The sequence below is a fragment of the Myotis daubentonii genome, chromosome 12 (assembly GCF_963259705.1).
Source record: "Myotis daubentonii chromosome 12, mMyoDau2.1, whole genome shotgun sequence".
Classification (NCBI taxonomy): domain Eukaryota; kingdom Metazoa; phylum Chordata; class Mammalia; order Chiroptera; family Vespertilionidae; genus Myotis; species Myotis daubentonii.
This window is the reverse complement of record NC_081851.1, coordinates 34,307,492-34,451,670: the sequence shown is the minus strand read 5'-3', so window position 1 is coordinate 34,451,670 and position 144,179 is coordinate 34,307,492. Positions and strand designations below refer to the sequence as shown.

The 144,179-nt window shown below is 45.9% G+C and overlaps 1 protein-coding gene and 2 pseudogenes across 4 annotated transcripts; 2 read left to right on the top strand and 1 right to left on the bottom strand.

Annotated features, from left to right (window-relative positions):
- Positions 1-23,082: 23,082 nt before the first annotated feature.
- LOC132213956 (proteasome subunit alpha type-6-like) lies at positions 23,083-24,161 on the top strand (annotated as a pseudogene).
- A 29,720-nt stretch (positions 24,162-53,881) lies between these two features.
- On the bottom strand, positions 53,882-54,003 carry LOC132214136 (U4 spliceosomal RNA; annotated as a pseudogene).
- An 18,703-nt stretch (positions 54,004-72,706) lies between these two features.
- On the top strand, positions 72,707-137,273 carry HK2 (hexokinase 2). 4 transcript variants are annotated; one of them, XM_059659326.1, is made up of 18 exons: positions 72,708-73,233; positions 93,589-93,751; positions 111,679-111,827; positions 116,473-116,592; positions 117,202-117,297; positions 118,114-118,213; positions 118,534-118,717; positions 121,292-121,447; positions 122,418-122,651; positions 124,090-124,394; positions 126,365-126,513; positions 126,766-126,885; positions 130,092-130,187; positions 130,644-130,743; positions 130,841-131,024; positions 132,542-132,697; positions 134,377-134,610; positions 134,963-137,273. In XM_059659326.1, exons 1-18 carry the CDS (start codon positions 73,171-73,173, stop codon positions 135,105-135,107), a joined length of 2,754 nt encoding a protein of 917 aa, XP_059515309.1. In that variant the 5' UTR covers positions 72,708-73,170; the 3' UTR covers positions 135,108-137,273. The 4 variants fall into 4 exon arrangements, with proteins under 4 accessions (XP_059515312.1, XP_059515311.1, XP_059515313.1 ...); XM_059659329.1 differs by lacking the exon at positions 126,766-126,885 and having other exon boundaries at positions 72,707-73,233; XM_059659328.1 differs by lacking the exon at positions 130,092-130,187 and having other exon boundaries at positions 72,707-73,233.
- The last annotated feature ends 6,906 nt before the right edge of the window (positions 137,274-144,179 follow it).

The window sequence follows — 144,179 nt, the reverse complement described above, 5'->3', positions numbered from 1 at the left end:
AAAAATAAATAAGTAAAAATAAAAAGAAAATTCTGTTGAAAAATAGAAAGGGGCTACATTGAGCCTGAATTCCCACCTGCCCACCCCACCTTTGGCCAGATGCCTCTTCCCAAGGGACACACACTGTCCAGTCCAGCCCAGAATCGCTCCACCTGCTTTCCTCATCACTGTCACCTGCACTGTGGCCACTGTGTCCAGCTATGTGGGAACTAAGTTGTGCTCAAGCAAACTAATTAAATTTCCCAAATGTCATACTGCAATCTGACCAATCTTAATTATGCCACAAATGGGCTGGAAAGGATGTGAGATTTTGTACATATAGGTGTATCTTACTTTCTAGAGCTGGCTGTGAAAGTAGTGATCCCTTCTATGCTGGGGTCACCTGTTCAACATCAGGCACTGTTCGAATTTTTTAAAAATATGTTTTTACTGATTTATTTAGAAAGAGAGAGGAATGGAGAGGGAGACACTCAACCCACTGGCCCACACCAGCCAAGGCTGTTCTAAGTATTTTAACTGCCACAACTCATGCATGAGGTAGCTGCTCATGTCTCCATCTGAGGCACAGAGAAGTGGAGCAACTTCCTCTGTGTCACACAGCCAGGAATGGGAACCCAGGCAGTCAGACTTCAGAGGGCATACTCCCAACCACCTGCTACCCTATCTGGCCATGTCAGACTTCTCTGAGCCTGTCTTCTCATTTGTGAGAGGCCCACCTGTCAACCCCTGCCTCCCATGGAGCAAATAGGATCATGTTCGAGAAAGCACTTGGTAAATTGTAGTGTGCTTTATAAATGTGAGTTATTTCTAGGAGTTACTATAACCTGCAGGTCAGGATTCAAGCCAGATTCAAGCCACAGGCTGAGGTAACCCTGCTTGTCAGTGTCTCTCCAGCTGTGGCTCTGTGGCTGCTAGACGGGGGTGGGGGTGGGGTCACTAACACTGATTCTTGAAATTCCAACATGGTGTGAACAAGGAATCAACTAGAGGCCACACAGGGTGGTAGCGGAGGTGTGGGGTCCATTTTCAAAGGCACTGGTTTATTTCAACACCTCCTTCTCCCACCACAGAGTTAAGCCCACCCACAGTCACTGCTCCTTGTTGGAAGGTCCAGGTTTGCCCACTGCCAGGGAGAACAGGAGGGTTCACACATCGCCTCTCTGGGCAGTTCCCAGGGCATCCATGTACAGGCGTGCAGTGTGTGGGCTGCACACAGACCCTGACCGAGGGAGTAAGTGAGCACTTAAATGTAGCTCAGGCTCTGTTAGCAAACTGTGTGTCCTGGCGTGGGCGGCACCTGCAGGACGAAGAAGAGTTTGTCTCTTCCTCCGAAGGTGCCACCTGAGAGCCTCTGGTGTGTCTTCTCAATTGGCCTGCCCAGAGGGGCACCATTTTCAATTCACATGAGGGTCCATGTGGGCTAGTGGGGGTCCTGGTTGTGTACCCTAAAGAGGCAGATGACAGATTTCGTTTCTGCCCAGGAAGCCAACCTCCAGCTCTCAATTTCCCTCAATCAGACCCATGCATCCCCTCCCTGGCCAGCTGACAGTTCCGTCCAATCATATTCTCTCATGGCTCTGTGCCGTTCATTCCCCTCTCCCTCCCCCATCTGATCCAAGGAGGTGATCCAGGCCCAACTTCCAAGTTCCAAGGCCAGAACCCCCATTTGCTTCCCCTTCAACCTCTGTTCCTGGCTCCATTTCTGGTAACCTGCCTCCCTGCCTGTACCTTCCATTTCCCCAAGACTGGAGAATTCCCGTGCGCAATTGCACATTCCCACCTGTGGATGACTTGCCTGACTAGACTTCCAAGTGCCGCTCTGTTGATATTGCCTGCACTCTGCCCACCTTCGAGTCTAACCCCTGCTTCATCCCCTACTACTCACCACCTGCTTCCCCCAGAGCTGGAGACTGCCCAAGATGGCGACACCCAGCCTCACCTGCCTGACTGAGCATCTGGGATCAGGTTGGGCCAGCAGGTCACTTCCCTTGGTACCTATCCCAGCCCAAGGGTGAACTGGCTGCTCCAGACCCTCCCTGCTGGCCTGTCTTATGAGTAAGTAATCCACCATGCTCAGACAAACCCAGAGTGATGACCCACTGGAGCTTCGGTACCCTGAGCATCTACACATGGCACCAGGATACAGGAGGTGCTCAATAGTTACTGAACCTTTTTGGCTGTTGATTCTATAGCCATTCTTACCTGAAGGTGATTCAGAATTCCTGTAGGTGGGTGTGGTGGTGGTTGGAGAGAATATTAAAATCTCCCTTCTCCTACTGAGGCTCACCTCCCCCTCCCCCAACCCTCTTAGAGGCACATCCTCTTAGAATCATTGCACTGGAGTTTCTTTGTTGACTTCAGCTCAGATGTGACAACTCTAGATACGAGAAGGGATAAGTTCCTCTATTTCTAACTTGCTGCTTTATGTATCAGCTCCAATTATATATGCATTTATCCCATCAGCTTGGCTCCCTGCCTTTGCTCAGCAGGTGCTCTTGGGGGACCAAGGTGGTTGTACCAGAAGCTTGCCACAAGCTTGGACTATCTCTGATTGTTCCCAAGATTAAGCCGACCTGTGTTGGCAACTCAGCATTTCTTATCCCCGCCCCCCCACCCCCCCACCCCAGGACCAAGCTGGCTGGAGATCCCAAGGCCAGTGGTCCTTGGAAGGGTGGCCCATCCCACCCCACCACAAGCTCAGGGAAACCTTGCATCTCAGGGGTGCCCGGTGCCAGTAATTGGAACAGAAAGCCAAGCTTGGGGGTGTCAGGGTGTTGGCTTTAACACCTCCTAGCCCTCCGCTTACCCACAGGGGCAGATAGGAAAGGGACTCATTATCCCTGTTAATACTCTGGTCTGGGAAGTGACAGGGTGCATCAGAGGGCCAATCCAGAGGGGAAGCCAGAAATCCTACTGCCTGGTGCCCCTGCTCTCCAAGTCTTTAGAGGGGACACTCTGGGGCTTAGCCAGGTAGCAGTGACATCAGCCGTCCAGGGTTATGCAAGTCTCCTAGCCTCCTCCCACACCCACAACCCACCCAGCTCTGACTCATTCCCACGTGACTGGGCAACTGGGTTTTGGAGACTGACCTTGGCAAGAAGGACAGTTAGGCGGGCTTGAGGTGAACTGGGAACGGCATTCACCACAAGTTGGTGCTGGTCTCACCGAGGCAGGTGTTTGCATGAAATAGGAGACAATGGGCTGAGTTGTCTTTTCCCTCTTACTCCCTTAATTCATTCCTCTCCCTTCCCCTCCTCTGGAACCCATGGCCCAACTGCTTCTGCCCCAATGGTCGGAGCTTCTACCCAAGAGTCCCCACCAGGTGAGGAAGACTATATATGCCCAGTTCTCCTCTCCTTGGCTCACTCACTAGACCCCACTTGTCTGGGGGGCTCACCTCTCTGTGAGCCCCCACCCTGTGTAGCACCCTTAATTCATTCCTCTCCCTTCCCCTCCTCTGGAACCCATGGCCCAACTGCTTCTGCCCCAATGGTCGGAGCTTCTACCCAAGAGTCCCCACCAGGTGAGGAAGACTATATATGCCCAGTTCTCCTCTCCTTGGCTCACTCACTAGACCCCACTTGTCTGGGGGGCTCACCTCTCTGTGAGCCCCCACCCTGTGTAGCACACGCCCTACACCTTCTAGTGCCTCTACCCCTCCATGCTCTACCCCTCCACATGGCCCTCTCTACGCACCCTCTCTCTCACCTCCTGGCTTGGGGTGGCTCACCTCTCCCCACAACACTCTTCTGCATCCCACACCTGGCTGCACACTTTTTTGTTGTCCTTATTTATCTCCTCTCAGGTGGCTGCTAGGTTGGAAAGGCACTGACAAGCTAAACTAGGTCTCTCTACCTGGGAAAGAACGTCATTGTTCTATGTTGCTATCTTTCAGGTAGCATCTGCATTCTCCAACCGTGAGAAAAACAGAAAAAGCTCTATTTGTAGTGGAAGGATTTCAGACATTAGCAGAGGCCAAGGGGGTGAAATTGTAGGTGGAGGAGCCTGCCTATTCACTGTCTAACCGTGCTTTGCAACCAGGGAATTACCCAGATTGCAAATTACCCTTTGTTGCCTTCACTTGGTCCCGTCTCGCCAGGCTTCTAAAACCCTGATGCCGGCAGTGCTTGTGTTCCAAGGGGGTCCTGTGCAATGTTGGCTTGTGTGTAAGTTTGGGGTTTGCTGAAATTTTCAGTGTTTTCCCTGTTTGTTGAAATCAATGTATCTCCCACTTGATCTTTTCAGTGTCTGATTGTTTAACAGATTGTGGGTGAGAAAGAGAAAAGAGGGGGAAAGCCACAACTTTCTGTAAGCATGATAATAATGTCTTTATTGTTGACTGAGAAATGGCTAGAAAACACCTTATATATATGAATGCACATACAAATGTCCCAGAGAATCTGGACAAATGTTTATAAATGATTTTGATTATTATTCTGTGGTGAGCTGTGAATGCGGTACAGCTGCAGACAGAAACACTGGGCATGTGGCTCTGGAATGGTTGATATAGGCCAGTGATCTGAACATAGGTACCTAACTGCACTGAAACCCTGAACAATTGCTAATAAGTAATTTTTACAACTGTTCTGCTCCTGTTTCACTGGGGGTAGGGGTATTGAGAGTTTTCCGAAGGATGATTTACACTGCGAGGTTCCTAAATGAAATGTGAATGGAACTACAGCGGGCTGCCCGGTGGCAATAGAATGCCCAGCACCAGGATGCATCAGTGCCTGTGAATCTCCATCTGGGATTTCAGCTCAGCTTGTGCACCAGGCTGCCAGTTTGGGGTTTTGTCCACATTTGTGGTCTGATGCTTAGATAAGTCAGGGGATTCTATGAAAGACTCACAAGAGTCTGGAAACTACCTAAATTAAACTGTTGGGACTGCTGTTGCCTAAATGTAGTGCCCAGTGTATTTTCTGGGCCATGTTTGATGTTTGGGCTAGAATGTCAGACAGTTAGCATGTGCCTAAGACTTCAGATTCTAGAGACTTATTTGGAATCAAATTCTAGGTCTACTGCTTGCTTGCTGTGTGACCTTGGGCAAATTACTTAAACATTCTGATTTAAATTTCCTTACCTGGATTAAAAGAATTAACATCACACAGAAGAGTGCTCAGTACATAGTAGGCACTTATCAAGCATTAGCTTTTTATTACTGCCGCTCTCGGGCCAGGGGGAAGGAACCGAGAGGTGGTCAATGCACCTCATGGCGACTGGTCGAGCAGTCGTTCTGGTCATTACGCTTATGGTCCCTGGCCTTTTATTATATAGGGTTATTTAGAGAAGGAGTTCAGAAACTGAATTAGACTGCTACTAAAAGACTGTAAATACTGCACTTTAAACAAAATGTGAGCTTTACATTGTTGTTGTTTTTCTTTTTGTAAAAGAAGCCTAGAGGTATAAAATTCAAAACTTATTCTATCCACCTGCTTAGCCATCAACAGTGCATGGCTTCCATCTCCAGGTTGCTCATGGTCCAATAGAGCTGCTGAAAATCCAGCCATCACATGTGTGTTCCAGGCAGGAAGCAGGAGGGAGTGAGGAAGAACAAAAAGAGAGGAGCAATCTTCAGCTGCCTGTGCCCTTTTAGGGAGTATTTTCTGTGCACTGCCCCCCACCCATTCCCAACAGCTTCTATTCATGTTTCCTTAGCTAAAATAATGTCACATGACCCTATGGATTTAACAGAGCCTCAAAAGTATAGTCATTCCAAATAAAATTGGGGTTGTGTTACTCAGGAAGCGGAGGATAGTAGGCCTGGTTGGGTAGGCAAGTAGTAGTTGTTACCTAGTTATATCTGAACACATGATAGTGCTTTTAGATAGTCTTGGTTGGTTACTTTTATATGTTGAGGATTTGGAAGTTGCTAAGCGAGGTGATACCTGTAGATACACAAAACCACCGATGAAGCTGTAATCAGGTTTAGAAATGGATGTGGCTCTTTAATGCCTTTATGAATGCCTTTGATTGCTGATCTGATCTAATCTGCTGGGCAAACTTTAAAAACAATAGCTGAGAGGAATTCTGGATAACAGCCCTTCCTACAGCCTCTCTCACCTTCTCAATTCAGTGTCTATGAAGGCGTGGCGGGGAGTGGTGAGGGGAAAGCTTATAAACCACCCCCAAAACTCAGTCTCATGGACAATATAACCCTAGAATTTCAGAGGAATCTTTACCTTCATAGACAAATGAAGGTTAAGCCCAGCCTTCTCCTCATTTGGATCACGAAACAGAACATACTGGAGAAACATAGCCTCTTCACACTGCCCCACTGTTTACCTCTTGACTCAAAGACCCAGCTGACCTCTACTGTGGGGTCCTGTGAGGTAATCAATGTTGAGTCGCCTCCTCCTTCCTTGTTAACTATCTGCATCTTTTTAAAGACAACAATTCCCCAGAAGTTAACTAGGCAGTAAGTAGTGGGATGGTGTGTGTGTGTGTGTGTGTGTGTGTGTGTGTGTGTGTGTGTGTGTTGTAGACACCAGGGTGAGGACCTGGCTGCATCCTGAGAGATATAACCCCTGCAGGGAAAGAGTTGTTAGAATTGGCATTGAGAGAAAGAGCTCTGTTGGAACCAGTCAGAAATGGAGCTTTTCAAAAACTGCATTGGTTCGGAGCATCAGGTGCAGGGTTAAATGGGTGAACACCCACTGAAAAACAGAACTGGCCTGGATGTTATGTACTTCACCTTGTCCTTCAGCTGTGGAACTGAGAATGGAGTTTGACTTCACACAAATAGAAATGGAGCCAGGAGAAATCTACACAACAGTGTCTGTTGTCAAATACCAAGATTTAAAAGCATTTACGCCCTAGATGGTTTGGCTTAGTGGCTGGAGTGTTGCCCTGTGGACTGAAGGGTCCTGTGTTTGATTCCAGTCAAGGGCATATGCCCAGGTTGAGGGCTCATTCCTCAGTGGGGGGTGTGCAGGAGGCAGCCGATCAATGATTCTCTCTCATCATTGATGTTTCTATCTCTCTCTCCCTCCCCCTTCCTCTCTGAAAGCAATAAAAAATATATTTTAAAAAATAAAAAGCATTTACCTTTAAGAAATGATTTAAATATAACTGAGAGGCAGTATTACATCGATATTCTGGAGCCAGACTCTCTGGGTTCAAATCCTGACTCCACCATTTATACCCCAGTGACCTTGGAGAAGTTGCCTAACCTTGGTGTCTCAGCATTCACATCCATAAAATGAGATCATTAATGCTTTTCTTCACTGTTGTTGTGAGGATTACATGAGTCAATAGATGAGAAATACTTAGCACAGTACATAGTAAGCACTCAATAAATGTGAGCTATATGATGATGATGATGAAAATCACGATTAAAGAAGAACAAAGTTGGAGGAATCACAACACCAGATATCAAGTTATATTACAAAGCCACTGTTCTCAAAACTGCCTGGTACTGGCACAAGAACAGATATATAGACCATTGGAACAGAAAACAGAGAACCCAGAAATCGACCTAAGCCATTATGCTCAATTAATATTTGACAAAGGAGGCAAGAGCATACAATGGAGTCAAGACAGTCTCTTCAATAAATGGTGTTGGGAAAATAGGACAGATACATGCAAGAAAATGAAACTAGACCACCAACTTACACCATACACAAAAATAAACTCAAAATGGATAAAGGACTTAAATGTAAGCTGGGAAACCATAAAAATCCTAGAAGAAACCATAGGCAGCAAAATCTCAGACATATGTTGTAGCAATATCTTTACCGACACTGCTCCTAGGACAATGGAAACTAAGGAGAAAATAAACAAATGGGACTACATCAAAATAAAAAGTTTCTGTACAGCAAAAGAAACCATCAACAAAACAACAGAGAGCCCACTGCATGGGAGAACATATTTGCCAATGTTATCACCGAAAAGGGTTTAATCTCCAACATGTATAGGGAACTCATACAGCTTAACAAAAGGAAGATAAACAATCCAATCAAAAAATGGGCAAAGGATCTAAATAGACACTTTTCAAAAGAGGACATACAGAAGGCCAAGAGACACATGAAAACATGCTCAAAGTCACTTATCATCCGAGAGATGCAAATCAAAACAACAAGGAAGTCCCATCTCACACCTGTCAGAATGGCTATCATCAACAAATCCACAAACAACAAGTGCTGGCGAGGATGCGGAGAAAAAGGAACTCTCGTGCACTGCTGGTGGGAACGCAGATTGGTGCAACCACTGTGGAAAAAAGTATGGAGTTTCCTCAAAAAATTAAAAGTGGAACTCCCATTTGACCCAGTAATCCCACTTCTAGGAATATATCTGAAGAAATCAGAAACACCAATCAGAAAGGACATATGCACCCTATGTTCATAGCAACACAATTTACAATAGCTAAGATTTGGAAGCAGCCTAAGTGTCCATCAGCAGATGAGTGGATTAAAAAACTCTTTATATGTTGCAATAGCATGGATGGACCTGGAGAGCATTATGCTAAGTGAAATAAGCAAGTTGGAGAAAGATAAATATCACATGATCTCACTCATTTGTGGAATATAATGAACAACATATAATGAACAACATAAACTAATGAATAAAAATAGAGCCAGAGACATAGAAGCATTGAACAAACTGTCCAACCTTAGAGGGAAGAAGGCAAGGGATGGGGGTGGGGAGGGGGGTAATGTGTTGGGCTGCATATCTGGCGCTTTGGCCAGACGGGTCATGCTGTGCTGTCTGTTCCTAAAACACATAGATATGAAGGTACTGACATCAGGCCAGGCCTTGAAATATGGTCTCATGGCCCCTTCCCAGCACACAGGCCTTCTTTCTCAGAAGGCCCGGAAGTCTCATTCCAAATTTGAGAGACAAAGGACTGGAAAAAGTATAAATAAAGAGAGTTTCCTTTATATTGGAGGCCCAGAATTTGAAAGACACATTTTTCTCTGGGCCGCCACAGAATTTAATAATAAAATGTAACTCTTGCAGTTAGCATGGCAGTTCAGCCCTTACTTTGGCAGGGTGCTGTAACTATGGTCGCTGGCCAGCTCAATAAATCCTCACTTGCTGTTTAAGACCTAATTGGAGTCGGTGGTCTTATTCTCGCAAATGTTGCTCCACAACAGGTAAAAGATCAACCAAAGGACTTGTATGCATGCATATAAGTATAACCCATGGACACAGACAGTAGGGGGGTAAGGGCATGTTTGGGAAGTGGGAACAGCTGGGGTCAATGGGGGGAAAAGGAGACATATGTAATACTTTAAACAATAAAGAATTTAAATTAAAAAAAACTTTTTAAAAAAAGGAAAATCACAAAGAGCAAAACAATTTAATATAGAACGTGTAAATAAAATGCAGATATAATGGGAAGGAAAGAGCAAGCTGAAAATTCAGTCTAAATATATCTTGAGAAATAATTTACTGCAGATTCCAGAAGGAAATTTCTGGTGTCCTCAGTAGAGTAAAAGAGGTGTGATCTTTATGAGACAGGACAGAAATGACTTGGAGATAAGAGATTGAGATAACAAAGTTTTAAGATGCACATTGAGCCAATAAAGACCAAAACCGATAACAGAGAAGATGTAAGCAAGCTGGAGAAATTCTCCCAGAAAGCAGAGGAAAGGGGGAAAAATCATGTGAGAGAATATAATAGATATAGAGAACAGAACATTGAGTGAGATATGACTTAATAAATAATTGTTTCTGAAGAATGTTGGGGTCCAGCCCCAGCCCCAGCATGTCCAGGGGTTCCCAAAGGTATGGACTGAGTGGGGGAAGAAGGAATGACACAGAGACAGCGGAGACAGCGTTCAGTTGATCAGCATAGCGAGGTTCTCTCTTTATTCTCCTGTTACATCTATATTTATACCATTTGATTTTAATCCTATCCATTCTATTCCAAAGGTTAGGGCGTTTGTTATCTCCAGTCCAAGGTCACTACTCTATTGTTCTGTTAAGCTACAAGGAAGTAACTGAAGGAGATTATCCTAAGTAAAGATTATTTAGCTTAAGCGTGATTGTTTGTAGGTAAAGTGATTAACTAACCGCCTGGCACTTAGTTAAAGGGTTTTACTGATTCCCTTCCGTAGTCCTGTAAATCCCTAACTCCAGGGAAAAATCCCCACCTGGGGAAACAACCTTTCCCGGAGAGGTGACCTTGGTTAAAACACATAGCGCTAAGAAAGGGAGCAAACATATTAAGAACAGTATGCCATATACCCCAGGTCCCTTGAAACATATGCTGTGCAGATGTTTCTTCCCTGCAGCGACTGTGTCAAGCAGCAAGGATGGACCGGCTTCCGGCAGAAGAAGAGAACAGAACAAACGGGACAGAATACTTCACTGTGAATATAAGAATATTTCAGACTGCCAGAGAGAGCGTTCTACATTGATGAAATGATTGCTCCTTCCATACCAAATCAATGAAAAGAGACTCACATTTAGGCAAAACGTGTAAAGCGTCCAGTTTGAGGAGGCATGCTTAAAAATTAGACTGGCTGCATTCATTTCCTCAGTAATACTAAATGCTAAGAAGAGACAGAAGCATGAGCATTTACCAATGATATTTTCATCTACTTTATGCTCTGCCACTGTCATCTCCTCTTCAATGTAACAGAAGCAGCAGAAAAATATTTCCAGAATTAATAATCAAGTTCAGTTCCATGACCAGTTTAAAACTAATATGCCAAAGTAACAATTTTTTATTTCCCCCAAATAAGCAGTTTACTGGGGTGCTTGCCAATCCTGCAGGGCATGTTTAGGACACATTTGATAGCCCCATGGGGCTAGGGCACAAGACCTGGGGTCTAGGGCCCACCAAGAGGGGAGTCTGATGAACCCTCCTCTCGTTAGATTGAGACCTCAAAGGGCTGCCTGCACTCCAGGAGTAAGGTTGAACCAGAATAAATAGGCCTTCAGAGGGATTGCAACTCAGCTTTAATTAAGTCTCTGGAATTGGGTTAAGGCGATCCCAGGTTGCTAGTGCTTCCAGACACATGAAAGAAGTAACAGATTCACTCTGGAAAAAGATGTAACTGAAGGTTTAATTCACTAGGAAGATATAACAATGCTAAATATGTATGCATCTCATAATACTATAAAATACTTTGAACTGAATAATAATAAAAGTACTATTATCCAAGTTACACTTTGAGGGAAATCTATCTATCTATCTATCCACACAAATATATAAATATATAGAGAAATATATACTATATAAATATATTTTTAGTACTATATATTTACTAAAGGCCTGGTGCATGAAATTCATGCACTTGGGGAGGTCCCTCAGCCCGGCCTGTGCTCTCTCACAGTCTGGGAGCCCTCAGGGGATGTCCGACTGCTGTGGAGGTGGGAGAGGCTCCTGCCACCACTGCTGCACTCACCACTGTGAGCCTGGCTTCTGGCTGAGTGGCGCTCCCCCTGTGGGAGCACACTGATCACCAGGGGGTAGTTCCTGCTTTGAGCATCTGCCCCCTGGTGATCAGTGCGCATCATAGCCACCAGTGGTTCCACTGTTCGGTTGGTTTGCATATTAGCCTTTTATTATATAGGATGTAAATTTGTATTTAAACAGATATGTTAGAAATATATACATATTGATATCTAAATTATTAGCTTAATATAGAAAATAATATTTAAATATATGTGTATATATGAACAAGAATAATATGGGAGAAATTACTCTAGCTAGCTGTGTCAAGATTTATTACAAAACTATAGCAATTAAGACTTTGTGGTATTGATTCAAGGATGGACAAATTTCTCAATGAATTAGAATACTAAAACAAGTATATGGACCCTTGATTATGTCAAAGGTGACACTGTAGAGCAGTGGGAAAAGGAAAGTCTCTTCAATGAATGTGCTGGGATATCTGGAAACCCATTGAAAAGATGAAAATTAATTTCTGGCTCACGCATATGCAAAAATAAAATTCAGATAAACTATTCTTTTAAAGGAAAGGCAAACTTAAAGCTCCTAGAAGACATTATAAAAGAATATCTTCATGATGTCAGGATAAGGAAAGACTTCTTAAACAGAACATAAAGAAGCACGAATCATAAAGAAGAAGATTGATATTTATGAATACATTAAAATAAAAATTTCTGCTCATCAAAAATAACATTAAGAAAGTAAAAAAGAAAGCCATAGAGGGAGATTATATGCAGCACATATGACTGACAAAGGGCTTATATTGCTTGAAATACGTACAGAATATTAAAAGAGTATATAAGGATCCAAGGTTCAAAGGACCTTAGGCTATGTGTATCTTCATCACCTCTGGTGGATAATGACAACAGTTTTCCAAAATGGCTACCAAATTATACTGTAAAATGCAGTAGCTGGAGCAAAAGTTACTATGAACAGGGACACATTGCAAAGGCCAAGCTGAGTTAGAAATCCCAAGATCAGGGGGTGCAACTAGAGAAGAACTGGACAACATTGAAGAGGAGATGACAGTGGCAGAACATAAGATAGGAATGAGGAAACGTAATACAATGGATTAGAAATAAAGACGGAAAAGGATTAAAGAGAAAATAGTAAATGTAGAAAGCAGTCAGAAGAGATCCAGCATAGGCATAAGTGGGTTTTGGGGAAGAGAAAATCAAAACAAGTTAAAAGAAAAAAATATTGAAATATAATAGAAGAAAGATAGGTGATTTATTATAAAGTTAAATGTACACTTACCATGTGATTCAGCAATTCCATCTACTTCTAGGTATTTACCAAGATAAATTAATACATATGTCCACATAAACACATATATAAATGCTCATAACAAATATAGTAATTTGACAAAATATCACTGAGAAGAATAGATTTAAAGATGGTCAATAAGATTTCTAAGTGATAATGGAAAAACTTTTACTATCAGCTTTTTAACATTTTAAAACTACAGGTTTTTTTAAACAGCATGATACTATTATAGAAATAGGCAAGATTAATAGAAATAGCCTGTATTATGTCTGTGTGTCTGTGTTTTTATACCTAATAAGTGTGACACTTAATCAGTGGGAAAAAGCACTGACTATTTAATACAATACATAGAACTAAAGTAAATATTACTGCCATATACCAGGAGTTGATAAATTTTTTTCTGTAAAGGTCCAGATAATAAATATTTTAGGCTTTGTGATCCATCCCATTTCTGTTACAACTAATTAACTGCCATTGTAGTGTGAAAGCAGACATGGAAATACGTAAACAAATGAGTGTGGCTGGGTCCCTGTAAAACTTTATAAAAACAGGTAGCTGGCTGGATTAAGCCTGACAGCTGTGGTTTATTGACCTGTGCCATATACATGAACATAAATAAAACCATCACATACACTATAAGAAAATTTAGCTTGATGATTTAATTATCTTAGGATGAAGGAGACTATCATAATGCAAAGGCAAACATAAGAAACAAAACAAAACAAAAACCCAAAGAAAAAGATTGGTAATTAAATCATTTAAGAGCTAAAAACTTTCTCATATTAAAAACACACATTAACACACAAAATAGCAACCTTTTGGTGTACAGAACGACACTCTAACCAACTGAGCCACCTGGCCAGGGCTATAAGTATTAAATATATATATTTAATCCTCACCCGAGAATATTTTCCCATTAATTTTTAAAGAAAGTGGAAGAGAGAGGGAGAGACAGAGAGAAACATCAATGTGAGAGAAACACAGTGATTGGTCGCTTCCCACACATGCCCTGACCAGGGCCAGGTAGCAACTGAGGTACGTGTCCTTGACTGAAATCGAACCCGGGATCCTTCGGTCCGCAGGCCAACGCTCTATCCACTGAGCCAAACTAGCTAGGCTATAGGAGATATTTTTAACTAAGATTCTAACTCATAGCAAATGGAAAGTTTCTGAATAAACTCGTCTTGTACCTGGCTGCCTGAAGAGCTCTTCTGAGCTGTTTCTCCATTAAAGAATCACAAACAAGTGCCTTGTTATGATGTGCAGGTCTCAGGGACCCACCATAATCTCCATATCTGAAATGTAAGAGTAAGAAAATATGTACACCCCTTTGAGTGTACATGTAAATAGTTGGAAATTGGATTGTTCTCAGTTGCAATCTGTCAGCTTTATATTAGTGACACACTCAAATGTCTAGAAAGAGCCAATGAGCCTCTCTGCCAAAAGAACCTCTGTATTTTCACACACATGGGAGAAGGAAAAGGAAGAGCAGGAGGAAAAGGAAGAAGAGGAAGAAAAGAAAGAGCTTTATATGGGTCAAAGTCAAGGAAACAATTGGGCCACAGTGATAGAATCAGGAAAGGATTAAAACTTTCCTGCAGCCCTGACCGGTTTGGCTCAGTGGATAGAGCGTCGGCCTGCGGACTGAAAGGTCCCAGGTTCGATTTCGGTCAAGGGCATGTATCTTGGTTGCGGGCACATCCCCAGTTGGGGGTGTGCAAGAGGCAGCTGATCGATGTTTCCCTCCCATGGATGTTTCTAACTCTCTATCCCTCTCCCTTCCTCTCTGTAAAAAAATCAATAAAATATATTAAAAAAAAAAACTTTCCTGCATTCATTCCTATTTTCTGTTGATATTTCTTTAGATTCTTTCTTTTGAGACCTCCTGGCACTTGGCCGTCTTCTTCTAGAGCAGCTGGTTTAATGAAGGGCTCTGCCTGGGGTGGGCCTAAGCTGGCTCTGTTCTAGAAGTTATAGAAAAAGATTACTATGTGGGTCAAGATTGAGTTTGGGCCTGGAGTTAGTCTGGATTTAGGCTCAGGGATCCAAAGGATTCCTTATGGCTATGCATGACCTGGCTGAGCTCACAAAGTTTAGGAAATCCATGCGGGGATTCCCAAAGTTCTCTGGTAATAAATACTATATGTTTGCTTATTTTATGATCATAATGGTTTTCTGAGAGTTGCCTTTGCTATTGTTGTCAAAACAAGTTGAAAAGGATTATTTGGGAGAAAAGATCAATAAAATGAATTCTCTTGAAGAAACACGATAGAAGAAATCCTTGGTGACAGCATATTAAACAGTTAAATTGACTTTAAAAACACACAAATGATCCAGATAATAGAAAAACACCCAAACATATGAAAGGGCATCTCATGCTCTCATGTCTGATTTTCTTTGGGAAGCTGATGGTCGTGGCATATGTGATGGAAAACAACCCTGAAGGCACAGAGAAGTGGATGACTGCAGACTAAAAAAGATCAATTGGAGAGAGAAAAATTGATTTGCTCTGGAGAAGTGAGTGGGTGTGGAAGAGAAAGGGGCATCTAAGTAGTTCCTATAATTATTATTTTTCTCCGGCAACAACAGTTTTTCTTTCTACACAGCAACTCTGCCAGTGTTGTACCAGCACGCCACAGTGTATCTCTCATCTTAAAAATAAAAGAGCAAAATCCGTTTTCAGTCACTATCACATTGGTATGCTCTGCTTCTTTGAAGCACTTCTTACCTGAAATGTTCTTATGTATGTATTTATTTAGTGTTTGTCTCCTTACTCTAGGACAGTGGTTCTCAACCTTCTGGCCCTTTAAATACAGTTCCTCATGTTGTGACCCAACCATACAATTATTTTCATTGCTACTTTATAACTGTAATGTTGCTACTGTTATGAATCGTCATGTAAATATCTGATATGCAGGATGGTCTTAGGCAACCCCTGTGAAAGGGTCATTCGACCGCCAAAGGGGTTGCGACCCACAGGTTGAGAACCGCTGCTCTAGGACATAAGCTCCATGAGGGCAGAGAGCTTGTCTTTCTTGTTCACTGCTATTTTGTCAGGGTCTTAGAATAGCATTTGGCATATAGCTGAGCTCAATAAATACCCCTTGATTGAATGCAATAAATTGAGTGTCATGAAGATAAAAGATATAATTACCCAGGTAAAATAATTTTTTATTTAAATTTTTTATTGTTGACACTATTGCAAATGTCCCCCGTTTTCATCCAGCCCCTGCCCCTCTTCCTTGGCTCTCACCACACTGTTGTCTGTGTCCATGGGTTATGTATATATGTTCTTTAGCTAATCCTTTCATCTTCCTTTATCCATTCACCCCTAAAAATAATTTTTAAAGTTAATCATAGGTTCCCATGACAGAGACAGTGGGTTGAACTGTGACCCTAGGACAGTGGTCGGCAATCTGTGGCTCTCGAGCCACATGCGGCTCTTTGGCCCCTTCAGTGTGGCTCTTCCACAAAATACCGTCTCTTCCACAAAATACTGACTTCTGCGCATGGGCCACGAAGTTTCAATCGCACTGTACGTGCGCGCCCGCACGTGGTATTTTGTGGAAGAGCCACAATGAAGGGGCCAAAGAGCCGCATGTGACTTGCGAGCCGCGGTTTGCCAACCATGGCCCTAGGACAAATAGGAAAAGCAATTCTATAATCTAGTTGGTTATAGACTAAGGATGGCAAACACATGGCAGACATGTTGCCACTTCCCCATTCTGCTTGCAAAGCAGACATCACTCATTCATCATAGCTCTTTCCTGCAGAGAGTGTTTATTGCCGTTTCTGGTATGAAATCCCTGCTATAAATGGAAAGATGAAATTTTGCATAGAATGACAGGGAGAAGGCCTTATCAATATAAAAGGCCAAGGTCCTTTCATAAGTAATGCTTCCTGACCATCCACCCAGGAGTGTGAATAAGGAAAAGAAAGAATAGTTGCAGAACTTTACTTTTTTCCCTTTCTGAACAAACCAAATGACACCGCAGTTAAGAGTGCCCCACAGGCACTGATCAAAGAGATCAATTTGAGAGCTCGGCATTTAGCCAAGGACAGATGCCAAAACCCAAACAAGAAAACCTGCCTAGTGACATCCAAAAGCACTGGGTAGACGTATGCCCCACTGGCCATGACTGGCAGCTGTAACTCACCTTCTCAGAGAGCAGCTATCTCTATAGAACAGTGAGAATGAAAGGAAGCATGGGTGAGATTAAGAATGGGCAACTCTTACCCAGTTTCTGGATATTTTTATTTGGGGAAGGAGGCAAAGGGAGTGGGGAAGCAGCTAGGATGTTGCCTTTCATGAATGCGTGGGTGGAACCAACACTTGAATTGAGAGCTGGTGCTTCCTACAACAAGCAGGAAGAGTCAACAAATATTTACAAATTCTGCAATGGTCTGCATGAAATGAAAACCAAGAAGCAGTCCTTCCCATGGTTCTGTCTCCTTCCCCAAGCACACACCCAAAGCACTGCTCTGTATTATGCATCTGGCACATGCCTCAGGAATGAGAGAACATTGTTCATGTGGGGGGAACTCTTTGGCCAACTTCTGCCCAATGTAAGTGATAGGAAGGAACTTTGCAGAAATCTTGTCAAAATGGTACACATGTCAAGCAAGCAAACAAACAAGCAAGGCCACACAGAGTAGAAGCAAACTCTCCGTTTGCTTAGACTCCCTGCTCTTGTCCCTGCTCCCGACCTCACAATATAGTGATGGGGCCTGAGATGACCTGCCAAGAGAGGCTAGGTAAAGGGTGTGGTTAGACCTTGCTTAGTCACTACCCTCTCCCTCCTGTGAGTGTTTCTGTGGGTGAATCATCTGAGGCAGGATCACATGAGAACAAGAAATAGGTTTGTATGTATCTCCTGCACAAAGTAGATGCAGGGTAGAAATAGAGTGAGGCATCATGAGGGACTGTTTGCTCAGGGGAATCTTTGTGGAAAACGAATCACTCCTTGGATGTGCAATAGAATAGGAATAACACCTTCCAGGTGTGTCTTCTTGCCTGGATCATTTCCTCACCTGTCCACCCTCACCTGCTGGGCCTTCCTCTCCCCTTCTAATTCCACTGTACCCTTTAGTCCTCATTCCTTAAGAAGCTATTCCCTGTCCCCAATTCCCCCTTCATCCATCCATCACATCATCTATTCCACACCCAAACTTCTGGGCCACAATGTTTGTACTACCACCTCTTCTTAACACCCAGATTTCCAGATACCATATACGGCAATTCATAGACCCCATTGCCTTTAGTACTCCTAATAATCCAACCATACGTCAGTGAGCTAGCTATTATTTACTTCGTGGCAGGAACTCATAGACGTTAACTAACTTTCTCACAATCCAAACCAGTAAGTGATAAGAGCTGGAATTCAAACCTAGGAGTGTCTGTTCTTAACCTCTATTCTAGTGTTTTCCAAAGTGTGCAAGTTAGATGGAAAGTATTCCATGAGATTAAATAAGAACACTGTGAAGGAATTTAAAATGTATGCTTCTAAAAGAAACATTACATTCAGTCTTGTTATGAAGAAAATCTCTCTAAAAATGGTGTTATATCTTACACTACCAATACTTACCATGAGGAGTTCTGTTGGCCTATGGTCAAAATCTGTATAATGTAGACTGTTTAGCATCCCAGTTCCCTGCCAGCTAAATGCCAATAGGATCCTTAGTCAATGTACAACCAAGAGTGCCCCCTATGTCCAAATGTCCCCTGGTGGTATGGATGTTACTGCCTCCAGTTGAGAACAATAAATCCTAGACTATAATTACCATGAAGCCCGGGGCCTCTGTCTCTTTTACTCATCACTGTGTTCCCTGCCTCTGGCTCATAGCAGGCCTTTAGTAGATAGCAGGAAGCCATTGAATGCATGAATGCGTGATGATGAATAGATGGCAGCATTTAACCTTCATGTTGGATATTATCTAATCGGATCTCACTGGTCATCTGGTCCATATAATCTCAATATGTCTGTAATATTATTCAATGCTTATTATGTACTAGATACCTGTATATAATAAAATATTGGTCCTTTCTTGCAGCAATTAAATCATCCAAGTCCTTTAATCTAAGCATAAAGTTTTCTATCTCGTGAGCTCTTGTTGTTGCCCCTTTACAATAGTGTTTCATTTCTAAATGTTGGGGTCAGGCCATATCACATAATATTGACGGTTACCATCCAACAACAACAAAAAAAATCCAGCCAGTCTCACTCTCTATTGTTTTGATCCCTTTTTATGGACAGTTCTAAGACTCCCAATGTCTTCTTGCTCTTCTCTGTATTCCCAGTGGTGGTGCTTCCCCTAATTGTCTCCTCAGACTGTCCTCCTTCTCATGTTTGACCTTTTTTTTTTTTTTTGGAAACTTCTTATCAAGATCAAAGATACAATCTGAACAGGAAAATATGTATGGACCAGTGGTGGCCACTCCTGTGCACACATTTCTCCAGTGCTTTATATTTTTATTAATTTCAGAGAGGAAGGGAAAGGGAGAGAGAGAGAGAGAGAGAGAGAGAGAGAGAGAGAGAGAGAAATCAATGATGAGAGAGAATCATTGATTGGCTGCCTCCTGCATGCCCCCTGCTGGGGATCGAGCCCAGAAACCCAGGCATGTGCCCTGACCAGGAATCAAACCATGATCTCCTGGTTCTTAGGTCAACACTCAACCACCGAGCCACACTGGCTGGGTCAGTGCTCTATTTTTAATTCTTAGTGAAGACACCAGTGTCCATTTTCAGTTAGCTTCTAGCTGGAATTTTCTCTGCTCATTTCTTTGTCCGCTTCCCAAGAATTGTTTCTTTTTGATCTTTTCATTTTCTTACCCTCTCACTGGATTCAGTGTCGCTGGTAGGCACAGGAATAGGCATTATGGAAGAATAAGCAGGGAGGGGTGCAGTACTGGCCCCAGAGCTACCTAGTGGGGGGGAACAGGTTTTGGGAGAGCTGAGAAGACACCTATACCTGTCCTCACTTGTCCAGGGCATTGGCTTCTAAGCAAACTAGAGTTGTAGCCATACTGGGGCAAAGTCCAGGCTAGCTAAGGGCCAAAAGGGAGTCTGATGGAAGATGAGGCACAGTGATAAAGGAGCTGGGATGGAGGAACTTGGAAACACAGGCATAAAGCAGGCCATCGAGGCTGCCAGTTCAGGGGACTATGGGCATGACCCTCTCATTCTGAAGAAATTAGGGTGGCAGGTGTCCGGTGTGGTACCTGTGCCTTCTATTTGCCTTTCCATGCTGTGCTCTGCACTTCAGAATCATCCCACTTCTTGTTTCTTTTCTTTCTTTTTTTAAAATCCTCACCCGAGGATATTTTTCCCATTGATTTTTAGAGAGAGTGGAAGGGAGAGAAATACCGATGTGAGAGAGACACATGGATTGGTTGCCTCCCGCATGCCCCCGACCAGGGCCGGCAGCCTGCAACTGAGGTACATGCCCTTGACCAGAATCGAACCCGGGACCCTTTAGTCCGCAGGCTGACGCTCTATCCACTGAGCCAAACTGGCTAGGGCTCACCCCACTTCTAACACTCATCTTTTCAGTCTCAACCCAGCATTCCCTTCCTCACAAAGCTTGATCATTCCCCTTGGAGCCCTCCTCCATGTCTCTGCACTCCTGCCCCTCTTACTAGAACTCCATGGCTTCCCCGTTCGTCCCTCCCAGCAGGTTCACTGCTGCCGGAAGGAGGGGCCTGGGATTTACTCGTCTCAGTGTTTTCAATGCCGGCCTCTGCTGCTGGCTCATAGCAGGGCTGGATAAACCATTGTTGAATAAATAGATGTGTTTACATGAAAGAGGAAAAAGGAGCCATCACATGAGCTACTCTTGAGCTTGGAATGCTTTTGATGTCCGGGTTGCGGGGCCACGTACTGGTTCACTGCCTCTTGCCACATTTTGATACTGGCTCATTGATTATGTCATTCTGTTACCTACGGTAGGAACAGGTTGTGTCTTAAGTGTCTGGTCTGGAACTTGAAATACTTTTTCCCTCATAAAAACAATGCTACAAGTCAGTGGTTTTCAAATTAAAAATAAAGCAAACAAACAAGTCATGAAACTCTTTCCAAAAGCAATTGTTCCTTGAAGCTCACATCCTTCTCCGCCTTCACCACCCCCTAACCTCACCCTATCATCAGCAGATCCCTGGTGTGGGTGAGTGGGGGAAGACCTGGAAACTCAGATTTGAAGCCACGTCCATATATGAGTGTTGGGCCCTAGCACAACTTAGGAAATGCAGCGAGCACCTGCAATAAAGGCCTAAAGCCACTGTAAGCTGCCTAAAGCTTGTTGGGAATGTAGCCAGGGGCAGCAAAAGGCATCTACAGGAGGGGCAATAATGGAATGAATTTCTATTCAGTGCTCATTTTAGGTACATTCTTTTAATTCTTGCAACAGCTATGAAATGGGAACATGACAAAACTCTATCTTGGAGGGTATTGGGAATAGAGATAATGTATATAAAATGCCCGTGGCAATGTGGCCTATGATCAATATTTGTTGATTGTACGGTCTTGTCCTCAGTCTGCCAAGAAGTTCCACAAGCCTAGGAGGGTGTGTGCTCATGGGGTCCGGCCTCCAGCCTCAGGATAGGTTGTGAGTGCCTGCGGGCTCACATTTATCAGGAAGATTCTTCAGGTGCGGTTAACCATGCTAACATGGAAGTTGAAACTGTTGGGTCCAAATCTGGGCTTTTCCAATTACAAGTGTGTGTATCAGTCTCCTCATCTGTTGAAAGCACATGATGATAGTGAATATGATGATCAGGATACCTGTCTCCTCAGGTTGATGGAAGCTTAAATGAACCGACGCACAAAAGAATAAGTACGTTGGAACCTCTCTCAAATGTTAGCTGTTACTGTCTTGCTTCCCCCCTTTGCTCTTTCTGCGCCTAGTGATAGAAGCATCAGGCACCCCAACAAGAGTGCCCTTCACCCTTTTCTTTCTTTTTCTTAGCTTTTAGATTCTTTTGCATTCCAGACCTGCTGAGTCAGAAAGTCTGGGGTGGGGACGTCTTCCAGAGGCTTCGGAGGCATACTCCAATTTGAGAACCACTGTTAGAGATCAAATTTCTGGAATCACCTAAGAAACTCATGCTCTCTAAGCTCTCAGAAGTCCTGAGTTGTGTATGCAAAATAGATGCTGCCACAAACCATGACCCCTGGAAAAAGTTTCTACTTGCCGCACTAAGATACCACGCTAGAGACAGCATTGTTTTAAATGTCTCTGGACCACTTTTACAAAGAACTTTGGGTCATATATTTAATTTCCTTCTAAATTCTTAAAATGTTTTTATTGATTCTAGAGAGAGAGGAAGGGATAGGGATCGAAAGGTAGAAGCATCCATGAGAGGGACCTTGATTGGCTGCCTTCTGCATGCCCCCTACTGGGGATCCTGCACCCCCAGCATGTGCCCTGACCCAGAATTGAACTGGGGGCCTCTTGGTTCATGGGTCGATGCTCAACCACTGAGCACACGGGCCGGGCTCCTTTCTAAATTCTAAAGTGGAAAGTGCTCTCATATAGTTGGCACCTGTCATATGTAGTTTGTGTTAGATAGACCTATTCTATGTTACTATAGAGTACTCATTCATTCAAGTAATCACAACTCAGCTCTTTGAAGTATAGATTTATTACCTGCCAGTTTATAGCAATCATTTATGCATTAGAAAAGAATAGATCTGCCCTAGCTGGTTTGGCTCAGTGGATAGAGTGTTGGCCTGCGGACTGAAGGGTCCTGGGTTTGATTCCAGTCAAGGACACATGCCCAGGTTGCAGACTCGATCCCCAGTGCAGGAGGCAGCCAATCAATGATTCTTTCTCATCATTGGTGTTTCTATCTCTCTCTCTCTCTCCCCCTCCCTTCCTCTCTGAAATCAATTAAAAATATATTAATTAAAAAAAGAATAGATCTACCTTAATTTTCAGATTTTATTTTATTTTAAAAATAAACATTGTCAATGGTAATTGGAAGTTCATACTTGCAAAGAATTTGAGTGAGTTGGGAGAAATTTTCTTTAGCACTTTAAAAATGCCTGGAATCTCCTTGACCTTCTCTCACATTGAGGCCAAGATAAGGGAAGACTTTCCAGGATTTTGCTGCTTTCATTGAGTTCTAGATTCCAGGTACTAAGAAGTTATACCCCAGGTCCTGGAAGGTTTGCAGGATAAAGGACTGGTCCCAGTGGTGCTCTCTGAGCCATTTTAGGGAGAGACAGAGGCCAGGAAGAAGAGAGTTGAATAAAAGTAATTTGGTTGCGCAGATGAGAAGAACACAGCTTGTTCAAATACCACTCGCTGAGTTCGGCTTCAGTACAGACAAGATCTAGACTAGATTACAAAAATACTAACAATCCTGGTGCCAAAGCTACAGGTCCCAGAGACACACTTGACGTAGTGGGTACACCAACATGTTTCGTGGTTCTAGCACTGGTTTTGACCACCACAATACCATTTTATCACCCAATGGCTGGCCCTACCAAGTAGAATATGCTTTTTAGGCTACTAACCGGGGTGGCCTTACATCAGTAACTGTCAGAGGGAAAAAATGTGCAGTAATTGTCACACAGTAGGAAATACCTGATAAATTTTTGGATTCCAGCAGTGACTCACTAATTCAAGATAACCAAAAGCAATGGCTGTGTGACAGCCGGAATGGCAGCGGCTAGCAGGTCCCAGTACAGAGGGCATGCTATGAGGCAGCTAATTGGAAAGACAAGTAGGGCTATGAGATTCCTGTGGACACGCTGTGTAAAAGAACTGCTGATATTTCTCAGGTCTACACGTGCAATGAGGCTAAAATGAGGCCTCTTTGTTGATGTGTGATTTTATTTTACTTTTTAAATTTTTGCTAATCTTCACCCAAGGACATTTTTACATTGATTCTCAGAGAGAGTGAAAGGGGTGGGGGGTGGGGGGAGAGAGAGAGAGAGAGAGAGAGAGAGAGAGAGAGAGAGAGAGAGAAACATCCATGTGATTACCTCCGGCATGTCCAGGCCGAGGATCAAGACTGCATTTGAAGTACATGCCCTTGACTGGAATCAAACCCGGGACCCTTCAGTCCAAGGCCGAGGCTCTATCCACTGAGCCATACTGGCTAGGGCATGCTGTGTTATTTTAATTGGTAGAGAGGAAGAACAAGGCCCTCAGGTGAGGTGTGATCTTGCAGGTTACAACTGTGGGTTTCAAGCCACTGCAGCAGAAGTTAAACCAAGTCAACCAGTTTTCTTGGGGGGGTGGGGGGGAAGCGAAGAAAATATTTGACCGACATTTGAACAGACAGTGGAAACTGATTACATGCCTGTCTACTGTTCTATCAACTGATTTCAAACCTTGAGAAATAGAAGTTGGAGTAGTTACAGTAGAAAATGCTACATTCCGGATTCTTACAGAAGCAGAGATTGACATTCACCTTGTTCCAGCAGAGAGAGACTTAACACTGCAGTTAGTTTGCCAAATCCATGACTCCACTTGCCAGTGCGTTTGGTAACAACAGACTGACATTCTGGAGGCCCCTGGATTGAAAAAGGAACCGCTCCCACTCCTCTGACCGCTGAAGTGGTTAGGACTCTATAAATAAAACCAGTGCTTTTGGAAAAAATAATAATAATAGTATAGTTTGGGAGACTTTTGAAAAAGCGTCCATCTTTGGCATTCAGGCTGAGATTTTAAAAAAGAAAATATGTCAGTCTGACCTTTTTCTCTTCTTAATATTGATTCTAGAGTCACCTATTAAGGAAACCAGATAGACTCAAAGTCTGGAGCATAATAGAGATTCAATCCATATTTGTTTACCCAACAAATGGAGACATTTGCAAGGCTTTTGATAAGGTCTTTAATGACCTGGTTGATACAGTGATAGCACAATGCAGGCTGGATGGAGGGGCAATTAGCTGGATTAGAATAGCCCAGAAAATTCCCTGCATACCAGCCGGGAGGCAGAGTCCTAATGCTGGGCCCTCACTCCCCAGAAAACTCCATGACATGGATGTAACATAGAGAACAAGCTCTTCGAATAGTGCTGGGCAGGGCAACATATATGTTGAGGGATGGAATCCAGATTAACACTTTACTTAGCAATTTTTAAACTTTTCATTCCTCCCTGAATATAAGCAGTACCTGCTTATTGTAGGCAAATGGAGAAATATAGGAAACATTAAGAAAGAAAAGAAAGAGAATTCATGATCTCTCTTCACCCAAATATAACCACTGTTAACATGTTAGTATTTTTTAGTGTTTGTTTACCATATACATTTTTTAAAAAATCTAGATAAGTTAATTTTATATTTCTTTTCACTTAAATTAAACTTTTTTAAAGTGTAATGATTACATAACATTTTATCATATCTGGTTTGGCTCTGCACATGTTCATTTGCTGAGCCAAATAAGTAGTAGCAAATATAGTAGCAAATATTAAAATGGCATTTTACTAAGGCCCAATACTGTTCTAAGGGCTTTAAATTTGTGAAGCTTTTTAATTCTCAAAATAACTCTATGAGGTATTATTATCCTTATTTTACAGATGAAAAAACTGAGGAATAGAGAGTTTAAATAACTTGCTCCAAATCACCCAGATATTAAGCGGTGGGTGACTTCTCTTCTGAAGTCAGTTTTGGTAGTTTAGATTTATTACATGGTATTAGGATAATTGAATAGCCTTCAGGAAAAAAAAAACTAGGTTGAGTTTCATATCACACTTTATCTTAGTACAAATTCCAGATGAATCAAAAACTTAAATATAAAAGATAAAATCTTAAATATGCAAAAACTGGTTCTCAACACTGGCTGAGCTTCAGAATCACCTGGGGAATTTATTTAAGAATTATCTATTTAGCTCCAGCTGGTTTTGCTCAGTGGATAAAACATCGGCCTGTGGACTGAAGGGTCCTCAGTTCGATTCCAGTCAAGGCCCTGGTTACAGGCTTGATCCCCAGTAGGGGGTGCACAGGAGGCAGCTGATCAATGATTCTCTCTCATCTTTGATGTTTCTATCTCTCTCTTCCTCTCCCTTCCTCTCGGGAGCCACCTGGGGGGTGGCTCAGTTGATTGGAGTGTTGACCCTTACACCAAAAGGTTGTGGACTGAATCCCTAGTTGGAGCACGTATGGGAGGTAACTGATTCATGTTTCTCTCTCTCTCTTTCCTTTCCTCTCTTTCTAAAAATCAATGGAAATATATACTCAGGAGAGGATTTGAAAAAGAAATCTATTAAATCAGAATCTCTGGAGGTAATGGAGGCACTGATATTTTATAAAAGTCGCCACCCTATCAATGCCTCCAGTACAGAAAAGCATTGGAAAAAAGAAGAAGAAGAAGAAGAAGAAGAAGAAGAAGAAGAAGAAGAAGAAGAAGAAGAAGAAGAAGAAGAAGAAGAAGAAGAGAATTTTTGTAAAATCCAGGAAAAGAGAAAGCTTTCTATATATTATATAAAACTCAAAAAATCTAAAGAAAAAACTGATAAATTTAGTAGTGGGGAATTCTTGTTTAATGGTATGGAGTTTCAGTTTGGGAAGATGCCAAGTTCTGGAGAAAGATGATATTTATGGTTGCACAACAATGTGAATTCCCTTAATAAATTATATGCTTAAATATGGTTAAAATGGTACATTTTATTTTATATTTATTTTACCACAAATCAATAAGAAAAAGAGAAACCCAATGTAAAAATGGGTAAAAGATATGAAAAGACAGTTTATAGAAAATACAAAAGGTTCTTGAACATTTGAAAAAAGATTATTTCACTAGTAAGAGAAAATAAAATTAAAACTACACTAAGATATCATTTTCACTAAGATAGAGAAAGATAAAAAAATGTTGGCTAACTCAGCATGCTGATATGGGTCTTAGAAAAAAATCATTCTTATTTATTGCTGGCAGCAATCCTATCTAATAAAAGAGAAACATGGTAATTGGTGTATGACCGCTACCCTTCCCATTGGCTAATCAGGGCAATATGCAAATTGCTGTCAGCCAAGATGGCAGCCGGCAGCCAGGCAACTTGAAACTAACATGAGGCTTGCTTGCTTCAGTGACGGAGGACTCCAACGTTCCCCGCCTGCCGCTGCAGCCCTCTGAGCTGCAAGTAACTATGTAACAAACATAGAAGCTAAACAAAACCCTAGAAACCTGCCGGGCTTCAGCCAGCAGGATCGCAACATTGTAAGCAAAGGCCAGAAACCTACTTTCAGCAGCAGAGGTCTAAGAGCTGGAGCCAAGCCTCAAAACTAAAGCTGGCCCAGAATAAAAAAAAGAAAAAATAAAAAGAAAAAAAGGAGCGGTTGGGAGTTCAGTCACCCCCAGCTTGAAAACAGCCATCATCCCCTCACCCAGGCTGGCCAGGCACCCCAGTGGGGACCCCCACCCTGATCCAGGACACCCTTCAAGGCAAACCAGCTGGCACCCACCCATGCACCAGGCCTCTATGCTATATAGTAAAAGGGTAATATGCCTCTCAGCACCGGGATCAGCGAAGCCGCGAGGCCTCCCAGCACCAGGATCAGCGTGACAGGGTGCAGCGCCCAAACCCCCTGATCGCCCTGCGGCTCTTTGTGTGACAGGGTGCGGCACCCCAATGCCGCCCCCCCCCCCCCATAGGCCCTGCTCTGTGTGTGACGGGGTAGAGCCATAACCTCCCCATCGGCCCTGCCCTGAGTGTGAGAGTGGCGGCACCCCAAGCCCCTGATCGGCCCTGCTCTGTGGATGATAGAGGACGGTGCCCCAACCCCCTGATTGGCCCTGCTCTGTGTGTGACAGGGTACAGAGCCCCAACCCCCCTGATGGGCCCTGCTCTGTGAGTGACAGGGAGGAATGCCCCAACCCCCTGATTGGCCCTGCTCTGTGCGTGACAGGGGGTGGCGCCGCAACCTCCCCATCGACCCTGCCTTGAGTGTGACAGGGGATGGTGCCCCAACCCCCCAATCGGCCCTACCCTGAGCATGACTGAGGGTGGAATCACAACCTCCCAATCTGCCCTGCTCTGTGTATGACAGGGGGCGGCGCCCCAACTCCCCAATCGGCCCTGCTCTGAGCCCAACCAGTGGCTGCACCTAGGGATTGGGCCTGCCCTCTGCCACCCGGGAGCAGGCCTAAGCCAGCAGGTCGTTATCTCCCAAGGGGTCCCAGACTGCGAGAGGGCACAGGTCGGGCTGAGGGACCCCCCTCCCCCCGAGTGCACAAATTTTTGTGTACCGGGCCTCTAGTCCTATATAATAAAAGCCTAATATGCTAAGTGTCTGGTCATCCAGTTGGCCGTTCAACCAATCAAAGCATAATATGCTAATGATATGCTAAGGTTTCTCAACTGCTTGCTATGAAGAGCACTGACCACCAGGGCGCAAATGCTCCAACTGGGAGATTAGCTTGCTGCTGGGATCCAGCTGATTGGGACTGAGCAAGATGGGCTGGACAGGCCCTGGAGCCCTCCTGCAGTCCCTCCCCGGCTGACCAACCTCCTGCGTCCCTCCCTGGCCTCGATCAGGCACCAGTGGGGTCCCTTGGTGGGTTTAGTCCCAATGGCAGAAAGTCCAGTTGCTATGATGCATACTGACCATCAGGGGAAAGACGCTCAATGCAGTGGCAGTGGCGGGAGCCTCTCCCACCTCTGTGGCAGTGCTATGGATGTCTGACTACCTAAGCCATCAGCCAGATATCCCCCAAGGGCTCCCGGACTGCGAGAGGGCACAGGCTAGGCTGAGGTACCCCCCACCCCCCAGTGCACAAATTTTGTGCACTGGGCCTCTAGTAAGATGTAATATACATTGATATATTTTCTATGGTGGACAATAGCAATTAAAATTCCCAATGTGCAAACAATTTGATCTCATAATTACACATCTAGGAATTTATTTTACAGAAATATTTATATAAAAATTGACATGTGGTCCTAGCTGGTTTGGCTCAGTGGATAGAGCATCAACCTGCGGACTGAAGTGTCCTGGGTTTGATTCTGGTCAAGGGCACATGCCCAGGTTGCAGGCTCAATTCCCCAGTAAGAGGCATGCAGAAGGCAGCCAATCAATGATTCTCTCTCATCACTGATGTTTCTATCTCTTTCCCTCTCTTTTCCTCTCTGAAATCAATAAAAATATATTTTTTTAAAAATTGACATGTGTACAAGATTATTAACTACAATGTTTTTGAAGTAGTATAAGATAGATCCAAATACCTGTTCATAGAAGAATTGTCAAATAAATTTTGATATGCTTATTATATGTACTTTGGAGTACATTGGGAGATGTTTAACAAATAAGGCCAATCTATTTATGCTCTTTAGCAAGTTTAAAACAGAGAAGGGAGCCCTGGCCAGTGTCGCTCAGTGACTGGAGCTTTGGCCACGTTCGATTTCCAGTCAAGAGCATGGACTGGGGTGCAGGTTAGATCCTCAGCCCCAGTTGGGGTGAGTGTGGGAGGCAACCAATGGATGTGTCTCTGTCACATTGAAGTTTCTCTCTCTCTCTCCCCTTCCCTTACATGCTCTAAAAATCAATGAAAAAAATATTTTCGGGTGAAGATTAACAACAACAAAAAACACCAAAAACCAACCAACCAACCGAAAAAATAAAACCAAACAGAAAAAGGATATAAAATAGACATAATTCTATGCATGTAAGAAAATGGTAAGAAAAGTGGCCTCTAGGAAGAGGACTGGAATGTGAAAATGACATTTTCACTCTGAGCTTTCTTTAAAATTTTTTTTTTATTGATTTTAGAGAGGAAGGGAGAGGGAGAGATAGAAACATCAATGATGAAAGAGAATCATTGATTGGCTGCCTCCTGCACGCCCCCTACTTGGGACCGAGCCCACAACCCGGGCATGTACACTTGACTGGAATTGAACCTGGGACCCTTCAGTTTACAGGCCGGCACTCTATCCACTGAGCCAAACCAGCTAGGGTTGTGCTTTCTTAATATTGATTTTTAAAAAGAAAACCTTGTGAATGTTAAACTTTCCCAAATAATTGTTTATTCTCTAAATAAACTTTCACTGGGGAGGAAAAGAGCACTATAAAATGGAATCTGGTGGAACAGAGGGTTAAGGGTTTGTTGTTGTCTGCCTTTGTTTTTATTTTATTTTTATTTTTATTTATTGCTGACACTAATACAGGTGTTTCCCACCTTCTACCCCTTTGCCCACCCTCCACCCAGCCCCAACCCCCTCCCTCTGACCATCAGCACACTGTTGTCTGTCCATGGGTTATGCATATATGTTCCTGGGCTATTCCCTTCACCTTTTCAAACAGCTGGGGGAAGACTTGGGTATGTTTATGTGATGCAGAAGAAAGTTGTTTGGGGAGGGAAAGCAGGATCACCAGGGAAGCCTTAGCTTTGGGCATATCTCCTTCCCCGAGATAAGGGAAGGACTGGTCCTTGGAAGACACAACTGGGGGCGAGAATGTCCAGAGAGCTCAGAAGAGATGAACATCCTGGCAGGCAGGTGAAAACTAGACAGGTAGGTATGCATTCCTGGAATCCAGCAGCAGTCGTGTGGACTCAGCTGGTCCATGGCTTCTGAGTAGTCGGATATCCTGTGGCTACTTCGCAATCTCCGGGCTTTTAACTTCGGCGGCGGCCGCCATCCAGAGCCTTTCCAGGTCTGTCTGGGTCTGCTAGCAGACTGGGGGCCACATCTGCACCAGGATCTTCAGAAAGGCATGTGGCAGGAGTTGTGGTTTCAAAGCCTCCGTCAGGCCCTTCACCTCTGAAGGAGGAAGTTCTATCTAACTGCCCTGGAGCGCGCCCTAGGCCAGGGCTTGACTGGGGTGGGAGCCGGAAGCTCCAGCCGCTCAGCCTTTATTTTCTGAGGAAATGATAAGTTATCTGCTGCTAGTGAGGGAGGAGATGGTGGCCCCGTAGGGGAGGTGGGGGCGGAGGCAAACACCAGCGGTTAAAATTTACCGCAGCTGCTGTGTGAGAGCAAGCACTGGGGAGGCTCTGAAGGTAGCAGTGGGCAGATTGGAGGTCCCCAAGAACCCCAAGGGCTGGCAGGCTGTGGGGCTGAGTTTGCCCTAGCGGCGTCCAGGGCCCAAGGACACTGAGTGAAGAAGGGGGGGAGCTGGCAGATTGGGGGTTCAGAAGGGATGAGGTCTGAGGCCAAGTGGGGAGAGGGGACGTAGTTATGTCCTGTGGTTGCCTCTTTGTCTCCCCAGTGGACTGCACCCCCTTTCACCTCCATGGCAGGGAGCCCCATCCCATCCCAGGCCCCCTTCTCAGCATCCCCAGGGCCTGAGAAGGTGCCTGATCAGGGGACACATGTGAAATTGGTTTCCTGAATTACTCATTGGCCCTATAAAAACATTAACCACACAACCAACCAACCCCAAGTCTTTATCATTTGATTAAAGCTGCAAGGACTCTTCTATCCCTAATGGCATTATCCGGCTTATTTACCCGACTTGCTCATCAGACTTGTTTGCTATTTCCAAAGATGAAAGCCACTTAAGAAAATGCATTGACTGCATGCCGTAATGCAATGCTGTGGGCTTCCAAGGAACTAGCTTGCATTCAGTGCTTTTCCTGAGAAACATACAGCAATAAAATGCCCCCTTAATGATGTGAAATCCACTTTCAAAGGAAGATAAAGAAGAGCTATGTTTTTCAATATGCTCCAGGCATATTATGGCCAATAATTTTCAGGGCTGTACGCATCCCCTCCCCTTTTCTAAAAACAGCTTCATGGCTGGTGCTTGAAATTCCACTCTTGGCGACCCTTTGCTGCATACCTCCCTCCCAAAGTGTGTGTGCTTCAGGGGTAGGGGCTGTGGGGGGAGGGTTCTGAAGAGGGAGGAGAGCGTGCCCCTGGGCGGGGTAACATTTTGTGACTGACTGTTTTTCTTTTTTTAGAAAAAATTATGTTTTTATTTTCAGAGAGGTAGGGAGAAGGAGAGAGAGCTAGAAACATCAATGATGAGACAGAATCATTGATCGGCTGCCTCTGCCCCACGCTGGGGATCCAGCCCCCAACACTGGGGATGGAGCCGGGAACCGGGCATGTGTCCTGACAGGGAATCCAACTGTGACCTCCTGGTTCATAGGTCACCATTCAATCACTGAGCCCTGCCCCGCTGGGCTGTTACTGACTCTTTTTCTAAAAAAATGTATCTTTATTGCTGAAAGTATCACAGATGTCCCCTTTCCCCCAACAATGACCTCCCCCGCCCTGCATCCATTTAGCAGGGTGGCTTGCAGCTCAGAGAGGCCAGCAGACACTTGGTGTGTGAGGAGCGCAGAGGGGAGGCTCCCAGAAGCGATTTGGAGATCCATATGCGTCCTCCGTAGTTGGGAAGGGCCTACTGCAGGCTCTGCTCTGGTTTTCTCGCACCTCCAGGAGCAAAGGAACTTCGAGAGACTCACGTGCCCAGCCATTCATCCAACAGTATTTAAGCTCCGCTCCGGCTGCGTGCCAGCACCTGTCGTAGGAGGAATGTGAAGGTGCCCAAGTTCTGGGTCTCTCCCCGGATGGTCTGCAGACGTGTTTCCTCAGCTCCCACTGGCTCGAGGTCCCACGGATGTCTCGGATATCATTATCTAAATACCAGGATTAACAACTCATTCCTTAACGGGGGGGGGGGGGGGGGAGAGAGAGAGAGAGAGAGAGAGAGAGAGAGAGAGAGAGAGAGAGAGAGAGAGAGAGGTGTCCAGTGTTTTCCAAGGACCTGGGAAAGTGCACATGCCGGGCAGCACGTAGCTGCTAGGGCAGGGATGTCCGTGTTGCTATGGAAACAGCTCAGGCAGCCTTTCCAGTAATAACCTCTAGGTTGCTTTCTCTGTGCCATTTGTTCCAAGGACACACGTGCATAGCTGTTTCCTTTTTCTCATCTCTGCGAGTTGTTGACAAGTGGGGTGGGGAGGGGTTGAGTGGAGCCTGGATAGGAAAACAGCTGGTGGGAGGTGGGGCTCCCAGCAGACCAGTGGGACAGCGGCTCAGGTCCCAGCTCCCAGCCTCTGCCTCTGTGGCTGAAAAAGCCCCTCAGAGCTGATCACATTACACCACACCCACTGCCCACCCCTCTCCCTGCCCCCTCAGGCTGCATGGTGTTTAGGAGCAAGGCCAGAAAAAGCAGGGTTCCTGTAATTAAGCCTTGCTCAGTTTCCCAGAAGCGGGAGCAGGAGTCTGGGGACTCCGAGGCTGTGCACTGTCGTTGCAAGAGCATTGGAATTGGAGCCAGGAAGCCTGGATCCTCGTCCTAATCCTGGCACAGTGTGACTTAGGCAAGTCATTTTCATCCTCCTGCCTCGGTTTGCTCATCTAGAAAACAAGAGGACTGAAATAGAGCAATGATTCCAAAGTGTTGTGTCGGAGTCATCTGAGAATCTTTAGGAAAAAGGCAGGTTTCTAGGCTCAACTCCAGGGAGTCCTATTAAATATGTCTGGGGTGGGACTGGGAATCTGCATTAAGGTGAATCATTTGGAGAGTCTGGTGATATACTTGCAATAATTAGGACTGTGAACCACTGAATTAGAGGTAAATGTCAAGTACACTCAGATAATTGCAGAGAATATACTAAGAGTATGTTATCTGATTAATCCCAGGCCTTAATGGCCGTAATGCCACTTGCCTCATTATGTAATGTCTTTTAGTACAAGAAAAATTGACGATCATTGAAACCCTCTTGGGCAGGCATGACTTCAAGGGTGTACTTTGGCATCAGGAATGGACAGGCACTCATCCAGCCTTTCCAGGGTGACTGTGACCAACCAACTGCCACACCAGTGCTGCAGGGGTGGGGTGGGGTTGGGGGTGGGGGTTTTGGGGGAGGGGGCTTTGGGGGAGGGGGTGAATAGAATTCCCAATACTTTCTCAAAACTTTCTTTCCTTCACTTTAGTAAGTCCATTTCCTCTGGGTCTTTTTGAACTCTTCAATTTTTTTTTTTTAAATTAAATCTTTATTGTTCAGATTATTACATTTGTTCCTCTTTTTTTTTCCCCCCATAACTCCCCTCCTCCCAGTTCCCGCCCCACCCTCCGCCCTCACTCCCCACCCACTGTCCTCATCCATAGGTGCATGATTTTTGTCCAGTCTCTTCCCACATCTCCCACACCCCTTTCCCCCCCAAGAATAGTCAGTCCATTCTCTTTCTATGTCCCTGATTCTATTATAATCAACAGTTCATTCTGTTCATCAGATTATTTATTCACTTGATTCTTAGATTCACTTGTTGATAGATGCATATTTGTTGTTCATAATTTGTATCTTTACCTTTTTCTTCCTCTTCCTCTTCTTAAAGGATACCTTTCAGCATTTCATATAATCCTGGTTTGGTGGTGATGAACTCCTTTAGCTTTTCCTTATCTGTGAAGCTCTTTATCTGACCTTCAATTCTGAATGATAGCTTTGCTGGATAAAGTAATCTTGGTTGTAGGTTCTTGGTATTCATCACTTTGAAAATTTCTTGCCACTCCCTTCTGGCCTGCAAAGTTTCTGTTGAGAAATCAGCTGACAGTCGTATGGGTATTCCCTTGTAGGTAACTGAGTTTCTTTCTCTTGCTGTTTTTAAGATTCTCTCTTTATCTTTTGCTCTTGGCATTTTAATGATGATGTGTCTTGGTGTGGTCCTCTTTGGATTCCTTTTGTTTGGGGTTCTCCGAGCTTCTTGGACCTGTAAGTCCATTTCTTTCACCAGGTGGGGGAAGTTTTCTGTCATTATTTCTTCAAATAGGTTTTCAATATCTTGCTCTCTCTCATCTTCTGGCACCCCTATAATTCTGATGTTGGTACGCTTGAAGCTGTCCCAGAGGCTCCTTACACTATCCTCGCATTTTTGGATTCTTTTTTCATTTTGCTTTTCTGGTTGGATGTTTTTTGCTTCCTCGCATTTCAAATCATTGACTTGATTCTTGCGCTCCTCTGGTCTGCTGTCGGGCGTCTGTATAATATTCGTTATTTCAGTCCATGTATGCTTAATTTCTAGTTGGTTCCCCAATATAAGATCGAGGGTCTTATTAGTTTTCGTGTAGATCTCATTAAGTTTATCGGCAGCTTCTAAACAGTTCTTGAGAGACCTTAAAAGTGTGGTTCTGAACTCTATATCTTCCTTTGACAATTTTGTCCTGTTTCTTTGTCTCCGCATTTTGTTATGCTTCCTTGGTGCACCCCCTAGTGGTCTTTGTTCGCAGTCTTATAGTTAAATCTTGATTGTTGTAGCTCCTTCCAGGGAGGGTTTGACGTCCAGGCCAAGTGGCTATGAGAATCAGCTGTGTCAGCAGTGAGAGAACTTCTGTCCTCTAGGGAGGTGCTAATCTAGCCTTTGCCTGAGGCTATCCGGCAAAGGCCTCTGTGCAGGGCTTGGGCGGGGCGGGTCGCACAGGATCAACAGGGTGGGCTGGAGAGAGCAGTTATGGCGGCTCTCAGTCCTGTCCCAAGGGGCTCTGCCTCTCTGAGTCCCAGCACCCGCTGCAAAGCTCGGAGAGAAAGCTGCACTCGCTCTGACCGAAGCCAGACAGTCCCGCTTCTCCCGTTTGAGTCTGGGTCCCTAAAGACTCGCCCGGATCTGGTTCTCAGAGTCTGCGACTCCCTCCCGATTGAAAACAACAACCACGCCCTCCGCCGCCAGCCCGCTCCACGCACTCCGCACCTCAGAATTTGACTTCAGCACTGCGCCTCCTCTGAGTGTCCGTGTGCGTTTCTCTTTCCTCCTAGTTGTAGGGCTTCCACTCAGCCAGCGTTCCTGTGGTTCTGGGTGATATCCCTTCCATTTTTTGGTTTCACTTTTGAAGTAGTTGTTCAAAGCAGCAAACTCCGGCGTTAACCTATACCGCCATCTTGGTTCCCTCTTCAAATTTTTAACTATTCATTTATTCAACAAATATTGATTGAATGCATATATGCAGCCAGACTCTGTGCTAGGCACTGGATACAATGAAGAACAGGGTTATAGGCCAAAGATAATATAATGTCATGAATGCTATGAAAGGACCATAGTAATGCCTAGGATGGGTTCTTAACCCTGCCTGGCCTGAAATACCTTCTTGCCTTTCTCCTGCCTCTAAGTAAGGGCATTCCCCAAGGCTCAGTTTTACATGGACATAACATGGCATTTATTGGCTAAAGGGTGCAGCAGAATAAGGTGGGCTATGACCAGCAAACTGGATGAATTGAGGGAAAGAAGGTGGCCCTGTCAGGAAGAATCTCACAGTTGGTGATGAGAAGTTTGGACTGGAGGTCAATCAACATCAAGAAGATCCAAAGAGCTCGGAAGAGATGAACATCCTGAAAGGCAGGTAGGTATGCATTCCTTGAATCAAGCAGTGGTTCTGTGGGCTCAGCCTCTGGGTTCTGGGGGAATGACTACAGTGATGCCTTGCCCAGAGGAACTGAGAGACCGTGCATGACATGCAGGCATGGACACAGACATGTGGTGTGAAGGGAATGGAGGAGAGATCAGCGAGAGCTTCCCTGAGGAAATGATGGTTGAACTGAGATCCGAAGGATGAATAAGGATTAACTAGAAAAGAGAAGAGGAAATTATTCAAAAGGAAGAAGCAAAATGTGGAGGCCTTGTAAAGAAGAGGCTTTCATTGCCTGGTTCCCGAATAGAATCAACGGGCTCTTCTTCTATGGAGAACGAACAAAATCTTAGGAACCTTACATAACTGCAGGGTGGGCTAGGCCCTGGGAGACAACAGGAGGCCTGCAAAGGGGACAGAATTTGGGAAGGAAGTTTCTTCCTAACCAAAGAGAGTATTAATAGTCATTGTGCAGTTGATTTGAGGTTCTTGAGGTGGCCAACTTTTAAATTTTTATTATTTAAAAAATATTTTTATTGATTTCAGAGAGTAAGGGAGAGGGAGAGAGAGACAGACACACCAATGATGAGAGAGAATCATGGATTGGCTGCTCCTGCATGTCCCACACTAGTGATCGAACCCGCAACCTGTGCATGTGCCCTGACTGAGAATCCAATAGTGACCTCATGGTTCATAGGTTGATGCTCAATCACTGAACCACGCTGGTGGGCGAGGTGGCCAATTTGAAGGGCCCTTCTTCATCCTTTAGGGATAGCTAGGTAGCAGGAAAGAAAAACAGTAGGTACTTGGATATAATTATATATTTTACTTCCACAAAGGTAGGTACCTCATAACAGATTGTTATTTTTGTTTTAAACAGTTGATTATCTTTTAATAATTTAATAAAAGAAAAAAGATTTAATTTTTTTTATATATATTTACCATTTTTGGTGATCTTCATAACTTCCTGTAGATCTGAATTTTCATATGGTATCATTTCCCTATTGCCTGAAGAACTTCCTTTAAGATTTCTCATGTGTGAATTTACTGATGATAAGTTCAGTTTTTATTTACCTGAAATATCTTTATTCCACCTTAAATTTTGAAGGATATTGTCACTGGAAATAGAATTCTAGTTTGACAGTGTTATTCTTTCAATACTTTACAGATATCATTCTATGGACTTCTGGCCTCTTATCATTTCTGGAAAGAAAGTAGTTGTCATTCTTATCATTGATTGTCTCTGATATAATGTTTTCTCCCCTTTTGCAGCTTTTAAGATTTTCTCTTTCTCTGTGGTTTTTAGAAATTTAACTGCTAATACAGTTGTTTTTTCTTTTGCATTTATCATACTTAAGGTTTGCTGAGCTTCTTGGGCCTGAAAATTGATGTTTTTAATAAAACTTAGAAAAAATTTTATCTATATTTTTTCAAACCTTTTTGCTCAATTCTCTCTCATATCTTTCTGGGTTTTCAATTGCCTATGTGTTAGACTTCTTACTATCTCACAAAGAAAGAAAACTTTGGTTATCCTCCTATATAATAAAAGGATAATATGCAAATGACCCTAACGGCAGAACGACCAATGCAGGAGCTGCCCCCTGGTGGTCAGTGCGCTTCCACAGGGGAATTGACGTTCAGCCAGAAGCCAGCTCATGGCTGGCCAGCACAGCAGTGGTGGCGGGAGCCTCTCCCACCTCTGTGGCAGTGCTAAGGATGTCGGACATCTCCCGAGGGCTCCCGGGCTTTCAGAGGGATGTCTGACTGCCAGGATGTCCGACAGTTTAGGCCTGGCCTAAACTGGCAGGTGGACATCCCCCAAGGTGTCCTGGACTACAAGAGGGTGCAGGCTGGGCTGAGTTTTCATGCACCAGGCCTCTAGTTTTTTAATAATTTTCATCTCTCTCCTGAAACTTCCCATTCTTTCATCCATCATATCCACTCAGAGATGCTTTATTATAGTTATCATTGTTATTTTAGAATCCTGTCTTTTAATTCCAACATATGGGTTGCTAATATATCTGTGTCCATTTACTGTTTTCTCTTGACTATTGGTCACAATCTCCTGCTTCTTCATCAGTCTGATAATTTTTTGTAACATATTCAGCATTGGATATTACATTGCAGAAGTGCTGGATTTAGCTATCTTACTCCAAAGAGAGTTGAGCTTTGTCCTAGATAGCAGTTAAATTACTGGTGGAACACTCAGTTATTATAAAGGCTTCATTTTGGTCCTATTATGACAGGGCTATTTCCCCCCTAATCCTAAGGGTTAGCCCTTAGTCTTGGGATATATTTCTTATTCCTAAAATATGATGCTTATGGGATTTTACTGAAAAAGTAAGGCGCTCTAAATTTGTTTGAAGTTCAAACTTGAACTTAAAATTCAGTCTCCTCAATATTAGACAACTCTTAAAATATCTGCATAGATATTTAGCCACTCAGTCATTGCTTTCTGCTGGTTTGCTTGGATTCTTTCCCTGAACATGGTTAGTTCAAAGTCATAGAAGGATATGAGGGGGTTTTGCACATAGATTTTGGGGTTCCTCCTCTATGACTCCCTTCTTTCCAGGATTTTCACCTTCAATGCCCAACTGCTTTTCAAAACTCTGACCTCTGACTCCTTAGCCCAGCAAGACTGATGCTTTCTACTTGAACTCTATTCCCATACACCACACGGTATAATCCTTAGGGGACACATAGGATAAATATGGATCTTATTCAACACTTTTTTCTTCTTTAAAGGTCAAATCCTCTACAGTCTCTGCCTGTTCATCAATGTCCTCCAGTGTCTTCAACATTTTTTTTAAAAGTTTTGTCTAGAACTTTAAATTATCAACAAGAAGATTAATCCAATATCCAAATATATCACTGGGACAGGGATGGATGAAAGGTGAGTTCATTCTTAGCATATGACTTAAAAGGCTGTGAATCCAAAGTTGAAGTGATAAGAATGACTCTAAATGACTCATTTGGAACTCAAGCCAAATATGGCCCTTTCATAGAGCCCAGAAACAGCACTCAGAATTGTGATGAAAGAGACCAGTTAGGAAGCTAAGGTCTTCACGTAGGCATACGTTGAAGTCCCATTTTAGCGGGGTGTCAATGGAAACAGTGATGGGTTTTAGCTAGGCAAGTGGACAAACTTGGGGTCTGATGAATAAGGAGGACAAGGAAGAGCGAAGAGACAGAGAAGACCCTTCAGTTTTGATCTTGGATCATAAAACAGTAGCACAGCTCTTGAGAAAGGCACAGAAACTGAGGAGAGCTTTTACAGGTAGAGGAGCTAACAGTATCTGTGAATAGTTCACCTGGAAGAGACAGTGTTGGGGTCAATTAGGGTAGAGTTGGTGGTCTCTTTGAGGGAGCAGGTGTGGAGAGAGACAAGTGAAGACCCAGGGACTGATCCTTGGCAAATATTGGCATTTAGAGGATGAGAGGAGAAAGTGGAGCCTCCAGAAGATCTAGAGGAGGGAATGGAGAGGTGAAAAGGCATCTCTAGGAGAACCAATTAAGAAGGAAAGTTCAAGAAAAAGGGGGCCTGAACGCTCAGGAGCCCAAGTTGGGAGGAGGTAAGCAAGTGGTCAGTCGTGACTTGGTGAGGGTAATTTTGGAGAGTGGTGAGAACAGAAGTCATCACAGGAGGTTAAAGAGGAAGTGAAATTATTTATTTATTTGTTTGTTTATTTTTGTATCAATAAAACTTTATTTACAAAAGCACCACAATGGATTTGGCACATCAGCAATAGGGAAAAGACAAACTAGCATAACATGTAGGTGATATAATTATCCACATAGAAGATTTATTATTTTTTTTCTTTATTTTATTTTATTTTGTTTTTTCCCCATTACCATTTATCCTCTCTATACTATACCCTCTTCCAGCTCCACCCACCTCCTTATGACCCAGCAATTCCACTTCTGGGAATTTATCTATGAACTTAATTATTAAAAAAAAAATTCTCTGGCCCCAGCTGGTTGCTAAGTGGTTAGAGCATCAGCCTGAGGACTGAAGAATCAAGGGTTCGATTGCAATCAAGGGCATGTAGCTTGGTTGCAGGCTCGATCCCTGGTGGGGGCGAACACAGGAGGCAATCAATTGGGGTCTCTCTCACATCTATGTTTCTCTCTCTTTGTGTCTCTCCCCCTCCCTTCCACTGTCTCTAAAAATCAATGGGAAAAAATATCCTCGGGTGAGGATTAACAACAACAAAAACAGTTCTCTGCCTTTAATGCAATCCTATCCCACATCCTCTACTCATCCAACCCCAGGTCAGGTCCTTAGTTGCCTCCAGTCTTCCCAGAGACTGGTGGTTGCACCTGTTGCCAAGTGGCTTTTACGGGGCAGTCTCAGCCCTCTGGGGATTAACCACCCAGAAGAGGACTTGGCTCTGCGGAGAGAGGGATAAGCATGCTATGTGAGCAGCCTGGCCTCCCCCTGTTTGGAAAATGAATGTGTTCCACCTCCGAATTTTAATTTGAGCTTTGTAAACATTTAGCTAAGATGACAGATAAGACTTAATTACACACCTTTCTTCCCCAAAGCATTTTGAACAAGATTCTCCCAGGATCCTGATTGGCTGAAGATAAAGCAGAAGGAAGAATTCGTTTCTTAAGAATCATTTTTTTCCTTTTACAATCTCAGCATTAGCTTTTGGAGCTGGTCTCAGATGGGGTCGTCCTGGAGCTTGATGTGGACACAGCAGGCTCTAGCCATTGATATGGTGCCCCAAACTGACAGGCGAAAACAAGGATTAACTGAGTGTGGAGAGAAAGGTGGACTAAGGAAGGGAGGAGGAGAGGATACTCCTTGGGACCCAGTTTGATGAAAAGGCCATTAAACAAGATAGAGAATATAGGAGGAATAATGCATTTGGGGGAAGATATCATGACCTCAGTTGTAAACAGTTTGGTGAAGGGCTAATTTGAGATAAAAAGTGTTCTTTTGTTTTGATTTCTGTAAACATTTTTTTTTTTTGGTGTGGTGTAGGTAACTAGTAATAACAGCAATAAGATTTTTAAAGTCTCTTCATAAAATTGGTTAGTAAATACTTAAAAAAAAACCCTTCTTTAATAAATTCCAGTCTTTTTTCAGATAAAGGAAAGGATCATTCAACTTAATTCTAGTATAATGACAGCTTCCAACTTCTGGGATCAATAGGGGACCTACCCGGATCCCTCTACTTTTTCCAAACAATAATGAACACAGAAATTACGGTGGATCTGAGCTGGTCCTGAGCAGGAAGGTGGTTAAAGGGCCCCAGTGGTGAGCTGTGGAAGGCTGGCTGAGGCATGGCAGGGTGGGGTAGGTTGGTGTTGCTGTGTGGGGAACTAGAAAGTGAGGAACTTGCAGAAACAAGCTCAATGCCCGGCATATGGTATGCACTTAATAAATGGTAGTTATTACACTACTTGTACACTATTGTTTTTCAAAGCATTCTGTACATTGAAAATCCAAGACAATATAAATGCTATTAGATGTGAGAGTGCAAATGAGTCTATGGTAGCAGGGACCATATCCATGGAGGCAGGGACAGTGGGGATACATTCACCACCAAATCACAGGGCCCAGCCAACTATCCAGCACATAGTAAATACTCAATAAATATTTATCGACTTAGTAAATGAATAAATAAAATCAAGCCAAAGCCATTTATCTCTGCAGAGATATAGTAAAATGTATTGGTTAAAAAAAGACTCCAAACCAGGTGCTGGTGTTCATATTCTGATACGGACTAGCTGGGAGACCCTGTGCAGGCTACATAACCATTCGGTGCCTTGGTTTGTGCATCTGAAAAAGGGAATGATAGTAAAAGTAACTCCCTCAAAGGATTGTTTGGAGGTTTCGATGAATTAATATCTGTGATGTGCCCACCACAGTCTCTGGCACATAGTAAGAGCTATATAGTGGTTTGCTATTATTATGGTGTCTTTTAAAATATACATATATATATTATTGATTTTTTTACAGAGTGGAAGGGAGAGGGATAGAGAGTTAGAAACATCAATGACAGAGAAAGATTGATCAGCTGCCTCCTTCACACCCCCTACTGGGGATGTGCCTGCAACCAGTGTAGCTGGGGTTCAATAAAACTTTTTCAAGGGACACTAAAATTATAATTTTCATAATGTTCATGTGTCACACAATGTTATTCTCTCTAGTCTTTTTTCTCGAGCTATTTAAAGCTGTAAAAACCATTCCTCGCTGTGGACTGCAGCCATACAGAAACAGGCAGCAGGCGGGGTTTGGCCCACACACCATGGTTTGCTGACCCTAGCTTCAGATGATCTTCCATAAACAGTGATTTTTATAACCGATTAAGAAAGTGTGTGGTGAAGTGTTTGAGGTTCGGTTGGGTAACATTAACTACTGTAACAGACAAACCTCAAAATCTCAGTGGCTTAGCCTGAGTGTATTTGTGCTCGTGTAACATCCAAGCAGGTCTCCTTGGCGGGTGGGCTGCTCACCTCCAGAGGGTAACTCAGGGACCTGGGCTCCATTCACCTTGCGGTTCCACTCCCATTAGCAGATGCGGGAAGACGAGGTGATAGTGAGCCTGCTTCTCAACCATATCAGCCCAGAAGTGACACGCAAAGGGGTTTATATGCCAAGGGGTTGGTGGGGGTTGTACTGAGAAAGAAGCCGGCCACTGCCTGATAATGATGCTCGCCTGTGAAATGGAGTGTTAGTCTGTGTTGGGTTGCTAGCTCTCCCTGCTACAGTGATGTTCTTGGGCAAGAACTCGAGTGTAGATAGTGATGCTGGCGAAGGGTGGTTCTTGAACCACACAGGGTGTAGAGAGGACATTCTTCTATGAAAGTTAAAGACACTAACCAACATACACAGAGGGCCAAGAGTCTGCCCCGAAAACTACTCTGGGTGTGTCCAGTACAAGCTGCAGCCTGCAGGTAGAAGCTTCAAATGTTCTTCATTCAAAAGCATGATTGTAACATATGTTTTTCTGGAAAAACTTCAAAGAGTTGTGACCAATTTCTTAACATGGCCATAAAAAAATCATCAACCAAGAATCCAGGGAATTTAGAGTATTAAGCAATATAGTCTCCTACGGAATCTTCCAAAAATATAGTCATCTTTTTTGTTTGCTTGTTTTTTAATGCTCACTGAGGATATTTTTCCATTGATTTTTTGAGAGAGTGGAAGAGACAGAGAGAGAAACATTGATGTGAGAAAGACACACTGATTGGTTGCCTCCTACACGCGACCAGACCTGGGTGGGGGATCGAGCCTGCAACTGAGTTAAGTGCCCTTGATCAGAATCTTCAATCTGTGGGCCGTCACTCCAGCTAGGGCCAAAAATATAGTCACCTTAAAATAGTATTTCCCTGTGACTCAGGGATTCTCAGCCTTGGCGCTCTTCCTATTTTGGGCCAGATAACTCTTTGGCATGGAGGCTGGCCAGTGCATTACAGGATGTTAGTAGCTTCTCCAGCCAGCTTCTACATACTAGACGCCTGTAGCATCCTCTGCACACCCTGCCACCCCTTACTCCTCTAGTTGTGACAACCAAAAATGTTACTAGACATTGTTAACTGGGGGGCAAAATTGCTCCCAGTTGAGAAATATTGAATAACTAAATGATAAAACTTACTGAATAAAATTGTTGAGAATGAGCCAATCAAATGTTGTAGGACTAAAGCCATGATGACTATGCTGATTCTACAGTGGTTGGTCTTGGGTCATGCTTTCTGACAATTAGGAATTGGGCTGATCTGTTAAGACATCTCTTGGTAAAAGATGATAGCATTCGATCAGTAGCGTAGACCAGAATGGTTGCCTTTAGTGCGTTCCTTTCAATTCTCAATAGCAGGAGAGTATTTAGCTACATATCCCAAAGTGGTTCCGTGTCAATATATTTAAAGTAAATAAAATAAAGCCTACAGTATTGGGGCTAAAATATGCCAGAATTAACTTTCTTGAAACTAGTCTCCAATCTGCCTGATTGTTCCTCACCCTGAAGGTGGCTGTAAGTCACAAGTTCTAAGTACAGGAGTCTTGCTCAGAGCCTCTGATCTTTACTATTTTCTGGTTTCAGTCTCAGAGGCAAAGATGTGGTCAAATAAATGCTGAAAATGAATCCATTTCTAAGTGTGATGGCAGAAACAAAATAGATAATAAATGCTAGTTATCTTTGTCATTATTGCAATTATTATTATTATTACTAGAGGCCTGGTACACGAATTCATACACGGGTGGGGTCCCTTGGCCTGGCTGGTGATTGAGGCCTATTGATTGGGGGGCCTGGCCAGCTAGGGGGAGGGACCCCAGGAGATTGGCTGGCCAGCCCCTCACTCCGATTGGGGCCTATGGGGGGCGGGGGGATGAGGGGAGTGGCCAGCTAGGGGGAGGAGCTTCAGGAGGTTGGCTGTGGGAGCGCACTGACCACCAGGGGGCAACTCCTGCATTGAGCATCTGTCCCCTGGTGGTCAGTGCGTGTCATAGCAACTGGTTGATCAGTTGTTGTAGTCGTGCAGTGGCAATGGTTGCTTAGGCATATATATATATATATATATATATATATATATATATATATATATATATATATTTACTACTACTACTACTACAACTGGCAATCACAGAGTGGCTTTGCTGAAAGCCATGCATGCTGATAGTATAGAATTTCTCCCTGCCTCCTAGTTCACTAAAGAGGAAATTTGAACAGAGTATAATCCAGGCTCTTTAACAGAACCTTTAAGACCCTGAGTGATCCAGCCTCTGCCTAAATCTAGCCTGATCTTTTTTTGTTAATCCTCACTGCAGACATTTTCCCCCATTGATTTTTAGAGAGAATAGAAGGGAAGGAGAGAGACAGAGAGAAAGAAACATTGATATGAGAGAGACACATCCTCCGGTTGCCTCCTGCACGAACCCCAACTGGGGCTGGGGATTGAGTCTACAACCAAGGTATGTGCCCCTGACTGGAATCAAAACCTCAACCCTTCAGGAATGGCAAGAAATATTCAAAGTGATGAATACCAAGAACCTACAACCAAGATTACTTTATCCAGCAAAGCTATCATTCAGAACTGAAGGTCAGATAAAGAGCTTCACAGATAAGGAAAAGCTAAAGGAGTTCATCACCACCAAACCAGTATTATATGAAATGCTGAAAGGTATCCTTTAAGAAGAGGAAGAAGAAGAAAAAGGTAAAGATACAAATTATGAACAACAAACATGCATCTATCAACAAGTGAATCTAAGAATCAAGTGAATAAATAATCTGGTGATCATAATAGAATCAGGGACATAGAAAGGGAATGGACTGACTATTCTTGCGGGGGAAAGGGGTGTGGGAGATGCGGAAAGAGACTGGACAAAAATCGTGCACCTATGGAAGAAGACAGTGGGTGGGGAGTGAGGGCGGAGGGTGGGGCGGGAACTGGGAGGAGGGGAGTTATGCGGGGGAAAAAAGAGGAACAAATGTAATAATCTGAACAATAAAGATTTAATTAAAAAACAAAAAACAAAAAAAAACCTCAACCCTTCAGTAAGAGGGCCAAGGCTCCAACCACTAAGCAACCGACCAGGGCTAGCCTGATCTTGCCCCATCAGACTCTCTATTCCAGTTCTCTCCTTACATGCACTTCCTCCACTCCCTGCTTCTCCTACTGCAGAACCTTCAGGACTCTGCTCATACTGGGCCCTGGGGAGATGCTGCCCATTGGCCTCCCTCCAGCTTCTTATTCTTTAGTGGGGCTGGGGTAGAGCTCACTGTTGCTGTTTGAGACCAGTGAATCTTGTACTTGCTTTTTGGACTTGAACTAGCTATGGACCCAAAGCAACTGTTGGGCAAACCCACATAAGTGATGAAGGCAGGATCCAGTGACTAAAAAAGGATGAGTAGGGGAAAGAAGGAAAGAAAAGGAAAGGAAGAAGAATGAAGTAGGAATGTAGCTGAGGCTGTTGAAGAGACTGGTAAGAGAGCCAGAGAGCCAGTGCTCAGAGGTCTGGGAGCCAGCTCAGCCAGAACTAAAACAGGTCTGAGGATCTGATCGTTACTACCTGATGCCATCCAAGGGCATGTCAGGGAAAGCTCAAGTAGGGGGTCCTAGGCGGGTCAGGTTGAAATCGATTCTGCAGGCAGACAGATGAGAGGACCTGAGCTGGAAATAGAGGACATGCATGTAGTCACTGCAGTGAGATTTAGAGCCCTGTTTTCCTAGCTCATTCAGTTCCCTGACCTCGGCACTTGCAGGGGCAAGTGGGGACAGAGTGGGGGAGGGTACACCACTACAAAAGAAAAAGCTGCTGGAAGCGGCAGACAGTGTGCTTGCTTTTGTCAAGAGACCATCTCAGGAAGTGGTCAACCATGTTGTGGTAACAATGATGAGGCCATGGTAGGAAAACCGCACCCCGTGGGAAGGCAGAGCCTGGAGCCAGAGACCAGGATTCCAGTCTTGATTCTGTTGATTAGAACCTGAGCAAGTCCTGGGCTCTCATTCAGCAAACACTTAACCCAAATAAGACAACATATGCCAAAGTGCTTTGTAAATTGCTATACAAAAACAAGACATTATTCCCCGAATTGGGAAACTTTCATTAAGAGGGCAATCCTTGTACACGAGAGAACGCCTCCTTCCTGAGGCAAGGGGGCTGCTGCTTCACACTCCCACATTTAAAAGCAGACACTTGAGAGATTTATTTGCAAGCTTTCCTCCAATGTAACTTGCAGGCAACTCATTCAGTTCTTACCAGGCACACCCAAATGTCAGTGACAGCTATCTCTGGATAGGTTATAATTAGAGTTGATTCTTATTTTAATGGTTCTGCATTAAAAAATAACAAAGTCATGGACATGTGACATAGTGGGGAAGGTTTGGGGAGACCACAGGAGGTCAGGTGTGGCTGGAAGGTGGGGTATGTGGGGAAGTGGTAGATGGGGCGGGAGCTCGATGCCAGCAATAATGGAGTGTTGTTTGTGGAGTCCTTTGATAAAAGGCTATTTAACTGCTCTGTGTTTTTTTTCTCTTTCTTTTCTCTTCTCCCCCCTCCCCCGACTACCCCCCCCACCCCCACCCCGGGGCGCTGCACCACCGAACTCCTCTGCTCTGGGTTTAAAGCCTGGGCTCTCAAAGTGTGTGGACCAGACTAGCAACCTTGACCTCACCTGGGAACTTGTTAGAAATGCAAAATTTCAGACCCAATCCTTGATATATTGTATTAGGAAATCTGGGGTAGCCTGGCCAGGCATGGCTCAGTGGTTGAGTGTTGACCTATGAACCAGGAGTTTAGGGTTTGATTCCTAGTCAGGGCACGTACCTGAGTTGCGGGCTTGACCCCCAGTGTGGGGTGTGCAGGAGGCAGCCAATCAATGATTCTCTCTCATCACTGATGTTTCTATCTCTTCTCCCTTCCTTTCTGAAATAAATTTTAAATATATATATATATATGAAATTCTGGGGTAGGGCCCAGCTCTATTTTAATAAGCCTGCCAGGTGATTTTGATGCATGTTAAAGCCCGAAAACCACTGATCTATAAAGTGTTTCCAAGTAGGGACAATGCTCTCTGCCCCCAGTGAGCTAGCAAAACAGAGACAGTGCCCGTGATTAAATATTGGCCCATCCTCTGGTGTCTGGTCCCCCAGGTTGGTTCTCCAAGTCCCAGAAGTCCTCTTCTCTGACATAGTGGCAGTGAGGTGAGGACTTGCCTCTGAATGATTAGTCGGGATTTTCTTTACAGCCAGAGAAGTGGCTGTGAGGGACCGCCTTCACAGTGCTTGCTCAAATCTAGTTGCCTCTCATTTTGGGTTAAAAAGATCTGGAAATAACCCAAAAGAGGTCCTCAGAAGACACTGAGTCGTCTAGTTCTGAGTGTTACAATGTGTTCTCTGCTGGTTCTCCAGACTCTGTGGCTGTCCCTGCTTGTTCCCATTATCCAAGGACAGAGCCTCCCACCTGGGCCTCCCACAGAACAGGAGACCAAGGGTGCATTGAATTGCTGTGAGTTACCTCGGGGCCAGATCTGACACCTCTGACCTTCAGATGCCTCACTCGGATGCCATCCCCACTTCACCTGCATTCACTCTGCATCACACTACCTGGAATTACAGTCATTTCTGTATGTCTCATCTTCCTTACACTTTAAAGTGCTCAACATAAAAAAAAAAAAAATGAAGTGCTCAGCATATCAGCTCAATAAATGATAGTTACTACATTGTTTTGTGCTAAACAATGGAGAAGAGATGAAGGGCATCTTAGGTAGAAGAAACAGGAGAGTCAGCTACATAATTTGTGGGGCCTGGTACAAAGCGAAACTGTGAGGCCCAATGTCCCAACCCATGTCTGATGGGTGACTCCAAGAGCTTGCAACCTCTGTGCAGGGACATGCGTGGAACCTGCATCAGGGGTGGGTGAGAGGGCCTCACCTAGTCACTTGCCAAAGACCATCACCAGGGCACTGCTAGCCAGGGCAGGGATGGCTGCCACCGCATCCTATAGGGAGCATGCCCATCTTGACCCTCCCCACTCATGCAGGCCCTGGCTGGGGCTGGAGGGCAGTGGAGGAGTGACCCAGTTGTTGCCCAGGCAGAGGGCAGAAGCTGTCATGGAGAGTCAGAGGTGTCAATTCTAGCCTGAGGGACTCACAGCAAGTCAGTGCACCCTTGGCCTCCTTGTTCTGTGTCCCATGGAGAGGGAAGGGTGATATTGGACTCCCAGGTCAGGGACCAGGTGGCCACGAACTCCTCCCAGGGAAGTGGTGGGAGTGGGACCACACATGGGCTGAGGCTTCAAGCTCCTGGTGCACATCCCATTGGACTTTACTTACAGGTTTGAAGACATAATTATTAAGAATGTCAAGTCAGCAATCAGAGTGTTAAATTGTAAGCATGGGGCCCCCTGAGTGCGAAGCCCTGCGTGACTGCAATGGTCACATGCTCATGAGGCCAGATCTGTGGGACAGAATATGTAAAGATGTGGCATGTCAGTGGAATTGAACTAGAGAAGAGTGAATACTGAGGTGAGGAGGGACAGGCACTGAGGGTGGGAAGGCAGATAAGGACATAATATTTAACAGCTAGGGAGAAGAAAAGCTATAGACTTGTTTATGTTAGAGTACATAATTTATATAGAAAGTTTTGAAATATGCGACTGTATTAGTCCTAGAGCTGCTGTAACAAATAACCACAAAACTGGCCTAACGCAACAGACATTTATTCTCTCATAGTTTAGGAGGCCAGACGTCCAAAATCAAGGTGTTACAGACTTGGTTCCTTCTGGAGCAGCGGTTCTCAACCTGTGGGTCACGACCCCTTTGGCAGTCAAACGACCCTTTCACAGGGATCGCCTAAGACCATCCTGCATATCAGATATTTACATTATGATTCATAACAGTAACAACATTACAGTTATGAAGTAGCAACGAAAATAATTTTATGGTTGGGTCACAACATGAGGAACTGTATTTAAAGGGCCAGAAGGTTGAGAACCATTGTTCTGGAGTCTCTGAGGGAAAACCATCTGATGTCTCTCTCCTACCTTCCTAGTTGCTGGCAATCAGTCATTGGATTTTGGACTCACCTTAAATTCAAGATGATTTTATCTGAAGATCTTTAATTACATCTGCAAAGATTCTTTCTCCAAATAAGGTCATATTCTGAGGTTCCAAGTGGACATGAATTTTGGGAGGGCACTATTGAAGTCACGATAGGACAGTAAGCAGAAGAATAAATCACCCATACTTTTGCTACCTAGAACAAACAATGTTGGTAGCTTGAAATCAGTCATGTTGGAAGTGTTTACTCTATAGAAATTGGCACATGCTACAAATCAGGACTTATTTAATAATTTTTAGAAGACCCAATTTACTAGTACATCAGTGGATTTTACCTGTCAGAGAAGAGAGAGGGAAGAAGAACACTCTAGGCAGAGAAGATTTTAAGACATGAGGCAGGTTGACACGAAGGGGCTGGCTTGTTTGGGAAAGCCATCTCTCTGCTGTCCTAGAGAGGAGCTAACGGGCGGTGGTAAGGACTAAGGCTGGAGTGAAGGATGTAAGTTGTATTGGGAGGGACCTTATGAGCCATGCAAAGGTACTGGGGGTTGTATTTTAGAAAGATAATAACAGAGTAGTTGGTAGATGGATATGAAGTGGAACTGACATCAGGGAGACTGGTTAAGAGGCACCTGTAATAATACAGGTGACAACCACGAGAGTCTCAACAGAGCATCTCCAAGTCTCAAGTTTGTGCTGGTCCAAAGCAATTCTAACAGCAAGATTTCCTTCTGGACCTGAGCCCAGCTAGTCCCACCAAACTTCAAGTAAAAGTATAGTAAAATTCATGATATTAATTAATTAGTTAATTAATTAAATTTTAATTGCCTTTGAGAGAGAGAGAGAGAGAGATACATCTATCAGTTGTCTCCTATACATGTCCTGACTGGGGATCCACAACCTGGGTATACGCCCTGACCAGGAATTGAACCCACCAGCTTTTGGTGTACAGGACGGCACTCCAACCAATTGAGCAACCCGACCAGGGCCTTGCTTATAATTTAAAACTTCAGATGTCTGCTAAACACCGAATTAAAGTCCCATTTCAATATATCTCTGGAACCTGGTTATAGTAACAGGTTCCAGACAAGCAAACAGAATTTGGTTCTCTCTGGAGAGCACGAGGCTGTTTATTCACCAGCTCCCATCTAGGGAGTTGGGGGAAGGTTGTCAGAATTCTTCTAGCATCTTGTTCTTCCTCCAAAATTTTCCTCTACCCTCTTCTAAAGCCCTTTCTCCTTTGGAGCAGTACTAGCTTGTCTTACCAATGAGCTCTGTGGGTCTTCTTCCTAATCCTTGATGTCCTAAGGACCCAGATCAGGAGGTTGATCCATCCTATATTTGGATTCAATGTTCCCTAATCCCATGGTTGACTTAATAAATCTGTATTAAATTTTGTACTCTACAAATAGAGAATACACTATATTTCCCAGCACTCCTGGGATATTTACCAGGAAGCAGAAGTTATAACTATTCTCTAAACTCTTTCCTAACACATCACTTTTCTACTGTCTCCTTTGTTTTTCAGAAACCAACTCTTTTGAGGACCATGCCGTCTGATGACGCCCCTTTGTCTCATCACTGACATCTATGGTTCATGGGCATGTGACCTGGATAGTCACACACTCAGAAGCACCCCACACTTGCTTTAATGCTCTGCCCTTGGCATCTTGAAATTCTTTTTTTTTTTTAAATTAAATCTTTATTGTTCAGATTATTACATTTGTTCCTTTCCCCCCCCCCCATAACTCCCCTCCTCCCAGTTCCCGCCCCACCCTCCGCCCTCACTCCCCACCCACTGTCCTCATCCATAGGTGCACGATTTTTGTCCAGTCTCTTCCCACATCTCCCACACCCCTTTCCCCCCCAAGAATAGTCAGTCCATTCCCTTTCTATGTCCCTGATTCTATTATAATCAACAGTTCATTCTGTTCATCAGATTATTTATTCACTTGATTCTTAGATTCACTTGTTGATAATGCATATTTGTTGTTCATAATTTGTATCTTTACCTTTTTCTTCCTCTTCCTCTTCTTAAAGGATACCTTTCAGCATTTCATATAATCCTGGTTTGGTGGTGATGAACTCCTTTAGCTTTTCCTTATCTGTGAAGCTCTTTATCTGACCTTCAATTCTGAATGATAGCTTTGCTGGATAAAGTAATCTTGGTTGTAGGTTCTTGATATTCATCCCTTTGAATATTTCTTGCCACTCCCTTCTGGCCTGCAAAGTTTCTGTTGAGAAATCAGCTGACAGTCGTATGGGTATTCCCTTGTAGGTAACTGAGTTTCTTTCTCTTGCTGTTTTTAAGATTCTCTCTTTATCTTTTGCTCTTGGCATTTTAATTATGATGTGTCTTGGTGTGGTCCTCTTTGGATTCCTTTTGTTTGGGGTTCTCCGCGCTTCTTGGACCTGTAAGTCCATTTCTTTCACCAGGTGGGGGAAGTTTTCTGTCATTATTTCTTCAAATAGGTTTTCAATATCTTGCTCTCTCTCATCTTCTGGCACCCCTATAATTCTGATGTTGGTACGCTTGAAGCTGTCCCAGAGGCTCCTTACACTATCCTCGCATTTTTGGATTCTTTTTTCATTTTGCTTTTCCGGTTGGATGTTTTTTGCTTCTTCGCATTTCAAATCATTGACTTGATTCTTGCGCTCCTCTGGTCTGCTGTCGGGCATCTGTATAATATTCGTTATTTCAGTCCGTGTATGCTTAATTTCTAGTTGGTTCCCCAATATAAGATCGAGGGTCTCATTAGTTTTCTTGTAGATCTCATTAAGTTTATCAGCGGCTTCTAAACAGTTCTTGAGAGACCTTAAAAGTGTGGTTCTGAACTCTATTTCTTCCATTGACAATTTTGTCCTGTTTCTTTGTCTCCGCATTTTGTTATGCTTCCTTGGTGCACCCCCTAGTGGTCTTTGTTCGCAGTCTTATAGATAAATCTTGATTGTTGTAGCTAATTCCAGGGAGGGTTTGACCTCCAGGCCAAGTGGCTATGAGAATCAGCTGTGTCAGCAGTGAGAGAACTTCTGTCCTCTAGGGAGGTGCTAATCTAGCCTTTGCCTGAGGCTATCCGGCAAATGCCTCTGTGCAGGGCTTGGGCGGGGTAGGGCGGGTCGCACAGGATCAACAGGGTGGGCCAGAGAGAGCAGTTATGGCGGCTCTCAGTCCTGTCCCCAGGGGCTCTGCCTCTCTGAGTCCCAGCACCCGCTGCAAAGCTCAGAGAGAAAGCTGCACTCGCTCTGACCGAAGCCAGACAGTCCCGCTTCTCCCGTTTGAGTCTGGGTCCCTAAAGACTCGCCCGGATCTGGTTCTCAGAGTCTGCGACTCCCTCCCGATTGAAAACAACAACCGCGCCCTCCGCCGCCAGCCCGCTCCGCGCACTCCGCACCTCAGAATTTGACTTCAGCACTGCGCCTCCTCTGAGTGTCCGTATGCGTTTCTCTTTCCTCCTAGTTGTAGGACTTCCACTCAGCCAGCATTCCTGTGGTTCTGGGTGATGTCCCTTCCGTTTTTTGGTTTCACTTTTGAAGTAGTTGTTCAAAGCAGCAAACTCTGGCGTTAACCTATGCCGCCATCTTGGTTCTCTTGAAATTCTTAATAATTATGTGTTTGAACTTGTGTTTAATAAGTGAAACCCAATGGGACAAATGGAGCATGCATGTGAACAGAGGAGATACATGCCACATGTGTGCCCACCATTCCTTGCTGCCTCAATTGTATTGCATTTATGATGCCCCATGAGCACAGAATTCTGGCAGGTTCATGATGAGTAGGAGTTCAGTGAGACTTAAAGTGAGTACAAGGTAAGTGGGTTACGTCAATAACTGAGCAAGTGAGGGCATTTATAGCCCCAGAAGCTACACTTTTCTGATCAACTACAACAGGTAGCTAGTGCAGAAAGAAGGCATTGAAAACAACAACAATCAAGGAGCCCTATCAAATCCTTTCTGTGTCAGCCAACCACTTACTCTGAAAATGATGACATGGAAGGAAAGGGTAAGATTGGGCAACCCATTGTTCCTTTCCCTTTCAGTTCTCCCTTACTCATCATCCCTTACTAAGGTAGAGTGTTGGTAGAAATATGTATACATTGGGAAGTGAAATACAAGCATGTGAGTTAGTTTTGTTTTGGTAAGAATGACATACACATGAACGTACCAGTTATAAAATATAAATTCTGTGATTTCAGTGATTCCATGTATGTGTTAAATGTCTTTATGTGCATTTATAACTGACATCGCTCAATGTAAACAGTAAAATTCATGATAATAATTTAAAATTTTAATTTCCTGTACTCAGAATGACATTCAATAGTAAATTAAACACATCATGACAAGTCAAGAGAAAGAACGTGGAAGAAAGAAGAAAAGCTTTATAGAGCCACAGGCTTCCTCTCCCCTGTAAGACCTGGGATCACACCCTGCAATGTCAATGTTCATTTGATTGATCCACAGTCCAGAGATAAATGTTTTATATTTGTTTTATTTTATTTTCTCAAGTCATCATGGCAGGGTACTGGGAAAAGTTTTCAATTAGCAACAGTCACGCCTCGGATAAACCTCATTGGCTTCGATACTGCCACTGTGCAAAGCTGAGAGAAATAAATGTTTTAGAAAAGACAATGTATTGTCTTCAGATACCAAGTCATATGTACATGAAATAGTTAGAAAATGTTTATTTCAATACTTCTTAAAATAGCATGAGTTAAGAACCAGAGATAATGTGGTACATCAGGAATTTATAATATTGAGTGGAAAGGCAAGGAAAACAGAAGGAATGATTCTTGAGTTCCATAAAGCAACATGTATTTACTGGGAATCTGCTAATTCCAGGTACTAAGCATGTGTATGAGTGTTCCACAGGGTAAGATGAAAGAGCCAGGTAACGTATACACGAGTAGTTGGTTACATTATAAGAGAAGAATCCCAAGTTCAGGGTCTTTTTTGATGGACAGTAAGCTTACCTGAACTTTGGCCTGAAGGGACACACTGTCTTTATTATACCAAACAATAAACAAATTGCCCGTGTTTTGGAGGGATGTGCTACTTCTATCTTCCAAGATTGTTTGCTATACTGACATTTTAAAAAAGATAGTGTGGAATAAAGGCACAGTGGTATCTGTCCCCAGGATATGAAGAAATGCCTGAGAACTGTGGAGAATTGCCTCTTAACATAACATGGCTCTGATCATGATGACAATTTCCTTCATTCCTCTTTTCTCCATTGGATCCGTAATGCACAGGTGACTTTTCCAGTTAACAGAAAAGGTCAAACCTCTATTACACTGACATTCTTTACAATGTCGCAAAGATCTGACTGCTAGCTATTTGAAGTTCTAAAGGGAAGTTCAACTTGTTTGCACAAGGTTAGTTTAATGATTTGTCACTGATGGGCTCTTCAAGCTACTTTAATTTGTTTTACCTCAAAATTCTCAGCTCCCTTACTAATTTGAAATTTATTTATTTATTTTTTGTTAATTGCCACCTGAGGATATTTCTCCCATTGATTTTTAGAGAGAGTGAAGGGAAGGGCAGAGAGAGAGAGAGAGAGAGAGAGAGAGAGAGAGAGAGAGAGAGAAGCATTGATGTGAGAGAAGCACATTAATTGGTTGCCTCTCGAAGGTGCCCCAACCGGTGCTGGGGATCCAGCCTGCAACCAAGGTACATGCCCTTGACTGGAATCAAACCTGGGACCCTTCAATCCTCTGGCCAAAGCTCTAACCACTGAGCAAAATCAGCTAGGGCACTAACTTGAAATTTTATAAAATGGAAGCAATCTTATTTACTTGGACCCAAATGCCCAGCTCAAATTAAGAGAAATATGGAAAATGTTCATAAATTCTCCTAGAATTTTTTCTCAAGTTTGAGAGAAATAAAATGCATATAGAGCTTTTCAGATGGGAGTTGTAAAATAGAGCAGCTGTCACCCCAGTGGAAGACTTTATGAGGCAGTGAAAGAGAGTAATTTCCCACATCTTGAAGGTCTTTCTAAGTCGCCAGTCTTGTTACTTTACAATCTGACTAGACTGGAGATTCACATCCTGGCACCTTCAGATGAGGATGAGTTGTAGCAACAGCCTCAGAGGTAGAACCAGGCAAAGTCAATGCTCTACACGGGGATGTATCCTCAGCTTTTTCTGAGATGAGAACACGCAAATAGGGACTGCATCCTATTACAGTGGCTCAGGCCTGTACACTGAGTGAAACTTACCTTGTTTCTATTACAACTAGAGGCCCAGTGCACGAAATTTGTGCACTGGTGGGGGGTGTCCCTCAGCCCAGCCTGCACCCTCTCTAATCTGGGACCCCTCGGGGGATGTCTGACTGCTGGTTTAGGCCTGATCCCTGTGGGACCAGCAATTGGACATCCCTCTCACAATCTGGGACTATTGGCTCCCAACCATTCACCTGCCTGCCTGCCTGATTACCCCTAACCACTTCTGCCTGCCAGCCTGATCACCCCTAACCACTCCTCTGCCAGCCTGATTGATGCCTAACTTCTCCCCTGCAGGCCTGGTCACCCCCAACTGCCCTCTCCTGCTAGCCCAGTCGCCCTCAACTGCCTTCCCCTGCTGACCTGGTCGCCCCTAACTGCCGTCCCCTGCCGGTCTGGTCCCTCCCAACTGCCTTCCCCTGCCAGTCTGGTTGCCCCCAACTGCCCTATCCTGCTGGCTTGGTCGCCCCTTAACTTCACTCCCCTGCAGGCCTGGTTCCCCCCAACTGCCCTCCCCTGCTGGCCTGGTTGCCCATGACTGCCCTCCCCTGCCAGCCATCTTGTGGCAGCCATCTTGTTCCCACATGGGAGCAGCCATCTTGTGCGAGGGTGCGACAGTCAATTTGCATATTACCTCTTTATTATATAGGATGACTGACTGCACCCATTATCGATACCAAAGGCAACTAAATACAGATTGGACATCATGGAGCTCAACCCATTGAGAGGTGGCTAGGAGAAAAATCTAACTCAGTACAGGGGAGCCATATTGGATGGGACAAACAAGCTCAACCAAATCCTGTCTATTGAAGAAAAAATACAAATGTCAGATCCACAGAGAGATGTTGGCATACCCTTAGTAAGTTCAGTTCTCCTTGAGTCTGGGATATATTGCAACCAGAGAAACTGAAAAGTTAAAAAGCATAAACAGATCTGGCATGCTTTCATGGTCCTTGTTTTGCATCCATCCTGAAATCTTAGAGTGTAAGATTATTATGCCTTGAGACAATTAAAGGGCCTTTGAATCAAGGTGTGACTAGACCCAGAATCAGAAGTAGAGAATAAATTGAGGATTCACACATATATGAGAGCCGAGAGGCTGGGAAACAAGGCCTTCATTCTACGCCAGCCCAGGACACCACAAACACCAAGTTGGTGCAACACCTGCTGGTAAGGAGAGAAGTTAGCTTCACTGTCTTGTTCTGTTGAAGATGAAGGTGAGGACTTGCCCCCAGCTGCTCTGGGAAAACTTCTTGTGGTGTGGTCAACATATGTGGGAGACTGACAATTTTAAGCACGTTTGAAAATAAAGCTTCTTTGTCCACACTTCTCCTACCCCCGACTTGGAGTTCATCCTTACCCAGGCTTTAAATGCAACCTTATGCTGACAACTCCCATACTTCATCTTCAGTCAGATCTCTGATACAAAGAAAAACTCATAGAGCCAGCTGTCTACTTGTCATCGCCACTTAAATGATCATGAGCATTCTAGTTTAGCATGTGGAAAATGTAACTCTGGGTCTAACCACTAAATCTGATCTCCCCATATTCCCCTGCCTCAGTAAGTGGTACTACCCATTGGCTTAATCCAGAAACTTGGAGTCATTCTTCATCTCTCACACCCAATCTACCAGCAATTATTGTCAGCTCAATCTGTAAACATGTCTTAATTCCATCCATTGTTCTCTCTTTCTGCAGCCACTGTCATTTGCCAAGACACATTCATCTTTAGCCTGGTTGACTCTGTGACCTCTTAACTGGTTACCTCTTTTTCTCCTCCTCCTCCTTCCTCCTCTCCTCCTTTCTCCTCCTCCTCCTCCTGCTTCTTCCTCTTCTTCTTCTGTGAATTCTCACCAGAGGATATTTTCCCATTGATTTTTAGGGAGAGTTGAGGAGAGAGGGAAAGACAAAAACACATCGATTGGTTGCCTCCTGCACAAGCCCTGACCAGGGCCCCAGGCCAGGGAGGAACCTGCAACCAAGGTATGTGCCCTTAACTGGAATCGAAACTGGGACCCTTTGGTCCACAGGCCAATGCTCTATCCACTGAGCCAAACTGGTTAGGGCACCACTTCTTATTCTGCTCTCTTCTAATCCATGCTCCAGACAGCAACCAAGGTGTCGTAAATATATGTATACATTGAACCATTACTCACCTGCTTAGTAGCCTTGAACCTTCCAATTGACTTTAGAATAAAAATACCACCTTCCTCTCATGGCCTTCCACATTCTCCATGAATCTGAGCCTCATTCCCCACCTGCCACACTCCCCCCGCTCCCCCCCCCCGCCTGCTTCCTCTATGTTGCCTCTATTTTGTATTTCTAGCGGTGGCTTCTCTGTGACAAAATGTTTACTATTCTGGTGCCTTTGGACATGCCTTTCCCTCTCCTGGAAGTCATTGTGGCCCCACTCTGCCATGCACACTGTTCTGTGAGCAATGTCTGTGTCTGGAGCTGTGCATCGAGGAACCCCTTGTTCCTGACCACATAATCTAAAATGGACTGCCAGCTTCTCATTCTCAGGGCACATTTCCCCCCTCATAGCATGTAATATCATCTGTATTATACATTTATTTGGGTTTATACTTTTTAACTGTCTGTGTCTTCCCTAAACCATAGGCTCCATGGAGGTAGGATCATATCTATCACATTAACTACTGTCTTTCTGGGTTTGATATAGTGCTTGGCATAATAGGCAGTTAATGAAATCTTATAGAATGAATGAATGGATGGATGAACGAATGAATGTCTCAAGGGCAAGGGGGACAGGGTCCTACAGGGCTGGGTAAGGAAGAATTAAACAGCTGCCGGGTATCAATATTGAGAAAACTTGGAGCTTGACATGCTGGGTGTTTCTCTGAGAGTCCCATCTGTCAAGCTCTTAGAACTGTGTGCTGAGCGTTGTCTAAGTGGGGATAAATATTAACACATTATCATTACCCTGAATGTGAACTCAACCTGCACAATATTAGTTGAAGACATTATCTCTTGATATGATCACCAGACACACAAAATAGAGATTGGTAGTCTCTAACCTCAGCCACGCGGAAACTCTGATTTCTCTCTCCTCTTCTTTTCCTACTCTACACCCTGATATTCTTGCCCTTCCAAGCCTATGTGTTCTGCCTCTGCTACTTATTTATGTTTTGGGTGCTCCCTTCTCCATGCCAGGATGTTGCCATTTCTTTTGGTCACTGCGTTCCAGAGGGGTCTCAGGCCCTTAACCTGGGTCATGACTGTGGAACCAGCAACCTCTGTGCTCATGTCTTTCCCCTGGTCTTGCTGACTGTCTTGGCTGAAGAGCCCCTACCCCCAACCTCCACTGGCTCTCACCGATCATATGTCATATTTGAGACCTGGCACCCACTCTCTGAGGCTATATGTAGCCTCTCTCAAGAGGGAGATCCATTTCTCATGTTCCTGTTTGAGAAAGCAGGCATTACTTCATCACCAAGCGCCTCAAAAAACCAAACCCCAGAATAAAAACAGACCTTCTCTCTCTAGTCTTTTTCTACTTCCTTTTTAAATTTCCCCTTTTTTGTTTGTTCACATATATAGTCAACAGAAATTAGGACCATAACTCAGTGGATGCCAAAGTTTCTGCTGGGAACACTGGTAGCATTTGATAATATTTATTATTGTTATTTAAAATTTTATTTCATTTTATAATGATGCACATGCTAGAATGTTCAATGCGTATTAAAAGGTAAATACGAAATGTTAGGTCTCTCTCCAATGCCCACACTGTCCCCACTTCCCCTCTGTCAGTTTCTTGTGTAACCTTCCTGAGATGTCTAGCACTTACAAACCTGCATTTACTAGTATTTTCATGCTTCTTTGCCTCCCCCCTCTTACATTGTTCTGTGTCTTGCTCTTTTCTCTGAATGTGTTCTGCATCAATAATCCAAAAACTTTACAGCTTTTTATAGCTGCACAGTTTTGCATTATTTGGACATATCACAATTCACATTAATAAAATGATATATGTAATTTCACACATATTTAAATACATTTGTGAATACATTCTTAGAAATCAATGGGCGTGCTTATTTTTAATTTAATAAAGATTGTCAATTGCATACTTGAGAAATTTATGAGAGTGCTTGTTTCCATACATTTTTGTCAGTATAGTTTCCAAAATCTTTCAGTGTTGCCCATCTGTGAGCTGAACAATGCATTGCCATTGTAATTTTAATTTTTCTTAAATATAAAGGATCCTGAGTATATTTTTATTCATTTAGAACATTTATATTTTCTTTTTTATGAATTCTTCATAGTCTTGCCCTTCCCCCCCTTTTTATTTCAAATGGGACAATGGTCTTTTTCTTAGTGATTTGTAAAAATTATTTATATTTTAAGGAAGTTTATTTATGGTAGGTTTATCTTGAGGAATTAAAAATATTTTAATGTAGCTAAATTCATCTTTCTTTGGCGTCATCTGGGTTTTTGTGTTATGCCAAAATTCTCCCATGACTTTTCCATATAAATTAATGTTTTTACATATACATTTTTGCCTTATTTGGAATTTATTTTGTTATAAGCAGTAAGATAAGAATCCAAAATAACTTTTCTTCCCATATGGCCACCCTGATGTTCCAATACCATTTATTAGTCAATCTGTCTTTTCCTTGCCTCTGTGAAGAACTAGGTTAAGCATGTAATAGTACTAAACTCTTATGTGTCTCTGGGTCTGTTTCTGGGTTTTTTACTCTGCCCACTGGTCTGTCTGTTCAATAAAGCCTGGCTGCATGTTTTAAACTCTTTAACTTCTATCATTATGTTAAAGGGGTCATAAAAAGATTTTAGGCTAGTGTTAGGGATGCTCTTGATATCTGGCAAAATGAACTGGCCCTATGGAGACTGAACCCTTAATCCTGGCCCAATCAGTCTTCATTCAGCCCTTTGCCAATCACAACAATCTAATACTTAAGGGGCAATGGGCCCTGGAATTCTAGACACCACTTCCTGTTCTCAGTTAAATCTCACAACCACCCCATAGGGGTAGTGAGTTCCTCAGGTTATTTTGGTCATAAGAAACAGAGACTCACTGGGGCTGGTTCAAATAATAAGGGATATATATATATATATATATATATATATATATATATATATATATATATAGAGAGAGAGAGAGAGAGAGAGAGAGAGAGAGAGAGGAATCCCAGCCACCTTGTAGGAGAAGCCACACAAGCCCACATAGGAAGGTCTCATGCTTTTTTTTTTTTTTTTTTTAATTGCACATCACTTAGGTAATTTAAAAACATAAGCGTACAAAACTCATTTTACAAGGGTGAAAACCTGCATATTTAAGAACTCATATCAAATGTATTATAGTGTTGGCCTATAACAAGGGCTGGGAAGGAAAAAGCTTCAGGTATTAGGGTTGAATGGTTTAAGAAAATGGAAAGAAATAAAGTACAAATGGAGGGACCTTTCATGGGTGAATGACAGTGTGCCATGCATTGAAGAATCGCAATTTATATCTGAGGTCCTTTAAAAAATTGAAGGTCAAATGTACGAGGCCAGGCAGAACCCACAGTTCACTGACTCCTTGAGTTGGGTCTCTAGTTGTTGGGCAGGTTCCATGGGGACTGATTAGCACTTAAAGAGGTGGCGATGGGCTCTTCTCATAGGACGAACAGAAAGCACAGGGCAGCTAGGGTCTTATGGACACTTAGTTCCTTATCATTCAAAATAAGGTCCATGGATTAGAGGTATGGCCATCACCTCGGAGCTTATTAGAAATGCAGAGTCTCAGGTGCCATGCCAGACCTACTTTTTAAAAATATTTTTTTGATTTCAGAGAGGAAGGGAGAGGGAGAGAGAGAGATAGAAACATCAATGATGAGAGAGTCATCAATCGGCTGCCTCCTACACACCCCCTACTGGGGATTGAGCCTACAACTCAGGCATGTGCCCTGACTAGGAATCGAACCTGGGACCCTGCAGTCCGCAGGCCAATGCTCTATCCACTGAGCCAAACTGGCCAGGCACTCCAGACCTACTTAACCAGAGTCTGTCTTTTAACAAGCTCCCCAGGTGATTACAATAAATCATTAACATTTGAGAACCTCTGCTCTTGGACATATGGATTCTGGCAAGTGGAAGGTTGCTTAGGATCCAGTGTAGCTCAACCTACTCAGTCATCTCATTGTCCCTCCACAGTGGTCATCACAGCTTTGACTGCAGAAGGGAAGCAGTTCTGAGTGGTGACAAGGTTTAGGATGTAGCCTCAGAGAGAGTGACCAGAGTACAAAGAGTGAAGGCCACGGGTTTGGAAAGGTCAAGAAGCTATAAGGCCAGGGTGTTTGATAGTTGTCCATAGGTCACTGAAGTTACCGGGATTTGGCAGGACTTGTAGAAGAGAGGAAACTATGATCCAAGTGCCCCAGGGGGCAGTGAAAGAGAAGATGCGACCAGATAACAGTAAAATGAGAAAAGATCTGGGGTGATCCAGCTGGAGGTCTTGAGTCTTTTTTTTTTTTTTTTTAAATAATAATACATTTTTATTGATTTCAGAGAGAGGGAGGAAGAGAGAGATAGAAACATCAGTGATGAGAGAGAATCATTGACAAGCTGCCTCCTGCATGCCCGCTACTGGGGATCGAGCCCGAAACCCAGGCATGTGCCCTTGACAAGAATCGAACCTGGGACCCTTCAGTCCACAGGCTGACATTCTATCCACTGAGCCAAACCAGTGAGGGCGAGGTCGTGAGTCTTAAAGGACTCTTACTCAGGGGCAGAAGCAGCGTTGATCTGGAAATACCAATCTCACCTCCCAACACTCAGGGTGGACTTTGTGGGAGGAGAAACCTCTAGAAGAGAGGCAGGTAAGACCCAGGAATGAAGTCCAGGTTTTGGGGAGAAGCTGAGGATGCAGGGGAAGCTCTTGGGCTCAAAATTGGGGCTCCAGAAAGCACACTGTAGATATTGGGATGTGAATGAAGTCCAACATTAGATGGAGGAGAGCAAACTTGGAGCAACACAGGGAGATGTAGGAAGAAACAAAAGATTGGAGGGAAGCCAACATGTTGGGAATTGTCAGAATACATTACTGCAATAAATGACCTTAAATCTTAGGGGCTTAAAGCTACAAAGGTTTTTCTTGCTTATACTATTTGTCCACTACAGGTTGACAGAGGCTCTGTGTCTGTGCTTCCATGTGGTCAAAGCCCAATACTTTGTGTACACTTGCTGGAGTTTTCATTGACCAAAGCAAGTCACATCTAAATTTAAAGGGACAGGGTTATGTAATCATACATGAACCCCAGAGGGAAAACTAGAAACATTAAGTGGTGAGAACTAATTATTACCACAGGTAATAACCATAACATATAAGGATGTGAGCCATAGAATGAATTAACCCTACTTTAAGTTTTAGAGCAGAACTCTGGGACAGGGTCATGTTGGCATGGAAACCAGCTGCCATTCACAGGAGGTGGGAGGCTGAGTCCTGATGACACCAAAGCCTGTGCCTGTTCTGTGGGCATGTTTTTAAAGTATTTTCAGAGGCCTAGTAACCAGAAATCTACACAGGTACACAATTCCTAGGATGGCATGTCAACCCTGAACTTTGCCATAAAAGTTGGTATTTGTAATTAATGGTTTTGTTTTTAGGTCAAAGAGATATTAAATAAATAATTGTATCAGCAAAAGACAAAGAACAGGGATATATTATTCTCCTGGATGTTTCAGCTGATACTTTAATCTTGACTCCTTGAACTCCCATGTCTCCTGGAGATACCCACCAATGTTGCAAGTGGGAGCAGAAAACTTCGCATTTTCCCCAATGGCTAAAATCCTACCAATAGTAATATCACCTCTCTCTCTCTCTCTCTCTCTCTCTCTCTCTCTCTCTCTCTCAGATTTAGAGAAGCAAATTTGTTATGCTCTTGGCTGACCAATGAACAAGTGTCCTATAGTCATTTTGAGTGCCAGCCTTCTAGTTCTGCAGAAATATAAATATTAAATCAAGAATGTTAGACTCATTGAGTTCTGGGACTATAGATTCATATAATCTATTTGATTAGACCATTAATTTTTTAAAAACATTTTTTATTGATTTTTAGAGAGAGGAATGGAGAGGGAGAGGGAGAAAGAAACATCAATGAGAGAAACATCAACATTGATCGACTGCCTCCTGCATGTCCCACTCCCCCACTGCCGGGGATCAAACCCACAACCTGGGCATGGAATTGAACCAGCGACCTCTTGGTGCATAGGTCAATGCTCAACCACTGAGTTAGACCATCAATTTTTAACTTCCCCACCTCAATTACTCTGTGGGAGGCAGATGCTAGGCCCCAGCACCTATGACACAGTAATATAGGGGACATTGTTGGCTGTCATCTCTTCCTCTCCCTAAAAAAACCTGATATTGTTTAGGATCTACCAAATGACTAGGGGAAAGTGACCCTGTCCTCAAATCTGGGGGTGGGTCCTGATTAATCTAAACCAGATGTCTCCATCTTGACACTCAACATTTGGGGCTGGATAATTCTTTGTGTGGAGGTGTCTTATGCATTATAGGATGTGAGTCACATCTCTGCCAGTAGTACCCCTGATTCCAGTTGTAACAACCACAATTGTCTCTAGATATTGTCAGATGTCTCCTGAGAGGCAAAATCACCCCAATTGAGAATCACAGTGTAACCAGCCATGATAATCCCATTCTTCTTTCTAGATAACTGTGTTAGAATGGGTATATGACAATTTGGCCAATTTGATCCAGGGGAAAAGAAGGCTGTTGAGGAGTTTTAGAAAATGTTTTTTCCTTATAAGGGAGAGACCCAGGAGGAGACAATTCCTTTTCCTTTCTCTGGATCTTATAGTTTGTGGATGAAATCTAGACACATTGCAGCCATCTCACTGTCAGCGTGAACATGAAGCTGACTCAGGAGCAAGGCAGGGCCAGGACATTCTTAGAAAAGAAGGGCTAGAGCCCTGACTCACCTAGCCCGCAGCCTGGCCCACCCCCAGGAAGCTTTTTATTTGAAACAACAAATACCTTTATTGCTGGAGCTGGAGTGTTCTGCTCCTTGCACCTGAAACCATCCGAACTGAAGTCCTCAGGGCAGAGTGGCACAGAGACAAGGCCCGCAGTCATTTCTGCTAGGACAAGTGCCTTCCTTATCATAAATACTGTAACACATTTCCCATCATTGAAGTATTGAAGTGACAGGCGGTTAGGAAGTTTAGTTGGGTTTTTGGCAAGTTCATAAAAACAGCTCCTGCTGTTGGAGAGGGGAGGGAGGAGGCCACTACAAAGATAAGGACCAGATGCCGCTGAGTCAGGAACAGGAAGAAAAAAAATCAGACTCACGCCAGGGGATTAAGCCGAGGTGCTTAGCCCGATGAAGAGTCAGATTTAGACGCTAAGACTGACACAGGTTAAGCCCCAAGATTGAAGCCAAAACACCCAGAGTCATGCTACAGCTGCGATTTTTACCATTGGATGCACATTAGAGTCACCAGGGAGCTTTAACAAATACTGACTCCTAGGTCACACTGATGTAATTGGACTGGAGTGTACCCTGGGCATCATCTTTTTTTAACTTTAAATTTTTGGTGGATTCAGGTGTCTAACCCTATGTCCTTTCCAATCTATTGTGTTGTCATGAGTAGGTGATTTTCTTAATTTTATTTCGTTTTTGTGTGTAACTAAATGATACTTGCACCTGATAAAAAAGACTATATGACCAAGTCTCTTCCCCATGCCTGACTCCCAGTCACCCAGTTCCTCTACCTAGAGGAAAGTTTATGACTATACACAAGTATATGTTTGTTTTATCTTCAGTTTCTTTTTATACACTAATGATGACTGTATATGCCTACTCTTCAATATCTTGTGTTTTTGACTGACCTGTATCTGGCAGATCCTTCCATACTAATATTTACAGAGCTTTAAAAAAATATGCAGCCAAATTATTCCATTGTATGGATGTGCTTTCCCCTACTTAACCAGTCCCCAAATGATAGGATTTAGATTGGTCCCAGCCTTGCTATGGCAAACAACACCCTAGTGAAGAATCTGACACAGCATATGCAGGTATACCGGTGAGAAAAATGGGATCTCAGGGTCAACAGGCAGGTGTACTTGTAATTGATGGAGTGTGTCTAATCCCATGGAGGCCGTGTTCTTTCATCAACAACGTGTTTGGAGAGAGAGAATTTCTTTACCGCAGGTAAGGTAAGGTGTATTGTTATTATTATTATTATTTGATTTTTGCCAAGCTGCTGAGTAAAACATGGTATATTTAAAATGTTCATTTCTACTATTCTGAGTGATGTTAATCATCTTTTCATACATCAAACAGCTATTTGTTCTTTTCCTGTGAACTTTCTGTATCCTTTACCAAAGGGTTCTTGATTTCTCTTTCTTATTAATTTGAAGAAGCTCTTTATCTAGTAGGAAAATGAGCCTTTTGTAACTGATATATGTTTTCGTCTAGGTTGTCTTCTGACTTTGATCAATAGAAACTTTTGTATGGGTCATTTATGACTTTTTTTTGTGTGTGTCTTTCTTAGCAAATGAACAAAGTTTTTTCCATGGTTTGCAGAATTTGGGGGGATAGTCTTCTTTACTTTTTTGTATGTTAGAATCAGCCTTTTTTTAATGCATTATTTTTAGTTGGATTGCATTTGCAATTTAAAGACGTACCTAAGAGGAAATGAAGTTCAGTGAAGCACTGTTAAGCCTCCTTACTTAAGTCATCTGAGTTCCTTGTACCTTTAAATTCCTAGATATTTTGTCTTTTTGTTCACTATTACAATAGAAGAAATCAAATTTCTTGATTGTTTATATGGCATCAGGATTTGTAAAAGCTCTCCAGCTGATTCTAATACAGTAGATATGTAAGGGCAAGACGGGGCGATGCAGGGAAGGCAGTTAGCTGTAGTCCAGGAAGCTGTATTTTGTCACTGGTAGTTTAGAATTGCCAGGCCATGGTGATAATGCAAAACCAGACCATCTGGAGGTTTTATTATTGTTTCTAAGTTCTCTACAGCAAGGGACCCCTTACAGCCTGTATACCCAAGGTCCATTGCCCCCATCCCTTGGCACACCTCTCTTTCAAAGAACAGCCAAGGGTGAGAACCACTGTCTTGGAGTCTTTTCTGTCCCCACCCCTCACATCAATCATTTATCCTGTCTTGTTTGGGCCATCTCTTACTTTTCTCACTTCTTTCACTTCTCTGTCCTTCTGCCATAAGCCTAGTAGAGACCTTCAGCATCCGTCTTTAGGACTTGGCCTTAGTCCCCACCAAACTGTCCTCCATGTTGCATCAGTCCAGCGCCGTGTCTTTGAGTGCCGTTGGGATTCTGTTACTTTTCTTTTGGCTGTGCCTTCCCTGCCAGCCTGCCTAACCTTCCTCCTGAAATCATCTCTCTAGACAAGCGCACCACAGGCCATTGGGAACAAACCAATCTCTTCCATGTTCTTGAGATTCTGCATTTGCTGTTCCTGACAGCTGACATTTTCTTGAATGACCGGGTTCTTTTAGCATAGAAGACTTGATAGCACGAATGTTGCATTTAGGAAACTGGCAGTCAGGGTCTACTACGTACCAGGCTCTGAACTAGCGGCTTTGCCTATTCCATCTCATGATTTCCACTTTGCAGAAGAGGAAATGGGGGCTCAGGAAGGCCCAAGACCACACAGTGTTCCCATGCCAGCCTCAGCATGCCACCATGCTCTTCTCAAGCAAACGATTTGGGGGATACATGTCCCCGTGGCCCTCAGAGTGACAGGTTGAGACATGATAGCCCTCAATATTTGGAATGGCATTGGAGGGGGCCTCCTGCCAATATTTCACAGTGGCCTTTTCCTCATTTACTGTGACACCGACTACATCATTTAGCCTATTGACCACTTCCTCCCTAATATACCTCCCATTGAGAACAGATGTGCTATATTTTTTAATATTTTTGATATATTTTGGAATTTTAAGAAGCCAGTTTGTCTAAGGGCACCTTGAATTTTCTGATGCAGCATATTCAGTGACTACTGGGTGTGGCAACTAACTGTAAGATGTCAGTTTGGAAGCAAATACCGTAAAGAAGGAGGTGCTGTCCTGGCTGGTATGGCTCAGTTGGTTGGGTGTTGACCTATGAACCAGGAGGTCACAGTTTGATTCCTGGGCAGGGCATATGCCCGGGTTGCAGGCTTGATCCCCAGTGTGGGGCATGTAGGAGGCAACCATTCAATGATTTTCTCTCATCATTGATGTTTCTCTCTCTCTCCCTCTCCCTTCCTATCTGAAATCAATAAAAATATATTTGTCAAAGTTAGCTGTGGCCTGTCCTGGCTCCTAGTTTAAAATCCTGAGCCCAGCATAAGTAGTGTGTGCAGAGATGCCTGAGCCCAGTGGCCATCACACTAGCATTTCCGCTAGTGGAGTTCAATGGTACGACTTGGATATCATTCTTGAATGACTACTCTCTGAGCCTGATTCTCTGGCTCTCTTGAAGATCCTGAAAGGCACTAAATATTCTTCTGTACACTCCCTTTTTGCTTGAGCTAGCTTGAGTGGGTTCTGTTTTCACATGTGACTGACATGAGGTTGTTGCATATCCCATGGCTTCCACTTTTTTATTTAAACTGCTTTTCAATGCCTTTCTTTCCCAATCTTCCAAATTCATACATTATAATTGAACGCTGCAGGTCATTAGGACCCAATATTCAAGACAACATGATGCGAGGAGTCCTATGTATTTACACTTAGGGCAGGCCCACCCTCCGTCGTTCAGTCCCTACATAATTCCACATATATAAGATGCTGAAAACTTGATAAATCCTAATTTTAAAAAGGAATATATGGCAGATGATGGTCCTTTAGTAACATCTTCCAGGACAGCTTCCTGAAGCCTGATCACCGGGCTCAGGTCAGCCCTCTGTGAGTCCTATGGTCTGAATCAGACCACCCTCGGCTGGGGCTCGTCTTTTCCTCCTCCCAACTCCATCACCTGTAAAGAAACACACACACTTGGCTCTCGATGATAGACTTTTCCATTCCGTAATCGTTGTTTTATGCATGGACTTTATACCTCTGATTAAAGAGATAATCCTTGAGGGGCGAGAACCACATCGTGTGTTTCTTTTGCATTTCTCACAGCACTGAGCAGACTGTCTAAACATTGTAAGGGTTTGTTTAATGAATATTTGCTGATTGATTTCTCTCTTGGGGCTATGGAATCTAAATTACACGGATGTCTCGTCACTCTTCAACGAGAGAGAGAGATCTGAGAATCAATAAATAATAAACTCCCAGCATGAAGTTTAAAGCCAGAAAAGGTGAAGACACAAGTTTCAGCCTTGTGTGAGTAACCCACCTTAGTTTGTCATGTGTAAATTGAGGTTGAAATAAACCTATTCCAGCCACCTCCCAGGATTGGGAGCATTGTAAGAGATAACATGCACTTAAAGTATACTGTGATTATTATCTGGTCCACATAAAATGGGACCAAAGAGGGAAGTGGAGAAGACAATCAAAATTAGTGTGTGGAGAAGGGATCATAGCTGATATGACTCATTGGGTTTGGTCTTACCTGCCTGGGGCCAGCGGGTTTTGTAGCACAGGCCTGCCTATTGGGTTAGGGAGTAGGAATCCTCTTCATCCACCACTCCTAACCACAGCCATCAATTTTACTTCAGACTTTAAAATACCTAAACCCACGCCCTTCAGGGGTGGGCAAACTTTTTGACTCCAGGGCCACAATGGGTTCTTAAACTGGACCGGAGTGCCGGAACAAAAGCATGGATGGAGTGTTTGTGTGAGCTAATATAAATTCAAAGTAAACATCATTACATAAAAGGGTATGGTCTTTTTTTTTTTTTTAGTTTTATTCATTTCAAATGGGCCGGATCCATAGTTTGCCCACGGCTGCCCTAGCTGGTTTGTCTCAGTGGTTAGAGCATCCACCTGTGGACTGAAAGGTCCCGGGTTCGATTCCAGTCAAGGGCATATGCCCGGGTTGCGGGCTTGATCCCCTGTAAGAGCCATGCAGGAGGCAGCCCATCAATGATTCTCTTTCATCATTTATGTTTCTATCTCTCTCTCCCTCTCCCTTCCTCTCTGAAACCAATACAAATCTTTTATAAAAAAATATCTAAACCCATACCTCATCTCCTGTCCCACCCTCCCCTTGGTTCAGGCCCTGATCCTCTCCCACGGCTTCGGCTGCTTTCTGCCTCTGTCTGGTCTTTGACCCTCCACGCTCCATCCCCCTCTCCCCCATCCACATGGAGGCAGTTACTGCTCTGAAAAAGCAAAGCTGATCACTTCACTCCTCTAAGCTCTGTTGCATATCTAGATCTATATATCCATAGTGTTCCTATATCTAAAGGGGGAAGCCCATTTATGAGACTCTTGTAATCAAGTGAGAGATGTTGGATGTGTGAACTAGGGTAGACGAAGAGGTGGGAAAAGATTTGAGGAATAATATGTAAAACTATAAACTCTCTCTCTCTCTCTCTCTCTCTCTCTCTCTCTCTTGTTAAACTGTGAAACATATTAAGATTTCTTCTATTAATTTATCCAACAAATATTTATTGCAAACCTACCATGTGACAAGCACCATTCTAGGCACTGCAGATATGAGGGGACAACATAACGGATCCTGTCCTCTTGTAGCTCACAGTCCAGTGAGAAGAAAAGCAATATACAGAAAATCAATAGGAAATCCATCAGGGCCACGTGATAGTGACTTGGGGAACTACTTGAGATAAACTGGTCCGCTGAGGAGGTGACCCTTAAGCTAAACCTCAGTGAGGAGGGAAAGTTGGCTGCACATGGAGTCGGAGAATAATATTCCAGACAGAAGAAAAAGGAAGAGTAAAGGTCCTTGGATTAGAAAGAGTTTGGTATTTCTGAGGAACGCATGCCAATGTGAGCCAAGCAGAGTCCTGGGAAAGATGCAATACGAGATAGAGTGGAGAGGGAGGCAGGAGCAATGTCTATATAGACTTAGTGGTCCTTGTCAGAGATTTGAATTTTCGTCTAAGATTGGAAGCCATTAGAAGTGGCTTTCAGCCAGAGAGAGATGTAGAATGGTATATATATAGTAGACAGGTCACATCAGCTTCTCAGTGAAGGAGAGCAGATAGGGGTCAGAGTAGAGATAGACATGAATAGATGTAAGGGGCAAGGTGGGATGGTGTGGTATTGGCTCTGGCTGAGTTGTTGGTGGCTCGACTAGGACGTGTCCAGGGACATGGAGAAAAGTGGTCAATTACAGGCTCTATTTTATGGGTCAAAATGACTGCTTGCTGATGGGATGACTAGATATGAGGGTGAATGCCAGGAAGGATCAAGGATGGCTTAGGGTGGATGGTGATGCCATTTGCTGAGACAACTGGGAAAATAGTTTTGGGAAGAAACGTTGAGTTCATCTTTGGACCTGCTAAGTGTGAGCTATGCCAGTCACTTCAGTGGACATGACACATGGTAGCTGGGAAATGTCTGGAACTCTGGGAGAGGTCTTCACGGTGGAATTACAGGTGTGAGTCATCAGCGTGTGTAGATGATATAACAGTCATGGGGCTGGGAGGGAATACCAGGGGAGAATGTAACTAGATCAGAGAAGAGGGAGGAGGACAGCCCTCCTCACTAGTAGAAAAAAAGAGGGCTGAGTTGCCAGGAGACTGAGGTTAGAGGGACAGCAGGAGGGCGGGGCTTCCCAGGCTCCAACAGAGGAAGGTGTGTCCAGATGGAGTTTGCAGTCAGCTGTGCCTGACATCCCCAGAGGTGTAGTAAGACAAAGGCAGGAAGGTAATGAGAACCCAGGACCTGGCAACCTGTAGGTCACTGTGGTGACTATGACCAAAGCGGTTTGGGACCCAAGCCTGACTGGAGTGCAGAGAAGGAGGGGTGAGCATGTGTAGCTGGCAAGGGTACCCAGCTTTCAGGCCTTTTTGCCGAGTGGCTGGATCATGGGTGCTTTTGCTTTTCCTGTTGGTATATTCTTATTTCCCAACAGCGACCATTTATTACTTGTGTAATAGGTATTTTGCAGATGGCACTTCACTGAGAAAAGGATGAATTTCTTGTAGAATATGGCAGACCCTCATCTTCCTCCCTTCACTGTGACCTCTCCAACCGCAGGCTTGCTATTCTCCACAAGCACCAATCTCTTGTCTGCTGCAGTCACTATTTCACACCAGCTTCCACAGTGTATATAAATTTGGAGTCTGGTGCTAGGCATCCGTGGTGGCTGTGGTTCCCATTTCTCTTAGCACCCATAAGCCACCGCACCCCACCCCACCCCACCCCACACATGTCCAGGATCATTTGGTTACCCATTTGCCACCCACCCAGTTTCACCTACGCATCAGTCCCCCAGCTGCAGAAAAAGCTCATTTCCTCCTGCCTTCTATCTTCCTGGCTGGTTGAGTGGCAAGATGGGGTAATAGGGAAAAGAATAGGGCCTCCAAGTCAGAGGCACACGGGTTCCTTCCTCCACCCACCACTTAGTATCAGTGTGCCCCTAGGCAAGTAAGTCTATCTTCCAAGGGCCCTGTGCCTCAGTTTCCTCACCTGTAAACGAGGTTAGTAAAAGCCACATCCTGTCAGTTTTGCGATGCCTGGAATAAAGGAAGCAGCAGCTGCGGTGGCTCATTTTGCACCAGCGTGGCGCGAGGATGGTTGAGCCATAATAGGTGAGAACCCAGATGCTTCAGAAATGTGACCTGCCAGTGGGGCCCCTCACATGACTGGGAGATGCCAGACTGTATCTCTCTCCTCTTATAGGGCGTGTGCTGGTCGGGTGACCCGTCTTTCCAGTCGCCTCACACACCAGGTCTGTGATCACGCGCCCCCCACCCATAGTTGAGCCTGACCTGGCGGCGGCTCATGCGCCTTTCCTGCCCAGCTTCTTGCCACGGACCACACGTCGCATCCCGGCCGCCGGCCCCGCCCCCGCCCCCAGGCGCGCCCCTCTGGCTGGCAGGCTCGGGCGTCTGAGCGGCCGCGCCCACGGGCTCTGCGCGCTAATTGGCTGAGCGGAGGCAGCGGGCGGTCCGGGGCGCACACACCCTCCCCTCGCAGCCAATGGGAGTGTACGCGTCATTGACTGGGCGGCCGGGGAGCCGGCAGCCCCTCAATAAGCCACATTGTTGCACGAAACTCTAGCGCTGGACTCCCGGGCCGCCGCTAGCAACGCCGAGTCACCAAGCCCAGAAGATCTGCGGGCGAGAGCAGCGCGCTCGTGAGCGGGAGAGGTCCGATCACCCCCCGTGGAACCGGGTTGAGATTCTTCCCAAGTTGAGCCCTAGGGATCCTGTGGCTGAAGTTAGCGCCTTGACAGCGGGGCAACCCGACACGTCGCCGGGAGTGATTTTTTGGGGAGCCTCCTAGCAGTTGTGACTCCCCAAACCTGATCCTAGAGACCGGAGACCCTTCCGCCGGCGGGCCGTCGCTGTTAGCCTTCTTTGCGGGCCGCTCGGATCCACCGCTCCGGGTCCCACCGAAGCTGTCTGGCCGCGCCGCCCTCCTTCCCCACAAGCGCTCCAGTCTTGCTTTCCCGTCTCGGCGCCGTCGGGCCGTGGCAAAATGATCGCCTCGCATCTGCTCGCGTACTTCTTCACGGAGCTCAACCACGACCAAGTGCAGAAGGTGAGTAAGCGCGGGCGGGGTGGCTGGCTCGCCTCTGGCGAAGTTGTGTGGTCCCCCGCCCGCTCGCCCGGGTCCCCGCCGAAACTCTCCTTCCCCTTGCGGGGCCGCTCTTCTCCCCCATTCGGGGCGGAGGACCTGGGAACTGTCTCGGCGCCCGGGAGACTCCTGGGCATCAGGAGCCACGTCCGCTCATCACGGGCAGGCGGGTGCGCGCGTGCCAGGCAGGGGGCTCGCGCTCGCACCGCGCTCCCTCCCCACCGCCCTGCGCGCGCTCGCGCTTTTCTTCTCTTTTTTTTTTTCTGGAGGGGCGGGTCACTTAGTCAGTAGTCGTAGATTGATGGGCCCACGTGGGAGGAGCCCCTCTTTCGCTGCCTGAATTCCGGCGAGAGCACGTGGGGAGAATCGTGGCTTGGGGAGCTGGCTCCGCCGCCGCGCTGGGCTGGCGGGACGCTCCCGCGCTAAAGGGCCGCGTTTTGGGGAAGTGGGGTTTCCTTAGGACTTCCACAAGGCCCTGCAGAGGTGGGCTTTGGGGAGAGACTGACCCGGGAGAGAGATGGGAAAGAGACAGGGGAACTCCGCCCGCCGCGCCCCCTCCCCGGAACTGAGGTGCCCGGAACTGAGGCTCCGCGTGGGGCGTACATCACCTCCCCCAAGCTGCCTCGGAAGCGCCCCGCCTTGGGCCCCCAGGGCCCGCCTCCAAATGGGGGGCGGACTTGGCAGGTTACTTTTGGTACTTCTGTAAGTTACTCGGAGAGGACCGACAGCCCCCGCGCCTATCTCCCTGAGATGTTTGTGGTTCCGAAAATCAGCTTTTTCCTGACCTTGGCCCTGACCTGTCTGCCACTTCGCTCTCAGCTGCCCCCTCCTCCCGCTGCCCCCACCGGAGTCCTATCGGCGGCGCGGTCATTTACATAAGAAAGAGCCTCTGCCCGGGCCGGGAGCCTAGCTCCGCGTGCCTCCGGGTCTGGGTTGGGGGTGGGGCTGGGCTGGGCCCGAGCCGCGCTCACTCTGGGTTGAATAGTTTCTCAAATGCTCCGGATTTCAGGATCGGCTCTCCTGGCCTTGGGCTTCAGCTAGATTGGAGAAGAGGGGATGGGCTGGGGCGGGGTTGGGGGGTGGGGGTGGCGTGTCCAGTGCTGTGAGGCAATGAGAGAGCATTGCTCAATTACCTCCTTGAAATTTCTGTGTTTTAGTGGAAACGTATTTTTGGAAAAATCTCTTGGCGTTATCATTTGGTGGGGCAACCTGCTCATACTCCCATTTTGGGGGTCCTGAGAGTAAAGGATAGATGAGGGGGTTACCGTTTGGGTGTTTTTAGAGCCGTAGCAGATGACCACCCAAGTAAAGCATGGCATTTCCCAGCCTCAGCCTGGAGTAGGGAGCAGAGGTTGGCTGTGAGTTGAGTTTTACTCGTCGTATCTACGGCTGTCACTCTCTAACTCATTCCTGGGATGTGGCCCTGCTCTGCCCTTTAGTTCAGTTTAGTTAAGAACATGTCTGTGAGCGGGTAGGATCTTGGCAACTACTTTGGGCTTCTCTGCCCAAGGAGTGAGTTAACACTTGGAAGACTGTCATCCCTTGGCAAGTCCTAAAATACTAAGCTGTTGTATCTTTCATCCAAGCTGGGGGTCTTCTTTGTTGGGCAAATGTCGATCACCCCAGGGCGTTTGAATTCTTTTACAAGTTCACTTTTTCCCAACCCAGAGGGAGGAAGTTAGGGAACTGTGGCGTTGTACCACTCCCCGGTCTGGAAGAGGGGGCCATCTCTTTGGAAAGAGAATTAGCCAGGGTATCTGGGAATGAGTTCTAATCTCTGTTTTGTGGTTTTTTAAAACCCCAGGACCCCTGAGCACACCACTTTGCCTCTTTGGACTGTCGATTTCTTTTTGTAAAATGAGGATGACAACAGCGGCCTTTCCCACTTAATGGAGTTGTGATGACTAAGCACAGCAATGAGAAAATGTCCTTCTTCTAGGCTTCTCTTCTCTACCCTTGCAGCTAGCTTTCTCCTGCCTGTCAAGTGTCTGGGTGTATTTCCTCTAAATTACCAAGGGGGGCAGAGTTGAGTCGGGCCTTTAACTCATCAGGTGTCAGAACCTAAGACTTTGCCTGCTGACTTAGGTGAGCATAGCTGTTTGATTCCAGCTACAATTACATAGGAAGGAAGAGAATCAGAGAGAATATTTTGGAAGTATCTTTTCATGTTGCCGCCAGAAGGAAGAATAGGGAGATAAGACATGATTTTAATTTTAGAGTCTTTTGAAAAGGCCTTGATTTGGATTCTGCAGAAATCTCTATCATCTCATATCTTCTGGGTTGTGGTCTGAGGCATGGAGAGCTTAGATTCACCTGCCCAGAACTAGCCCTGTCAGAGTCACTTGTCTCTTGATGGACCAACCTAGTGTTTTGTGCCATTAAAAGGGGAGTAAGGGCTATTTGTTCATTTTTGCCGATTGACACTTTGAAAATCAAGAGAAACACAGATAGCATGTGCTGTTTTAAGCTCTTCACTTAGGTTAATTCATTAACAACTCCATGAAGTAGATAAAGTTGTTAATGAATGCTAATTCATTAATAACTCCATGAAGTAGATAAAGTTATCGGCTGCCTCCTACATGCCTCACTTACTATAATAGGCATGGCTCAGTGGTTGAGTATTGACTTATGAATCAGGAGGTCATGGTTCGATTCCCAGTCAGGGCATATGTCTGGGTTGTGGACTCGATCCCCAGTCTGAGGCATGCAGGAGGCAGCCGATCAATGATTCTCTCTCATCATTGATGTTTCTATCTCTCTCTCTCTCTCTGTTTCTATCTCTCTCTCTCCCTTCCTCTCTGAAATCAATAAACATATTTAAAAAAATAATAGGCTCTATGACTTTAAGTTAAATGATGTATTATGTGGTTAAATGAGGTACAGTTTGTCGCTTATTCTTCCAACTTGTAACCGAATACTTAGTATCCTAACACTGTCCCTTCCATGCTCAGAAGATAACTGATGGTAGCAGGAATATTTTTTAGCTTTTGCTAACCATTCATTTGTTTTGTATTATCAAACTTCTATTTCAGAGAACTGTAGGAAGCACTTTGTTCTTTATCCCTGAATGAATTAAAATTCCCTCAGAGCCTCCTCAGACAAAGCCAACATTTAAAAACAAAACAAAACATTTTTACGTTCAAAGTTAAACGTTTTCAGCACCCCAAGGAGTTAGAGGGCAGTGAGGGGCCCTTTTCCAGGGGGAATCAAAACAACTCAAACCGTGACAGTTTTCTCGAAAAAATCTGGCAGTCAGAGTAAGGAGATCTGAGGCACTAAAAGAACTCAAGAACCCCAGAAAACTGGCTGCCTTTGTTCAGATACTTCTGGTTTATAAGACAACTCTTGATAACAGGTTTCTCATTATCATTGTTGGGTTTTGAAGTCAGCAAGTTTGGTTTGTTTTCCAACACTGTGTGTGTCTGTCTTTGCCTTTCCAAAGCAGGGGGCGAGCGGTAGGGGTGGGGTGGGGGGTGTGGGGGGGGGGCAAATCAAATCCCAGAGTTCATTGGCTGCATCTTAATATCACACTCCATGGATCACAGGGCATGCTTCCTTGCACTTGACTGGCTGTTTCTGCCAACTTCTACAGCAGGTCTCCCCACCTCAGCGCTGTTGACATTTTGGGATGGGTAATCTCATGTGAGGGGCTGTCCTAGCCTATCTTAGAGCAAGAATTCCACTCCACCCAAATTTACAGGGGCAAAACCTGTTTTTTGTTGTTGTTACTCTTCCTTTAGAGCAGTAGTTTTCAAATATTCATAATGTTTGGAAACATTTTTCGTTGTTTCAAGGAAGGTGGGTGGCAATGTGTTATTACGTCTAATAAGTAGAAGCAAGAGGTGCAGCTAAACACCCTACAGTGCACAGGACAGCCCCTCCACAACAAAGACTTTTCTGGCCCAAAATCTGTCCAGGTTGAGTGAAAAACTGTGTTAGAAGATCATGGTCCGTACCCCTCCTCCCCCCTTCAGTTTCACAGTGGTCATACAGCCAGTTAGCAGCTGCAGTGAGCACCATAGCTCTTAGCTCTCAGCGTGCCATGCCATGGGACAGTCATGGTGGGAGTGGCCTTTCACAAAAGATGAATTTAAGGTGAGCTCTGCAGATCCACAGTAACGAGAGGATCTTCATTACCCCTGGCTGAAGGGTGGGCTACCTGGGTTACTGTTTCTCTGTCTTCAACCAGGAGAATGTGAGCAATATAAGCATTCCAGAAAGCCAGTGGGAGAGAAATCTGCTCAGTTGTCCCCAGGAGAGACTCACCCCGCTGTTGCTGGGGTTTCCATGGAGGCCAGGCCTCTGCCAGGTGTCTGAGCGAGGCAGGTGTGTGTGCTGGGTGAACGTGAACTCAGGAGCTTCCATAGCTGGGAGCAAAGAAGAGGGGCCATTGACACCCACTGAGGGACAGTCCAGCAGCCACTGGGAGAGGCTTCGTGGTGAGGTATAGAACCGGGCTCCCTGGAGTTGAATCCTGGCTCATCATGGAACCAGCTGTGTGTACTTGGGCTGGTTAATTTAACCCCTCTAGGCCGGTTCTTCCTCTTGTAAAATGGAGAGTGTCTGGATAACACCTTGATAGGGTTGTTGTAAGGATTAAATAGAGAGTTAATATATGTGAAGCTCTTAGAGCTGTGCCTGACACATGATCAATACTTTGTGTGTTCAGTATTAGTACATAGAGAAAGATACATTTAGCTACCCTGCTGCACTGTCCATCTGGGCAAGAGCAAGATACCCTACTTCTTTTTTCCCAAGGGCTTTTAGGACATACAGGTTTTCACCCACTTATGCTCTCTGTCTGATGTCGGATTAGAACAGAGGACAGGGAGGGCAGAAGAGTGGAAAGTTCCTAAAGCTGAGGTATAAGGGATTGTCCTCATTGTCCCTTCTGCTAAACCCTTCTCTTCCCTGGACAGAGGAGACCCATCTTTAAGCTCTTCCTCCAATTGCTTTCCTTCTGGTTTTCTGGGGAGCTAGCACCCCTACTGGGGAGTCTCTGGGTCGCCTTGGTCATTGGTGAAACTCAGATTGAAGCATCCTCCTTGGGAAGCCATGAGAGACACAGTTGCATTGAAGAATCACACCATTAGTTCAACCCCTTTCACTGTAGAAACCTAGACCCCTCCAGGGTGCCCATTCCCCCCCACCCCTCCTCCAATCCCCCAGAGGGTGGAAGGACAGAGGCTCCCAGGGCAGTTGCTGAGGCCACTTTTGCTGGAGTTGACCAAGGAGACATTTGCCCATTCTTCCTCACATCTGGCCCTGCCTCTGGCTTCCTGTGGGAGAAACTGCCTGAGTTGCCCTGGGCTGTCATAGGTTCAGGTCATGGTAGGTGTTGGTCCTACTGACCCCTGTGGTTTCACTGAAGTGAACAGTCATTCCCACATTCTATATATATATATATATATATATATATATATATATATATATATATATATATATATATATATATATTTATTTATTTCAGAGAGGAAGGGGGAAGGAGAGGGAGATAGAAACATGAGTGATAAGAGAGAATCATTGATAGGCTGCCTCCTGCATGTCCCCTACTGGGGGTTGAGCTGCAACCCAGGCATGTGCCCTTGGCGGGACCCTTCAGTCCACAAACCGACGCTCTATCCACTGAGCCAAGCCGGCCAGGGCCATTCCCACATTTTGTCACATTGGGTGTAGGGTCCCTAGCCATTGTGGGTCTCAGCAGAGAGTTTTGACCCTCATATATAGAATCTGGACTGTCCAGTGTGGCCCCTCCTGTCACTGGGATGTCTGGGGTTCTTGACAGAATCAAGAGGACCCTCTGTGTGGGGCCCACACTCTACTCCCCTCATTCCTGTCCAGCCTTTGTCTTGTCTAAACCCAGTGGGGAGTCTTGGCTTTGTTCCCACCAGAACAGAAGCCAAAGAATCCTGTTTCCCCTGAAGTGTTGCCCTCTTTTAGTGGTGGCTGTGCTTTTTGCATTTTCATCTGTGGATCTGTATGCATTTTCTGACACTCCTTCCTTGGAGGGACTTTGACTAAAACTTATCTTGGAATTAATCAAGAGAGTGAATCAGGACCGAGAACCTGGTTGTGGGAGCCCATGGCACCCACCCACCCAGCCTTCCTGCCCCTCCTCACCCTCAGCTCAGTAGCCCCTCCCTGGAGAGGGTCCCTGTTCTTGAAAGGCCTTATTCCCAACCTCTTCCTTCTGGCATCTCCATATTGTCTGATAAAGGAATGAAGCCAGGTAAGCCATAGGGCAGCTTTAATTAGGGTTAAATGAGGGCATTTGAAGCTGCCATTTATCCTTTTTCCATTGGAGGGACTTTCCCCTTCTGCTTCCTTCTTCCTCCCCAGTTTTCCTGTCTCAACCCCTCCCAGGGAAGCCTTCCAGTCATGTCCCATCAGTTCTTTCCCCCTCAATTCCCAAAGGTCTTAAAACCACAAAGAGTGCAGCACTTACTCAGGCCTTCCGCAAACAGCCCCCCAGGGTAGACACTGTATTACACAGTGTTCAGATGAACACACCAAGGCACAGAAAGGGACAGTGCCTTGCCCAAGGGCAAGTCAGGATGCAAACCCAGGCAGTCTGACTCCAGAGCCCAGGCCCTGATCCCCAGCCTGGGGCTCCCGCGATAACTAGAGATGGCCAGTTGTGTTTCAGCGTCATGGGATTATGAGTCGGGTGCCAGTTGAGAAGGAAGACCATTGGGGTTATCTAGTCCAGCCCTTCATTTTACAGAGGAGGAAAAGTGTCCCTTAGTGCTGTGCATTGGGGACCAGCCCAAGCTCCAGAGCAAGAACCCCGTCGCTGGGTTCCCATCCTGTTCCTTTCAGCGCCCTTTGTGTAGCATGAGAGCTCATCGTTCAGGTGTAGGTTCCCTGAGAAGAGAGGGGGGCTTTGCTTTGTGGCCTGTACCTGGGGGGACCCAATCATTTGTATTGTTCAAATTCGGTCACTTTTTTTTTTTGATTTGTTAATCCTCACCCGAGAATAGATTTCCATTGATTTTTAGAGAGAGTAGAAAGAAGGGGGAGAGACCGAGAGAGAGAGAAATGCCAATGTGAGAGAGACACATCAATTGGTTGCCTCCCGCACTTGCCTGGATCAGGGCTGGGGATCGAGCCTGTAGTCTAGGTATGTACCATTGACTGGAATCAAACATGGGGCCCTTCAGTTCTCCGGCCAATGCTCTATCCACTGAGCCAAACCGGCTAGGGCAGTGGTCGGCAAACTGCAGCTCTCAAAATACCAACTTCTGAGCATGGGCCACAAAGTTTCAATCACACTGTAGGTGCGTGCCTGCACGTGGTATTTTGTGGAAGAGCCACACTCAAGGGGCCAAAGAGCCGCATGTGGCTCACAAGCCACGGTTTGCCGACCACTGGGCTAGGGTGAAACTCTGTCAATTTTTAAAATATGTTTTTATTTATTTAAGAGAGGAAAAGAGAGGGAGAGCGATATAGAAACATCAATGATGAGAGAGAATTATTGATCGGCTGCCTCCTGCATGCCCCACACTGGGGATCGAGGCTTCAACCCTGGGCATGTGCCTTGACCAGGAATTGAACCATGACCTCCTGGTTCATAGGTCGACACTCAACCACTGAGCCATGCTGGCTGGGCCAAACTCAGTCACTTTTGAGAGTGAAACGAGGCACCATGAATAGTTATTCTGCCACCACAGTGTAAACAGATTGTCCCAGGCAAATGGGTGTAATTGTGGTGGGTCGGCAGACGGGAAGGTCTGGGGGCTGACCATGGTGCAGAGACACAGACACACAGATGGATTTGGTCCAGCAGGTGGACAGGGGGCACCGGATGGGAGGGCGCTGTCCAGGGGAGACAGAATCTGACCCCTAGGGACCTGGGGTATTGGCCAGGGCAGACAGGTAGATGGAGAGGAAATTGTGCTGCTGCAAGGACCCAGACCCGAAGAATAAGGTCCAGCTCAGAGCCCCTGGCAGTCTGGAGGAGCCAGTTCTTCCCCTTCACCCAAGTTACTCTGCTCCTTTCTTTGGCACTCCTGTGGCCCCTTGTATGTAACCGTAACAAATACGTCTTGGACACCAGCTATATCTCGGTACTGAGATAGCTGCTGGCATCACAGATATGAAGTTGGGAACAGGGAGTCAGTGTCTTTAGTCCTTTGGGACCCGTGAGGGTGAGAGACACAAGGTGTCAGAAGTGCCTTGGCGTCATGGCTGGGGAATTTGGGGAGGCATTTGGGGAGAGGCCCTGAAGGACAAATGGGAGTTTGTTAGTCCAGAGGAGGAGAACATTCTAGGCATGGGGTTAGCACATACACTTTTCTAACCTTTGCAAGACAAACACTCCTCAGAATTGTACTGATGTGTGCGACAGACTCGAATCGCAGAGGGAAAGCAGGGGTGGGTGGGTGGGTAGGACGAGATCTACCAAAGAACTTATATGCATATATGCATAACCCATGGACACAGACAATAGGGTGGTGAGGGCCTGGGGTGGGGGGCGGGGTGGGCTATAGGGTCAACAGAGAACAAAGGGGACATATGTAATACTTTCAACAATGAAGATTTAAAACTGTTTTTAAATAAAAAAGATTTAAGTTATTATAAATCTGCATTTTATTACAGTGGAAGAAACTGCCTAATCTCTGCCCTTACCTTCAGTCTGTAATTATTTGTTGACATATTTGCCTCCCACCAATAGACTGAGCTCCTTGCAGGCAAAGCCTGGGGTTTCCTTGATGCTGGTGTCCTCAGTGCCTGTCCCTGGCACATTCAATTTAGTTCTCATTCAATATGCGTGGGTAAATGAACTGTGCCACTGTCATGCACAACTGGGACATATTATTCCTTTGTACTGCGGCCCCACACTCGGAACAAAATGTTTGAGGGCAGGAGGGTCCCGTGACGGGTGTCCCAAATGCCCATCTCTGGACCCCTGACAGGTGCTGCTGCCCGAGGTCTGTCTGGCTGTAACTTGAGGCAGCTCAGAGCAAGAACTGGAAGAACAGGAAACTCTGTGACTCACAATCGCGCCACAGGATCCTGGAGGAGTGCCTGTCAGCTCCACACTTACCCTGCCACCCAGGGTTGTTAGTACACGGCGCTCAGAGCTGGAGTCTCCCCAAGGTGGCAGGGCGGGCCCTAGTCCCCAGTCAGGGTCCGCCTTGTCCCATCAAAGAGTGTTGTGGCTTATCTATTACTTTTGGTTAGCTGTGTTTCAGAGGACAGGAGCCTTAAAGAATCCAGGATCTGGCCCAGCCAGTGTGGCTCAGTGGTTGAGCATTGACCCATGAACCCAGAAGCACCCGGTTTGATTCCTTGTCAGGGCATGTGCCCTGATGTGGGCTTGATCCCCAGTGGGGGGTGTGCAGGAGGCAGCCGATCAATGTCTCTCTCTCATTGATATTCCTCTCTCTGTCTCCCTCTCCCTCCCTCTCTAACATCAATAAAAAACATTTAAAAAACCAATAGAATCCAGGACCTGCCATGTCTTTTCCTCCCCCACTCATCTTTTTGCTGCTCTTTGCACAGCCTTTGTCTTCTCAGGAGTCTGAAGGCATTATTATAGTTTTCTTTCTTTTCTTCTCCCTTCGTCCTTCCTTTCCTCCTCCCCTTGCCCTCCCTCCCTCTCCCCTTTCCTCCCTCCCTCCCTCCCTCCCTCCCTCCCTTCTTTCTTTCCTTCTATCCTCCCTTCCTTCCTTCCTTCCTTCCTTCCTTCCTTCCTTCCTTCCTTCCTTCCTTCCTTCTTTCCTTCCGAAGGGAGATGGAGAGAGAGAGAGAGAGAGAGAGAGAGAGAGAGAGAGAAACATTGATCTGAGAGAGAAACAATGGATCAGTTGCCTCCTGCACGCAGCCTGACCAGGAATTGAACCCGCAACCTGGGCATGTGCCCTGACTGGGAATGGAACCAGTGAACTTTTGGTGCATGGTACTATACCCAACCAACTGAGCCACATTGGCCACGGTGACATTATTATTAATGAGGTCACTGACAGCAGTTACCTGGCTTTCCTAGGATGCTTACACCTGTGCCCCAGGTTAGGGCATTCACCTGGCTACCAGATGTGTGGGTCCTGCCTTGATTTCCTCATCTAATATTTGTAGTAAAACACTGGCAAAGGAATTACACAAAAAATATGAAATTCTTTCTTTAAATTTTTTAAATTGACTTTTAGAGAGAGAGGAAGGAGAGGGAGAGATCAAAACATCAATGTGAGAGTGAGACATCGATCAGCTGTGCATGGGATGACGCCCAACCAACTGAGCTACACTAACCAGGGCTGAAATTCTTTCAAAACTAAGTTGCAAATAGGTGTGAGCACATAGTCATTGGAAGGCCATGTGTGACTGCATTTAGATTATGGCTCTCCCCTCTGGTTTGACCTCTCTTGACCTCTGAACTCCTTTGGCTCTCTGACCATGCACAGTGGGTAGACTAGGGCTTAGTCAATGCCTTGCCCTTGTTTCTTCCTACATTTTTATTAATTTATTTATTTTAAAATATATTTTTATTGATATCAGAGAAGAAGGAGAGGGGGAGAGAGAGATAGAAACATCAATGATGAGAGAAAATCCTTGATTGGCTGCCTCCTGCATGGCCACAACCCAGGCATGTGACCCTACCAGGAATGGAACCATGACCTCCTGGTTCATAGGTTGATGCTCAACCACTGAGCCATGCTGGCTGGGTTCTTCCTACATTTTTAAATTGGAGATTATATACACAGGAAACAATACCACCCAGATCCAGAACATCTCAGCACCAGCACCAGCACTAACCACTACTTAATCACTATGCTGACTTGTACCAGCATAGGTCTATTTCTGTCCTTAATATAAATGGACTTAAATACAGCGTCTCTCCTATGTATGTTATTATATGTGGTGGTAGGTGATGCATTCTTTACGCTGTGTAGTATCCCTGCCCTGCACCTCCAATCCTGTTTTGACTTGTTGAATTAAAACAAAAGAGGCTAGTCAAGAGGGTATGGTGCTTCCTAAAATTCTTCCGGAGAGGCTAGCTTGGAGTCATATATATTTCTTGACTATTTATATTACCTTACTGTATCTTTAGGACAAGAACATGAGTACTAGGAAAGCTTAAATTCAATCAGTTGGTTTGCTTGAGGTCTAGAAGAAGCTAAAAGGTAGGAATTAGCTAGTGTTCATCAGCACTTCCTAGAGAGAAGGCTCTAGTTACTAAATCAGAGATACCCAAAGACTGGAGAAAGGAAGTCCAGTGGTGCCTCTGTGTCCTTGGCCCTCATGCTTATATATTTGTGGAATTGCTTTCTTACCCGGTTTGGTCACTTGAGTTCATTCTTCTACCAGGAGGGTGTGTCCTGTAGAAATGAGCATTTGTTCAATCATGTATTTCTGTCTGCTTACTAAAAGGATTAGGTGATATGGTTCAGCTTCCAATAAAAAAAAATTCCCTGGCATAAAAGAAAAATTCCTAGAACAAGAGTCATAGAAAAGGCAGGAGTGATTGCCAAAAAAACTTAAGACTGAGGGTGGTTCATTGGAGTTGAGTACAGAGCTCTGAGCTTCTTGACAGTCACGGCAAAAAGGACAGCTCTCGCCTGGTTGGTGTGGCTCAGTGGTTGTGTGTTGGTCGACCTATGAACCAGGAGGTTACGGTTGGATTCCAGGTCAGGGCACATGGTTGGGTTGCAGGCTCAATCCCCAGAAGAGGGTTTGCGGGAAGCAGCTGATCAATGATTCTTCTCATTGTTGATGTGTCTCTCTCTCCCTCTCCCTTCCTATCTGAAATCAGTCTATATATATATATATATATGTATATATGTATATATATATATATATATATATATATATATATATACACACACACACATACTAGAAGCCCAGTGCATGAATTCATGCATGGGTGGGGTCTGGCCAGCCTGGCTCCAGTAGGGGCAGATTGGGGCCAGGCCTGTTGGGAGGAGGAGACAGCGGGAGGTTGGCCAGCCGCTGGCCAGCACACCAGGATCGCCTGCTCAGGGCCAGGCTGGCTGCGGGGAGGGGCTGCAGGAGGTTGGCAGGCTGGCTCCACCCTCCACCCCCTTCATCAGGCCAGTAGTGGGCATCGCTGGCTTTTTATATATATATAGATATTTTTAAAAAGGACAGTTCTTGAGTCGGTCATTTTGACTTCATTAGTCTGTAGCAGGAGGCACAGCAAGTCTGGGCAGCCAGACTTTCTCCTGACATTAACCCTACAGAGAATTGACTGGCCAGTGAACAACAGTGCAACTTTACTCAGTGGGGTGATCTTTATGATCCTTCCTTCCCATGATCCCTTGATTAAGTGATAGAATTAAATCATACTAATTATTAAGACATTGCATTTAGGAGGTAATGTTATATAGTGATGGTGAGTAGCTTTCTGGTCCTAGAATTCATAATCTCCTTCCAGGATCTTGGGCTCGCCCACACCTCTGAACCTTTTCATATGATCTCCCTACTGTCTCCAGGTCAACACATATCTACTGACTTATATATGTGTATGTTCTTAACCCAGAAGCAAGTTCCCTTGAATGCTGGTCTCACAGACCACTTATTCATACCTGTGACACTTCCCATGGGGGCCTGACATTGTGCTTGCCCTTGTTATCTACTGAAACCCATCCCTCCATTTCAGAGACATTTATTGGGTCTATAATATGAGCTGAGTTCTGTGCTGGCTTGTAAAGTTCTAGGGAATAGGAACCTTGATTTCTTTAAAAATTTATTTTATGTGTGTGCGTTGTTATTGTTGTACTATCTATCTCCAGAATTGATTTTTTTTAAAATTATGTTCATGTACACCATGGTGCTTTGCATAAACTGGTTTTCAATAAAGGCTATAAAATGGGGAAAGTCACCAGTGGTCAGTGACTCAGGGGTTAGATGTTGAAATTTAAGGTTTCTTCTTCACTTCCCTTGGGAATCGCCTAAGGTATTCAAGGTGGGATTTACAGTACTTTATATAACAAACTGTCAGAGTTGGAATAGTGCTCTTTTCTACATATAAATAGTTTGATCAGGACCATTTTCTCACTGGGACTCAGGAACCAGGCAGTAGCCACCAGCCATTAATAGGAATCAGCCTGCAGGATGACAGGGGCCCTTCTGGACTTGTAGTAGGATTGCCATTTATTGTTTTTAACAGTAGAGTAAGGTGTCTGGGGGTCCAGATTCTAATCTCAAGTGTGTGGCCTCGGGTCAAGCCTACTCCCTGGCCTCAGTTTCTTTGAGATCCCTTTCCAGATCTCACCCCCAGGCCATTCCTTGGGCTTCCGAATACCTGGCAGGGGCTGTGTCTGCACACTTTGAAGTGGAGCCTCCCCAGGGTGACCTTCTACTCCCTCCGTTCCTTGCGTCCTTGCTGGGACATGATTTCCTCTCCATTTCGTGCGTGTCTGGAGGAAAATGTGGGCCCTTGAGGAGATGGGCTTCCCGCTTGGGATGCCGTCCTATTTCACAAGGAGTTTAGGGTTAATTTGCCTTTAGAGCTCTTCCTGCCTCGATCCATAATTTTGTAGAGGAACTGTGTGTTATGGGAAGAAAGAAAATGACCCAAATTGCCCCAATAAGGAAGTTTTAATCTCCTCAGTATTGCTAAGTAGATGTCCTCTGAAACTTCTATCCCTTTCTCTTTAGTGCACGCCCTGTCCATGCAGGCAGGAGGCCTTCCCATACCTCAGCCAGGCTTTGTTTCTGGCCCATCTCTGTTTCCCCAGCCTGGAATGACCCCTCCTTTCCCCTCTTCTCCCCAGTAGAGATTTAAAGAGAAGTGACCCAGGGTAATAGGCCACACACCCACCACGGAAAGAGAAGGGGCATGTTGGAGAAACAGCCTCTTTTTGTTAATCCCGAATGCGACTAAATAGAGTTAAGAAATGTCTTTGATCCTCTAAGGGTGCCAAGGGGACTCTGGGAGAGAAAGGAGAAGGGGTGCAAATAAAAGAGGGTTTATAGAGCTTTACTACATTCCCTACCCCATTTATGCCGGTGACTCTGTTGTGTAGGGCTCTGCATCCCTACATATTGAGGAAATGAGCTCAGATGGAGAGTGACTCATCCAATATTACACACCTATACACCTGCTAGAGCCAGGATTTGAACACTGATTTTTCCGGTGCCACACTCTGCACTTTACCACCAGCAGCTACAAAATGAAGTTTGGCCTGAATGATTCTGCTTTGATAATTCCCAACAAGTACAAGGTTTGTCTTTCCATTCCCAGCACCCAGGATCAACCATTTCACGCTTAGCCTAATATCTTAACTATATGGACTTTCAAAGACCCCAGGCAGAAAAGTGGTAAAAACGACCTTGAGCAATGTTGGCCAGAACACAGCCCACCATTATCACATTATTGGCTTGGTGTGTATCAACGCAAAGAGAGGGGAAGATGTTCAATCACCCAGCCCTAAAAGCATCAATTTGGTTAGTTTGAAACAGATCTTTGGAATTCTTAGTTTCTTAAAAAACTCCTCGTGTCATTCTGATAGGCAGCCAAGTTGGGAACTCTTGTCCCAAGTGGCAGCATGAAGACTAAAACAGAAGTTACCAGAAAATAGATTTATCTTAGATTGAGGAAAAGCTTCCTAACAAATAGAGCTGACCAATAATAGAAACTCACTAACTTAGAGAAGTAGTGAGCCTGTTAGCTTGGAAGCATTCGAACTCAGGCCTGATGACTTATTGGGGTCAGAGAGACAAACCAGACAGACTTGAATGCTGTCTGCATTCAGTGGAATTAAACTTGTTCCCCCCAGGGCCTTTCCTTTCTAAGAGTGAGCATTTTCTAGCCGGAGTCCTACTGTCCCGGGCACATTTGTTATCTCCTAAATGACTTTCTCCCATGACTTTGGGCTTGGTGCTCCCGCCCTCTGGCTGCATTGTGGGCGAGTGTTGGCAGGATTCTGCAAAGTGCATTCACTTCCTCCCCGTTCCGGGAAAACTTTCTTTGTATGGAGGCTGCTTTTAGTTTCTGACTTCTGCCTCCCTTGGCCACCCTTCACCCAGCACAGCCGTGCCCGCCATGGCTGGGTGGGCCCCAGTGGCGTGTTTAAGAAGCTGTGACATTAGGTAATTAATCATCCCTCCCTGAATAGCCTAATAAATTCAGGGAGGATACACCATCATGTTGTGCAAGAGGGGATGTTTGGGCCAAGGTGCTATAGTCGCATTTTTCACAGCCGTTTCATATCCTTTTTGAGTTTCCTGTGACAGAGAGGAAATTAAGGCCCTGAGGTCATCCAAGAAACCACAGGGCAGAGAGCGTCCATAGTAAGAGGACCCAGAGGACAGGTGAGGGTGCTGGTCCAGCGGCCTGGCTTTGGAGCCAGATGTACCTCACTTCTAGCTCTGCCCCCCACCATGAAGTGACCTGTTACAAAAGCACAAAGAATGTCTCGTCAGTGTGGCTCAGTGACCTATGAACCAAGAAATCACGGCTCAATTACTGATCAGGGCACATGCCCGGGTTGTGGGCTCAATCCCCAGTAGGGGGGATGCAGGAGGTAGCTGATTGATATTTCTATCTCTCTCTCCCTTCCTCTCTGAAATTAATTTTAAAAAAAAGTATCACACACACACACACACACACACACACACACACACACACACACAAAAGGACAATGGAGGTCAAATCAGTAAAGCCATAGGTTGGTGTCTTGCAGGTAAGAAAGGCTTGATAAACTTTAGCTGATAACAAACTATCATCATTTTCATCTGTCATTGAACACTGAAAGATGATTATAATCTATTGAGTAAGGGAGATCATGATTGAGGAAAGGTTTACTGTTTAACTTGTTAGAGTTTTTGATGGTTAACGATGAGGAGTATCGGCTGGATTTCCAACAAACCTTGTCACAGCTTACACATCAAAGTTAAACTAAGAATGGCCACTGTAGAATTGTGGCCACTCCATCTTTGCTTTCTTGTGAACGTGACCTCACACTCCAAAATGTGATGGTATAACCTCTTAGAAGGCGGTATAGCAAGCATCTCAAACTCTCGGCCCACAACTAATATTTTTGCTGCCCAGGCAATATAATAATATGTAAAAAACGTGTTTTTTTAAAAATATATATATTTTTATTGATTTCAGAGAGGAAGGTAGAGGGAGAGAGAGATAGAAACATCAATGATGAGAGATAATCATGGATCAGCTGCCTCCTGCACACCCCCTACTGGGGATCGAGCCCGAAACCCAGGCATATGCCCTTGACTGGAGTCAAACCCTAGACCCTTCAGTCCGCAGGCTGACGCTCTATCCACTGAGCCAAGCCGGCTAGGGCTGTAAGAAAGGTTTTAATAAAAATTTCGTAACTTAATTTTTACAATATCCTGGTATACATAATGGTATACATAATTATTAATAGCGAACTACAACATTCGCTAATGACTGATTACTATAATCGTGTTGCATTCATTTCCCTTACGCACCTTATGCGCAGGTGCACCATTTCTCTCCACTAATACTAGCAGTGGATATTTTAGCAGCCGATTGCCACGTCACTAGTCTTGTACTGACTTGTTTGGTGTGCACAACAGGAAATATTTCGCTTTCGGAGAACAAGAAAAATAGGTTTATTTGCATTACGCTTTTTAATTTGTGCAATTATTCAGTGTCTGGTAAGTTAATGTTCAAGAAAAAATATTAATTTTTATTAGCATGTTCTATAATTTTATGTTAACGACTACGCATTTATTTCAGCCCTTTGTATTCAGCATGTCTCTATCGAAATAAACCTATGTTTCTATGAAAATTGAAGCTTTTGTTTTTTTGCGGCCCACATAAACTTAAACTTCGATTATTTGGCCCGTGTTAGCCTTTGAGTTTGACATGTTTGTGGTACAGGCCCTGCTCTCCCATGCAGGAACTCTCCTGCTTCCTTCTGACTTACCAGGCCAGCCCTATGGGCTGTGCCCGCGCCTGCTTGCCCTTCGTGTCTGCATCCAGGGGTTGGTGGCAAGAGAAGAAAGATGACCTTTTGTTTTATTTTATTTTATTATTTTTAAAAATATATATTTTGATTTCAGAGAGGAAGGGAGAGAGAGAGAGAGAAACATCAATGATGAGAGGGAATAATTGACCGGCTGCCTCCTGCATGCCCCCTACTGGTGATTGAGCCCACAACTCTGGGCATATGCCCTGACCAGGAATCAAACCATGACCTCCTGGTTCATAGGTCAATACTCAACCACGGAGCCACACCAGTGGGGCAGAAGATGCCCTTTTAATGGGTGTGGTCAGCCTAAATGTCCCACAGTGCCATTTGGCCTGTATAAACCTGCTGTTGTCCAACAGAAGAGGGGCATTCATCTAGGGGAGTAGACAAGAACACAGATGAGCCGGGTGCCCAGTCGAATCTTGGCTTGGCTGTTTGTATTTATGTGACTTTGGGCACAGTTCCTTTCCCTCTTGGTAGAAGGTGGTTATAACACTACTTATCTCACAGAGCTGCTGTGAGAACTAAATGACTTAATGGGTGTGAAACCTTGAGAATAGTGCCACGTAGGGTTTGCTGTTATGACTATGGCCCATGAGGGCATCCTGGGCTATTCCTGGATGTGGCCTGGTGTTGACCTCTGTCTGGTGGTCCCAGACTTTATACATTCACACCAAGATGCGTAAGCCATGAGGCAGTGTTGCTGGACCAAGCCAGGTGTCATTGGATCTGGAACAGGCAGCCTCTGCAGTGATTAAAGTTGTCCTGGGCCCGGGGTCACCAGAACTGTGTCTCCCACGCACTAGCAGAGAGGGGACTTGTCTGAAGCTATACCTTTGACTTCCTGGTAAGCCTCAAACAACATTGTGGGGGAGGCCAGGCCGCCTCAGGAGCACTCTGGGACCCCACATCAGTGACCCAGCTCGGGCTGAGGCTGGTGCCACACAGCCTGGGAGGCTGAGGCAGACAGTGGGCTCAAGGCAAGTAAGGTGCCAGGAGCCTAAAATCAGAAAGCAGAATGGACAATGGATTCTTCCTGATTTAGATTGGTGGACTTACTCTGGGGCAGCTCTTTAATAAATGCTGGCAACAGGGAGTTCTGGGAAATCCTCATTTCTGCAAATTGGAAATGCAGCATGACAAGCCGGACCTCTCTGCTGGCTGTGGAGGGAGAGAGTGGCTAGGGCCTTTACCACTTCTCTGCTCCTACTCACCCTTTCCCACCCCAGGGGAGGATGGTGGCTGCCGATTTTGCTGTATTATAACCACATGGCCGTCGTGAGGAGGGGTAGGCCGATTCATCAGACGCCTTCACCTTGCTTACAGCTGCTCTTAGCATTTTACTCCAGACTCTGATCTCCACCTTGTGGGATTTCATGAGAATGGTGAATGATGAGTACTGATCAGGATATTGGAAATGATCTCAGGAGGCCACTCTTATTATTCTACAGGGGCAGAAACATTATTCTACAGGCCAAAGAGGACATGCACAAACCCATAGGGAATTAGGATACGTCCAGGAAGAGAGCAAATGTGAGTTAGGAGACACAAGGGATTGTCCTTTTCTTAAAGGATTGAACACCCCTGGCTGTTTCTCTGGAAATCCTAGGCTGTGTTTGTTTAAAAGAAAATCCAAGAAGACCTGACTCAAAAGGCTGGAAACTATAATAGGCTATAATATTAATTAGGACTTTAGGAAAGCTAATAAAAATGTATGCTTCTTTGTCAGACTTGGGTAAGGGTGAGGGCAAGTGGGCACTGACCTGTGTTATCATCCGGAATAGCAGTGGTGGTCATCATCAGCCAAGCTTGGCCTTTGGGAATCCTGGAGTTTCAGAGCTGGGAGGAGCAGGGTTCCGTCTGGTCCCTCAGTTTGCTGACAGGACTGGGAGGACCACCATCTTCACACCTTGAGGGCACAGCTGGGGCCTGGTCCAACGTTCCTGATTCTCTAGCCCCGCCCTCCATGGCCAGCAGCCTCCCCTGTCCTGTACACTGTTGCTGAGAACAGGGATATTGTGGAAACCTGTGTGCCTTCTTGGATGGATTTCTATCCAATCTTTTCCTAGTAGGAGAAAACGGAATATTTATGGCCAAAGCAGATGGGTGCTTCCAAGAAGGAAACTGTGTGAGAAGGACTCCTGATGCTTCTCCTGGTTTTAAATCTGGGAAAAGTTCATGTAAATTTATGTTGGAAACAAGATCAATGAAATAAATATGGAAAGTTGCCTCTGGGGGGAAGAGAGGTTGCATAACTACCTATGTAGAGTCTCCACTGTGTATCAGGCATTGTGCTAGGCTCCAGGGATGCAGGGAGCAGAGAGACGTGGCTCTTCTTGCCCTTGGTGCTTATATTTGGACACTATTAAATATATATTTCCAAATTGCGGATGGTTTTGTGAAGAGAAAGGTCTGAGTTCTTAGAATAATGGGAGACCTGAGTATTTTATTGGGAGAAGGCCTCCATGGAGAGAGGTTTCAAGGACTGGTAAGAAGCGTGAGGTAAGGAGCGTAGGGCCCTTGTGAACAGGCTCCAGGGCAGGAAATATGAATTGGGTGAGTTGGGGACTGAACCGAGGATAAAGACATGCAATGAGATTAGAAAGTGGGGGGAGGCCAGACCCTATGCAGTGGTTCTCAATCTTCTGGCCCTTTAAATATAAATATAGTTCCTCATGTTGTGACCCAACCATGAAATTATTTTCGTTGCTACTTCATAGCTGTAATGTTGCTACTGTTATGAATCGTAATGTAAATATCTGATATGCAGGGTGGTCTTAGGCGACCCCTGTGAAAAGGTTGTTCGACCGCCAAAGGGGTCGCGACCCACAGGTTGAGAACCTCTGCTATAGGGCCTAGGAAGGGTTTCCAAGGAGTTTGGTTCTAATGGAAAGCCATTAAAAGATTTTAAGCAGGGGAACAATAGCCAAGTCTGCTGGGGGTAGAAAGTGGATGGATGAGATAAAAGTAGAATTGGGGATTGTGTAAGTCCAGGCAAGAGGTGACGGCTGCTTGGCCTACATTGATAGGATTGGCATGACTGGCCTTGTGAGGTGTTTGTGGGGAAACAAGAGATGAGGGTCAGTAAAGAACTCCGGTTCAAGGGCTGTCTTAGACATTAACACTCTATCTTTCTGAAAAGAATTCTGCTTTTCCTTAATAGGCCTTTCCTCCAGAAATAAAATTAAACCTATTTTTCTAATTTCAATTTTTAGTTCAGTTTCTTTTAAAATATGAAGTCCTAAAAAATAGATTCTGGTTAAATGGTCTTACATAAATAACCTCCTGTTTATGACAGATTTTATTCTTTTGAAGGGCTGAGTGATGTTCTATGACATAGATGCATACCGTACTTTTATTTAACTTATAGGTGTCTATCCTTGTTTTCCCCTTTCTGCAGGTTGACCAGTATCTCTATCACATGCGTCTTTCTGATGAGACCCTTCTGGAGATCTCTAAGCGGTTTCGCAAGGAGATGGAGAAAGGGCTTGGAGCTACCACCCACCCCACTGCTTCAGTGAAAATGCTGCCCACCTTCGTGAGGTCTACTCCAGACGGGACAGGTACTGCCCTGTGGGGCTGCGTGGCGGAGGGCATGGCTCTGGCTGCTCCACTGCTGGTGGGATATTTGGATGGCTTTGCTCAGGGACCTGAAGAACTGTATATCAGTGAAGGTTCTTTGGTTTGAGGCCTCAGAGATCAACACTGGCTAATTTAAGCATACAGGGAATTTTTTATTTTTTTAAATATATTTTATTGAATTTTTACAGAGAGGAAGGGAGAGGGATAGAGAGTTAGAAACATTGATGAGAGAGAAACATCGATCAGCTGCCTCCTGCACACTCCCCACTGAGTATGTGCCCGCTGCCAAGGCACATGCCCCCGACCGGAATCGACCCTGGGACCCCTGAGTCCACAGGCCGACGCTTTATCCACTGAGCCAAACCGGTCAGGGCAAGCATCCAGGGAATTTTAACGAAGTCTGTGGGACGGGTTAGTCAGGAAGACTGGGAAAGCAGGCAGCCTTGGCAGTTAAGGCAGAAGTATATCCTTGTCAGCCCATCCGGGGCCTCTCTGTCAGGCATTTGTTTCTCATTCGTGTGCTGAGAAAGGCTGCTTGGCTCAGTTTGTGATTTTATGCTCCTGCTGAGATTCTACTCAACGATGGTCACGAACAACAAACGTGCCTAAGATGGTCATGGCCATGGGCCACGCTATCTCTGGTCCACCTGACTGGCACATTCCAAAGTCTTGCTGGAGAAACAGCATGGTACAGATTGTCCTAGATTGTTCTTGAACTCCATGAAAATAGAGTATTACAAGTCTGAATAAACCTAGGAGAATGTGAAGAGCCACAGTGCATATCAAGGTATTAAAGGCTCTGAACTTGTGCAATAAGAATCTGTCAACAAAGAAATAAAGAATCGGCTTTGTTTAAGCCCCTTATTTGGACACAGAATTCCTGTTTCATGGTGCAGCACCCAGCAGGTCGAATCAAACTGGACAAAAGGGCCATGGTGGATTGAAATTGCAATGTGGGCTGGGGCTGGATCACAGAAAGCCTTGCATGCCTGCCTAAGACATTGAGTCTTTCCTCAGTCTGCACTGGGGAGTAGCTGAAAGGTTCTGAGGGATGGGAGAACTGTCCTGGTGTAGTAGGTAGCACCAGCAGTACATGCAGAGTGTGGGAGGGGTGAAGCAGCCGGTAGAGCACAGGACAGTGGCGCAGGTGGGACATGGCGGGCAGGGCTGAGAGAGGGTTGAAAGTGATGCCAGGATGTTGGGCCCCACTGTCTGGGGATGGATGGCAGCATCCTCAGAGAAGAGAACAGATTGTTTCAGTTAACCTCCATTTTAGAAATGAGGTATCTGTGGGGCCATGAAGGGTGAAGGGCGTGGGACAGCTACCCACTTCTAGAGGGTGGGAGAAAGAGCCCAAGGAGCAGCTGCCAGGGCAGTGGGAGAACCAGGAAGTCTGAATACTTGAGGGAGAAGAGAGCCAAGAAGCCGGTCACTAGTGAGGCATTTGCAGAGAAGGCCTGAGGATGGAGGTGGGGAAGGGCGTGGGACAGGCCACGTGCCTTCGGTATTTCCATCACACCCGTGTCCTTGAGGCTTATGTGCCTGAGAACCTCTAAAGGACCTAGTCTGTCTAACGAGACTTTGAACCTTTCTGTGATTACTAAAATAAGTATGTGTTTGCTAAGGCCTTGGGCCCAGCCTGGACCTGAGGGTGTGACCTTGTTCAGGACTGTTCTGTGTGTGTCTGAGCCCTTCAAAGAGCTCCTTGAGTGAGGGCCTCCCCTAGTTCTGGAGTATCCCTCATATGCCCTCGATATTGGCACGTTTTGGGTACCTGCCGCTCCCTCTGACTGGCGGCCACACCTGTTTCTATTGTTTCTGTTTGACATTCTGATAAATTCACCTTCTTAGGACCAGAAACCTTGTCTTTATTTCAGGCATTAGCACTAAACCAGTACCCAGAATATTTACTAAATCTATAGTATGGGTAAGCGCTTTTCTGAACTCCTACGTGCATTAACTCATTTACTTTTCATTAGACCCTACCAGGAAGTAGGTACCAGTTTTATCTATAATTTTTTCAGGTGAGGAATTTGAAGCTTTGATGATCAAATAACTCGCCTAAGGCCACAGAGCTAATGAGGGGCTGAGTCAGGGTTCAAACTCATCTATGGCACAGGTCAGGCATCAAGACTGCACGGATCCATCCTGTATGTGAGCACAAGCAGAGAGCACAGCACATGCTCAGCTGAGATTTTTTTAAAATGTATTTTTATTGATTTCAGAGAGGAAGGGAGAGGAAGAGAGAGATAGGAACATCAATGATGAGAGAGAATCACCAATTGGCTTCCCCCTGCATGCCCCACACTGGGAATTGAGCCCGAAACCTGGGTTGAACCATGACCTCCTGGTTCATAGATCGATGCTCAACCACTGAGCCACCCCGGCGGGCCCAGCTGTGGTTTTTTGAAATCAGGTTGGGTTTGGATGCCTGGCCTGTAGTACAGGCAGCTGAATATGTTTGCTGGAGAGCACTAGGTATGGGACAGGCTCTTTTTCTTCTCACTGCTTTCCTGAGATTGTAGGCACAGAGACGTCCCTCTGTCTCCTGAAGTTTGCACTGATTGGTCATTAGTCTCCTTCATTGACCTCAGGCAGAGTCCTGGGAGCCCATCTGCATTTGGCCTCTGTGAATGTGAGTTGTCTGGACTAAGGACGGGACCCAGAGGCTGACTCCTGCAGCCTTCTGGGGCTGAAGGGTCAGGGGCAGGACTTGGCTGCCTCACCTCCTTTCCATGCAGGAACAGTAGGACCTGACATGACTTTTATGAAACCCAGAGTGCCTATTTATTTATTTATTCATTTATTTATTCATTCATTTATTTAAATCTTTATTGTGTTTTTTTTAAATAATTCTTTATTGTTGAAAGTATTACATACGTCTCCCTTTTTTCTCCCATTGACCCCCTCCAGCCTGCCCCCACCCCAGGCCTTCACTACCCTTTTGTCTGTGGAGGGTGCCTCTTTATAATCACAAATGGAGATGATGGTGTATTGGAATACTGTGTATAGATGTTTGATTCTCTAAGCAAAGCAAGTGCCCTTTTAAAGAACTGGAGACCAGATGGTAGGAAAGCCAGCCCACAGCCCCTTGGTTTTTCACTTGATGAAGGGTCCATGGCCAAGCTTCTCACCCCAGCTCTCTGGGACTCAGCCTTTTCTCCTTTGTAAAGTGAGAGGTGGACCCAGCAGACACAATCTCTTCTGCACATGTACTAGAATTAGTGTGTTTGTGTATTTATGCACAAAGTTGCTTGAAAGAGTGTAAATAGGGAAACTCCCGAATGCCCACCAGTTGAGTACTGGCCAATTAATGCAGAAAACAGCCCTCTGCAACCCATCCTAAAGCACGAGATAGATTTACTGTCTCTCTATCTGTAAAGTCATGTATGTATGTGCATGTGCACAGGTGTATGAAGTTTCAAGCACATGTCCTGAAATATCGATACTGGTTATCCTGGGATGTGAGGTTAGCAATAACTAATTAAGTTGAAAATGTGTGTACATGACAACTCAGCAATTCCACTTTCAACTATACCTTGAGCAAACTCCCATATGAACCCAAGGAGACACGTCCAAAAATGCTCATAGCAATGATGCTTATAATGACAGCATTTTGGGAAAGTTTACAGAATATCCATGTGTTGCAGTCTATCTAGCACCGTACATAAATGAGCATATATAAAATGGGTACATCTAAAAAACAATGAGTGACACATTGTAGAAGAACGTGAACCTCGTAGTAGTTGAATGTCAATGAAGAAGAAAAACAATCCCCCAGAGCAATGCTATCCATTGCTTATGGACATGCACACATAAGATTATTTAAACTGGGAAATGTCCACCAGATACATGATAGGGGCTGTCTCTGGAGAGCAATGGAACTGCGGAGGGCAGCATGAGACTATGTAATTGAAAGTGGTCCATATCAAGGTTGTCAGCCTTATGTTTTGTTAGTTGGGGCTGTGAGTTATGAAATGACAGCAAGGGCCAGAGACACTTCAATAGATAAAACCTATCAAACATGAAAATTCTGAAGAGCTCTCAAACAAAGACCAAACAAAGTAGAAGTGCCTCTAGAACCATAACTAGGGCCAGAGCGGGATTTTCCCTATATACTCCATTAACAAAACATCTTCATTCATCTGTTTTATAGATTGGGGTCCTGTATTTTTAAAAATGAAAATTCTTGCCTGGCCAGCAAGGCTCAGTGGTTGAGCATTGACCTATGAACCAGGAGGTCAGGGTTCGATTCCCGGCCAGGGCACATGCCCAGGTTGTGGGTTTGATCCCCGGTGTGGAGTGTGCAGGAGGCAGCCAATCAATGATACTCTCTCATCATTAATGTTTCTATCTCTCTCTCCCTTCCTCTCTGAAATAAATGAAAATATTTAAAAACAGAAAAGAAAATTCTCTTTTGTTTATGGTTGGCCCAGGAAAGTGCTGAGAGGAGCAGAGCGTGAGGAACTGTTGCCTTTCTACCCCCTGGATGTAGCCACACAGCCCAGGGGGTCTTGCTGGGGCATCTGTGTCCAGAGCCTGGGCCTCAGCCTGAGCTATGCTGCTGTGATCGGTGATTCTATCCCTCGAAGGCCAGAGGCCTTTGCTCACGTGGTGTCTACCCCACACCGGCTTACTCAGAACCTTTCTCAGCCCATTCCTTTCAAAGATTTCTTTTTAAGTCTGGGGAATGAAACCTCGGATCTAAATCTCTGATCTAGAGGGGCCTAATCTTTAAATCAGTGGCTCTCTAAATTTTCTGAACTACATACTCACAGCCAGAAACATGTAGGTATAAATATTGATACACATTTCTGGCACCAATGTTTATTCTTGAACGTGATGCAGCCAGATCTCTTGCCTTCTATTCTTTAAAAAGTTGCTGATTACGACCCACGACATTGTTTTCAGCTTGCAGTTGGAAGGCCACTGCCTTCCGTGCTCCTCACCAGCTTTGTCCTAGACGGGCATCTGTAAAATTGGCTGCTGCTTGGTTTCAGGACAGTGTGTGGTGAGGGGTGAAGATCAGAATTCTAGGTTTCAATGGGGTTGAATTCAAGCTGCATGCTGTAGAGCATTTCATTTATGCCCCGATTCTCCAATGTTCTTATTTATAAAAAGGAACCGCCAGAGGGTTGGCTAAACCAAGAATTAATGGAGAACCAGATACGTGACCTTCTATAAATAATCCTGTGTAGCCACAACTCCCCACAGCAAGAGGCACGCCCAGCACCAGTTTTATGGAGAGAGGATCAGTGAGCCTCCCAGGTCCTTTGGGAGGGAGCTGGTCAGAGGGTTCACCCCGTCACCAGAGGCCCTGCATTAGGAGTCTGGACCAGACCTTGGCTTTCTTTTATACAGGTCCTAGCTGTCTAATGGTAATCGAAGTCCTGGGAGAAATGTCAGGAAGGTTCAGGCTAATCATTTAAATGATGGAGACCTCCATTACACTGAAGAACAAGGAACCCCAAGCTATGGTTTGAGTTCTTGGTGGGAAGGAAGGGAATGTCAGAAGCCCTGAGCCCTGTGGGGGCTGATTCTAAAATACCCACGCTTCATAGATATGTGGACTGCTCGGTGCGAATAAACTTGGTTGGTGCAGATAAAAATGAAATATACAGCCCTCGTCAGTTTTGCTTAATGGTTAGAGCCCCAGACTGAAGGGTCGAGGGTTTGATTCCGGTCAAGGGCGTGTACCTTGGTTGCAGGCTCCATCCCCAGTCCGGGTGTGTACGGAGGCAACCAATCTATGTGTCTCTCTCACATCAGTGTTTCTCTCTGGGTGTTTCTCCCTCTCCCTTTATTCTCTCTAAAAAAAATCAGTGGGAAAATAAATATCCTCGGGTAAGGATTAACAACAACAAAACCCCCACAAAAAAAACCAAAAAAACCCCACAAATGAAATATACATAAACGGTCCAAGAATATGTTACTTAGATGACTGAATTTGGTGTCAGCCAGGCTATGCATATAAAAAATGCTTTCTATTCCCCCCCCCCATTCCCAAACATTTTCTTTTAATATATGTTTTATTGATCTTTTTACAGAGAGGAAGGGAGAGGGATAGAGAGTTAGAAACATTGATGAGAGAGAAACATCAATCAGTTGCCTCCGGCACACTCCCTACTGGGGATGTGCCCGAAACCAAGGTACATGCCCTTGACCGGAATTGAACTTGGGACCCTTGAGTCCGACGCTCTAACCACTGAGCAAAACCGGTTAGCGCCCCAAACAGTTTTTAAAAGTTGAAGAACTGTGTGCTGAACATCCATCCACAGGTCTACCTAGATTTTACATTGGCATTTACTAGGTTTGCTTATCACATTTCTCCATCCTTCCATGTACCAGTCCACTTTGTTTTCTTTGAGGCATTGTGAAGTAAATTGCAGTTCAAACCTAACACCTTAGCATGCACATAATTAACTAGAGTTCAGTATTTTCTCTTGGTGCAAAATTTAGTATCATCTGATGAATTGACATATACCCTCCTGTTTAATGCAGCCCCTATTAAGTAGAGGACATTACCAACAGCCCTGGAAGTCCCCTCATGCCCCTTCCCAGGCAACCTCTATGCTAGAAGCAAACACCATTTAAACTTGTTCATCTCTATTAGTTTTGCTTGTTCTAGAACAGCGGTTCGCAACCTGTGGGTCGCGACCCCTTTGGTGGTCGAACGACCCTTTCACAGGGGTCGCCTAAGACCATCCTGCATATCAGATATTTACATTACGATTCATAACATTAGCAACATTACAGTTATGAAGAAGTAGCAACGAAAATAATTGTATGGTTGGATCACACCATGAGGAACTGTATTTAAAGGGCCAGAAGGTTGAGAACCACTGTTCTAGAACATTCCATAACTACATTCCAAGCAGTATTTTGCCTTTATGCAAGGCTTCATGTACTCATTACAATGCAGGCTTTATCCATGTTGTGTGTATCAGTAGTTTGTTCCTTTTTGGGTGCAAATTCCATGGTATGATTGGAATCCTATATGACCTGAATATTGACTATTTTTGCCTAAAGCTTCTATAAACATTCTTGCATGAGAGTGTCCTCTTTGTGGATACATGTTTTCATTTTTGTGGGTAAACAATGAGGAGTGGAATTTCTGGGTCACAGAGTTCAAGCTATATTTAATTTACAAGAAACTTCCAGATCTTTTCCCAAAGTGGTCGAACCATTTTACAATCCCACCAATGATGTATGAGAGTTCCACTTGCCCCATATCACCAATATTTGTTGTCTGTAACCCCTCCCCCACCCCGCCCCGCCGCCCTTTCGCTTTTGGCAGTGCAGAGTTGAGTAAAGAAGGTGTTCATTTGTATTCGCCAGGAATCACACCATCCTAACCTCTGTAGGCAGTCCTAACCTAAGCTATGGCTATGTATGTGATTGTCGTGCCAGCCCCAACCATAGCTCTGTCAGGGGCTCACCACATACATCACAGGAGACTGACAGTTTCATCTTAAAGAGGAAATGCAAAAATAATTGGAACCATTTAATGAGCGCCCACCATGTCTGTGTTAGGCTGCTTACATAAATAATCTGTTTTACTCTCCATGCAAACTCTACAAGAGACACATTCCTAATTTAAGCATGAGGCAGCTATTGAGGGTTGGTGCCTGTGGCCAGTTAGTGGCAGAGTTGGGATTTAAGCTTTGGTAGTCCTGACTCCATGGCCATAGTCTATCTACATTGGTTCGTGTTGCTGAATAAGTTTCTAGAGCAAATCAGATGGTTATCTTTTTTAAAAGATCATAGATATAGGTTGGCTTTGTAGCATTATAATAAGAAGCTCAAGTACAACCCAACTGAAAATCTTTGAATAGTCCAACTGCATGTTCCCATTTAGAAATAAATTATTTTTTAGTGTCTCTATCACCCTTGTCTTGACATTTAGACATAACAAATATCTTATGGGGAGAGTGAGATGAGGTTTTGCTGTATTGATCATTTGACACTTCCCCACTTCCCTGAATCATGAATTATTTTCACAGGTGAGTATATCTCCACCCTCTAGCCAGACTTAACCACTTAGAGAGCAGGGAACGATGATGGTGATAATGACAATGATGATAATGAAAAGTTGTAGGCTTCCTAAATGCCAGGTACTGTGGTAAGCAATGCATTTGAGCTATTTTATTAATTCTCACAGTGACCCAATGTTAAGCATTTTGAACCCCATTTTCTAGAAAAAGACTAAATTTAAAGAGATTAGGCAACTTGCCCAAAGTCATGTAGTGAGCAAGTGCAAGAGTTGGGATTTGAACCCAGCTAGCTGTGTGCCAAGCCTGGGCCTGGACATACCACTAGTGGTGCATTTTTTAAAAATATATTTTATTGATTTTTCACAGAGAGGAAGGGAGAAGGATAGAGAGCTAGAAACATCCATGAGAAAGAAACATCGATCAGCTGCCTCCTGCACACCCTCCACTGGGGATGTGCCCGTAACCAAGGCACATGCCCTTGACCGGAATCGAACCTGGGACCCTTCAATCTGCAGGCCGATGCTCTATCCACTGAGCCAAACCAGTGAGGGCTAGTGGTGCATTTTATGCTTATCTACCACCTCCCTCATGTCCAATGCTAACACAATGCATTAATTTTTCTATTAGTAAGTCAGCCTCGCTGTTCAGTTCATTCAATAGAGACCCCTCTGAGGCTGGTCTTCTGTATGGCTGAGCTGCCGTGTGTCCTGCCTTTGAAGAGGGAAAATTGGCCTGGGGAAGTAAGCTTACACAGGTGAAATGATTACAGAATGATATGGGCCATATAATGCAAGCACATGATATGATAAAGAGAGACTAGGCTCGTGATCGAGTGCACGGAGGCTGGCAAACCCTGAAAGGAGACCTTATCTCGGTTGCTCAGCATCGTATCAACAGCCAGGCAGTGGAGATAGAGCAATTGCACACACGCAAGTTAATAAGTGGGTTTATATGGTGCCTACAATATAAACTGAGGATTGTGTTGATAAATGGCCTCCATATAGTAGTAGCTGGAGTTTATTAAACATTTACATGCACCAGGCATTGTGCCAAACACCTATGCCTTCTTTGCAATGAATCTTGACCAAAAACTTTGTATGTGTGTGTATGTTTCCCTGTGTCCTGGGTAGTGAAGTGGGGGAGGTGCTAGCTAGATGGGGGGTTATTACTATCCCCTTTTAGCAGATGATGAAATCTGAGTATCAGATTTCTAATAATTTACCCTAATTATATGGTTAGTACATGTTCAAACAGGATTTGAACCCAGGTCTGCCTACATGAAAATTTTAACACACCCAGCACCTACACAAGATTGAAACATGATCATGTTTTAGTCCTTCAAAGGGTGGAGCTAATGTAGTACCTCTCTGTGACCGGCACATATTTTGAGCTTAAGAAACATTTCCTGATGTAAAAGCACCAGGCAGGCGCATTCCAATGGTGTTCTGGATGCTTTCTTTTTGCGGGGGGGGGGGGGGGGGGGCGAGGGGAGCACTTACAATGTGTTTATGTACTCCAGGCCCCTTCCTTCCATCGGAGCAGCTCTATTTTTCTCTATCGCTGTGCATTTTGGCATTTGACATCCTGTTGCTTAAAATAGTTAGAAAACCAATGATGGAGAAGATCAGATTTCCCCATTTCTTGACTGTGGCGGACACCAGCATTAACTGACTGTGTGATTTGATGCCTTTAATAACATGGAGTTACTTTATTTCTGAACTATTGAATGGAGACCGGCCTTGTATTATAATGGAACCTTGGATTTTAAAAAGAGGCTGTCTATAAAAAGAGGCTGCCAGATGTGGCCATGGCTGTGGTGGTCCCAGGCACCTGGGAAACATAGGCCTTAGAACCTGTGTCTGGCAAAGTTTGTTTTGCTGGATTACCTACCCAGGACCTGGGATTTATCTTTTTTATTCATGTTTTTTTTTCTGTTGTTTTTTGTTGTTGTTGTTAGTCCTCATCTGAGGATACTGATTTTTAGAGAGAGAGAGATTGGTTGCTTCCCCCAGGCACCCCGACCAGGGCCAGGGATCAAGCCTGCAACCCAGGTATGTGCCCTTAACTGGGAATCAAACCTGCTTCTACCCTTTGGTGCCCAGGCTGACATTCTAACCACTGAGCCTTGCTGGGGCTGGAGAGCTATTTTTTCAGTTCTCTTCATTGGAGTCCTTGCCGTATATTCTTAGAGCAGTCCACTGAGGTGTTCTAGCAGGCACTGGGAAGCGAAAGGACAAACAAGGCCTTCCTCAACCTAGAGGAAGATCAGAATGTTCAGCACAGTCACCTGGGGCCCCCGAACATTCCTGCTTTTGCAGGGTAGGCAGCACGAGGTCCCTTTTGGGGGCATTGAATTACTAGAAAGCTGCTTCAGGAACTCGATGTGAAAGGATGGCTGTGTGTCTTTGACCTACCTCAAAGTTCAAGGCCGCATGCCTGGGGCAGTGGCTGCCAAGGAAGGGCTGATGCCCCAATGGTTGGATCTAACATGGCTCTCAGGTGACCAGCCATCCTGTTTTGCCCAGGACTCTCCTAGTTCTAGCTCTGAAACTCCCATGTCAATCCTGGCCCACCAGAGTGGTTGTCCACCCTACGTGGCCATGGAACCCAGGCCTTCAGCACTGCTCGGCTCTGCTAGATCGCAGCAGCCTCCTCACCAGCCCCTGGAGCTGGACCCATCATCTGCAGTGCTATTGAGTCTGCTTGAAAACACAGATCTGACCCTCTGCCTAAAAACCAAAGTCCTTGCGCCCTGGCCGGGTGGCTCACTTGGTTGGAACATCGTTCGGTATTCCGGAAGGTTGCAGGGTTCAATCCCTGGACAGGAGGCAACCCATGGATGCTTCTTTGTCACGTTGATGTTTACTCTCTGTCCCTTCCTCTTTCTAAAAAATCAATAAACATATCCTTCAGTGAGGATTACACACACACACACACACACACACACACACCTAAGTCCTCAGCATTGGCATTTACTGCATTCTTATAGCCATGTTACAGGAGCCACTCTGGATGTGCCACTCCTTGAGCATGCCATGGACTCCTATATATGTTTCCTTTTCTCTGACTGGCAACTTCATACCCGTCCACTGAGACCTGGCTGTCTTGTGTTGCCTCCGGAGAAGCCTTCCTTATCCGAGCAGAAACAATCGTTCCTTCTATAACCCTCCTACCCCTGCAGTTGCCCAGCGCATCTCACTGGGCACCTCCTTTCTCCCTGTTCAGTCAGGGAGTAGGCTGCATTCAGCACCAGGCACCTAAGAAGCTTTTAGTAACTGTCTTCAATGCTCAGTGTCCAAATAACTGACCACAGAGTGGAAAGTATTTGGTTGGTAAATCCTAAAACAGATTCAGTGTTTGACTCGCAAATTAGTGATTTTAAAAACATTTTTTACATCAGTGGACCCCACTCTCAACATTAAGCAGAATGAAATCTTTTATGCTGAATGCCATTTGTAAGACAGCAGGGAAAAGGAATAAAACTGGAAGTGAGGAGGTGGGAGGTGAGTCTGTGCCTTAGTTGGCCATCCTTAACCCTTACCAAGGCAGACCTTGCCACCTTCAAGGACCCTGGAACTCTGGGAACACTGTGCAAGCCACTGGTTTCAAAGGAGGCTTCTGGAACTTGTGGTTATGAAGTCCATTTAGTCACCTGAAGAAGCCCTGGGGTGAGAGGCTGGGCTCTGGCTCCAACCTTAACCCGAGAGCCATGTTAGGTCCAACCATTGGGGCATCAGCCCCCTTGGGCACTGCCCCCTCTGAGCACAGTTGCCTTCCACAAAGGGGCGCTGCCCCTTACAAATCCCAAACCAAGGTGAATCTGTTTGCAAGTCACTCTTAGAGCCCTGCCAGGCACACTGCTCCAAGTGCCTGATGAGAGGAACAGGTGGAGATCTATTTTAATTAGTGGCAAATACCTAATGATTGAAAATAGACCCTTTTGGAAAATTCAACTGGCCTTGCCCCTCACCCCTCAAAATTGCATGGACGTTGTCTGGTACCAAGCTACCTGTTAGTGTGATATTAACAATGCTGGCGTTGAGGCCTGCTCAGATACATTCCTGATGATGTATCAACTAAGATGACGATGACTGTCATGTTCAGGCAGTTAGCCAAATGCCATCCGAGTCCTCCTCAGAGACAGGTGAGTTCCCAGGAGAAATCATAAACCCTTTATCTTGCTGACCTGATGCATTTGATAAGAGCCTCACTGAAAGGGGGCAAATGATAGGGAGTTCATGATGGGAAATCACTTAACAAGTATTAGTTTCTTGTCCATTAAAAACACCTGCATGTTGGGCCTTCCGTCAACTAAATCTCCCTCACACCTGCCTCTGTCATTAAAGCAACTAGCAACCTGAATCTTAACTGTTGGGCAATTTGATGGCAGGTGGCGTGACCTAATCTCTTATTGCCAGTTCCTCTTAACTGTGGGCCAGCGCCACTTCTTTAAGTTCTATTTTCTTTTAGTAGAGGGTTGGTACCTTTTTTCTTGTCTATTTTTGGCGGGGGATACTTTTAATTAGAAAGACCTTCAGCTAAGAGGGCTTGGCGAGTATCCTGTAAGGCGGGAATAGAAGTTTGGTATAATTGCATGAGATGACATGTATTTGTGGCTACAGAAAAGCCTGCATCAACCAGCTTAGTAGATCCCGGGTTCCTCTGGGGAGAAGGGCGTGCCACTTCTTGCCAGTGGGTGTGTGTCTGGCGCCTGCCACTCCATTCTGAGAGCATTTGGCCTTCCAGTAGGCCCGGGGGGATGGGCCACAGTTACTGATAAGATTAGGGTGTCTTTGCTTTCATTTTTACCACTTTATGGCTTAGTTGCTTCCATCCTGGATTCTGTGCTGGGCCATCCTCAGCTTCCAGGAACCAGGGCCACAAGAGATGTGGGTGTGGTGCAGAGAGACAGGCATGGGCTTTGGCGTTAGCCAATTCCCATTGACCCCTGCATGACCCTAACTGATTCATTCAATTTATGAACCACAGTGTCACTTCCTCTGCCACCCAGGCCAGCTTGGAGACTGCTGGTAACCTTTGGGTTTTATGCTCTTGGCGTAATGAGTGAAGATTTCCTTATTTAGGATTGACAACTTCCCCTTGGGCAGCCTCCTTGCTCATTGCTGGAGACAGCTTTGCTGGAGAGCCAGACCTGGAGTTGAAGGCTGGTTTTCTTATCCATAAAGTTGGGATTACAATGCCCAACAGGGTTGTTGAGGATTGACGAGATAAAGTTTATAGACAAATTGACCATCACTTAACAAATGTTAGTTTCTCGCCCATTAAAAAACACCTGCATGTTGAGCCTTCGATCAACTACATCTCCCGCATACCTGCCTCTGACTTCCATTGTTTTATTCTCACAATTATCCAGATGCCAGGGAGAAAGTTTGAACTCTGTCTTAGGGACAAGAGAGACAAAGACATGGTTCTTCGCTTCGTTTTTCAAAACAGTCACGGAAAGTGGAAGATGAATTTTATCTTTTAACCAAACCGATGGTGAAACCTTGCTTCCTTTACTTTAGCAGTGGTGGTGACCACATTTGGAGGAATCAGAAAGATTTAGAAAGAGGGTGAGCTAATGTAATCTTCAGAATTTCTTGGGACATAACCTAAAACCCAGAAACCAGAAATATGTTGACAACATAAAAAATAAACATTTCTGAATGGCAGAAATACCACTAACAAAATTAAAAGACAAGTATCACTAGAAAAAAATAATTGCAAATATATAACCAATGAAACCATTTTCCTTAATATACAAAGAGCTCTTTTAGGTTATTAAGAAAATGATGAATATTTCTTTTTTTTTTTTTTAAAGGCAAAAGATGTGAGTAGAAAATGCACAGAAAAAGGAATCCAAAAGGCCATTTAATAATTCAAAATGTCTAACCTCACACAAAAGAAGGAAACCAAGTTTAGACCTAGGAGGCTGGCAAAGATTAATTGCTGCATAATGTGGGCCACTGGTGGGAGTGAATCCCACTTGCTGGTTTGTCTGGAAATTGGAGAGAACTTTCAGGAGGGTCATTGGCATTATCTTCCAAATTAAAAACACATCCTTAGAACCAGAAATTCAAACTCTTTTCTTGGACTGTCAGTTAACAGCCTTCCCTGTCTTGATAAAATAACTGTATCTAAGGACACCCAATAAGCATTAATAGTGATCACTTTCTGGGTGTAGAGAGGAAAAGAGAAGTTTGGTTTTCATTTTTCCACTTTTCCACCATCTGAGCTTTTTCTTATCAGATGTTTGTATTTTGTTATTTTTAAAAAGGTAAAATTGTTTCCAAGACACAACAGCACACTTAACAACAAAGGAAACCTTACCTCTGACCTCAGGGTCTCGCATAAATCCCACATTTGACACTCAGACATTTCGTTTAACGGAGCAAATGCAGTATGAGATGTTTTCTTCGTACATTGCCTCAAATACCAACTGCGATCACTCAGAATGATCTCTCTGGGCCTCACTGGGTCCTCTGCCATGTGGCCTTATACCTTCTTCTTTAAAAAAAAAATAGGTTTTTATTAATTTGAGAGAGAGAAGGGGAGGGAGAAGGAGAAGAGAAACATCGATGAAGCGAACCTTCAGTTGACTGTCTCCTGCACGCCCCTTACTGGGGATTGAACCTGCAATTCAGGCATGTGCCCTGTGTGGGAATCAGACCGGCGACCTCTTGGTGCATGGGGATGACACTCAACCAGCCAGGGGGCCTTGTACCTTCTTAAGAAACCTGATATTGGTATGTTTTCCTGCCCCAGAGCCTTGCTCCTACCTGTCCAGTGTGACTGTCCCAGGCCCCTACATGCAATCCCCCTTCACGCCCCATCACATGCTCACTGTCTGTTCTGGGCTTCTGGAATGTCCCAGAAGGGTCACAGTGGAGATAGGCCTTGAGCCAGGAGTAGGAATAGGAGTAGGTAGGGATTGGAGGGGTTGAAAAGAACTGGGAGGGGAGCTCATAGTCACACAAAGGAATAATAACAATGAGGGTTATTGATGGCTTACTATGTCCCTATATGTTCACATACAACATGTCCTGTATTTCATGGAAGCTTCACGACCCCCAGGAGAAGTCAGCATTGTGAGCCCCATTCTACAGGGAAGGTGACAGTGCTGAGCTGGAATTCAAAACGAAGTCTGCCCACCGGCTGTAAGGCCCAGCTCTTAGCCACTGTCCCATGTGGGGCGAGGAGGTGAGCACTAGGAGAGGGATCTGTTCACGGCCTCGAGGGGTCACCTGAAGATTTAACTCCAGGAATCGTGGTGCTGGGCCTGCCCCGAGGCTGCAGACTTCGGAAAGAAGAAAGTTCTTGGCTGTGGTAGTGGTGCGTGTGGAGGTGGTGCTGGGGAGGAGGGATGCAGAGGAATGTCGGTTTCAGCAGATTCTGAAAAGAAAGCAAAGATGACATTCTGACCTGGGAACAGAACTATCGGCAGTACTTTATTATTTGTGGTTTCCCTTCAGTCCATTAGAAAATGCTATTGCAAAACCGCCATTCTTTAAAAAAAAATAAAAATTAAAAAAAAAATATATATATATACATATATATATATATATATATGTATATATATATATATATAATTGATTTCAGAGAGGAAGAGAGATAGAGAGAGAGAGAGAGAGAGAGAGAGAGAGAGAGACATCAATGATGACAGAGAATCATTGATCGACTGCCTCCTGCACACCCCTTACTTGGGTCGAGGCCACAACCGGGGCTTGTGCTCTTGACCGGAATTGAACCCAGGACCCTTCAGTCCGAAGGCCGACGCTCTGTCCACTTAGCCAAACCAGCTAGGGCAAAACCGCCATTTTTGATGGAGCTGCGTCCGTCCCTCCAGTGAACTGAGCTGGCCTGGCCTGGAATCGGGACCAGCCAGCGGCAGCCTCTGCCGCCTCAGTGTCCCGTGGCTGCCGATTCAGTGGGTGGTGTGGGTCCGGCTGCAGAGTGCTGATGCGGGCAGTTCATCTTTGATTTTTTTTTTTTTTATCCCTCATGCAACCACACATAGCGTTTCCTACAATCTGGCTGAGGTCCTGCTACTTGGGGAGGCTCAGGATGGAGTGCCTGGAAGTGTCGCCCATGGCCAGGTGGGGCGCAGAGTCCCCCAGGTGGGGCTGATGTTGTCCCAGCTACTTAACAACTAGGTAGTAAAGCAGGAGGGGGTTCTAGATGCCAGGGAGGGGACAGAAAGTTTGCACCCTTGTGGAGGAATGCCCAGGTCACGGGAGCAGATTCCAGTGGCTTTTCTTGGACAGGTCACTTCAGTCTCCCCCGCGATGTTGATGTGACTTTTCAGCCTGAGAGGCAACCCTACCACTGGGCCTGGAATGCTCGAGTGTGGGCATCGGGCCGTGTTTGCTGGGAGCCTGGATGGAAAGTTTCTTTTACTTACTTTGTGTGTCTCAAGTTCTTGGCCCTGTGCTGGGCTCCTGAGGCACATTTTCTAGTTTCCCACCCTCACAGCAACCACACCGTGTCTGATGTTGCCATTTCAGAGATGAGGCAGCTGGGGCTCAGGAAGTTGCCATGGCCAAAACGGGGCCAGAGTTCTGCCATAGGAATGTGGGCTCCAGTTCTGGCCTTCTCTGTGTATCAAACCACCAGACCACGGTTGTGTGGAGGGAGTCCCCAGGGAACCTTGGTGGGTCATGTCCATCCCATGGGCTGTCGGGGACGTGGGGCGTGCCCTCAGGGAGCCGGACACACACGGCTTCTCTCAGGGCCTGAGAGTGAGCTGCTGAGGGGGCTTGCACACTGTAAACCTGGGTGGCTCATTTCCCTGGCCCTCCAACCTATTCCATCGCACTTCAGTGGCAGTTCCCCATCGGGGAAGGGGTGGTGTTGACAAACATGCCAATCAGTGATCCCGAGGAAGTAACCCTGTGTCCTTCGAGAAGGCGAGAAGGCGTGCAGCAGGGCAGTGGGAGGCGGGTGGAGCCCTCACCGTGGAGGAGGCTGCCGAGGGGCGAGCCCAGCTCCCTCCCCCAGCCCTGGCTCTGGCCTCTGCACCTCTTCAGCACTTCCGTTCTGTGCCATCCAGTGGAGCAGGTCCCTGCAGCCAGCTGCATCACCGCCTACAATCGGGACGTTTTCTGTGTGCACTGCTTGTTTCCAGGCGGGAGGGACTTTGCCTTCCTGGTGACACCTGAGGATCTTGATCCGCTGTGCCGTGGAGATTCCCTCTTCCCGGCCGCCCCATCTCTGTGGCTGGTCTGAGTGGAACAGCCCCACTGGCCTGACTTGTTTCACATACTCTTGGGTCAGCCTTCTCTCACATGTGAATGAGCCTGGAATTTTTTTGAGGGGCACCTGCTTAGCTTATTTGCTAGGCCCCTTAATTGATAGCCATTTGGGCCCCAGCCCACTCCATCATGTGACTCTCTCATACATTGCTGTCACTGTACACGAATGTTAAAAGTAAATTTGGACAGGGATCACAATTTGGCAGAAGGCCCAGGGGCCCCCAGGCCGGTAGCAGCGTGCTGGGTACCCTGGGGGCATGAAGAACAAAACGGCGGCCCGGACTCCTGGTGCAGGGCTGGATGGGCCCCAAGAGCTCGAAGGGGACTTGGCTGGAACACCCTGGGAAATAGCTCTGTGAGGGGGTGGGTGCCCCATCATTGGATGTGAAACTGTCTCCTGGTTTATGTGAATTCTGAAAGTAATATGAAAGTGCTTAGCATTAAGAAAAAGGCTCAGTACATAAATGTGTGCAGAATAAATTAAGACCCGTCCTACACCCCATTACCAGAGATGACCAGTATTTATGATCGCATGGGTTTTAAGGACTCCATGGGTATAAAGGACTCCGTTTATGGCAGGACTTGTGGGTTTTAAGTCTTGGTCTCTGTGAAGCAGTTTGAGCTTGTCTTTTCCGAACTAAGAGTGGCCCTTCCTGTCTGCAGAACATGGAGAGTTCCTGGCTCTGGACCTTGGAGGGACCAACTTTCGCGTGCTTCGGGTGAGAGTGACGGACAACGGGCTCCAGAAGGTGGAGATGGAGAACCAGATCTACGCCATCCCGGAGGACATCATGCGCGGCAGCGGCACGCAGGTCCGAACCTTCTCAGGGCCCGGGGGCTCTGCGCCCCACAGGAGCAGACACTGCTCCTCCTGTGTCTGGAGGGCGGCGAGCCAGCTGGAGCTTGGATTCCCTGACCGCTCTCTGCATGGTGATCCCCTCCGTGCCTGGAAGCGGAGTGGGGGCCTCCGTCAGGAGAGGTGCACAGGGTCCGGAGCATGCGCATGAGGCCCTGGGGTCTGGATGTGCTGCAGCAGGAGGGGTTTGAGGTCTGCTCACACACGCTGGTTGTTGAGGAAAGCCTGTTGTCAGGAGGCTGGGCCCATACTCCTGGGCACTGGTTGTTAGTGGTACCTCTGAATGGTGAGCCAGTGGAATACACAACGGTGGTTTGCCACTGCCACCCGCCACTGTGGTCGCTCTGCAGCCCCCTTTGACTCACAGTTGTCATCATAGCATCACGTGAAAATGGAACCTGCCCCTTTGCTTTTGTGGTTATTGGTCTTCCCTGTCCTTGACCATCTAAAACAAAAGGTTTTGCACGCAGGGATGGGAACCTGTTGAGAAAACATCAAAATCAAGGCTTGAGGCATCGGCCCCAGCTGTCATCCCACTGGGCACCGTGTGTTTCCACATTGACCCCCCAAATCATGCTTAGTTATCCTCATACCTCGGTGGCTTCTAGAGCCATGTTTTGTACTCAGAATCCCCACAATAAAAGAAGTGGATGGAGAAGAAATGTGAAATCCAAGTAAGGATCTTCTCAGTAATAGAAAAACATGTACAAGGATGGGATTGCCATCAAGGTAGTCTTCAAACATGGACTGAACACCTACTATGCATTGTGCATTGATCCTTGTTGGGAATCAAAGTCCTGCCTTTTCTGCTTCAGGGCTTAAAGCCCAGGGGGACCACCAGGAACTGCCCCCCGCCCAACCCCCATAGAAAGCAGTAATGTTGTGTTGAAGGGGATAAGTAACCATCAGGAGGAGGAGCTGGTACTCGATGACCTATTGTCTGAGCAAAAGCACTTTATGGATATTCTCATTCTATCCTCACGTGAGCCCCATGAGGCTGGGTTCTCCTGTTATCTCCACTTTATACATATGGGATTGGGCTTTGAAAAAAAGCATGACTTGGCCTTAGATCACAGAAATGGGAGGGGCCAGAGGCAAGACACAAAGCCAGATCCATGACTAGAGCCTGTGTTTTCACAACCCCGGGGGGAGGGAGGGGGCTCTGTCCACTTTGTAGGCCACTTGATGAGGTCTATGAGTGGTGCTCCCTGGGTCCCCTGCTTCCAATGTAGGAGGGACACCCTGAAGTTCGGGGCTGGTGCTCCTGCAGACTTGAGATCCTGTGGGGCAGGCCCTTTGGGGGTTCGCCCTCTCAAAGGTTCCCCCAGGAGAGCCCTCCTACAGAGGGGACACTCATTGCCACCACACCAGAAATATCTGGCCGATGGGTGACCGCCACAGACCAGCCATTATCCTCAGCCTCTTTAGATTTGTCAAGTGTATCTTATGGGGAGGGAAGTGAGCGGATTCTCAGGCCAATAAAGAAAAGGAAGCCTTTCTGACTTCATAAAATGATGCCCTTTGAGCCTTTTTATGGCAGGAAGGTAGTAGTTCTTTCTCTCGGCATCTTATCTTCAGGTCATCAGCTAACAGAAAAGGAGATAGTCTTCTAATGAAGGAAGCACACGGTCTCCTCTTCCCCACTTGTAGAGAGGTATAGGTCCTTCCAACTCAGCACTGTCCAGTAGAACTTTTCGCAACAGTGGAACTGTTCTTTATCAGCTTGCGCAAGGCGGTAGCCACGGGCCACCGGTGACACTGAGCCCTTGAGATGTGGCTAGCGTGACTGAGGAAGTGGATTTTTAACCAGTTAATGGCCACGCATCCAAAACGGAAACCATCCTTGCGTCTATAGATGCTTGTGGCGTACAAAGGGTTAATTTTTGAAATTCTAATTCATTGAAATAGCCACAGATGGTCCGTGGCTGCTATACTGGGCAGCACATTATTTAATGCTTTTCACTGCCTCTCTCTCTGTTCTGCCTCCCCTGTGGGCAGGGCAGTTGGAACAGGAACAGTGAGCAGGGCTGGGTGAGGGGAACCCATTTTGTTTTTACCTTTTCTAAAGCTCCCCCAGCTCTGATGATTGGCCTCATCTCTTTGATCTCTTTGCACAGTTATTAACTTCCTCTCTTTTTTTAAAAAAAAACAAAGACTATTTGTATTAAAGATCATTTTGACTAGAGTACCAGGAAGAAGGTGCTGGGAGTGTGTTTAACCATATCATAAATTTTGTCTATGATTGACTGTCCAGCAAAAGAACAGAACTTTCTGACTAGCTGTCTAGAAACCCTATTTACATATTAAAATACTTGACCTCTGCTCAAAGGAGTTGGCCCTTGTGAGTAGGTGAACCTCTTAGTGAGAGGGCCCTGTCTCTCAGGAGCCTTTGCTCCTGAGTGTGTTTTGGTTCAGACTCAGCTAAAGTGACTTGCAGTGATCAGACGGAGGGACAGGATCCGTGCAGGAAGCCCAGTTAGAGCTGACTCCCTTCTAGATAAGTGTGGCCTTGTCTTCATGGATCCCTCCCACTCAGATATCCCAGATATCTGGGGAGCCAATGGGCCTCTCCACCTAGCCCAGCGGTTCTCAACCTGTGGGTTGCGACCCCTTTGGCTGTCGAACGACCCTTTCACAGGGGATATTTACATTATGATTCATAACAGTAGCAACATTACAGTTATGAAGTAGCAACGAAAGTAATTTTACGGTTGAGTCACAACATGAGGAACTGTATTTAAAGGACCAGAAGGTTGAGAACCATAGGTCCTAGCCTGTCACCTGGATGTCTTTAGTTCCTTTACAAATGCAAATACTTTTCCTGGTTTAGTGCAGTAGTTCTCCAACCACTGCTTCAGGATCAGCTGGAGGGTAATAATACTGCTGCTTCCAGATCATACTTTGGGAACAGCTTGTTCAGTGGAATCGTCTTCATTTCTGTCTGGGGAGAAAAATGTTATTCTCCTTCAATCCCTTAGCTTTTAGATTTTGTCATCTTTGTCAACCTGACCCTTGGAATCTGCTCAATCTCTTTGGCCTCTGCTTACTTTTTGTACCAGAATACCCTGGCCTCAGCCCCGAAGCATCTGGAGGGGTCACCAGCGAGGATGCTGAGTAGGCAAGAAGGAAGCCATGGGACTGTGAGCTTTGGGACTGATCGAAACCTGGGCAATTGTCAATACAGGTTTTTCTTAAGTTTAGGATTTTTCCCAGGTGCTCCCAGTCCTGCTTAGCATAGTCATGGTTGTGAGGTTGTCCATCCACCAATAAAAAATCCTATTTAGCCCTGACCAGTTTGGCTCAGTGGATAGAGTGTCGGTCTGTGGACTGAAGGGTCCCAGGTTCGATTCCAGTCAAGGGCATGTACCTTGGTTGCGGGCACATCCCCAGTGGGAGGTGTGCAGGAGGCAGCTGATCGATGTTTCTCTCTCATCGATGTTTCTAACTCTATCCCTCTCCCTTCCTCTCTGTAAAAAATCAATAAAATATATTTTAAAAAATAAAAATAAATAAAAAATCCTATTTATTCTTCAGTGCCTTTCACCGGCTCATTGAGTGTTCCATTTTTTTTTCTTTTTTCTTTTAGAGAGGAAGAGAGAGGGAGAGAGAGATAGAAACATCAATGATGAGAGAAAATCATTAATTGGCTGTCTCCTGCACACCCCCGACTGGGAATGGAGCCCACAACCTGGCCATGTGTCCTTGACCAAAATCAAACCCGGCACCCTTCAGTCAACAGGCTGATGCTCAATCCACTGAGCCAAACTGGCTAGGGTGGGTGTTCCTTTTTTTTTTTTTTAGAAAGCAAAGATATCTTGTTTGAATTGCCCCAAGAAATTAGTTTTCTAGAACGGAGACAAAATATAAAAGTTACTTGTTATTTATTTATTTTTTATTGATTTCAGAGAGGAAGGGAGAGATAGAAACATCAGTGATGAGAGAGAATCACTGATTAGCTAGCTGCCTTCTGCACACACCCTACTGGGGGATCCAGCCCACAACCTGGGCATGCGCCCTTGACCGGAATCGAACCCAGGACCCTTCAGTCTGCAGGCCGATGCTCTATCCAGTGAGCCAAACCGGCCGGCTAGGGCAAAAGTTGCTTATTTTTGTTAAGTCTCTTCATAGAATGCCAACAGAGAATGTCCCACCCACTCTCCAATCAGAGGAGACAGGGATATTAAAATACTTGTTGGCACTGAGATGGGCTGCCCTTTCTGGTAAGGCATTCAGCTGTGCATCAATGTCAAGGGGGGTTCTGACAAGGTCACCGAAGGATGTTCTGTTTCTAGGGCATGCAATGACTTTCTGATTAGCTCTGGCCGTGCTTTCCCCTGCCTCATGGGATTATTTTGATAGCGGTATGGATAAGTGGAAGACCGTACTTAATAAGCACTAACTAGTGTTAGCCCTTATGTGTATTGCCTCATTTAATCCTTTTGGTTAGCATCCCCGTGCTATAGGCTGAGAAAATGAAGACTTCACAGGGGATGCATACCTTGCATGCATTTGGCTAGTTCCTTTCAGAGCCCCCAGTGTGTGCTCCTAATCGCTGTGCCATTTCGCCTCCCTGCTCATCTTCCTGTGTCGTGTACCCTTAGCTGTTCGACCACATTGCCGAATGCCTGGCTAACTTCATGGATAAGCTACAAATCAAAGACAAGAAGCTCCCCTTGGGCTTTACCTTCTCATTCCCTTGCATCCAAACGAAACTAGATGAGGTGAGTAAAATGAGTTCTTCAGACACTTGTGTTGTTTCATTCTTTGGGCTGGGAGGATGAGCAACTCTGAGCCATGTACTGCTATGGTGTTGGAGGTGGCTCTGAGGGTTGGGTGGACGAGGTTTGAATATTGAGAGTTCTGAGCTTCTGAGTGAGTGTGTGTGGGGGGGATGGTGAAGAAGGGGGATCTTTACACTCAAAGCACAGTGCACAACCCCACATACATTGCACATTATCCTTATCTCTTTTAGGGACACAGGAGTGAGAAATTAGTCAGGAACTCCTTTGATCTAAAGTGTTGTGATAAATATCTTTTGAAAGAAAGATGCCTGGGGAGTTTGATCAGAGGTTGCAAATACCTTATTTTGGCAGTTCTATAGCCTGCCCTTTTCACCTTTGGGAGCAGTTGATCAAGAAGAAATAATTTTCTTTCTGGGTCTTTGATGGGACTTGGACTTCTTCCTATGCTAGTTAGGAAGCAATCTACTAGTACACATTCAAGCATGGCAATAGTTTAGCTCCGTGGCTGAGGGCTCTACTAATGATTGTTTGAGGAGTGTAGTCTGAGTTTTGTGAGGAATTAATGTTCAATCCTTGGTTCTTTTCCAGAGTTTCCTGGTCTCATGGACCAAGGGGTTCAAGTCCAGTGGTGTGGAAGGCAAAGACGTGGTTACTCTGATCCGGAAGGCCATCCAGAGGAGAGGGGTGAGTAGGGGCCACAGGGATGGGGAGGCAGGACTTAAGGTTCCTTTGGAGCCACTCTGAAGCCTTCCCCAGTCTGTCCTTAACACAGTACGAGGACCTTTGTGATTTTTAGGTGAGGTTTTCTTTCTTCTTCCCTGCTATGTTTACTCAATAATACATATTTTTATTTTTTCCAGTTTTAATGAAATATAATTGACATACAGCTCTGTATCAGTTTAAGATGCACCACATAATGATTTCACACACATATATTGTAAAATAATTATCACCCCAAGAATCTTATAAATGATCAGATGCCTTTGGGGTTAAGATTATCATGATGGATAAACATCTTAGCCATGGTACAAGAAGAACCCTTTAGTATTTAACCTGAAGAAGACTTGACCATCATTTCCAAGTTAGAAAGTTGGGATGATGTTGGCATTAGGGTGGAATGGGGCAGAGAGAGGACAAGATAAAGGTCACAGAAAGATAAGACTTCCTGGAAAGGAAAGAGGGAGAGAGAGGTAAAGGAAAAGAAGAAAGAGGAGAAGATGACAATGATGACATGACGGGCTATTCTTAGTGCAGTGATGGCTTTGAACTAGACCACAGGGCTGATGTCGGGAAGTCCTCCAGGACAGGGAGTGAGAGGCAGCTGTTAGACTGGATCTGGACCCGATTTCCAGCTATAAGTTTCTTTGGTTTTGAGTAGCGTTAATCAGGAGGCGGCCCTGTTACTCTTGAGCTGTGTGTCTTGCCACTCTTTCTCTCCATCTTTACACCTGTGACCTTTCTGTGATGGTGAAAGTCAGATCTCTCCTTTTTCCCCTGTAGGACTTTGATATTGATATTGTGGCTGTGGTGAATGACACAGTTGGGACCATGATGACCTGTGGTTATGATGACCAGAACTGCGAGATTGGTCTCATTGTGGGTACGTGAGCACTGGGTGTGAGGGCTGATATTGGCCAATGGAGTGGGGTGTGGGCTGGAAAGGGAAGAGGAGTCCATGGCCTGGATGTCCCTTTGTACTTCATTTTGGAAGATAATGAATGGTATGGTCACTTTGGAAGGCTAAGCCAGTACTTGTGGAGTTGGGGGTTAATGGACTGGACCATGTTGGAATGGCCCAGTAGTCTGCTCGGAGGAATCCCAGCTACCCTGGGCAGTATCAGGATGGTGGGGCAAGAGGGAGATGGGTGCTGGGCAGAGGACAGTGTGGGTATGCACTGAGCAGTCCCTTGTTTTGGCCAGGTACGGGCAGCAATGCCTGCTACATGGAAGAGATGCGCCATATTGACATGGTGGAAGGCGATGAGGGGCGGATGTGCATCAACATGGAATGGGGGGCCTTTGGGGACGACGGCGTGCTCGATGACATCCGTACTGAGTTTGACCAGGAGATCGACATGGGCTCCCTGAACCCCGGGAAGCAACTGTGAGCAGAGGGCGTGGGGAGTGGGCTCAGGAGTTAGGTTGGGGGCTGGCCAGGCTGGGTGGTGGTTCTCATTTTTGCTTTACAGTCATATCCCCCAAAGGTTGCCAAGGTCATGGGAATTTGTGCTCATTACACACATTGTGGCTGTAAATTTCTGAGGGGGCTCTAAAAAAGACAGAGCAGGCAGACACACTAAGCAATAATTTGCTTTATCCTTCAGAACAGTAGTTTCAGAAAGTCATATTCTGAGTCTGAGTGGCCCTGCTCTTCTTTACACCTTCAATTTGCAAGTTGCCCTTAGAAACAGTTTGTGGGCCACATAGAAAAGTGTTCAGATGGCTAAGACTTGGGTCTGTGAAGACTCCTTTTGTAGTTCCCACCCCTGTCACTGTCCAGGCTGTGATAGGTGGCTCCTAATGACTGCCTAAGGTTCTATCTTAGAGCTCCGGTAGAGTTGCCTCTGAGCTCAGCTGGACCCCATGGGAGTCAGGGGCCTCCCACCCCAGCAGTACCCAGACCCAAGGCCTCCTTGGCCACCTTCCGGGACCTGTGGCTGAGCCAGGGCCCTGGGGTGAACTAATTGGAGGAAGGGCTCCATCTGGACCCTGCATATTACACTCTCCAGCCTGGCCAGACATGGTATTTAGTTACTTTTGACTCTTACAAAACATTATTTCACTCTCACAAGCATTTTCCAAATGTCCCTTAAAGATCTTGAAATAGGGATTGCTGCAAGCTTCGCAGGCAATTACAAAACCTCTTGAGCAGTTCAGGCTCTCTCTGGTCTGGTTGCTGGGACTGACAGGAAAGCTTGTTGTGCTGATCTCTGCTTGGAGAGGAAAATCCAAGCCTATAAACCAGCTCAACAGTGGGGGTCTTTTTCTTAACCGGGAGAGCCCTGGCTTCATCGAGGACGCAGGATTTATTTAAGTCACAAGCTTCCCCACATTTACTTGTAGCTTTCACAGGAACAACCTGGCTACGTCTGCCATGGCTGGTGAGGAATTTATGGACTGAAAAGTCACTCATTCATTGCCTGCCTCCATCGACGAGACAACCCACGCCATTCCCAGGAGCTATGTGCCCTTTGAAGTGTTAGAAGACAGAATTGCCAGCCCGGCCTTGGCAGCCCACCCCTGGCTTAGCCTTAGACAAATCAAATCAAAGTCGGAGGACATGTCCCATTGTCAGCCGTGGTAGTGCCGAAGTTATTTTGGGGCTTGAGGAGGAACTTTGACTCTTTATATGTCTCTAAATAAATATTTTTTTCAAACATTGACGGAAACAAAGTGTTTTTAAAAACTGGAATTAAAAACTTTAAAAATCTGCCCATACTTCAGAACCCCACTGGACACCCCCCCCTACTTCCCACAGGACCACCTATTTAGAGAAGTCGACACACGAGTTCCTGGCTCTCGAAGCCGCTCTGCCTCCCAGGCAGGTGTCTGTGCTGGCGCTGACACATTTCAAATGCACCCTCTGTCTGAAAAGTTTAGCCAGCTCTTCACTTAGCTCCAATTCTGCCACACTTGACCTTGGGTCTTGAGCAAGTCTCCTCCCGAGGGCCTGACTTCCTGGGACTCAGCACCAGGAGACACCTGAGTCCCTTCCCCAGCCCTGCTGTGGGTCTCCTTGGTGGAGCCTGGCCCAGTTAGTGCCTGCAGGCCCTGGGGGCCTCCTCTCCCCAGCACCCAGATCCTTTCCGAGATATCTAGAAAGGGCCTTCTTTGCCAAGAAGAATTGTAAAGGCTTCCTTTCCCCTCACAGTCTGAGACAGAAAGGCTGTCTTCTAAAGAAAACAGTGCCATCTAGTGTTGAAGAAATAAATTCCCCGACTGCCCTCTCAGCTTGGGTCCCTGCCCTGGTGGTTCTTACACATGCCTTTATCTTATCTAACCTGCCTGCTCAGGAACTTGCAGCATCTCTCACTCCCATATTCCTGAGAAACTTTAAGGGATTTTGGGTTCTTTCTCAGCCGTCCCAACCTGCTTTTCTAATCTTGCCCCATTATTCCTCCTCCCTACACCCGTGGTGTTTTTCACATGTTAGGAATTCACAAAAGGCCTGTAAGGGGTCAAGGGTGGTGCGAGGTGATGAATTGCTGGGCTTACAACCCCTCCCCCCAGTTTAATCATATTGGCCTTTCTTGTAAATAAATATTGGGGTTCATTTTACATTAGATTTCACTTTCAAAAATCACTTCCTTGATAGAGGAAAAAAAAAATTAAAACTCACTACCTTACGTGTAACTTACTATACTGAAGTTTCAGACTATTACAGTATGCACCACACTCCTCGGATGTTTTGTTTGCCTGCTATTGGCCCATCCTTTCCACAGTTCAAGGCCCACCTGCCTGCAGAGACAGCCCCGGCTCCCCGGCTCCTCCAACCCTGCCTGGGCTGTCCCTTCATACAGTTCATTCCCAGGTGGTGCCACACAAGTTAACCCTTCCGTGTGCATCAGCCTCTAACATTGTTGGAGTTCCACACGTGTGCATGTTGCCTCCTCGGGGAAGTTGTGAGCTCACAGACAGCAGGGATTTCATGGGTTTTCTGGTGTGTATCTTCCTGCAGATTTGAGAAGATGATCAGCGGGATGTACATGGGGGAACTGGTGAGGCTTATCCTGGTGAAGATGGCCAAGGAGGAGCTGCTTTTCAGGGGGAAGCTCAGCCCCGAACTCCTCGCCAAAGGCCGCTTTGAGACCAAAGATGTTTCAGATATTGAAGGGTAAGCTTTCGGGTCCCTCTCTGTTTACTGAAGAGTGATCAGGCCATTGGGGGTGAAGAAGGGGCACTGGCCCTTGACCCCTCAAATGTGGACAGCAAGAGGGTCTCGCCCAACATGGGCCATGGGGGGGGGAGAGGGGCAGTGGTTTGAGGTCACTTAACACACAGTCTCCACTCTTGTCCATTGAGCGTGGTGATTTGCAAAGTGCCTCCCGGTGCTGACTGGCCTCCATGCTCAGAGATGCCACACTTGCATTCCTGCTTGGTGTGGGGTGGGGGTCAGGGTCTTGGCTTAATGCTAGAGGCTCCCCATTGGCCCCTTAATGACTCATTTCCATCCATTTCCTTTCCCTTCTGAAGCTCTGAGGTTTCATTCTCTATTGGTGGTTCTCAAAAAAGACTCCATTTTGACCTCTGCTTCATAGCAGAAGAATCGGTCCTTGGATGGCCCAGAGAGACACCCATTTAGTTCCATTAGCTAGAGCGGAGGCTGCGTTTTCATGGAGCAGCAGGGGTGGGAGTGAGGGTGGCCTCATTTTTGTCTTCCATTTTCAATATCCAGAGTTGGGCCTTGTTTCCTGTTCTTGAGACTTCCACTTGTGGCTTGAGGAGGCCCTGTCTCAGGGACCAGCTGGTGGAGAGGAGGTGATTTGGGTGTAAAGGGAGCAGTAAAACAGTTCAAATGACTGGGAATGGAAACTCTTGAAGGAACTGTTCCTACTTGTTAAACCCCGAGGGGAGGAAAGTCCTCAAATTTGCGAGGCGCTTCGTTCCCCTAAGAAGGGTGCTACTCGCGCAGCACCAGCCCTTCATGACCCTAGTTAGAGTGAAGTGGGCGTCTGCCATCACTGGGAGATGACATTTGCTGAAGCTGCGGGGTTTCCTGCCCGCCCCCTCCCCTACTCCCATCCCTCTCCCACTGGCCACAGTGGATTGGATATGTGCCCACACACTCCCTTTCTGTTTCCCAGGGAGAAGGACGGTATCCGGAAGGCTCACGAGGTCCTGGTGCGGCTGGGCATAGAGCCCACACAGGAGGACTGCGTGGCCACTCACCGCATCTGCCAGATCGTGTCCACGCGCTCAGCCAGCCTGTGCGCGGCCACCCTGGCGGCCGTGCTGCGGCGCATCAAAGAGAACAAGAGCGAGGAACGCCTGCGTTCCACCATTGGGGTCGACGGCTCCGTCTACAAGAAACACCCCCAGTGAGTCAGCGTTCGGGACCCACAGTGATGGGGCTCCCGGAGCACTTGCGGACCCCTGACAGCCTCGAGAGAGACCCCAGTGACTCTAGGCTCCAGCTCTGTTTTACATTCTGGGTGGTGGAGATGGACTGTGGCGTTGAGGGTCTGTGTAGAATAAAGTTCCCAGCGAGGCAAGTGGGAGCTGGGAGGGTGTCCTTGGCGAGGGTGGAGGTGATTTCTGAAGGCTGCGGGCCACTGGAGTTGGGGGGTGGGTCTACTCAGAGCTCTCCTGGCCACTACTCAGAGGGCTCTTGTTGCCACCCTCTTGTTTAGGAGTTAGTGTTTCTCTTTACTTCTTTGACTCTTTCATGATTCTTGACGGTCCCTTCAGATCCTGGGTCCTCTGCCAGGGGCCACCCCAGCCCAGTGGATTACCAGCCTCTCTGGCTGATCAGGGTATTGAATTGGTCCTTCCCTGTCCTTCATGATTTTTTTTTTTTTTTTTTTTTGGTGGCACCCGGATAATCTGAGCTTTATTAAGGATTTAAACATCCAAACATTTTACAGAGGACACAAGGCTTCATGTTTTGATTCCTTGGGTCATAAGTGCAAAAATATGCAAGTTTCAGCGGGGACCTAGAAGATCTATCTCTGTTGTGCCCACTTATCCATCGTGTTCGCCTGTTATGAGTGCCAGGTCTATGGGCCTTCATTGACCGAACTGTTTGATGCAGAAAGTCTCAGCCCTACCATTCAGTCCCTGGCCTCCTAGTCCAGTGCTTCCAGCACCTTAAAGTGCACACAGATCACCTGGGGATCTTGCTAAGAGGCCGATTCTGATTCAGAAGTTCTGGGTTCAGGATGCTGTGGGCCCACAGACCACACCTGCAGTGGTGAGGTCCTGGAGATCATGACTCAGAGCAGCCACCACCCACGAATTTCTTGCTGAGCATACCTACCTATTCAGACATCTTGGGACGCTTTGGCCAAATTGACCGAAGAGACCACAGTCCAGAGTAGCATTTCAACTTTTTCTGATTTGGGTCTTTCCCAGGGAACATCTAATGAAATGAATGATGAAACATGAATAGTAGTTGGTGTCAGAATCACCTGATTCCATTGGGTTCTCCAGCAAAGAGGATACTAGATGGGGCAGAGGAGCTGTGGCCTGTGGGAAGAGGAGGTCTATGTGGCCGCCTGCAGGGGATAGTGGCTTCCTAGAAGAGTCTTCCCTTTCAATAGGCATTGGACCCCGCCAGGGTGGACACAGTTGGACATCTGAGCTTTTGTATAGTGACGTCTAACCTGGGAAAGAGTGGGGAGGGGATGTTTGGGGCAGATCTGCTTCTGCAGGTGCCCCTTGGCATTTGTGCTGAGGTGGTGAGCTAATGCTCCAACCATTAGCACCATTGACCCTAGCTGTGGACACCCATTTCTTACCCCATCTCGGTGACTGCAGTTTCGCCAAGCGTCTTCACAAGACGGTGCGGCGCCTGGTGCCTGACTGCGACGTCCGCTTCCTCCGCTCCGAGGATGGCAGTGGCAAGGGGGCAGCCATGGTGACAGCAGTGGCCTACCGGCTGGCCGACCAACACCGGGCCCGGCAGAAGACCTTGGAGTCTCTGAAGCTGAGCCGGGAGCAGCTGCTGGAAGTCAAGAAGAGGATGAAGCTAGAAATGGAGCGAGGTCTGAGCAAGGAGACTCATGCCGTTGCCCCGGTCAAGATGCTGCCCACCTACGTGTGCGCCACCCCTGATGGCACAGGTACATGGCAGGGCTGCCACTCAGCTCACCACGGTGGGCCTTTGTCCTGGTGTTGACACTCTAGGACAGTGATGGCGAACCTTTTGAGCTCGGCGTGTCAGCATTTTGAAAAACCCTAACTTAACTCTGGTGCCATGTCACATATAGAAATTTTTTTGATATTTGCAACCATAGTAAAACAAAGATTTATATTTTTGATATTTATTTTATATATTTAAATGCCATTTAACAAAGAAAAATCAACCAAAAAAGTGAGTTCGCGTGTCACCTCTGACACGTGTGTCATAGGTTCGCCATCACTGCTCTAGGAGAACTCCTTAGCCTTAACATTGGATGTTTGGACCAGAACATGTTTCTCCAACTACAGTACACATGCTCCTCAACTTATGATAGCATTACCTCCCAATAAACTCATCATAAGCCGAAAATGCATTTAATAAACCCAATTTACCAAACATCACAGCCTAGCCTAGCCTAGCCTAGCTTAAATGTGCTCAGAACACTTACGTACATTAGCCTACACTTGGGCAAAATCATCTGACACATGAATACACTGTGGAGTGCTGGTTGCTTACCCTGGGGATCACATGGCTCACTAGGAGCTGTGGCTAGCTGCCACTGCCCATCACAAGAGAATTATACCACATCACCAGCCCCAGGAAGAATCAAAATTTGAAGTATGGGTTCTACTCAATGTGAATTGCTTTCACACCATTGTAAAGTAAAAAATCATTAAACCAAACCATTGTAATTTGGGGACCATCTGTACTAGGAAATTCTAATGTTCAATAAGCTCAAGGCTAAAATTTGAGCTGTGGTGATTTAGTAAGTACTTACTGAATACTTACTATGTGTCAAGCACTTCTCTGAGCACTTAACACATGTCAGTTCATTTAGTCTTTACTGTTAACAGAGATTAATAGTTAATTTTGTTTGTTAACAAACTGTTATGGTTGGCACAGAACTAAGGCACACAGAAATAAAGAAACCTGCCCAGTTCACACAGCTGGAAAATGGCAAAGCTGGGATTCAAACCCAGGGATTTTGGTTCAGGGCTAGCTCTTGTAAGCCCTAGGTCAGGGTTGGCACACTAAGGCCCACAGACTAAATCTGGCCCACCATCTATTTTTGTAAATAAAGTTTTATGACTGCACAGTCTTGCCCATTTGTCCACGTATTGTTTATGGCTGCTTTGCATCACCATGGCAAAGCCATGTGGTTGCAGCAGAGACTGGCTTACAAGGCCTAAAATGTTTACTGCCCAGCCCCTTACAGAAAAATATTGCTGACCCCTGGTCTACGTCTCACAACCAAAATGATGGCAGTTTTTCCCCCCATTCATTGGAAACAATCACTGAGCAGCCAGTGTGGCACACTTGGGGCACGTTCCAGAGGCAGAGACTGGAACTTGGCCCCCGCTCCACCCTCTGCTGGCTGTGTGGCCTCCAGCAAGCGACTCCCCCTAGGTCAGCCGGGTGGTGGGCCCTCATCAGAGGGAAACACAGTGCCTCGCTCTCGGGGCTGCCTGAGGGTTGCGTGAGCTCTGTGTGAGGGAGGAGCACATGGTGATTGCTCAACAAAGGAGGGTGTTTGTCTCTGCCGTTCCTTCTCTAGTCTAGTCTATTCTAAATAAGGTGGCCTTTGACTTAGCATGAATGGCATGTTAGATATTGTTGAGTGCACGGTCGCCTTTCCCCTGTTGTGATTGCAGAGGTCATTGTGACTTCTGGGCCCCAGCACTTGAACTCATTTGAGAGCCACTAAGGAGCCAGCAGGTCTCTGGTCCTCGGGTCTTATATTCTTTACTGTTAGGTGGAGCTCACAGTCCATCACCCCTGAGGTTGTTAAGGGCTCCCCCCAACCCCCTCCAGGAGACCTCCCCATTAGGGGAGGGTGCTTTAGACCCTGCCACTCTCTGCTATGGTCACGTGGTGATGCCCCACTCATCATCTTCCTGGGTTTATTTTCAGAGAAAGGTGATTTCTTGGCCTTGGACCTCGGGGGTACCAATTTCCGGGTCCTGCTGGTGCGTGTGCGGAACGGGAAACGGCGCGGAGTGGAGATGCACAACAAGATCTACACCATCCCGCAGGAGGTCATGCACGGCACGGGGGACGAGGTGAGGCAGGGCAACACCTCTGGGAGGGGACCCCAGTAGACACCCACTTCTTCCCGGGGAGGGCAGTGCCTCCTCTGCCCACCGTGGTCCGGGGGAGGGCTAGGTGGGCCAGGACCCAGGGCTGGCCTTACTCAGGATTACACCTGGCCTTGCATTTCTCCTGGGTGGAGGCCTCACTCGTGCTCAAGCCTTGCTGGGGGGAGCCTGCCCTGGCCAAGGGCCCGTCCCTGAGAGCACAGCTTCTCCCTGCAGCTCTTTGACCACATCGTCCAGTGCATCGCCGACTTCCTTGAGTACATGGGCATGAAGGGCGTGTCCCTGCCGCTGGGCTTCACCTTCTCTTTCCCCTGCCAGCAGAACAGCCTGGACGAGGTAAGAGGCCCTTCCTGGAGGCTCCGCTGTGGGTTTTATTGACTGTATACCAGCCAGAAAGTTGAGCTTCGAGGAGGAAAAGAAGGGCGCGCGTGAGCTGTTGGAGGAGGGGCCTTTTGGTGGGAATGAGTGAGTCAGAGCTGGCGGAAGTTAACTAGCTTAGCTCGGCTGTAACAAGCAATCTTTGGGATCACAATGAGGATACTAAGATAAATATTAACATCTTTCAAGCAGTTTACGTCAGGTACTGGGCCAGGCTTTCTACACCCATTATTTCATTTAACCCTCATGGCGACCTCTAAGGTAGGTGTTTGTACATCCATTTTGCAGAAAGGAAAATAAGGTCCATAGCGATGCCAAATATTCAAACCCGCCATTTCTTAGGTTGCAAAACCTAGACCAGGTCAGGTAGCTTCGGAACGGCCAAGCCACGATTTGAATCCTGGTGTCCTGACACCTCAGCCCACGCTCTCGATGAAGCTCAGCTGCTCCCGAGGCTCTTGATTTGGGCTCAGGACATATGCATTCTCCTCCGGTCATTTGGATGCCCTCGCTCTTTCTTCTCTAGTCTCACCTTTGCTTTCATTCCCTTGGATGAATGAAGCAAGTGGAGAATACTGGTGCTCCCGAGTGTTCTGGACATGGGTGTGTTGAGAAGTGTCAAGAGACTGAGTAGGTGATGCTCAGGCTTGATCTGGGTCCATACTTGGTCTATTAGACGTCAAAATACTGCCGTTTAAGCAGTTGTTCCTCTGTGTTTCTGTTGGGAAGCTTGCGTGCCTGGTACAGGTGGCTAGTATGCTGTGGGTGGAGGTGCCAGGGGGCCAGAGGCATAGATCCTGCTCTAGGTGCTTACGAAGAGACTGGACTGATGAAGCAAGCTTAGGAAAGCCAGAGCTGCCCTTTGGAATGTGGCACCAATGGGTGCAAAAGTCCCGAGGAGGTGTGGTGTGATGTATTCTGAGCACATGCATGGAGGGCCTGAGGAACCCTCGGACCGTCTCAGTCAGAGGAAGGGGTTGATAGGGCTGAAAGGCAAGCAGCCTGCAGTGTGGAGGAGGGCATGTAGGCGGAACAGTCACAGGTTCCGTGAGCTTGGCCCCGTGGTGAGAAGGGCCGAATTTTCTACAGGGTCCCTGGAGCAGCAACCCTTAGGTTGCTCAGCTGAGTTTTGTAACTGCCTCCTACTCCTCCCCTCTGAGAGCCAAATTCACCGTGTGCACTAAGACAGCTAAGGTTTGGGGATGATCTGCCCTAAAAACCTGCCTAACCCAGTATTTCCCAATATCTGTCAACATCTGTCCAGTGTGAACGACTCCAGTGCTGCTTTTAGCTCTTCCAGTTTCTTTGTCTCGGCACATTTTTGTCAGTGTCATTGGGTTTTCAGAGCCTTCACATTTGCATTAATTTGGCAAAGGGAATTATCAAACATGTGGATAAATATTTATGTGATATTGGATGAAAGATAGAAACAAGCCTAATTGTTCAATGGTCAGGAAATATTTAATAAATTATGAGCCATTTACTGCCTCATATCAGTGACTAGTTAAGAGAAGTCTTATCTCTACACTATACAAACATACAAAAAAATACAATTAATAGGAAGATAAAACCATAACACTCCAGTGTATATACTTCCAGGCTTTTCCTTCTAAAGTATTTTAAAACAGACACTGTCTTGCTTTACATGCCAACATGTTATGTGTATTTTTATATTTATCTGGTGTTAACTGTTTTTGCCCGAATTGCCAGATTCCAGGCCTAAGTTTCTACAAGGACCATGTGTTCAGTCTAGAATTGTAAAACTTTAGAGCAAATAAAGCAGAGGGTTCTGCCCTGGTGGATGGGAAACCCGCAGGTGCTGAGGCCTGGAGGCCTCACGCTGCCTTGACTGGCCGGTGGCCTTGGGCGAGTCTCCCCAGCTGTTGGGGCCTCTGCTTGTCTTAGTTCCACCGGAATAATGTTATTTGAACATTTCATAACCGGAAAGTGGCCATAATACAGAATTAAATAGAGATGTGAAGTTAATTTGTAGACAAGAAAGCTGGGTGGAGATTAGCACACGGGTGTTTGGATGTAGGTGTGGGAACAGGACCTGCGGGACTGCACTGCTTTTCTGAATCTCCCAGTGACACATTCACGTTGCCCAGTGATACCAAACTCCTGGGCCATGAAATGCCAGGCTGGTGGGCATGAACAGCCAAACAAGGCCTGGGAGAACACAGAGCCTGTTTATAGATTCTGGTGTCTTGGGAAGGGGGCCTGGATGTCTTTCACTTTTGTTTCTTTTTTTAAAAAAAATTAATATATTTTTATTGATTTCAGAGAGGAAGAGAGAGGGAGAGAGAAACTTCAGTGTTGGGAGAGAATCACTGATTGGCTGCCTTCTGTACACCCCGCTTTGGGGATCCAGCCCACAACCCGGGCATGTGCCCAGACCAGGAATCGAACCATGACTTCCTGGTTCATAGGTCAACGCTCAACCACTGAGCCACGCCAGCCGGGCCTTCCACATTGGAATCTTGATGGGCTACAGCAGCAAAGAGGGAACCAGGGAACAAAACCCTTTCTTTTTTGAACATTTCTCTCATGGTCAAAGCCACCATGGTACCTGTTCCCGGAGGGTCCCATGGCATGGCACAGGGCCACAATAGGGATGAGAGGGCTGAGGGGGAACTCCAAGGAGCTCAGAGTGCTTTCCTCACGGGGAGGGTGGTGAAGCCTAGATGTCACCCCAACTATGGGCAGGGCATTTGTTCACTGTATACTCAGTTCGATGTAAATGTAGGTGGGGCCAGGGTAACTGCCTTTCCCAGCAAAGGAAATAAGCACGCAGAGCTTAGTTCCCTGGCAGGCACAGTTGTGTGATGCTTGTGGCCTGTCCATTGGAGTCGCTGGGCCTGGGAGTGAGTCCTGCTCCTCTTCTCCAAGCTGCAGGCCTTCTACCAATTACTCCAGAGCCATGGTTACCTGTAAAATGGGCACGATAATGACAGACATTGCACAAGGTTGCTGTGAGGATTAAATGGTGTGATGCATGAGATGTGCTTAGCCTGCTACATTGTAGGCACTCAGTAAATCCAAGTAAGGGAAACCATTGTGGGTGAGATGATTGGTTCCTAAAGGGCATCTGTGTAACAGGTGTAAGGGAATGACCCAGAAATCCTTCTCTGATGCCCTAACTACTGCTCCCGTGTGATTTTTAGAGCATCCTCCTCAACTGGACGAAAGGTTTCAAGGCATCTGGCTGCGAGGGTGAGGACGTGGTCACCCTGCTGAAGGAAGCCATCCACCGGCGAGAGGTGGGGGAGACACGGCGAGGCCTGTGTGTTCAGAACGTGGGGAAGTGCTGAGTGCGGTTGAAGTAGTCAGCTGGAGAAGTAACATAATCCTTCAGCAGTTTGTGTGTGTCTGCGGTGTGTCAAGCCTGCTCTTGGGCCTGGGGACTCAGGACCGACCATAACAAACTCTTGTCCTGTAAACAAACCCAGGAGCTAACGTCATTGCCGTAGAGCTATGACGAGAAATGAAGTTGGGCGAGAACAGAGTGAGTGGGCTGGGGAAGGGGCACTCTTTTCAATAGTTATAACCAGGGAAGGTCTCTGAGGAGGTGACCTTTGAGCAGAGACCTGCGTGCAAAGAGAATGAGCCATGCCGTATGCGTCTTCTGTTCATGGAAATCTCCCTTGCAAGTGTCTGGAGGGGGGGGGAATGTTGTGATTCATTTGTGGACTGGGGATCTGCTTTTGCCCTCTTAGGAGTTTGACCTGGACGTGGTGGCCGTGGTGAATGACACAGTGGGGACTATGATGACCTGTGGCTATGAAGACCCTCACTGTGAAGTTGGCCTCATTGTTGGTAAGGACCTAGGCTCTCCTTCCCACATGGGGTCACCCGGCCTCGGGTGGGTGGGAGACGGTGCTGAGTGAGGCCCTGACATCTCTGTGATTGGCAGGCACGGGCAGCAATGCCTGCTACATGGAGGAGATGCGGAACGTGGAGCTGGTGGATGGGGAAGAGGGGCGGATGTGTGTCAACATGGAGTGGGGAGCTTTCGGGGACAATGGGTGCCTAGATGACTTCCGCACGGAATTTGATGTGGCTGTGGATGAGCTTTCCCTCAACCCTGGCAAACAGAGGTAGGCGCCCAACTGCTTGTGGCCTCTGGGTCGTGTATCCCAGAACTGGATGGAGACAAGTAATCAGATCCTCTACAATATGTTGAGATGTTAATAGAAAGGATTTCCTTGGGAAGGGTTTCTTATCCAATACATCTGGAAAGTTCTGGGTCATTCTCCCCCTGCTGGATGGTGATGCGTTCCAAGCCCAGTTGAGAGAACAAATCACAACAGTCTATTGCGAGGGGATTTCATACAGGGAACTGGTCACAGAGTTTTTAGATGAAAAAACAAAAGGGGACACAGAGTTAGTACATGTAAGAGGCAGCTCCCGCCCCTAGGACTGTGAGAACAGGTCAGGGAGAGAGTTAAGGCCTAGGTCTGGGACGGTGGGAAAAACAAATGAGAATTGAGCCAGCCATGCTACTAGGGTGAAGAAGGAAGCACTGCTGGGGTGAGGCAGATGGGAACAAGAAGCAGGCAGGAGCAGACCTCTTCCTCCTCCTCACTCCATCCAGTATGTAGCGCCCTCTGTTGTCAAGACTGAATGAGGTGCCAGCCCCAGCAAGCACCACAAAGCCCCTGGTGTGATGTGGGGGGAATCTGAGCTGAGAGACTAGTGTAAGATCCAGCACGCTTCCCACTAGGAAGATATAGTGTTTCCTGACTACATTAATCAGGGACCAATGTACTGTGCAATATACTTCGCAAAACATCTGTGTAGAGTAGAGGTCACAGACAACAGTAGTGAAGGACACACGCTGGGGTAAAGCAAGACAGAGTAGCAAGGGGGTCTTGGTTGAAACTGGGGACCTCGACTTTCGTAAGGGCTCCTCGGGGCCCAAAGGCCCTCAGCCACTGAGTAGTCACATTCAGTTTTGGGGCCAGGACAGGACGACTCCAGCTGGCACGAGTTACTTAGCTGGTAATGATCAGGTGTAGGAGAAAGCATGCTAAATGCCTAGTCAGGTTAAGGCAGGGGTGGGCAAACTTTTTGACTCGAGGGCCACAATGGGTTCTTAAACTGGACCGGAGGGCCGGAACAAAAGCATGGATGGAGTGTTTGTGTGAACTAATATAAATTCAAAGTAAACATCATTACATCAAAGGGTACTTTTTTTTTTTTTTTTTTTTTTTTTTTTTTTTTTTTTTTTTAGTTTTATTCATTTCAAATGGGACGGATCCGGCCCGCGGGCCGTAGTTTGCCCACGGCTGGGTTAAGGCCTAAGACTTCTCCCCTCTCCTGGAAGGGTGTTCGCTTTGGGTTTATATTCCTTCTTGAGGCGTCAGGAATAAGGCTTGGAAGGAAAATGAGCCCAGAAGGCGGGCCAATCCCAGGGGCCCTTTGGGCCTCCGGCACTGTAGCCAGCTTCACCGAACATGAGGAATCCTGTGAGTCGGGTAGCATTTCCTTTCCCACCACAGGGAATCTGCACCCCTCTGCTGTCACATGTGTCAGGGGACTGAATTGGTCTGTCATGTCTCATCACATCCCACCACCTTCCTACTTAATTCCATGGATGTCACCCACATTGCAGGTTTGAGAAAATGATCAGTGGCATGTACTTGGGCGAGATTGTCCGAAACATCCTCATTGACTTCACCAAGCGTGGGCTGCTCTTCCGTGGCCGCATCTCAGAGCGACTCAAGACAAGGGGAATCTTTGAAACCAAGTTCCTGTCTCAGATTGAGAGGTGAGGATTTGGTCCTGGAGTAGGGTACGGCCATGTCCTCTTCATGGACAGACACGCTGCAGGTTCTATCAGGGTGTGGCTTACAGACAGGTCAGTTTAGTTGCTGGCACATTCATATCTGTAGTGTATATTCCAAGTACCTTAATATATATATAATCAATTATATATATATTTATATAATCAATATATATTATAAAAGCAATAATATATATTATTGATTTCAGAGGGAGGAAGAGAGAGATAGAAACATCAATGATGAGAGAGTCATTGATTGGCTGCCTGCTGCATGCCCCCTATTGGGGATCGAGCCCACTACCTGGGCATATGCCCTGACCAGGAATCAAACCATGACCTCCTGTTCATAGGTTGATGCTCAAACACTGAGCCACTTCGGCCAGGCTATATTTCAAGTGTCTTATGGACAGTTGTCATTTTAAGGGGAATGTTATCCCATGAAAAATTATGCTAAGCTGGTATGAGCCCCTGCAAAGTCATATTGGGTCTCAGATCAAATATCAAAGTTAGAAAGAGACCTGCTCATAAGAGGCAAATCGGAATGCACAAAGGAAGAGAACCCATTAAAGCACTTAGGCATGGCCGAGGGTCTTCCTGCCTGCTGCTGCAGTAAAGAGGCACCCGGGACTGGGTGCAGGTGGCTCGTCAGGCAATGCCGAAGGAGGCCGTGTGGCGGCTCATTATAGCAGATCCTTCCCTCTCCAGTCCAATGGTAGAAGAGTCTGCTCCAAATTAGAACAGTGACTTTCAGAGCCCTTTAAAATTTAATGCTCATTAATTTTACTGTCATTACTCTCAGGTGTATAGAAAAACAGGAACTGACATGAGTGGGGCCTGAGGCTGTGTGCACATAGAAAGGACGTATTCTACATGTCTGCTCATGTAGATGACTCCAGGGTTCTCGAGTACTGCCCTTTATACACTAGGCAGTGATGGCGAACCTATGACACGCGTGTCAGAGGTGACACGCGAAGTCATTTTTTAAATTTTCCTTTGTTAAATGGCATTTAAATATATAAAATAAATGTCAAAAATATAAGTCTTTGTTTTACTATGGTTGCAAATATCAAAAACTTTCTCTATGTGACACGGCACCAGAGTTAAGTTAGGGTTTTTCAAAATGCTGACACGCCGAGCTCAAAAGGATCGCCATCACTGCACTAGGGTTTATTTTCTTCCTACAATTTTATTTACATTTGTTTCGTAAATATTACTCAAGTGGATTTCAGACCACCCAGGGTGGGGGAGTAGGAATAGAACATGGATCTGATGTTGGCCAGTGATGCTTGCCTTGCAGACCCATGCACAGCATTGAGAGAATGGACGTGAGAGAGCTTTGCAACCGACAACTGCCCCATGAGCATTATCTTGTCTTTGTTTTCTCTAAGTGAGTGGAATACCTAGACGGCGAATTTCCTTTCCTTTTGTGTATCAAAACCACGGTAGTTGTAGCAGCATTGCTGCACCTCATCTAGGCCAAGTGGAATAGGGAGCTGTTTCTTCGTGTTACAGCTGCACCCAGGAAGAGTGTGTTTGGTCCCATGGGATGAGCTCAGAATAGGAGCCACCTTGCAGGGCGCTGGCCTTCATACCAGCTCCTGCCTGGCCAGGCTCCTGACCCCTCTGGCACGTGACTAACCACTGCTGTCTCCCTCCCACCCCAGTGACTGCCTGGCCCTGCTGCAGGTCCGAGCCATCCTGCACCACTTGGGGCTCGAGAGCACCTGTGATGACAGCATCATCGTCAAGGAGGTGTGCACCGTCGTGGCGCGGCGGGCAGCCCAGCTCTGTGGCGCAGGCATGGCCGCCGTGGTGGACAAGATACGAGAAAACCGTGGGCTGGACACTCTGAAAGTGACAGTGGGTGTGGACGGAACCCTCTACAAGCTCCATCCTCAGTGAGTGACCACACTCCCTGCCCGCCTTTCTCCCTCTCTCTCTCTGTTCGTGATAGTTGAAGGCCTCTTTCACTGAGTAGTTTTAAGAACATAACTCGCCCAGATCTCAGAGGTTTCGATCTCAGCCCTCCACTCGCCTGCTCTGATGTAGAATTTGGGCATTTCGCTAGTGGCTCCACGCCTGTTTTCTGACATGTACTTTGCAGTAAGTGTTTATTTAGTACACGGTAGCTGTCATTCTTTTCCTCATTTAAGTACCCCTGGGTTTCCAGCGTCACTTCACAGGGTCTCATCTCTGCGACACAGAGCAGCCGTGACTAAGGCTGTTTTCCTGTTTCTTCCCAACCTCCAGCTTTGCCAAAGTCATGCATGCGACGGTGAAGGACCTGGCTCCGAAGTGCGACGTGTCCTTCCTGGAGTCGGAGGATGGCAGCGGGAAGGGGGCGGCGCTCATCACCGCGGTTGCCTGTCGCATCCGCGAGGCCGGGCAGCGATAGGGCCCCCGGAGTCGCGGCAGGGACTTCCTCTGGCTCCCATCTCCCCTGCTTTCAATTGAGATGCCAGCCCCTGTGTCAGAGACAGACTCTTAGCTCGTCCTTGGCAGAGGGGACCCTGCCAGCCTGCGTTTTGTCTCTGTGTGTCCTCACTGTAGAGTTTGGTGCCCACACCTTGGCCCTCCTGAGAAAAATGCCATTGGAAGTACAGATTTGTTCACATTAGTCACAACCATTCCCCTTGGTTCTCTTAAAACTTAGAATAAATTTTAACCTTTAGATACACCCCCCCACCCCCACCCCCCCACCCACCCTAGCCAACTTCCAGGTCCCTGTACAATCCTGCAGGGTGGGGACACTAATGAAAAAATGCGGCTGCTTCACCTTGAACCCTGGCTGCTTCACCTTGGACCCAGAATATGGTATTTCTAGGTGGAGAACATCTCCCAGCACGAAGGTTGGCACTGTTTCTCAGAGACCTGGGAGGTCTCCACTAACTTGAGCCTGGTTCTCCCACTGGCAGAACATGGGGGAGGGGAGGGATGCCATGGGGGGAAGTCCTGGATGGCCATGCGAAAGCCCCTCTTCAGCCTCATCCGCAAGCATGGCCTGGTGGGTGGCTGTTCCTGGAATCGGAGCGTCCTGAGTCTGAGCGTGCAATACCAAAGCCACGAGCTGACACGTCGTGCGCATGGACTTGTCGCATCTCCTTGTGGGTTCACCAGTCATCCATGGGCAATGGACCTTGAGGGGAGGGTGGGGGACTTCTTGGTCTGTTTTTAAAAAACGTTTCCTACCGAAGTGTAAACACTGTATTTTCATTTTAACTTATGTTTGAAATTTATTTAGTTCTACAAAGCACATGTGCTTCCTCATCTGGATACTGGATGTAATGATCGGTTGTATGTATGTATTTATATGTTAGTTTGCCATGTATATAGATACACAGGGTCTCCTCAGACCTGGCCTGCTAGTAGATGGGTAGTTAAAGGATGGAAAGAGAAGACGCTGATTGGCTAGTAGAAATACCTCATTCGCCTGTGGGAAGAGAAGGGAAGCTCTTCATGGTGAGTGAATGGCCAAGCAACTCCCTCCCGGTCGGTCCCTCCTTTCCCTGCAGACTCTGAATGTGGAAAGCAAGAGAGAGAGTGAAGGAGGCTGGGCCTATGGGTTGAAGAAATCCCAGCCCTAGCTGCTCTGTAGGAACTTTCCTGGGGCAATATTACCCGGATGTTAACCAAAGGACTCAGGCTCATTGCTTCGGAACCTTTATTCTTAAGGCATTCGGTAGACTTTTAAAGCTCTCTAACAAGACAAGAGAAGCCACCAAAAACACTTTTAAAAAAAATTGTGCCTGACAGTTGATAACAAACCAAAATAATGAAACAATGGAATGAAGCCTCGGGGACAGCACTTGGGAGAGTTTGTCCTAGCAAAATTGGGTTTGTCAATGTTTTACAAGGAGCGTGTGGAGGGTTTCTTTAGCCGGAGCTGTTTTTACACAGTCTTTATTCCAAACTGCTGGGGGAAGCGGTATGAAACCTTTCATACGCTCCTCTCCAGGACTGAAGGTAATTCTGGATCCTCAAGCCCACTTCATCCCTAAAATATGAGGCCCACACACATTGAGCCTGACTACTGAATTATAAAGAAGGAATGGCCTTGCAACACTGTGGACTAGGACACAAGGGTCAGGACAGCAAGATGGAGGAGACAAGTTTCAACGGCACCCAATTCTTGCACATTTATCAAATTTGTATTGAGAACAGTGTCTAGATTGGTGTGTCACTTAAGGATGCCTAAGAAATAGAGATGAACTTTAACCTTTAAACTGGACAGTTAGGCGGCTTCTAGGAAAGTGCTCATTTTTTAAAGGTCGAGCCGTGTGTGGCTATGAAAGACGTGTGGTAGGCTTCCAGAAAGGAACACTGGCAAGGGCGCTTTGAGTGTCTGTGTTCCCACAACTAGGTGACTGTGCCTTGCTGATGCTGCTCTGCCGGATGTAAATACAGGGAATCTCAATCTTGGACTGGGATGTGCCGAATAGCGATCGTCTCAAATCCTCGAGCACTCGGTCTAGTGAAGATGTCGTCATGTACCGTAAGGAATTAGTTGCATTAACAATGTGACGTTAAGTATTATTAATAAATGTTAACATTTTTCAAAATACTCCATGTGTGATTCATGAGCATTTGAAAGAGGGCAGGCACATGTTTGGGGCATATAAGTACTTCCTGGCCAGTATGAATCATGTATGGGTGTCGCGATTTTGCATGTCCTTGGACAGGTGTACACATGAAGCAGGCCGCTTCGCCAGAATTAAATGACCAAGTTTTATTCAAGGGCCTTAAAGCGGATTGCAGTTCAGAAAACACTACCAGCTAAAACCCAGAGTATTCTAGAGAAAAAGAAAGGTTGAGAGTTTTTATAGTGAAAAAAGCACACCCTTGAGAAGAATCAGTTCTGCATTTTTAGCTTCTGGATATCTTCCAGATACCTGATGTTCTGGACAATGAAATAATCCTTCCTACTTCTTCAGAGGGTTATCTAGAGGATTTATGTATACCCAGATGGTGATGCACAAATGAGAGTTCCAAAGTTTAAGTTCACAGGCTACTAAAGTGAGATGAAAGTTCCTTGTGTCTCAGCTCACTCTGATTTAAGTGGTTTTCTTAGCTTGCCTATAGGGACTCCATTTTGTATCTTCCCTCTTCCCTCAGAGGCGTGTGGCCAGGACTTGGCCTTGACCCCAGATATTTCTCTTCCCAGACACTCAGCACTGCAACTGGAAGATGGGTTTGCCTGGCCCCTCGGTTTTAAGCACCATTGAAGAATTACAGCTGGCCCTGACGTCTACAGTTTAAGCAGTTTGTTGAGATCTAGCAGAACCCTCTGAGGTGCTGGCTGCTTTCTGCAGGCCCGTGTAATTCACACCCAGGAGAGACAGCCCTGACATGAACATCTAAAGAGCTCTTGCCTTTTTGCTCTCCCTACCAACCTTCCTCGCCTCCCTAATATGCAAAGCACAAACCTGGGAAATAAATTCCTCGCAAGTCCCCAGTGATACCCACTGACATTGACATGGCCCTGCTTGACTGACAATCATAGGGAGGAAACTGACCAAGGATAACAGGATGCTAGAGATAGCTGGGGGGGGGAAAAAATCGGACCCTCACTAGTGGTGAAAGAAATTAAAATGAGACCCTAGTTTTCCAACTTCAATTTGGAGAGTTTAAGAAAGCATTCTCATGCTATTGGGGGGAGTGCAAATTAGTACAATCATTTAAGAGGGAAAAAGGCAATACACATCAGAACATGTTTTGGATAATTTTCTAGAAATCTGTGCAGAAATACACATAATTGGAGACTTAAGATTTGGCTGTAAAGGTATTGACTACTGTATGATTTTTTAATAGCAAAAAGGGGGCACTCCCTATGATGGATCGGCTCATTTTGTATCAGGGTCAAGTCAGGAAGACAATCTACTTTATTCAAACATGTTAAAACAAGGACTTGGGCCCAGCTGGTGTGGCTCCATGATTGAGCATGGACCTATGAACCAGGAGGTCAGGGTTCGATTCCCGGTCAGGGCACATGCACAGGTTGTGGGGCATGTATGAAGCAGCCAATCAATGATTCACTCTCATCATTGATGTTTCTATCTCTCCCTCTCCCTTCCTCTCAGAAACCAATAAAAAAATAAATAAATAAAACAGGGACTTGGTTATATAGGTGATGGAAGAGCTGAGAAACCAAAAACTAGAGAAGCACCCCAGAGATTAACATCAAAAAAAGCCACTTCTACCTCACTGGCTGGACCAGAGTCCAAAAGCTGGGGAGGGGATGCAGGAGCTGGAATTGCAGAGCAGGAAGGGGATGGTTGGAAATACCTGAACTTCTCCCTCTCCCTCTCTCATTTTCTGGAGGGTCTCCCATGGGCTGAGCCTAGCAGGACGCCAGCTGGCAAAGGGAATCTGGGAAATGTAGTGCCTGTGACTCGGAGCAGGGGGGGATGGGCCTGGGGCTGAGTAATAAGTAGCTGGCATGTATCCTATAAAACAGTGGTATTGTTTTAGAAGAATATTTAGTATCACAGAAAATGTTGCCAAAAGTATGTTACAGAGCAGCATATTATGACTCTGTTTTGTTTTGTTTTTTAAATTAAAATACATGGCATGAGGTATGATGTGTTTCCCTGAATGTCTCCTTGGCTTGGCTGGACTGTGGGCATGAAGAAGCCTCTACTTTCCTTCTCTGGGAGTTAGGCATCCAGCTCCTCTTGGCCTGCCAGCCTCAGTCCAAGGCCGCTCAGGGCAGCTTTGGTAGCACCTACCTGCCCAGGTCACTGCTGCCACCACTGCAGAGCCCTGAGGAAGAGCTGCTCTCACAGTCTCACTGGGGCCCCCTGGTGGGCATAGACCCTTACGCTGCAGAACAGAAAGAGTTCATGCACTCAGCGCCAGCAGAGCCAAACACTGGACACAGAAATATTGGCTATTTTATTCTGAGTGGTTTTGTTAGCTTGACGATAGGGACTCCATTCTGTTTCTTCCCTCTTTCCTCATTGGCCTGTGGCCAAAACTTGGCCGTGACCCCAGACATTTCTCTTCCCAGAGACACAGTACTGCCAGAAGCTAATGCTCAAAAGCCCGGACTCCCCCATGGCATGTAGATCACAGACTATAGAGGGCAAAATAGCAGACACTGTGGGTTAGGGGTTCGGGTGGTGCCGGGGGCTGATTGGTCTGAGGTGAGGTAAGGATAATGAATAATTTTTGCAGGCCTTGAGGACAGTTCCTAGGTTTTTCCCAGCATCCCTCTGTCTGGTCTCATGGGAAAGTAGCCAAGAGGTGGTTCCACCTTAGGGCTCAGGCATTGAAACATAACTTAGGCCAAGATGTTATCCTTAGCCTGCCAGAGGCCCCCACCCTGTGCCCATCAGTCTTACTGTCTTCTGCTGCCTGGGAGGTTGCTGGTTATCTGGAGGGTGTGTGTTGGGGGGGGAGGTGGGGGAGGTGGAAACCATATATATGGTTTACACACACACACACACACTCTAGAGCAGTGGTTCTCAACCTTCTGGCCCTTTAAATACCGTTCCTTATGTTGTGACCCAACCATAAAATTATTTTCGTTGCTACTTCATAACTATAATGTTGCTACCCTTATGAATTGTAATGTAAATATCTGATATGCAGGATGGTCTTAGGTGATCCCTGTGAAAGGGTCATTCAACTGCCAAAGGGGTCGCGACCCACAGGCTGAGGACCGCTGCTCTAGAGGCCTGGTGCACGAATTCGTGCACTGGTGTGGTCCAAGTGGCCTGCCCTGATGGGAGCCCCCATTTGGGGTGGTGGGGGGGCCCGTTGGGAGGTGGGGCCAGCCAGGCCGAGGGACCACAGTTGTTCCGGTCATTCTGGTCCTTCTGCCATTCTGTCACTGGGCTTTTATTATATAGGAGAGAGAAGAGAGAGAGAGAGAGAGAGAGAGAGAGAGAGAGAGAGAGAGAGAGAGAGAGAGAGGATTTCTAGGGCTAGGATTTAAAACTAAATTTAATCGAAGTCATAAGAACCCTTGGTTTCACTTCATGCTGACAGGGCACTTGGAGGGAATTGCAGTGCATAACTTAACCCCGCTTTCTGCACCAGAGACCCTCAAAGCCCCTGGGCCTGTGCTCAGCGGTTTCCCTGGGGCTGCCTCCCTGCCCAATCCTCGCCTCCTCTGTGGGCCCCTCACCACTAGGTCGATCATTTCCTTCAAACAAATAGACAGCCCACACCCTAGTTGTGTGCAGCCTGGAAATAGCTTTTCCCGCTTTTGCGGAGCCCCCCCAGCTCTTTTGGTTTTTCTTTTAAAAAAAAACACAACATTTTTTATTATTATATTATATTTTTATGGATTTCAGAGAGGAAGGTAGAGGGAGAGAGAGAGATAGAAGCATCAATGATGAGAGAGAATCATTGATCTGCTGCCTCCTGCATGCCCCCTACTGGGGATCGAGCCCCCACCCCGGGCATGTGCCCTTGACTGGAATCAAATCCGGGACCCTCAGTCCTCAGGCCGATGCTCTATCCACTGAGCCAAACCAGCTAGGGCAACTTTCGGTCTTTCTTTGTTGCTTTGTTTTCTTTAGTTTGGGCCAGAGGTGCAGGAGGCTAAATTACTCATACTCCTCCCCAGGTCTGGGCATTTTCTAGTTTTGACAAGAGCCTTTCTTGCTTTTTTATGTTCTTACTGCCTTTTGTCCTCATTCCTCTTTCCCATTTTCCACTCACAATCTGCAACCATGTCACTGTGTAGATGTGCAATTTGTTTGTGTCTTTGTGAGGCATATATTGTTTTGTGTACATGTTTTTTTTTTAAATTACAAAATGCTATTGGCTTAAAGTTTTACTTTGCGTCCCTCCCTCCTCCCGCTCCCCCCCAACAAGCATTGTGCTTTGAAAGACTCCTGGCGGCTGCTGTGGGCACATATAATCCATTACTTTCCTACGGCTTCTATCTCACCATGTGGGCGCACTGTTTCTACCTGCCGGGTTCCAACCCCAGCAGGTCCAGGGGTCCCCAAAGGTGTGGACGGAGTCGGCGAAGAAGGAAGGACACGGAGGCAGTGTTCAGTTGATCAGCAGCCTAGCCAGGATCTCCAGCCAGGATCTCCAGCCAAGTTCAGTCACCAGGTTCTAGTCAGGTTCTCTTGCCAATTTCTGTAGTCAGGTTCAGTCCAGGATCTTTTGCCATGTTCTCTCGCTAGGTTCTGTCTCTAGGTTCTGAGGCCAGTTTCTGTCCAGGATCTTTTGTCATGTTCTCTCCAGCGAAGTTCTTCTGTCTCTAGAGAACGTTCTGTGTAGGTTCTGTGCCTAGGCTCTGTCTCTCTTGGTCCTGTCTTCCAAGCCCTGTGTCTTGCTGTCTTGTTACATCTGTATTTATACCAGTTCATTCAATCCTATCAATCTCTATTACAAAGGTTAGGGCGTTTCTTATCTCCATTCCAGGGAGTAAAGATTATGTAGCTTAAGCATGATTGTTCGTAGTTAAAGTGATTAATTACCCGCCTGGCACTTAGTTGAAGGGTTTTATTCCCTCCCTAACTTCAGGGGAAAATCCCTACTTGGGGAAACAACCTTTCTCAGAGAGGAGACCTTGGTTAAAACACATAGTGCCAAGAAGGTGAGCAAACATTTTAAGAACAGTATGCCATATATGCCAGGTCCCTTGAAACAGCAAGCATGGACCGGCTCCCGGCATCTACCCACGCTCCCAGTGATGGACAGGGGGATTGACTCGGCTCTGGCTACACAAACATAATCACAAGAGCATCTTTGCACACGTCCCCTTAATCATCTTTGGGATAATCTTGCTGAGCCTGTACCCAGGAGCAGGAGAGCTGGATTATAGGTTGGGCTTTTGCTTAATCTGACCCCTCCACCTCCTGCTGGAGCTCTCTCTTAAAAGCTGCCCCAGTCACCCACCCCCCCCAGCAGCAGACCTCTGGCCATGCTTGGCATTATCCAGCTTTCTCACTTTTATTAATGTCTTGAGTGTAAAGTGAGGTTGTATGGTTGTTTGAATTTGCATTTCTCTAATTAACTAGGAGTCTGAGCATCTCTGCATGTATTTCTTAGCCTTTTAGGTTTTCTTCAGTTAACTGCCTGTTCGTATTCTTTGCTGATTTTTCAGCCACAGTTCTTTTTCCTTGATGATTTGCCAGAGTCCCTTGTTAGGTCTAGATAGCAGACCCTCGCCGGCCTTACGCATTGCATGTATCTTTCGCAATTGTTACTTTTGTCCATGGCATCCCTTGTTGACCAGGAATCCTTCCTTTTGATGTAATCAATTTCACCAATCGCTTTTGCTTTTATAGTTTGTAACTTTTGACCTTTTCCACTCTTAGCCTGCTAATGTTGTCTTCTATTAATTTTATTTATAGTTTCATTTTGTGTTTTAAAGGGTTCATGTGAAACCCTTAGGGAGTCCATCTTTAATGTCATATCAGGTAGGACCCAGTTTCATGGTGTTTTTTCATGCCATCAGAGTTAGTCTGCCCTTGCCCACTAATTCTGAAATACAATATTAGGTTCGAAAGAGTCCGTTTCTGAGTTCTCCTGTCTGCCCCATTCGTCTCTTTTGTTTATTTTGAACTAGTAACAGACTGTTTTTATCACCTTGACTTTCTAGTGTGCCTTAATATCTAGCGGGACAAGTCTTCCCTTTTTTCTTCTCGAATTCGACTATGCTATGCATGGCCCTTTATTCCTTTATGTAAACTGTAGAATATGTTTATTGAATGTCTGAAAAAAAATCAGCTTAAATTTTGGTTAGAGTTGCAAAAAATTTGTCCATTTATTTTTTTGGCGGGGGGCGGGGGGGGGCGGGGTTGACCTTTCATGTGTTCACAAGAGTATAGAATATCTCTCTGTGTAGTTATATAATCTTTTTAAAAATATATATTTTTATTGATTTCAGAGAGGAAGGGAGAGGAAGATAGAAATAGAAACATTAATGATGAGAGAATCATTGATCAGCTGCCTCCTGCATGCCCCCTATTGGCGCTCGAACCTGAAACCTAGGCATGTGCCCTGGTTCATCCGTCAATGCTCAACCACTGAGCCACAGTGGCCAGGCAGTCATATACTCTTTTATGCCTTTTCTCAGAGTTTCAAAGTCTTCTCTGTAGAGGGTTTGGGAATTTTTTGTTAAGTCCATCCCCAGACAGTTATACTTGCTCTGCATGGTCCTTGATTTTTGTTGTATTGTCTGATTGGTTACTGAAGGTTTCTCAGCCTTGGCACTATTCACATTTGGGGCGGGGGGGGGGGGGGGCAGGGTGAGGGAGGCTAAGCCTTTGTTGTGAGGCTGTCCTGTGCATGGTAGGATTTAGCAGTACCCCTGGTCACTCCCATCAGGTGTTAATTGTGCCTTTCCCCCAGCTGTTACAAAAAGTCTTTAGACATTGTCAAACATCCCCTGGCGGTGGGGTTGCCATATACAATATTGACACCCAGTATTTTGTCCCAAATATTGCATGGGATATGTTTTACCAAATATTTATTGCTTCTCTGAAATTCAAATTTAACT

Excerpts from the sequence above, each read along its gene's own strand:
- HK2 (XM_059659326.1), top strand. The coding sequence starts at position 73,171 with ATGATCGCCTCGCATCTGCTCGCGTACTTCTTCACGGAGCTCAACCAC. Across the intron at positions 126,514-126,765 it reads TGCACGGCACGGGGGACGAG|CTCTTTGACCACATCGTCCA; the intron begins GTGAGGCAGGGC and ends TTCTCCCTGCAG. Across the intron at positions 134,611-134,962 it reads CTCTACAAGCTCCATCCTCA|CTTTGCCAAAGTCATGCATG; the intron begins GTGAGTGACCAC and ends CCCAACCTCCAG.